This window comes from Labeo rohita, chromosome 14, assembly GCF_022985175.1.
Source record: "Labeo rohita strain BAU-BD-2019 chromosome 14, IGBB_LRoh.1.0, whole genome shotgun sequence".
In the NCBI taxonomy this organism is placed as follows: domain Eukaryota; kingdom Metazoa; phylum Chordata; class Actinopteri; order Cypriniformes; family Cyprinidae; genus Labeo; species Labeo rohita.
In genome coordinates, this window is record NC_066882.1 from 24,934,566 (window position 1) to 25,078,744 (window position 144,179).

General features: G+C 34.6%; 4 protein-coding genes across 7 annotated transcripts in view; 2 read left to right on the forward strand and 2 right to left on the reverse strand.

Annotated features, from left to right (window-relative positions):
• The first annotated feature begins 3,270 nt into the window (after positions 1–3,270).
• Positions 3,271–75,566, forward strand: LOC127175889 (Kv channel-interacting protein 1-like). 3 transcript variants are annotated; one of them, XM_051127202.1, is made up of 8 exons: positions 3,271–3,809; positions 65,175–65,299; positions 65,397–65,466; positions 68,137–68,207; positions 68,349–68,456; positions 68,557–68,661; positions 68,749–68,811; positions 73,377–75,566. In XM_051127202.1, the coding sequence occupies exons 1-8, from the start codon at positions 3,722–3,724 to the stop codon at positions 73,422–73,424; spliced, it is 678 nt and encodes a 225-aa protein (XP_050983159.1). In that variant the 5' UTR covers positions 3,271–3,721; the 3' UTR covers positions 73,425–75,566. The 3 variants fall into 3 exon arrangements, with proteins under 3 accessions (XP_050983159.1, XP_050983161.1, XP_050983160.1); XM_051127204.1 differs by lacking the exon at positions 3,271–3,809 and adding an exon at positions 24,293–24,675; XM_051127203.1 differs by lacking the exon at positions 3,271–3,809 and adding an exon at positions 47,688–47,975.
• A 351-nt stretch (positions 75,567–75,917) lies between these two features.
• Positions 75,918–78,898, reverse strand: LOC127175888 (T-cell leukemia homeobox protein 3). Its single transcript, XM_051127201.1, has 3 exons — positions 78,320–78,898; positions 76,938–77,172; positions 75,918–76,235 (listed from the first exon to the last, which is right to left on the reverse strand). The coding sequence occupies exons 1-3, from the start codon at positions 78,708–78,710 to the stop codon at positions 76,019–76,021; spliced, it is 843 nt and encodes a 280-aa protein (XP_050983158.1). The 5' UTR covers positions 78,711–78,898; the 3' UTR covers positions 75,918–76,018.
• Positions 78,899–108,700: 29,802 nt separating this feature from the next.
• On the reverse strand, positions 108,701–110,127 carry hrh2a (histamine receptor H2a). The gene has a single exon (XM_051127209.1). It carries the CDS (start codon positions 110,057–110,059, stop codon positions 108,950–108,952), a length of 1,110 nt encoding a protein of 369 aa, XP_050983166.1. The 5' UTR covers positions 110,060–110,127; the 3' UTR covers positions 108,701–108,949.
• A 28,142-nt stretch (positions 110,128–138,269) lies between these two features.
• LOC127175881 (dedicator of cytokinesis protein 2) overlaps positions 138,270–144,179 on the forward strand; it is a 139,637-nt gene continuing 133,727 nt past the window's right edge. Inside the window, exons 1-5 of one of the 2 annotated variants that reach the window (XM_051127185.1) lie at positions 138,270–138,466; positions 140,841–140,924; positions 143,574–143,614; positions 143,724–143,779; positions 143,853–143,982. In XM_051127185.1, coding sequence (XP_050983142.1) covers positions 138,424–138,466; positions 140,841–140,924; positions 143,574–143,614; positions 143,724–143,779; positions 143,853–143,982 — 354 coding nt within the window. In that variant the 5' untranslated portion in view covers positions 138,270–138,423. The remainder of the gene's footprint in view (positions 138,467–140,840; positions 140,925–143,573; positions 143,615–143,723; positions 143,780–143,852; positions 143,983–144,179) is intronic. The other variant, XM_051127186.1, reaches the window with a different exon arrangement.

Sequence of the window (144,179 nt, forward strand, 5' to 3'; positions counted from 1 at the left end):
ACATTGAAGAGTGGCACTGTGTGTAAATGTCATCTTAAAAACATGGTGCTCATGTGAGAGGTACCGCAAAAGACGCAAGCATAATGGTCATGCACATCCGTCAAGAGTGTGTTTACACAGAAAAACAATGGAAAAGTAGTGCACTGGAATGGAAAAATGCATTCTGTGTGAATGACCCCTTAAAAAATAAAGGTGCTTTAAAAGGTTCTTCACAGTGATGTCATAGAAGAACCATTTTTGGTTCCATAAAGAACCATTCAGTCAAAGGTTCTTTAAAGAATCATCTCTTACTTACCTTTTATAATCTGAAGAACCTTCTTTTGCCACAAAGAACCTTTTGTGAAATAGAAAGGTTCTTCAGATGTTACAGGTTCTTTATGGAACCACTTAGACAATAGATGTTTTTCTATGGCATCATGAAGCACCTTTATCTTTAAAGGAGAAGTCCACTTCCCGAACAACAATTTACAAATATTTTACTCACCTCCTTGTCATCCAAGATGTTCATGTCTTTCTGTCTTCAGTCGTAAAGAAATTATGGTTTTTGAGGAAAGCATTTCAGGATTTTTCTTTATATAATGGACTTCATTGGTGCCCTGATTTTGAACTTCCAAAATGTAGTTTAAATGCAGCTTCAAGGGCTCTAAACGATCCCAGCCGAGGAAGAAGGGTCTTATCTAGTGAAACGATCTGTCATTTATTTTTTGAAAAATAATTTTTTTATACTTTTTAAGCACAAAAGCTTGTGTAGCACAGGCTCTGGGATGCATGTCCACGATGCTACAAATTAGTAAAGGGTCGTTCTAGAACGATTCTTTCATTTTGAACGAATCTTTAATGTGACTCGGGAAGAACGAGTCATCTCGGGGAGCGCAACATCTTATTAGTTTCTGTACTGGAATTAGTTCATCTGTTTCGAGTCTTTGGGTTTTTCGAGTTGTTCGTTCATCTTATGGGGCTGTCACATGATGAACGAACGACTCAGACCTGAAAACTTGTCAGATAAGAGGTGAGGTGAGCTAATCATAGACTAAAGACCCAGGTAAACAATGAATTAATCTTTTCTGTTTCTTATAGCATTATAGTTTTGTCTTGTTTGTTGTGTGATCAACGTTTGTGTAAGCAGTAGATATGTTAGGGAAGTAAGCCGTAACATTTTAATTATATTTTGCTAAAATGAACGAAATTACTCAAAAAGATTTGTTCATTTTGCCGAATGAGACTCAAAGGTCAGAGTCGGTAAAATGATCCGAACTTCCCATCACTACTACGAATCACGTGTAAGTTCATCACCTGTGTACTGAGTATGGCGAAAAAACTCCATCTTATTTCCTCCTACAACTTGAGAGGAGGACATTGTTGTACCTTTTTGTTTGTAAACAGTGTTTGACTTACTTGCACTTTCTTAGTCTTTGTGCGTTCGCTTTGTAAACACTGGGTCTGTAGTTCTGCCTATGTCCCGCGTGACCTTTCGACGTGATTCAATAGTACTTAGCGTCGTGAACGTGCATCTCAGAACCTGTATTACACAAGCTTTTGTGCTTAAAAAGTATAAAAAAAAAAATATTTTCCCCAAAAAATGACAGATCATTTCGCTAAATAAGACGATCCCCTCGGCTGGGATTGTTTAGAGCCCTTTGAAGCTGCATTTAAACTACATTTTGGAAGTTCAAAATCAGGGCACCATTGAAGTCCATTATATAGAGAATATCCTAAAATGTTTTCCTCAAAAACCATAATTGTTCTGGAAGTGGACTTCTCCTTTAAGAGTGTATATTAAAAAATGTCCTGGCTCTTCCAAGCTTTACAATGGTAGTGAATGGCTGTTGATTTTCCTCTGAAGTCCTTTAAAGTATGTCTATCCATCATCAAAGTACTCCACATGGCTCCAGGAGGTTAATAAAAGCCTTCTGAAGTGTTTTGATGCATTTGTGTAAGAAAAATGTTTATATTTAAAACTTTATAAACTGTAATCTCTAGCTTCTGCTAACTGTCGTTTCAGCGGATGACATAGGTGAACGTGGAAGTGATGAACGCAGAAGCGCAGTGGAGAGAGCAAAACAAGGATTTATAAAGAAAATTGTCAGGTTCTCGCAAGACTAGCATATTCTCACTGGAGCTGGAACACCGCTCTCACGTGAACATGCGTACAAAAAACAGTTAGTGGAAGATTACAGTTTATAAAGTTTTAAATTTGTATGTTTTTCTTACACAAATGCATCAGTTTACTTCAGAATGCCTTTATTAACCCCCCAGAGCTGTGTGGAGTACTTTTTATGATGGATGGGTGCACTTTTTTGTGCTTCAAAATCTCAACACCCATTCACTGCCATTATAAAGTGTTGAAGGACATTTTTTTTTAAATATAACTCCGACTGTATTCGTCTGAAAGAAGAAAGTCATATACACATAGGATAGCTTGAGGGTGAGTAAATCATGAGGAAATTTTCATTATTAGGTGAACCTTTCCTTTAACAGTTTCTAAACTTTTGATGGTTTGCCACTAGGTGGCGATCTCTGTGAACCTATAGATGAGTGTCCATATGATTTTTAACCAATCTCAAATCTGTTTCATACATTTGTAGCGAAATTACACATTTGTATAATAAAAAGTTTTTTTTTTTTTTTTTTTGATTGGTCTGATTAATCAGGCTCTCAAAACAAGCCTTTTTAGTAACTGTCATTTTACTGATTTTGAGGGATGACTTAAAATTGCATTAAGTAATTTGGATGTAATTTGGCATGTTGCACTGAACCCAGAACAACATTTTTTTTTATTCCTAATCATTATTCATTCACTCACTCATTCATTTATACAGTTTTAGTACAGATAAGACTCTAGAATTCTGATTCCATTTGCATAAAAACAGTCCAGTGACTGGTCTGTGTTTGTTTTTATTATTTATATATTTATATTATTATTATTTTTTACAATGCAGTATACATAATGTATAATTTCAGTGGTGCTAATCTCTAACTGCAGTAATGTCCTCAATCCATGCAAAACCTTCTTAAAGAAGGGCAGAGGGACAGAGCATGCAAGAGAAAGGGGGAGATACGGTAGAGAAAAAACATACGGTACTACAGAACTGTTTTGCCTCGGAGGAAACAGTCCACACACAGCAGTGCTGGAAGTGAAACGGTGCTCTGCAGTACAGAGAGAGAGAGAGAGAGAGAGAGAGAGAAAGAGAGAGAGAGGGAGGGTGGGAATAAAGGCGGATGAAATCAGGCTGTGCGTCAGTTTGCAGCTGATCATCACTCTTCATCAGAGGGACTCTGACATTCTTTAATTATTCATTTTTTTCTTTTCTGTCCTTCTTGCGCTTTTTCTTTGGAGAAGCAAGGACACAAAGTTCCCCCCCTCCCCTTTTTTTTTGGAAAGTTGGACTTATATGGAGTCTTTTCATGGTGTTTTATTGAGTGGCTCCTTCATTGATTTCTGGGCATCCTTTATCTGAGCGGAAACCGAGCTCTCTGGAGAAGGAACCGGATTTCACACTGTAGAAGAAAATCAAACACTTTTCTCATCTGTAGCTTATTTTCAGTCAAGTTTGTGGATGTAACTTTTGCTTCCTTACAGTTGATTCTCTGAGGTCCTGGGTTTTGGTTCTCCTTCCTGATGGTCCCATTTAACTCTGCTCCTTGACTGTCCGATCTGTTTTTGAGCTGAATACTGAACTAGTTTGGACTTAACCGGCTCGCACCCAGAGGCACTGTGAGGATGTCCGGCTGTGCCAGACGCTGCAAACACGGGTTAGTGAAGTTTGCTCTGTCTGTGAGCAAACTGGTGACGGGAACACTTATTAAAGGTATGAAAATGTGTACATAATTCACTTAAAGGGCCCATAACTCAAATATGGGTGAAATCCTGGGTAACTACACTGTAAAAATTGCATAAGAGAAGAAAATATTATTTTGAGTCTTTAACTGAAATGTCATGTTTGGTTCAATGTGCTGCTTGCCATTTCTTTGTAATTATTAGTGACATTTAATAGCAATTTCTGTGTAAACATACTAAATCCAACTGTAAATTGCTCAAATGTTGCTCTTTCATCTTCATAGTGAAATAATAATAGAGCTCTTATTGTTCGTTTAAGCATTAACATTGTCCTAAAATTCCCTTGTATATACAAATTAGTCAATGGTTGTCATAGAGCTCCAAAATGATTGTTTTACAAGAAAATACTATTTCAGTCTTTCTGCTTCAAAATTCCATGTTTAATTCAATGCATTGCTTGCCATTTCATTGCAATTATTAGTGAAATTTACTAGCAATTTCTAAGTGAAAACATTTTCTAAGTAAATCCCACACCATATGTTTCAGTGTATTCTTTAAAATCAAATGTAGTATTGAGAGTTTGGCAATAACAGTGCAAAACATCTGTTTCTAAACAGTCTTAATGTTAAAATGAAAAGATTTGAGTGGCACTATTTGTTCCTCAGATCATCACACAGATCCTTCTGCTGTTCCTCTATAAGTACCTTTAATAAAGATTAGACAACCTTATGAACTATTACTTTTTTCAAGAACTCCAAAGACCTTCAATGGTTCCTTCAGTAAATGGCCATCATAAAGAAACGGCCTTGAGGCTATTGATTTATAAGTTCTTTGAGTCACAGTATGGATATCTGTGCAGTCTAAAGATTCTCCAGTGCATTTGATGAACCTACACGTATCATATTTACAGTGTAGTATATTGGTTGCTTGGTGTAAAAACAGTGCCTGTTTATGTATTTATGTTTCTATTTATGTTTTTGAGCCATGACAGTCACAGTGAGTGCCATGTGAGAGAAATAGAGGTAATGGTGTTGTTTACAAGAGCAGACTGTGTTTTATGTGTGAGCAAAGACCTATGGGGAGCGATCACACATTCGGTGTGTTCTTGAATGTGATCTTGCGTGTGTGATAGTTTTACTGCTTTGATTTACCATCTGATTTTACCGCCACTTGCCAAACAGAACTAAAGGAATACACAAAATACAGTACACGTATACAAGAGACACACACGTCATGGGCTAAAAAAAAACTTTGGAAAAAAAGAAACCTAAAGTATGAAATGGTAACAGTTTACAATAAAGGTTCAGCTTGTTAACACTAGCAATGAAAAATACTTCTAAAGCATTTATTAATTTTAAAATTTTCTAATACCTTAATAAAGGTATTAGAAAATACCTTTGTCCATCTTCAGAACACAAATTAAGATATTTTTTGATGAAGTCTGAGAGCTTTCTGACCCTGCATAGACAGCAGTGCAACACAATGTTCAAGGCCCAGAAAGGCAGTAAGGACACTGATAAAATATTCACCGTGATATCAATGTGGTTCAACTGTAATGTTACGAAGCTACAAGAATACTTTTTGTGCGCTAAACAAAAATAATGACTTTATTCAACAATTTCTTCTCTTCCGTGTAGTGATGGGATGATCGGATCGTTTTACTGACTCTTACGGATCTTTGAATCTTGTTCATCAAAATTAACAAATCCTTTTTCAAGTCATTTTGTTCATTTCGTTCAGTTCAGCAGAATATTAAAATGTTACATATTAATAGCCAAATTCCACAACACATCTACTTACACAAAATTTTGAATAAGAATAGAAGATCTTGGAAAATGCTTTAGTCTGATAGCACTGAAAGCGAACGTCCCACCCTCCCGGCAAATTACCGTCCAAAACCACGCCCCCTGAACGCATGAATGTACACAGACTAGACGACCAGATTACTACAATACATTGTAATGCTAGGTTGAAATGTTCAACAGCCCAGATAGGAAAACTGTGGTGCTAATAATGCACGGGAGATTAGAAAATGGCAGTTTTTAAAGGGGTCATCGGATGCCCATTTTCCACAAGTTGATAAGATTCTTTAGGGTCTTAATAAAAACTCTATAATATATTTTGATTAAAAATTCTCAATGGTTGTATAAAACAGCACCCTTTTTACCTTGTCAAAATCAGCTCTGCAAAAATCATCTCATTCTGAGGGGTTGTTCCTTTAAATGCAAATAAGCTCTGTTCGCACCGCCCCTCTGGTCTCTCTGTGGAATGACATTTAGCCACTAAATTTCCTAACTACCACGTTATAAGAAAAAAGACGATTACAAAGATTCATAAAAAAACGCTTATACACACTTCTGCTATAAGTGAAGATGGATCATGAATGATTCGCGTGAACATAGACGGATATATGTTAGGTATGCAACAATACAGCTAGTCCACGGTTCAATATGTATCTCGGTTTTTAACCACGGTTTTCAGTTCGGTTCTGATATCTTGCCACTTCAGTATGGGTTTTTTTGGAACAAATTAACAAAATACTCCCGTAAACCTCTGTACACTAGAAAAAACGTGGTTTAGTATGTCTGTTTAATTTTTTTTTGAAAGAGGTATTATTTTTTCGATTTTTATGCAAAATAGGATGGGTTTCATTCATACTGGACGCCAGAGGGCACCCTCTTGCAAAAAAAACACATATGCCGTGTATAACCGTGGATGTCCTAGTGAACGGTTCAATATTATATTGAGTATTGTGAGATCCCTAATATATGTAGATCAGGAGGCGCATTCCATTCACAAACAAATGTAATCCACTGCAACTTCAGTGGCTCAGATGTCGGGAGTAAATGACGACCACTATGTTCATTATTACATCCAGCAACACAACACCTCAATCGGAGATATTAGTGTCTAACTTACATCCCTGCTCTGGCATCGAAACAAGGAAAGTTACTGGACTGTGACAGCTAGTCTGAGGTAAGAGCTCATGTCAATCAACTATCGTGGGAGCGGCCTCTGTTGGTGTGACGGCACACCGACAGGCATCTGAGAACGGCTCGATTTGAAAAAGGGGATATTATTTGTACAGATTAATTAAAAACCACTGCATGGATTTTTATCATTATAGGGTAGATTTGTACATACACTGCCAACACACATTAATGTTCAAACAACATGTAAAAGTGAACTTTGCATCCGATGACCCCTTTAATAAAACACCTCATGCATCAAAACACTCGTCTACATACACGGGGAACGCGCAAGGAAAAACGTACACAAGCATGTATCCAACTCAGGTCACAAACAGAAAGGAAATAAAATAAAGAGAGATGTTGGTAGAACGAGTACCTTTCCAGAACGTACAGACATGTTATGCACAGTCTGCCACAAAACTACCGTAAAAGCTCTAGTGGCCGTAACAACTTCATATGTCATTAACCGTGAGAACATTTTATAGTACAGTTAGTAAAAGTATTACAGTACCAGGAAGGAAGATCAGGTTGTTGCAGTGGTGTATAAAATACCTGAAAGCCATACTTAAATAAAAGTACAGATATCTTACCAGAAAATGACTGTGGTAGAAGTTGAAGTCACTGTTTAGAGTATTACTTTAGTACAAAGTCTTAAAGTATTTGATATTTATTGTACATAAGTACAAAAAGTATTTTTTAAATCTTAAACGTACTTAAGTATTGAAAGTAAAAGTACAAGTAAATGCAAAATGGAAAAGAAGCAAATAAATATAGCTAAAATGTTCATGCACAGATTGAGTAGCAAGATTGCATTCCGTTTTAACTCTTGACTTCCTCCATTTTGTATTTTTTGGTAAGAATAAGAAGCACTTTATCCGGTACTTATTGTCTTTCATTCCAGTATAAGAAAACATTTCTGGAATCTACATCTGTATTTACACAGTTTAATGTATCTCAGAGGGGACATGGATGCATTTAAACTGCAGTTACAGATGCATAAATAGGCCTAATCTTTTATTTTTAACATACAACATTAAATACTTATATTTTAAATAATTTAAGACATGAAAAAAGTAGTCGAAATGTGAAATTAAAACTGCCAGTAGGTGGCAGCAAGTGACTCTTAAAGGGGTCATCGGATGCAAACTTCACTTTTACATGTTTTTTAAACATTAATGTGTGTTGGCAGTGTATGTACAAATCTACCCTATAATGATAAAAATCCATGCAGTGGTTTTTAATTAATCTGTGAAAATATTATCCCCTATTTCAAATCTAGCGCACCGACAGAGGCTGCTCCCACGATAGCTGATTGACATGAGTGTCTTACCTCAGATCAGCTGTAACAGTCCGACCTCCATTGTTTCGATGCCGGAGCAGGGATTTAAGTTAGACAAGAATATCTCCTGATTTTTGCAGAGCTAATTTTGACAAGCTAAAAAGGGTGTTGTTTTACACAACCATTGAGAATTTTAAACCAAAGTATATTATAGACTTTTCATTAAGACCCTAAAGAATCATATCAACTTGTGGAAAATGGGCATCAGACGACCCCTTTAATAAGTCTGTCATTGAGATTCAACCAATTCATTCAAATGGCTGATTCATTCAGAAACAAAGCATTTGACTGTGTTAATGAGTGAATCACTGAATCATTTTTATCAACTGATTTGTTCAAAAAGCTGATTCATTCAATAAGTAAACACCGTCCATTGCTCAGCAATGCAAGACAGTGCTGTGATCTTTGTTTCGAACTATTTTTGTTGGCAAAATTGAGCAAAGACAAGCAATATTATGCCTAAAAAGTAAGTCACTTATTGCTTTACTAAACTTGTATAAATTATTAAATGTGTAATCATGCTGGTATCTGCAGAAAAACGGTACTCTTTGTGTGATATAGATTAAGTTAACTATATTAAATTCTATAAATATAAAAAGCATACAGAAGCATTTTTGCCGACTAAAATTTAGAATGCCTGGAATTTTGAGTTTTAATAGACTAATAAATCAAAGTGTGTGCACTCTGTGTGTGATTTGGTGATATAGCCTACTTAATAATGTCAGATTGCACATCATTACAACACTTACCACATTATTGCAAACGATAAACTATATAATCGCACACCCCAGACTCGACTTGAGTGGAAAATGAAATCATCTGTCGTTGTATGCACATGAGCAAAGGTGTTTTTAGGAGTCTAACTTGTAAGCGCCAGACTACTGATTCGTCAAACCTGCTTTCCTGCAGTCAGTGTTCTTCTGACTTCTGACTATTTTGTAGTAAGTAACAAATATGCTTTGGGGAAATGTATCAAGTAAAGGTGTACATTTTAATTAGGAAATGTAGTGGTGTAAAAGTAAAAGTAGGTAGGCTGAAATATAAAAACTCAGTACAGCTAAGCTAAGTAAGCTACAGTAAGCTGTTATTATATATAAGTATCTTTGCTTATCAAAGTGATTTTTCCTCATCATACGGTTAAAGTTTAAAGCCTCTGTAATACCACATTCAATGTTAACCATGACAGAAATTCACAAATGAAATAAAAAAATAAAAAGCTACAATATGAGACCAGAAACACATCACTGTAAATGTATTTGTAAGGAAGGTTGGGGTGTATTAACTAATTTCTGAATGTAATACTGCTTTCATGTGACCCGAAGACTCATAAAGTGAACTAATCATTTCTCCTTCCAGTACAGATTGTCTAGGGTTGTCACGGTATGAATGAACGACTCAAACCCGAAAACCTGAGAGGTGAACTAATTATTTCTGTTTTACAACCCAGATAGCACACATTCATCTGCAAGATGTCTGTTAAAGATCAGTTGATCTGGAAAGCATCTGCTGTATACAAACATCTGATAGACGTCTGTAAGATGTCAGTTTTACATACATTCTAAATCATAAACATCTTAAAGTCATCTATTTGACATCTGATAGGAAACATCCTACCCTGATAGCATACGTTTACATTTTTTTTTTCTGGCCTTTTTGCCTTTATTATGATAGGACAGATCATAGCTGAAAGAAGGCAAAGTGGGAGAGAGAAAGAAGGGGGCGGGATCAGGAAAGGTCGTCGAGTGAGGATTCGAACTCGGGACACCCGTAGCACAAGGGTGCTGTATGTCGGTGCACTGCCCACAAACGTATCGGCGCCAACACTGAGACGTCTATTTTAGGTCTGCATTAGGGATGGGCGATATGGGCTTTGAAATTTATCACAATAGTTTCTGGTATTATTGCAATAACGATATCCGTGATGATAATTCAGAGAATCCTGTTTCTTTAGAGAAAATGATTATATTTCCTATTTTTACCCAAAATAGAGCAAAGCTGAGTACACACGTACAGTGTAATGACTGTTTAAATTACTGGAAGCCGAAGGGCGCCCTTGCGCAGAAACTCAACATTTGCTTTATAGCATAAGTAATAGTACTGACGACGCTCCAGGAACCTCTAATCCAGTTATCGCTGTAGCTGAATAAAACGCAGATAGAGAAATATTAACTGAGAAAACTTGACAATAAACATACAATTGCGTCAATACATGGTTTGTCTGTGTTCTTCAAGAAATCTTGGGTATTTTTATAAGGATAAAGTATATTTATTATGCAATGCTAATTGACATAGCTTTTATAATACGGTCTCTGCCTCATTCTGTGATATGAAGCCACGTCTGATCGCAAACGGTTATTTCAAACACTCGACTATGTTATGAAGTTAATTTAGAGAAAAAGCATAAATGATAACTTTGGACAACAGTTTTGTAAACAGGCTCATACACATGCAAAACTGTATTGCACACGCAACTGTAGACTTTAATGTTATTATGGCTGGAAGGCTAATTCTTAGTGTGGGGAAAAATTTGTATTGGTATATCGCGAAATATAAGATATCGCCCATCCCTAGTCTGCATTTACATGACGCGCTGACCGCACATGCACACCATCCTATTCCCTGATAGCACACATACATCACGGAGATGTCTATTTAACATCTGTTTGCTCATCTGCAATACGTCTATTGGACGTTTCCCAACAGATGTCAAATAGACGTCTATTAGATGTCTTTAAGATGTTTATGATTTAAAATGTATTTAAAATTGACATCTTACAGACGTTTGTCAGCAGATGCTTTCCAGATCAACCAATCTTTAATGGACATCTTGCAGATGTACGTGTGCTATCTGGGTATAGACGTATTGCAGATGAGCAAGCAGATGTTAAATAGGCATCTCTGTGATGTATATGTGCAATCAGGGAATAGGATGGTGTGAATGCGCGGTCAACACGAAATGAAGGAATCACTTCTTGAGACAACTCGTCGTTCCTGAGTCATATTAAAGATTAGTTTAAATGGAATCGTTCATGAACGACACATCACTACTGTGTTAGTCTTCGACAATGCAACATGAGTGTGATGCTACTGACGCAGGAGCTGGCGCTCTGACGTATGTGCTGTGCATTGCTTACCAGCAAAGGATGTCTTCATAAAAATGTCTTAAGATTTTAACAGGGAAGATGGCTTGCAATTTTTTTGCCTAGCCTTAATTATTTGAAGCATATTATACAGATGATGAACTAAGAGAGATGGACGTTCTACATCAAAACGCCAGTTCCAGCATCAGCAACACCACACGAATGCATCGTGGCACTTTTGTGAACTCGTGTTGAAGACTGACACAGAAGAGAAGACGTTGAATAAAGTAATTTGTTTTGTATTCTTTGCACAAACAACATATTCTAGTAGCTTCATAACATTATATGGCTGAACCACTAATGTCAAATGGATTTTTTTAACGACGTCCTTACTACCTTTTTGGGCCTTGAACGTGTCAGTTACATAGTGTCTATGCAGGGTCAGAAAGCTTTCGGATTTCATCAATAATATCTTAATTTGTGTTCTGAAGATGAAGGTCTTTATTCACTGAATTTTCATTTTTGGGTGAACTATCCCATTAAGATTCACTGAAGCATCAGCTTCATGTTTGTCCTATAATGCCTTCAGAGATGCAAAATAGACACAAATGAGTTAATAGTGAGAGAACGCGGAGAGCGAACAGATTGTTTAATGAGAAGTGTTTGAGTTCATAGAGCGATCTCTGACCTCTGATCGAGTTTCAGGCTTTAAGATCTCTTTTGAAACTCTAGAGCAGAGATCACTGCAGCCTTTTTTTGAAAAGACTTCAGATGCTCTTCATTGATGAGATGAAAGAGACCTCACTTGTGATTCTTCTTTCCTGTGGACATGCATGCAAACACATGCATTTAAAAACCTACAGCAAAAGCTGTTTCTTGCGCACACATAATCACTGTTCTGCTGTAAACCTGCAGGCAACGTCTTCGGCATCTAAAGAGACATACTGTACACATACTGTACATACATTCACTAAGCAGTTTCCATTCTCTACCTTTGTCATTGCATATTATGTAGAATGTATTTATTTGTGTGGCTTCAGGCCATAAGTGCTGCATTGAACACACACACACACAAACACAGAAAAGCGTACACTGGATGACTCTGGAGTAATGTGATTTCCTCAGATTCAGATGGTACACAGATCTCCCTATGGAGCCCTGAGCCGAAGCAGACACAGTCCAGTATGTGTGTGTGTTTTATGTCCATCCCCGCAGGGACACACACACATCACGCCTCTGGCTTTAACAGCATATGCGTCTGTGTGTGTGTTTGTGGTGTGATTTCACTTCCTGGCATCGAAAGTGTGTGAAGTTGCACTTGCATTGTTGCCTTTTAAGTGCACTAACCTCAGGAGATATTCTGGCAATGGCAGATATCATCCAGACCCAGCTAACAGTAAAACTGACAGCTCTCTCTTGCTGTGTGTTCTATATTTATAGAATGCAAACATACTGAATTAAATTTACCATGACAAAGGTCACAGCCTATATATAGATAGATAGATCATTTTATATCTATCATTCTATCGTTCTGTCCATCTAACGGGTACGTATGTGTGCAGTAAGTGGTAAAAGGGACAGTCAGCTGGTCATTATAGGTTTGTTTTCTAATAAAGATCGGTTGACTACATACAGTATACAATAGGTATATGGCATTCTAGGGTCCTAAAACACTATGGTAAAACCAGTGACATTTTTTTGTGAGTGTAAATATCTTGAAAACGTATTTTACTAAACTCAGTATGACTGAAAGATGATGAAACACTCAACCTCTTCCTATACCATACCTGTCGCTGAATTCAGTTCTCCTGCTGGTTTTAATGATTCCCCACCCTGCGTGTTCCTTTCCCGCAGCATGGAGAAACTCTCATCATCTTCACCTGCTGCAGGTGAACGTTCCCTCGCCACCGCTTCTGTAAAACTCACTGAGCAAACTATTCACTTCTAACAATCCTACTTTTCAATTTCAGCCTCTCTGATGCATGAAATTCATTCTCCATGGTTTTGCACATATTTTACGTTTGATAAAGTGCTCCGGGCTCTGTCATGAACAGGTCTAGTAGCACAGATCTGGTTTAAAAGTGTGTGTTCAAGAAGTCAGTAGGAAAGCCTGTAATCACGCATTACTTACACTCTATTATCTTACCTTTAAACTCACAGCTTGAACTCACTTTGGCTGCCTGTAAACGCCGCAGGAGGCTGATTACGCTTAAATACAAGACTATTTCTAGATTATACCGCCATCTACTGGATACAAACAGCAATTATATACTGTATTGCAGTAAATACTACTTTATATCTGCCATACCCTGATGAAAAAAACAGCATATGCTGGTAGGTATGTTTTGATGCTGGAATGCTGGTTAGGTAGGTTTTGATGCTGGTTTAAGCTGATCCTTAGCTCGTTTATGCTGGTCCTTTGCTGGTTCATGCTGGTCCTTGACCAGCAACATGACCAGCAAAAACCAGCAAAAACCAGCAAAGGACCAGCTTAAACCAGCATCAAAACATACCTACCAGCATATGCTGTTTTTTTTTACCAGGGTAGAATGATAGTTTTAAAAATGGAAAAAGTAGAATATACTTTTAATATACATATAAACAGTGTTGGGCAGCAGTTACTAGTAACTTAGTTACTGTAATAATATTACTTTTTGCAGTAACTAGTACTAAGATGTAAGTAATTTTCATGACTCGCACATGCATGTGATGTCCCCAGTGGAACAGGCAAGCTTGGAATATGGAAAAGCTACAGAAATATTACACTATATTGATTTTGTCAGGAAAAAAGATGATCTGAACACTGTTGTGTAAGTTGTGGCTTTACTACTCTGGCATTACATCCCACCCACATCCCTCTGATCAGCATGTGGTACATTATATTGCTATAATTGTATATCTTTTGGAAAATTAAACAGTTTCTTACAAACGTATGTGATTTGTAATCAATACTGTAATCGTACAAACAGTCGTACAGTGGGTACGGAAAGTATTCAGACCCCCTTAAATTTTTCAGTCTTTGTTATATTGCAGCCATTTGCTAAAATCATTTAAGTTCATTTTTTTTCCTCATTAATGTACACACAGCACCCCATATTGACAGAAAAACACAGAATTGTTGACATTTTTGCAGATTTATTAAAAAAGAAAAACTGAAATATCACATGGTCCTAAGTATTCAGACCCTTTGCTGTGACACTCATATATTTAACTCAGGTGCTGTCCATTTCTTCTGATCATCCTTGAGATGGTTCTACACACCTTCATTTGAGTCCAGCTGTGATTGATTATACTGATTGGACTTGATTAGGAAAGCCACACACCTGTCTATATAAGACCTTACAGCTCACAGTGCATGTCAGAGCAAATGAGAATCATGAGGTCAAAGGAACTGCCTGAAGAGCTCAGAGACAGAAATGTGGCAAGGCACAGATCTGGCCAAGGTTACAAAAAATTTCTGCAGCACTTAAGGTTCCTAAGAGCACAGTGGCCTCCATAATCCTTAAATGGAAGACGTTTGGGACGACCAGAACCCTTCCTAGAGCTGGCCGTCTGGCCAAACTGAGCTATCGGGGGAGAAGAGCCTTGGTGAGAGAGGTAAAGAAGAACCCAAAGATCACTGTGGCTGAGCTCCAGAGATGCAGTCGGGAGATGGGAGAAAGTTGTAGAAAGTCAACCATCACTGCAGCCCTCCACCAGTCGGGGCTTTATGGCAGAGTGGCCCGACGGAAGCCTCTCCTCAGTGCAAGACACATGAAAGCCTGCATGGAGTTTGCTAAAAACACCTGAAGGACTCCAAGATGGAGAGAAATAAGATTCTCTGGTCTGATGAGAACAAGATAGAACTTTTTGGCCTTAATTCTAAGCGGTATGTGTGGAGAAAACCAGGCACTGCTCATCACCTGTCCAATACTGTCCCAAAAGTGAAGCATGGTGGTGGCAGCATCATGCTGTGGGGGTGTTTTTCAGCTGCAGGGACAGGACGACTGGTTGCAATCGAGGAAAAGATGAATGCGGCCAAGTACAGGGATATCCTGGACAAAAACCTTCTCCAGAGTGCTCAGGACCTCAGACTGGGCCGAAGGTTTACCTTCCAACAAGACAATGACCCTAAGCACACAGCTAAAATAACGAAGGAGTGGCTTCACAACAACTCCGTGACTGTTCTTGAATGGCCCAGCCAGAGCCCTGACTTTAACCCAATTGAGCATCTCTGGAGAGACCTAAAAATGGCTGTCCACCAACGTTTACCATCCAACCTGACAGAACTGGAGAGGATCTGCAAGGAGAAATGGCAGAGGATCCCCAAATCCAGGTGTGAAAAACTTGTTGCATCTTTCCCAAAAAGACTCATGGCTGTATTAGATCAAAGGGGTGCTTCTACTAAATACTGAGCATAGGGTCTGAATACTTAGGACCATGTGATATTATATACTCTTTTAATAAATCTGCAAAAATGTCAACAATTCTGTGTTTTTCTGTCAATATGGGGTGCTGTGTGTACATTAATGAGGAAAAAAATGAACTTAAATGATTTTAGCAAATGGCTGCAATGTAACAAAGAGTGAAAAATTTAAGGGGGTCTGAATACTTTCCGTACCCACTGTATATAATCGTATTGTATAGATTAATACAACACTTCTACCTGAATGTCACTATCAATCACTATTGAGTGTTTGTAATTATTTCTGACTGCGATCCAATGTGGATTTTGGTCAAATGATGAGGCAGAAATATGAAGTTAGTAACATTCTAGAAGAATTTCTATGCGGTTACAACTTCTGTGGGGGTGAAGAAAAACTGTAACTAGTAGTGTAACTAATTACTGTTACCAGAAAGTAATAAGTAACAATATTACTTTGGAAAGAAGTAACTAGTAATGAGTAATATATTACACTCTTTGAGTAACTAGCCAAACACTGCATATAAATCAGTCACATGCGACAGTGATTAATGCATCGATTGATGCAGTGATTGACCAACGCTGAGAAAAGTAACATGTATCATGTGACAACGCTGCCTCCATGGCTGCTTTATGTCACTGAGATATTTTAATAGGTTTTTAACCCTGGTCAAACGAAATTATTAAAATATGAAAACAATTACATAGACACTTTCTACATGATCAGTTAAACAACTTTTGTCTGCAGTCTTGTGTGTTGTTGGCGTTGAACTCACAGCTTGTAATTCGCGAGTCTGCCGCTGGGTGGCAGTGGCGCGTTTTTGTTCAGCTTTCTGTGAATTGACTGTGATGTTCGTTTTTAAACACTAGAAGGCGAAAAGGTACGTCTTTATTTTCAATGTCAGGCCAATTAAACCTGACATCTCTTTGACAAGACATGTTAATTAGTGTCGTTTGACGTTCCTGTTTATCTGTAGGCCTATATGCAAGTGTTGATGGATACTGTTAAAACATGTTTTGTTTCGCAGTTTCTCTTTTGTTTTTTATTCTCAGTTGTTCTTTGACAGCCCAAGTATTGTATTTCATCAGCTAGATTTTTAAAAGCTTTATCCAGTGTAAAAAACTGTAATCGACCATACAACCATAGATGCAGATTCTGCCAGCTGCACTACGACTGAGATCCCAATTAAGTATTTTTTTTACAAAAATCATTGTTCAAAAGCATTTTTCTGATGAGACAGGAGGATATTTGTATTCACCGAGTCGGATATAAAAGCCTGTTGTACATCGTTTTATCTCTGGCCTGCAGGGAGTGCTTGTCTTTGAAATTGAAACGGTAATTTGTCATCATTAATGTGATTAATTAAAGTTTGCTGTCAGGGAGGGGTCACAGTTTTTCGTTCAGGGGATCTAGATATACTCTTCTCAGTCTGTGAGCCATCAAAACACTTCACAGTGATATTTCTGTATGTCTTTAATTCAGTTTTGAAAAATTAAAGGACAAAAGTGACAAACATATTTACATTACAGAGCTGAAGCTATTTTGATCAGTGTCTCCCAAAATAACTTGCTGTTCAGTAAGTGATTCAAATTGCTGAAGTATTCAATGACTGGTTGTGCTAATTATTTTGATTAACCAAATAACCAACTAGTAAGAGTCATTTGTTTGTAACTCAGACTGCTATACGTCATCGCGATGCAAACCTGTATGCCTTCATTTGATTCATTAAATAGAACTGGCTTGTAAGAGTCGTTTATTCATGAATCGGTCTGCACTGATGACTCAGCATCGTTCTTATACACTAAAAAAGTATTTTGTTCATGAATCGATTATTTTTTTGTGAAGCGGACTGCAATTTCGCTCTGCGTTGTTTTCATTCACTAAAAAGTACCGGCTAGTACGAGTCGTTTGTTAGTGAATCGGACTGCTCTGATCGTTCTGTGTTCTTTCACTAAAAAGAACCGGCTCTTAAGAGTCATTTGTTCGTGAATCAGACTGCAGTGTTCACTCTGCGTTCATTTAATTTACTAAAAGGAACCGTCTAGTACGAATCATTTGTTCGTAAATCGGACTACACTAAACGTTCTGTATTTTGTTCATTCACTAATAAGAACAGACTCTTAAGAGTCATTTGATAGTGAATCAGACTGCAGTGTTCACTTTGCATTAATTGAATTAACTAAAAAGTACCGGCTAGTACGAGTCATTTGTTCATGAATCGGACTGCACAAATCGTTCTGTATTTTTTTCATTTGCTTAAAAGAACCAGCTCTTAAGAGTCATTTGTTCATGAATCAGACTGCAGTGTTCACGCTGCATTCATTTCATTTACTAAAATGAACCGGCTACTAGTACGAGTCATTTGTGCGTGAATCGGACTGCACTAATCGTTCTGTATTTTGTTCATTCACTAATAAGAACAGACTCTTAAGAGTCATTTGTTCGTGAATCAGAGTGCAGTGTTCACTCTGCATTGATTTAAGTCACTAAAAAGAACCGGCTAGTGCGAGACATTTGTTTATGAATCGGACTGCGCAAATCGTTCTGTAAGTTTTTTAATTCGCTAAAAAAGAACCGACTCTTAAGAGTCATTTGTTTGTGAATCGGACTGCAATGTTCACTCTGCGTTTATTTCATTTACTAAAAAGAACCAGCTAGTATGAGTCATTTGTTCACGAATCAGTCTGCACTAATCGTTCTGTATTTTTTTCATTTGCTAAAAAGAACCAGCTCTTAAGAGTCATTTGTTCATGAATCAGACTGCAGTGTTCACTCTGTGTTCATTTCATTTACTAAAAAGAACCGGCTAGTAAGAATCATTTGTTCGTGAATCGGACTGCACTAATCGTTCTGTATTTTGTTCATTCACTAATAAGAACAGACTCTTAAGAGTCATTTGTTCGTGAATCAGACTGCAGTGTTCACTCTGCATTGATTTAAGTCACTAAAAAGAACCGGCTAGTACGAGTCATTTGTTCATGAATCGGACTGCGGTGTTCACGCTGCGTTCATTTCATTTACTAAAATGAACCGGCTACTAGTACAAGTCATTTGTGCGTGAATCGGACTGCACTAATCGTTCTGTATTTTGTTCATTCACTAATAAGAACAGACTCTTAAGAGTCATTTGATCGTGAATCAGACTGCAGTGTTCACTTTGCATTAACTGAACTAATTAATTCCGTAAATTAACTAGTACCGGCTAGTACGAGCCATTTGTTCATGTATCAGACTGCACAAATCGTTCTGTATTTTTTTTCATTCGCTAAAAAAGAACAGACTCTTAAGAGTCATTTGTTCGTGAATCAGAGTGCAGTGTTCACTCTGCATTGATTTAAGTCACTAAAAAAAAACGGCTCATAAGAGTCATTTGTTCATGAATTGGACTGCACAAATGGTTCTGTATTTTTTTTTTTTCATTTGCTAAAAAAAGAACCGAATCTTAAGAGTCATTTGTTCGTGAATTGGACTGTGACGTTTGCTCTACGTTGATTTCATTTACTAAAAAGAACCGGCTAGTACGAGTCATTTCTTTGTGAATTGGACTGCACTAATCGTTCTATTTTTGTTTTTTTTTAATTCGCTAAAAAGAACTGACTCTTTAGAGTCATTTGTTCATGAATCGGACTGCAGTAGTCGCTCTGCATGCTTTTTATTCATTAAAAACAACCAGTTTTTAAGAGTCATTTGTTTGTGAACCGGATTGCACTGAATGCTCTGCATGGGTTTCATTCACTAAAATAATCTGCTTGTAAGAGTCGTTTGTTTGTGAATCAGACAACACTGATCGCATTGCCTGATTTTGATCTTGTAAGAGTCATTTGTTTGTGAAGCGATTCCAAGTTTAACCTGTTTGATGCTAGCTATATTACATATATTATATAAACTCAGTTCAAATATGATGCCACTTCCACATAATTAAACTGCGTGTGAACAGAACAGGAACTGAATTTAGCTGCACTTTTCTACACAGTGAGATGAATCAGGAGATTGTATGTATATTTGTGTTTAACAGACGCTCTGTCATTTGTAGGTGCATTTTGTCTGAGAATGTGTTGTTTTGTGAAGTTGTGTGGTACATTCATAGCCCAGTGTGACACACACACAACCCAACAGCCCTCAGGACAGACTGTGTCCCTCTGAAACATTCATTTCCAAAATATCAATGATTCATTTTGAATTAAATATATATTACAGGGCATAAAGCTCATATCTGCCTCAGTCCAGATGATGTTCATAGTATGTGTCTGACAGATGATCCTAGAGTCACAGAGCCTCTTCTCTACTCAACTGCATTGTATTGTCAAGGATATGATTTTTAAAATAGCCATTGCGTGCAAGATGAAAATACTATATCTTATAGAAAAGTAATAACACACTTAGTCTCAAGACACACAAGGCTGAGTTACACTGTGAAGTTTAATATTTAGTTTTGGGATTGGTCGAACTCACTAACCTTGAGTAGAAGCAATAGTTATAATAATGTTTGATTGTTTGAACACCACTAATTATGCTCTATTTAAAGGATATGTAATGCTCCGCAAAGCAGACAAGCTGCTCTTAAGTGTATAATTTTATTTTCATTCATTTCAAGCTATTTTTTTTCACCCAGGGTCACAAACGGTCTGTCTGCATTGATGATCTGTAGTTTTTTTTTTTTAAGTTAAGCTCAGTTTTCTTCAATCAGACAAACAATCAAACACAGTCTTTTTCATGCTTTCCTCATATTGTTTTGTCTCAGCCTTAGACCATCTTTCATGTATCGCTTGATGCATATTGCACAAAATGGCCTCGGCCTTGATGTCAGAGATGTCAGTCTCAAAGTTGTGTTTACAAGATTCCAGTCCAGACAGTTAGTGTACAAACAGCATTTTTTAGGAACAAGAGCCAGTCTCTGGGTTTGACAAAATTTGATTTTTTGTTCGAGGCATGTAGTAGCAAGCAAACTTCTTCAAAGTTCTTCATAACAACTATACATTTTGGTTTTATTTAAATTATTTCTATGATATAGTCTCATTACTTTGAACAGACAGAAATTCAGGCTGCAACATCTACACATTTTTTAACACTACTTCTACTTCTGAGTTCTTGTGAAGTCAAGATTATTTATAATGCTTTGTACAATGTGCTTTAAATGTAGCTTTACAGTAAAAAAAAAAAAAAAAAAAAAAAAAAAAGGTAAATTTACTGTCAAGCGATTAATTGCAATTAATTGCACCCAAAATGAAAAGTTTGTGTTTGCATAATAATTAATCTCAAATAAACTGCAGTTGGGTTATTTTGATTAAATACATAATAAAATGATAATAAAAACACATAATAAAAACAATTTCAAAAAATGTAAAAAAACCTGTAACCTATTTTTGCAAATAAACTCATATATATTTATAATTTATTTATAATTTCTATTTGATATTAACAAATATAATATATACATTATACATATATGTGTATATATATATATATATATATATATATATGTATATTTTAGTTTTGTAAACTGAAATAAATAAGCTAAATAAAAATAATAAATACTATAATAGTATATAAATTAGTGCTATCAAATGATTAATCATGATTAATTGCATCCAAAATAAAAGTTTTTGTTTACATATAATATATATGTGTGTGTACTGTGTATATTTATTATGTATATATAAATACACTCACATGCATGTTAATATTTTAGAAAAATATGCTGTTTAGATATTCAATTATTTATATATGTATATATGTTATCCAATTATATGGATAAAGATTATATATGTATATATTTTTATCCATATAATTGATATTTTTTATCAATTATATGGATAAAAATATATACATATACAATCTTTATCCATATAATTGGATAACATATATACATATATAAATAATTGAATATCTAAACAGCATATTTTTAAAATATATTTTGTGTATTAATATATACATAATTAATATACACAATTAGTATACACACATATATTATGTACACAAAACTGTGATTAATCATTTGACAGCCCTAAAATAAAGCTTAAATATAAATATTAGGTGAGAAAAGTTAAACTTAAAAATGAGAATGTTGTATAACTGAAATAAAATCTAATAAATAAACTAAATAGAAATATAAAATGAATAAAAAATTAAAACTAAACTTTTTTTAGTTTTGTGAACTGAAATAAATAAGCTAAATAAAAATATTATATACTATAGTTGTCATAATTCTGGCCGGTGACCCTCACCACCAGATGCCGCCCTCGCACGTTCACATTACACTGACTGTTGCACCACACCCCTGACTACGTTTCCCATCACCCATCACGCTGATTGTGCGGACACCTGTAGCCAATCAGGCGTGCTATATAAGCTTTGGACTTCCCCCCATTACTCTCTGAGTATTGTGGAGTTTGTATTGTGGAGTAGTAGTTCCCTAGTTTCCGAGTTCCCTAAGTTTAGCATTCTCGCCTTGTTTCCTCGTTTTGTCTGTGTCGCCGCCTGCCCTGTGGATTTCTAGCCTTGGAATACTCCTTTTGCCTTGCCCCACGGATTACGTTTGTGTTTTTGACCATGTTTTTGTCTTGTCCTTCTAATAAAAGCTCGCACTTGGATCCGCTCTTTTCTCGTCTCCCTCTCCACGTTACAATAATAACATGCTAAAATCAGTGCCAGAAAGTTCTTTAAGTTCAGAAGTCAACTAAAATTTAAATAATGTAAAGTTGTGTAAGACAAAATCAATAAATTCTACTATCTACATATTTTTTTCCATTAGTAAAACTAGTGTTTTAAATATTTTCAGTTTTTAGACAACTAAGGCAAGATAACTGCAGGCAAAACATATATATATATATATATATATATATATATATATATTTATATATATAAAATGTCAATTCTGACATTTTGTGATTTTTGATTTTTAATAATGTTATCTTTGATACTAGTAAAAAGTAAACATCCACAATACACATTTCAGTGTTTATTTTATTACACTTTGTCCATTTGCATCTGTACTTATAAATACTTTTCTCAAAATGAGTTTTTTCTCATTCAATTAAGAAGCTGTTACATACATATTCCTATCTATATTCTAGTTTTTACAGAAGTGTTTGTTAATATATCATTAATCTGATTTATAAGAAATTTTATTCCAAAACACTTTGATTGTTCTTTCGGGCTGTTAAAGGAGAAGTCCACTTCCAGAACAACAATTTACAAATAATCTACTCACCCCCTTGTCATCCAAGATGTTCATGTCTTTCTGTCTTCAGTTGTGAAGAAATTATGTTTTCTGAGGAAAACATTTCAGGATTTTTCTCCATATAATGGACTTGATTGGTGCCCCGATTTTGAAATTACAAAATGTAGTTTAAATGCAGCTTCAAAGGGCTCTAAACGATCCCAGCCGAGGAAGAAGGGTCTTATCTAGTGAAATGATCGGTCATTGTTTTCGAAAAAAAAAAATTGTATACTTTTTAATCACAAAAGCTCATGTAGCACAGGCTTTGGGATGCACATCAATGGGTCGTTCTTGAACGATTCATTCATTTTGATCGAATCTTTGATGTGACTCGGGAAGAACGAGTCATCTCAGGGAGTGATTTGTTCAGTTGCGCATACGCAACATCGTATTAGGTTCTGTACTGGAATTAGTTCACCTGTTTCGAGTCTTTCGAGTCATTCGCTCATCTTATGGGGCTGTCACATGATGCTGATTTTGCTCAAATGAACAAAATGACTCGAAAAACGATTCGCTCATTTTGCTGAAAAAGACTCAAAGGTCCGACTCAAATGATCCGAACTTCCCATCACTATTACGAATCACGTCTTTGAATCACCACAAGTTCATCGTCTGTGTACTCCAGCTCAAAAAGGTAGAGTATGTTGAAAAACTCCATGTTATTTTCTCCTACAACTTCAGAATCGTCCGACATTGTTGTACCTTTTTGTTTGTAAACAGCGTTTGATTTACTTGCACTTTCTTAGTCTTTGCGCGTTCGCTTTGTAAACACTGGGTCTGTGGTTCCGCCTATGTTCCACATGACCTTTCGACATAATTCAATAGTTCGTGTACGTGCATCCCAGAGCCTGTGCTACACGAGCTTTTGTGCTTAAAAAGTATACAAATTTTTATTTTCCGAAAAAAAACGACAGATCGTTTTGCTAGATAAGACCCTTCTTCCTCGGCTGGGATCGTTCAGAGCCATTTGAAGCTGCATTTAAACTACATTTTGGAAGTTCAAAATCGGGGCACCAGTGAAGTCCATTATATGGAGAAAAATCCTGAAATGTTTTCCTCAAAAAACATAATTTCTTCACGACTGACGACAGAAAGACATGAACATCTTGGATGACAAGGGGGTGAGTAAATTATTTGTGAATTGTTGTTCTGGAAGTGGACTTCTCCTTTAACGGCATTTTCTGATTTATGGAATGATAAAAATAATAAAATAATTTTAACATACCATTTCACAAAACGTATAATACAATCCAGTTATCTTAATGCACTGTGATTAATCAGTCAAATACCGGTTGTCATTTTTACCCTTTTCACCTTTGCTGTCTTGCCTTAAAAGCTAGTAAGCTGGAAAAGCTTCATGTTGAGCCCTGTGAAATGAGAGATGGATTTTCTGAAGTGTTTTCACTTTTGTCTAGAAGGTCAGGCTGTCGTTTCTGCTTTGGTATGACGCCACACGCGCTGAAACGCACACCAGAATCGCTCGCTCACTTCCTCTGTTCTTTATTCCTCTGCCAGAGTGTTTCTGTCTCCTGAGATTTTTCTCATTCCCTGGTTGTCGCCCTCTTCCTCTTTGGCATTAACTCTCCCTCGCTCTCTTTATATTTGTCTCCAGGGTGGAAGGACGAGAAACAGAGAGAGAGAGAGATTTGGACGGACAGAGAGAAAGGGAGAAAGATTAATATGCGTTGATGGAGGAGAATAGAGAGAGGAAGGATCTACAATTTAAGTGCAGACACACGCTGAACTAGACGTCAATAAACACGTTTCGCTCTCATCTGAGCGCAGCACTGTCTCATGCTACAGGTGTGTAGTGGCGGACGGCAGTTATGGGTCTCGTCATGGGAACGTTCTCCATGCAGAGCAAACAGGTGAACTATCACACAGGTAGGTGCGTTTCTCTGCGTTTTAGAAATGTTGCACTCGTAGATTTTTTTTGCTTTGTGGAGAAAATTAGGTTTTTCTGAACAGGAAAAACTTGCATTGTTAAGGGGGTTCATAAGTGTTTTTTTAGCATGTTCCTATGTGTTGCTAGGGTGTTCTGGGTGGTTGCTAGGTGGTTGTTTATTGTCTGCAGTGAAAAGCGTCTCTGTGATCTTATGGTCTGTAGATATGACTCAGGTTTCTTTTTCAGTGTGGGATTTTGTTCACCTTTTTATGGTTCAGCAGATGAAAATAATGTGTCTAACACTTAGAATGAAGAAAAATGATTGTCTAAGTAATTTGCACTCAGAAACATCACATTTAGTTAAAAAGAAACAGCAAGCAACTCATTGAAACATGTTAAATTTTGAAGAACTTTGAAAAATCATTTTTTACAGTGTTATAGAGATTTGATCGGATCACTAAGGATGAGTACTAATAATAGTGATGCTCGAATGGGCAAACTGCACTAATAAGCATTTGTGGTATGCTGTTTGAATTTCATTGGTGTGATGTTGTGCTCTATAATATGAAGTTTTCTTACTACAGTAAGTGCATTAACCTTTATAAACAAATGAGCGAGGAATGCTTTTATGTGTTTGGTTAGTAGGAGTTTGTTTGTGTTTCTTATGAAACACTGGCAAAGCCTATCGTTTGTGTGTGAGTGGTGTTAACTCGTAGATCTCTCTGTCATGCGATTGCTTTCTCTCAATGTTCCCGGACGAGACGTTGTGTAAATACACAATGAGCTGGCGGTCTATAAAAGGTTATGGTATTCGCTCTAGCATTAAATCAGCTTCTCTGTGTGTGGCGTTATGAAAATCAGAAAATATATAAGGTTTATGTGACAGCTGGATTTAGGGTCAGGCCATTGGGATTCACAGTGGTATGGCCGTTGTCAAAAGGGGAAAAAGGCTATTTATTTATTATTCTCTACCATATACTGAGTATATTAAAGGAATAGTTCACCCAAAAATGAAAATTCTGTCATTAATTACTCACCCTCATGTTGTTCCAAACCTGTAAGACCTTTCGTTCATCTTCAGAACACAAATTAAGATATTTTTGATGAAATCCAAGAGTTTATGACCCTGCATAGACAGAAACGCAACTGACACGCTCAAGACCCAGAAACATAGTAAGGACATTGTTAAAATAGTCCATGTGACATCAGTGGATCAACCGTAATGTTATGAAGCTATTAGAATGCTTTTTGTGCACAAAGAAAACAAAATAATGACTTTTTTCAGCAATTGCTTCTCCTCCGAGCATCGAAGACTGACACAGAGAAGAAATAGTTAAATAAAATAGTTTTTTTTTTGTTTTCTTTGCGTGCAAAAAGTATTCTCATAGCTTTATAATTTAATCAAATTTTCGTATTTACATGTATTTCATCAAAAATATCTTAATTTCTGTTCCGAAGATGAACAAAGGTCTTACAGAATTGGAACGACATGAGGGTGAGTAATTAATGACAGAATTTTCATTTTTGGGGGAAACTATCCCATTAATGGCTTAGAATGCAGACATCATATGAAGTATGAAAATATTTCAAAAAGATTCTGTTTGCATGTTATAATAGGTCAGGCTTACAATGTGTTACAATAACACTTCATTTTACACATTAGGGGACAGATTTACTGAACAGGACAAATTAGCACGAGAGCGCAATCTCGAAACAGAGCTGATGGGCGTGGAAATTTCTGCGGGTGATTAACTGACAGCATGCAAATTAAAGTAGTAGTCCACTTCTAGAAAAAAAATTGATAGATTATGTAGTCACCCTCTTGTCATCCAAGATGTTCATGTCTTTCTGTCTTCAGTCGTAAAGAAATTGTTTTTTGAGGAAAACGTTTCAGCATTTTTATCCATATAGTGGACTGATATGGTGCCCCGAGTTTGAACTTCCAAAAATGCAGTTTAAGCTTAGTTGTGGCTTCAAACAATCCCAAATGCAGTTGTAAACGATCCCTGATATGATTCTTTAGGGTCTTAATGAAAAGTCTATAATATACTTTGGTTAAAAATTCTCAATGGTTGTGTAAAACACCACCCTTTTTACCTTGCCAAAATCAGCTCTGCAAAAATCATCCTGTTCTGGTCGAGGCTGCGTTAAATGTTAATGAGCTCTACTTGCCCTGCCCCTCTCTTCTCTATGTGGAGTGACAAGCCTGTTTACTTTAGTCACATTTAGCCACTAAACATGCTAACTAGCACATTATTAGGAAAGGTGATTGTAGAGATTCATTAAAAAAACCCTTATGCTCATTCTGCTGTAGGTGAAGCTGGATCACAAATGATTTGCGCGAACATAGACGCATTTATGTAGATCGGGAGACGCATTCCCTTCACAAATAAACGTAATCTACTGCATCTTCAGCGGCTCAGATGTCGGGAGTAAATGACGACCACTATGTTCATTATTACATCCAACAATACAACACCTCAATCGCTCAATCGGAGATATTATTGTCTAACTTACATCCCTGCTCCGGCATCGAAACAATGGCAGTCGGACTGTGACAGCTGATCTGAGGTAAGACGCTCATGTCAGTCAACTATCGTGGGAGCGGCCTCAGGCATCAGGCATCTGAGAATAGTTTGATTTGAAACATAATTTCTTTACGACTGAAGAAAGAAAAACATTAACATCTTGGATGACAAGGAGGTGAGTACATTATCTGTAAATCTTTGTTCTGGAAGTGAACTTCTTTAAAGAACAGAGTCGCAACATCTCATTTACATATCGACCAATGCAGTATACCAAGCGCAGCGCAAATTAGCGTAATCACAAATAAAGAATAAAGAAATAAAGAAGCCACAGTACGTTGAAAAGAATGGGAGGCCAAAAAAAATGAAGGTTTGCTAGACTTTCTTTTGATAGACCTGGTATTGCGAGACTCCTAGTTGAGGCTTCCAAGTCATCATCTATTTCCTGAAGCAAACTGCTTGGCTTGGCAAACAATATGTTAGGATAATGTGTTCTTCTGGCATTCCAAATAAATTAATACTGGTGGAAAAACTCCTCTCCCTTCTACCACGCGCTCTCTGTTCTCTGCGGTGCCTCCTTCTAGCAACAACAGTTGCAGCCATTTCAAATGCAAAATAGTTTCAACATGCTGTTTTTGGTGTTAAATGGTGCAATTACCAGTAATTTGACAAGCACAAACGTTAGTTAATCACGTTGTGTGATTCTCCTCCCATAAATTTTGCGTCTGAAAGTTAAACAAATGCATATTCAGTAAGGTCACAGTTACAGTGTAATGCATTTATTAAGAATTTCTCTAAAAAGACTAAAACTCATTGTATAGGTTTGATATTAAGGTTTTATTATGATAGACACAGATTTAACTGCTGTGACTCGCAACATGCCTTTATGTTAAAATGAAATGAAACCACTTTTCATAAAGAAACAAGAACATGGTAGTCTTTTCAATGAAATACCAATGGTTATATAAGCTAATTATGCATTTTTTATAGCAACTTGTTTACTACATTCTTCATTCTTTCAAGCAGACATATTTATATAAATAAATTTAGCTTAATCAGTATTAGGGCTACTAGTGATTCAGTCAAGAGCAGTGAGTGATTTTCTGTCTTTCTTTGTAGCTTGAGTAACATCAGTGCCAAAGACAATAACAACTAAATTAGGCTGCTGGTCCTTTAAAACCGAATGCACGGATGCAATGTACTGATAAATGTCCAATATTCTTCCAACTGTTTACGTTCACTCAAGACGTAACCGAGTGTGTTTACGTGGATACTTGTCAAAACTGACAATTCAACATCGTTTTTTGTGTATTTCTCTGTATGTGACGTGAAAAAATACTTGTGCGCTGTGCGAGAGGCGCTGCTTCGGTGTCTGCGCTCAGAAATCTGGACCGAATTGAGTTCTCTTTTGCGTCATCAAATTTATCCATATGTCTGCTCTTCTCTAACTCCCAAATATTGACATTTTTGGACGTTTTATGAGACATGGATTTTCATCATTTTTGTCATTCAAAATGAGTTTTTGTTTCGTTATCATCTTGTTTTCGTCTGTGAAAAAATGTTGTTGACGAAAATTATTTGCCAACCAAATTAACACTGGTTTCACACCTTTTCAACGCTAATTCTTTACTGCGCATCTAGTAAATCCTGACAGTCCTATTTTAACGCCAAAAGACAGTTTGCACTGGCAGTAAATCTGGCCCCAAGTGTCCATGTGTCCAAAGACACATAGAAATACGAAAACGGTTCACTCCTATACTTATGAATGGGAGAAATTGCAGCATGCAATATGGTGGAATAGTCCTACCTTCTTAATGAAAGAGCCAACTTGTATATTATGTATGAACTGCCGGAGGTGTTGCAAATACAGCTGCTGAGTGAACTTGACTTTCCTTGAAAGGGACTTTGATGAGTTTCTCTATCCACTGTTGACAGAAAATATAGGAAATATAATTATAAACTGGGAAATGGGATAGAAAATATACTAATAATATTAAGATATAAAAACGAAAATGTCTCATGATGGAAAACCATACAAATGCATAAGAGCTTGAACACAGTAAATAATGGAACTGAAAGACAAGGCCAAAGAAATCATTCTAGAAAGGTCAAATGTAATGTTTGTATTTTCTTCTGATGTAATAGTTTATAGTCTGCTGCACTCAACATCAGAGTTTGGGATTGAAAACTGTAATTGCCAGTTGTGACCTTTTAAATTCAGTCTGTTGTACATAGACTAGACTGAAGCAGATTGAATAACATCTGTATGAACAGGTAACTGAAGTCAGTCCTTATTTCTAACTGAGAATGCAACCATAGCAACACATTTCCAAAGAAAATGCTACTGGCGATTTCTTCTGTGAAACTCTTTGTACTGATGCTACAGTGTTGTAAGTGGTTGCCAGGGTGTTGCTAAAGTATTTTGGGTGGTCAAAAGAGCCCCTATCCTTTGACCATATCGCATATATATGTCCTGAAATTGTCGTAGTATATAATGTGATTTGCGGGTCACTGAGTGTATGTTAACTAGCAGCGAGTAAGAGCCGTGTCCTGGGCCGCATTAGCATTCAGATCACTAGCTGCTGTGCTTTTGTATCGGTATCCTGACATACAGAGGTCTGTGCTGTGGGATCACAGGTCTCCTCTACTAATAACTAATGGCTAAATTAGCTTTCATGAATAAATAAATTCTAGATTACTATCTGTCTGTGTAAGTCATACTAATGAAGCACTTTTGGCCCAAGGCTCCGTGGGAGATTGGCTTCGTTTGTTCACATTCCTTTAAATGAAGTGGAAGTATTTCACTGAGCTGCTGTGCGTATGTGTGAGGTAGAGTGTGTTCGGCTTCTTATCTTCAATTCACACGGACAAAGCCACTTAGCTGCGTTTGCTTTAACCCTCTGACATGTCTATAATTAAACCACAAAGGAATATAATATTTCCTAACGTTTCATTTTACTAGAATAACAAGAATGTGGTACTTGCCAGTATCACTGATGTCACATGGACTATTTTAACAATGTCCTTACTACCTTTCTGGGTCTTGAACGTGGCAGTTACGTTGTTGTCTATGCAGGGTGAAAAAGCTCTCAGATTCCATCAAAAATATCTTAATTTGTGTTCTGAAGATGAACAAATGTCTCATGGGTTTGGAACGATATGAGCGCGAATAATTAATGACAAAATTTTTATTTTTGGGTGAACTATCCCTTTAATTTTTCAAATCTGATTACGTAATCCAGATTGCATGTAATCAGTTACAAGCCAGCACTGTCGGTAGTGGTTTGGATGTAATATCACAACATGAATGTTTACCAGTGGCTGTAGTGGACAAGCATCAGATATTAACCCTGTCGCTTTTTAATATGATTTTTGTCTCGGCTTTTTAATATTTCCTCTGTATTTTCACTCCCACTGGAGCTAAACACCTGCTCTGAAAGTCTCATCTCAATGCATCAGCGGATCAGTGTGTGAAATGGATGCCCAGAGCCCAAAATGAACACTTGCCAAATGATAAATGAAAGGTAAAATGAGTTTTGGCTCGTAAAACAACAGTTGGCTGAGAACTTTATTGGATTGTGCAGCATTATGTTTCAGCCGAATTATAGAAATGATTGTTTGACCTTCGCTAATGTGAGCAATTAGAATTAAACCACCTACTAAAAAAATATCTGTTGTGAATCCACTATTTTTTTTCCTACTTGGCAGAACATATGTGGAATTGCTCATATGGAGCCAACAAAATTAAAACAAAAGGATTGCGATCACAATGTGTTCAATGTTTTTGTAATAGGTGCAGTTTTACTAAGATACTAAGGTATTGTGCTGCAAGGACCATATAACCTGAGCTATTTTTCTCTAATATTTATGGACACTAATAAAACATTTATGGAACCACATTTTTCCCAAAGTGGTTATACAGGTTTTATGCAGTTGTTTTGATTGGAGAAACAAGATACTTTTCTATTTACAGCATTATTTGTTCTTCAGACATTATTATCATTATTTATTTTTTATCATTATTTTTTTCAAAGAGGTGTTAGCTTGTATGCAAAATAACTACATTTTGGTTTTGACCATTAAAAATATGTGCAAAGTAACAATTTACTCAAACTATTGAGTCACATTGAAATCCTCATATCTCTGGAATGTATGGTAGCCCCTTTTTCTGTCACTGAATAAAAAAATAAGAAAAAGGTAATCTTAATAATTCTTAATTTGTTTCTCAGAATTGTGAGATATAATCTCACAATTGCAAGTTCTAAAGTCAGAATTGTGAGATATAAACTCGTAATTCTGACTTTTTTTTATAAAGTCTGAACTGTGAGATAAAAACGTGCAAATTTGACTTTTTTTCTAACAATTCTCAGTTTTTTCTCAGAACTGAGATATAAATTCACAATTGCGACATATAAAGTCCAATTCTGAGGGGGAAAAAGACTGATATGTTCTCAGAATTGCGAGTTTATCTCTCACAATTCTGACTTATTAATTCACAATTGTAGATTATAATGTCAGAATAAAGATATAAACTCGCAATTCTGAGAAAAATCAGAATTGTGCATTTATATCTCGCAATTCTGACTTTATTTCTCTGAATTGCAATTTATTTCTCAGAATTGTGAGTGTGTTTCTCAATAACTTGCAGTTCTGAGAAATAAACAATTCTTACTTTTTTCTCGCAATTGCAAGTTTACATCTTGCAATTCTGACTTTTTTTTTCCAAAATTGCAGCAAGATATAAAATTACAACAAAGAAAAAAAGTCAGAATCATGATTTTATGTCTCAGAATTCCAACTTAATTTCGTGGAATTGTTTGTCTTGTAATTCTTATAACTCGCAATTCTGACTTCATTTCTCCGGATTGCAAGTTTATATCTCACAATTCTGACTTTATAACTCGCAATTGCAAGTTTATATCTCAAATCTGAGAAAAAAAAGTCAGAACTGCAAGATGTGATCTCACTGTTGCGAGAAAAATATAAGTGTGAGATAAAAATTGACAGTTACCTTTTTTTTTTTTACTTTTTAGTCAGTGATAGAAACGGGCTTCCATAGGAATAGAACAATATAGGACCTTAAAAATGAAGGTGCCAAAAGAATTGTTTAAGTTGTCCGATTATGCTCTTTTACGAAGTCTTGATTTAGTTTTTGGGGTGTACTAGCACTATTCTTTGCATCTTTTACAATGTTGCAGCACCTCACTTCCCAGTCTGTCTCGAACGCTTTGTTTAGTTCCGTTTTCAGTGAAACCCTCCTTCTGAAGTACCAAATGTGTTCTGATTGGTTAGCTGGTCCAGTGTGTTGTGATTGGCAAATCGTTTAGAGTGTGTTCCAGGAATGACACGCCCCTAACCACAAGCCAACAATAGGATAATCCAGAACCTTTGCAAGCACAAGCAAAGGGGTGAACGTGATTTCACCAAGTACAACATTTTCCTGGATCAAAATCCTTGTTGATCCTGGAACAACATTCCAATCAACCAATCAAAATTGAGGGATAACTTTTCAGAAACTGTCAGTTTTAAGCTTACAATCAGGGTCAGGGCTTATACACCCTTGTTAATCAGCTATCATTTCCCACTGATTTTAGGAATAAATTAGGGGTAGGGTTAGGTTTAGGGGTAGGGATTGGGTTGAGTCTGTATTTTTGGACTGTAATGTTGATCCAGGATAAACAATGTCAAAATTACCCAGCTCAACCAGGTCTCACCTCTCTCATTTTTTTAGCTGTCATAATTGGCATAATATGTTAGATGAATGGCTAAAGTCAACATTAGAGTTTACTAATAAACTTACTAATCTCAGTGTAAAAAATATAGCTGCAATCAGCAATTAGGGGCCAAGCACAACAGAGGTAAAATAAAGAGCTATGGAGCTGTCTTTCTTTATTCAGTAAAGACCAGGGTTCTCCAACCCTGCTCCTGGAGAGCTGCCTTCCTGCAGACACAAGTTCCAACCCTGCTTCAACACACCTGTCTGTAATTAGGTAGCCCTAAACACCTTGATTAGCTGGTTCAGGTGTGTTGGATTAGCGTTAAAGCCGAACAGTATAGTTGCTCTCCAGGAACAGGGTTGGAGACTCTTAAAGACATTTGTTGATAAAGAATTTTACTACAAAACTCAAAAAGGCCAACAGAGGAAAATGAGATATTGTTCAATTCGACATGCCATTTCAAATCTAACTAGACCAATTTTATGATTTTTGGTGAAATTGGTCAGAGGTTATAAGCAGAAATGTCATGTTAAATACTGGTCTTTTGACCAGTAGGTGGTGCTGTACAGAAACTATTCATGTGCCCTCATGTCATGCTTGTCTCCTGTCCTTTTTTCCACAAACTTCGTCAAATTTGTTAGCGCGCTTTACGAAAATGGTTTGGTATGTCAAAAAGCTTTTGGACAAACTGTCAAGGATAGATCTTTTGGAAAATTCAAAACTGCGAAAAATCTTGACCATAGAAATTAAAACTTTCCTGAGCCAAGGAATCAGAAGAAAAACAATTTTGCTTTTAGACTTTATGGTTCAGAAGTTATTAGCAGAAACATTAGTGAAAATTTGGCCTGTTGGTGGCGCTAGAGAGTTTGAGATAGAGACTCCAAATTTGCTGTGGTTAATGATGATACTGTCCTCTATTTGTGTGCCAAATTTTATAACTTTATTGCAAGCAATTCTATAAGATTCATAAGAATCAAAACAATACGTTAAAGCGTTCGCAAAATGCAACATTTTACTACAAAATTTGAAATGGTACATGCTCAAAATGGCTGGCATAGGAAAATTTGGTATCGTTTGATTCAGTATGGTACTCCGAATCTAATGAGATCACTCTTCTGGTTTTTGGTTAAATTGTTCAGAAAATATAAACTAAAATGTTTTTTGACCAGTAGGTGGTGCTGTGCCGAAGCTGCTCATGTGCCATCAGGTCACAACTGGAATAACACGCACCAAGTTTGATCTGAATCTGCTACGGGGTTGCAAAGATATAGTCTTATGTCCATTTTTACACAAATTTCATCAAATTTCGTTAATGCGCTTTACAAAAACGGTTTGGTATATCAAAACGCTTTCGATAACTTTTGCCAGCTTTGTCTGAAGATGATCTGAGCCAATTTTCATGAAAATTGGACAAACGGTCTAGGACGAGTTTGAAAAAAGTTGTTTTTTATTAGCAAAATTCAAAATTGCAAAAAATCTTGACCTGTAGAAATGTAAAATGTAGAGCATTCATCATGCCGCTGTTGTGTCGTTCAGTCATCATTGATCATAATTATTCATTGGCGAGTACGGAACATCCAAAAAATTAGGTACTGTTAAGTTATTTAACTATTGTGAAGCTGTTTAACGATGAACTGTAATTTTTCAACAGTTTTTAAACAAGTTGTGTGGACACACCCCTTGTCTGCCATTGGTCAGTCAAGCATATAGTCCCGCCCCTCTTTACATCATTGGTTGATTGGGTGTTGCTGTGAGAGGCTGCTCAAACAAAGTAATGTTTTAATCAAGCCACAGTTTTTACTCTGATTTCTGGGAACCAGTCTACGAATGCATCGTCTGTAGATTAAGTTTGGAGAGTATATCGATATCTTTTTAAAAACCTGATGGTGTGGAAAACAACCTGTGTTTCTGTCCTAGATGTTTCTGTCCAGAGAGAGCCTCTGAAAAGCGTACACAGGAGGTGTGTTTATTATACGGCTGTTTTATGGGCTGTTGAACAAACAGGTTGTGGGCAGATTAAATGTCTTTGAATTCTGTCTCTCTCTCTGTCTTCCAGCTGTATGAGTTTAAATGGCCCTGAAACGGCAGACATTACAGATGATTCATTCATTACATAAAGACGTACGGCTCTTCACTGAGACCTCCACAGAGAGAGGGAGGAAAATCAGGTCAGGTTACCAAGAAAAAATGAAAGGCAGTGAATGAAAACAGTGGGTGATGAGACAGAGACAGAGCTACACATCCGCTTTCTTTGTCAAGCTTTTCTGCATTTTCATTTCTCTGCCTCGCAACAATACAAATGTCACCTCATACCACATTAATATCAGCGCTTATGGAGCTTTAAACCTATAAATCAGCTTCACAACATAAAAGTACCGTGGTAATATGTCATTTTGATATGTACACTGAAAAAAATAGGTGTAGAATATACTTTATTAGCAATTTCTATATGAAAACCATTCGAAGTTCAAAAATTATTTCAAAGAAATGACAAAAAACAGTGAAGTGGACTGAAATGCATTTCAAACTACTGTATATACTATACTTTGTACTGTTATTTGTCGGGCTGTTTATCAATCATATATTATAACTAAAAATAATGATGAAGAAGAAGAAAATAAGTACAATTATTTTATTTAAATGTACACGTAATATGTGTTATTATTACTATTATTATTATGAATAATAATGATGTTGAATATAAGAAAATAGGAATAATTCTGTTAACTGTAAGTGTATTATTATTATTAATGAATACATTTAAAATGTAATAATAATACAATAATAATAATAAATACAAACATATTACATTTAAATAATAAAATAATTATTCTTATAAAACTACAAAATATTCTTATTTATATTTTGTATTATTATTATTATTATTATTATTAATAGCAATGATAATGATGGTGGTGAATAAAATAAGAATAATTCTGTTAATTTTAAGTATACAATTTTTATTATTTTAATAATCATCATAATCATAATTATTATTATTATTATTATTATTATCAATAGTAATAATGATGATGATGTGAATACAAATGTAAAAGTGTAACATTTATTTTAATAATAATAATTATGATGATGATTATTATATTATTAGCAATAATTACTATCAATAATAATAATGATGATGATGTGAATAAAAGTGTAAGAAAATAAGAATAAATCTGTTAATTTTAAGTGTAAATGTATTTTATAAATAATAATAATAACAATAGTGATACATTTAAAATTTAAAAATAATAATCATAATCATAATAATATATAAAAACAACCAATTACATTTTAATAATAAAATTATTGAATAATTAATCATTAAAATGTAATTTGTTTATTTATTTATTTATTGTTATTATTATTAAACAATTTTCTTGTAATTGCTAGTCAATTTTTACAAATAATTACAAAAAAAAACAGCAAGTAATGTATTGAATTAAACATAACATTTTGATTTTTTTTTTTTTTTTTTTTTTTTTTTTTTTTTTTTTATACAGTACAGAATGAATACAATGTTAATTTACTCTGGTATTTACATGCAAGAAACACCATGGTACTACCTTTGTACATGGCCAAAATCTCCATGCTACATGTTTATGGTAATACCCTGGTACTTTTTTTGATTGCAAATGCAGATTTTTGAATCTGCTTTATTCCCACTAGAGGAAATGCCTATGGCAGGCGAGCAGTGAAGCAGGAGAAGCTGCAGCCATGAGATGTGAGATGTGAGATGTTGGCATCAGACTGATGTGGCCGACTGCCAGAACTGTGTGACTTCAGCTGTGGAAAATGAATATCACGGGCTAATTGTTATTTGTAATATGTCAGTATGAGCAGAGTGAAATGCCAAGCACATCAGACTAGTTAGATTACTCTTAGTGAGGTCTTTATTAGTAGAGTTGTGAAAAAAATTCAGATGTTCTGCTTTTTATTAAATTTTAATGTCAGCCATTTGGCACTTTTATTAGAAGTGGGAGCAGAGCGAGGGAAAGAAGTGATTTATGTCTTGAACCAGATTAAAACTCAGATCACCTAAGTTTAATGACTGAAATAGGAAAGAATATGCCATTTGTCCTTTTTTTACAGGGAAAGTTTTCTTGAACTCGATTTTGTGGGGCGTAAATAAATAAATAAATGCTGTTAATAGTAGTAATTAATAGTGTTTTAATAGTAGTGTTATAATAATAACAAAAATCAGTTAATTAAAATCAAGTTGTAATTGTTCGATATAATCATTATTTATTATTATAAGTCATTGTTGTTAAAAAAATGTTGTTCTAATGTAATAACTGATGTTAAGAAAAATACAAATAAAATCAATACATTTAAATATAGTATTATTATTATTTATAATTATAAAATAATATTTAATTATTTATATAAGTATTACATTTTTAATGTAGCCTAATTGCTGCTGCTACTGTTAAAATTAAAACAATACAAATATTATTATTAAATTGTTATTATTATTATTATTATTATTATTATTATTACATTTTAAATATAATTCAATAAAAAAATAAATAGCAGTAATTGATAGTGTTTTAATAGTAATGTTATAATAACAACAAAAATCAATAAAATAAAATCAAGTAGTAATTATTATATATAAGTATTATTTATTATTGTAAGTCATTGTTGTTAAAAAATGTTTTAATTTAATAATTGATGTTAAGAAAAATACTAATAAAATCAATACATTTAAATATAGTATTGTTATTATTTATAATTATAAAATAATATTTAATTATTTATATAAATATCAATATTTAATGTAGCATAATTGCTGCTGCTACTGTTAAAATTAAAACCATAACAAATATTATTATTAAATTGTTAATAGTATTTTTATTATTATTACATTTTAAATATAATTCAGTTAACAATAATAAAATGTAATTCATTTTTTAATTAAATTGCATTGCTTTTATTATTATAACTCATGATTAAATTACCCCTAAAGGCTTGCGATAAGATTGCTTTTGAATATGTGATTATTTACAGTCTGTGAGTATTTACAGTGGTTTAATTATTTCTGCACAAGCATTTATTGGACAAAAACCTAAAAATGCCTCGATCAACCCTGACCCTGTACATGTATTGACTGTGATGTTGCTAGAATTTTTGAAAGAGCATGACCACTATAGGTGTACCTTAATTTTTAATAATTCAGCAGTCCTTCGTCAATTATTCCTTACAGTACATATCCTTCATCCACATATATGCACTCTACCACTCAACCACAGCTCTGACAGACCACATCTTGTCAATTATTCAGTTAAAACAATACCCTTGCTAAAAAAACTACAGTAATGTTTTGCAGAAATTATACTTACAGTGGTACATTTTGCAAAGATTTTATGGCATAATTCATGAAGCGTGAAAGTTTCACAGTGTCCTTGGCACAATGTAAAAAACTTTTTCAGAAAACATTTGAATAAATTTGTAACTAAAATATTTATTTTTACCACAAATAGATGATGTAGAATATTGGGCAGACATTGCTGGGAACATCACTGAGTGTTAATAATCAGTTTGCATGGCAGAACTAAGCTAATAGATCATCTAAGCTGAGCTCTGAACAAATAACATCTGTAATGTTCATTTAATCATATTTCCACCTGACTTAACAGATTGATAGTTGAGCTGACATGTACATATTGCGTGTTTGTGTATGATTACTTGTTGAATTGACATTTGATTTATGCTGTTATATGGAGTAATTACTGAGGCCTGTTGCATAACAAACTCCTATCAGATAAACTTTATGAACTGCTGCTCATAAATGAATTGCATTGTTGTTGTTGTTTTAAAGGGGTCATCAGATGCCCATTTTCCAGTTAATATGATGCTTTAGGGTCTTAATGAAAAGTCTATAATACACTTTAGTTAAAAATGCTCAGTGGTAGTGTAAAACAACACCCTTTTTACATTGACAAAATCAGCTCTGCAAAAATCATCTCATTCTAAGGAGTTGTTCCTTTAAATGCCTCTCTTCTCTCTGTGGAGTGACGATCTTGTTTACTTTAGCCGCATTTAACGCGTTTAGCCGCGAAACTTGATAACTAGCACGTTATTAGGAAAGATGATTGCAGAGATTCATAAAAAAAACCTTACACTTACTTCTGCTGTAAGTGAAGCTGGATCATGAATGATTTGCACAAACACAGACGGATATATGTAGATCGGGAGGCGCATTCCCTTCACAAACAAACGTAATCCACTGCATCTTCAGCAACTCAGATGTCGGGAGTAAATGACAACCACTATGTTAATTATTACATCCGGCAACACAACACCTCATTCACTCAATCGGAGATATTCTTGTCTAACTTACATCCCTGCGCCGGCATCGAAACAATAGAGGTCGGACTGTTACAGCTGATTTAGGGCGGGTCTAAGGTAAGACGCTCATGTCAATCAACTATCGTGGGAGCGGCCTCTGTGGGTGTGACATATCGACAGGCATCTGAGAACGGCTCGATTTGAAAAAGGGGATATTATTTTTACAGATTAATTAAAAACCACTGCATGGATTTTTATCATTACAGGGTAGATTTGTACATACACTGCCAACACACATTAATGTTCAAACAACATGTAAAAGTGAACTTTGCATCCGATGACCCCTTTAATGCATAGAGTTTTCTTGTTTGTAAGTTCATAATCATTTTTAGAATTAGCTTTAAATGAAACAGTAGAAGTATGGCATGTCCTTTTTTGGAAAAGTTTGTGTGTGGGTAAAAGAGACATTTATTTTTTATTTATTTATTTTGATGCATTTATCGTTTTTTTCTGCTGTGAGTTCATTTCCAGTTTTCTAATGGCATGTTTTATACATTTGTTCCATCAAATTCTGTCATAATAACACATGTAAAGTGGTTTGTTCTGTGTTTTGTTGTTCTGGTCAGTGTGTACATGCACGTGTTTTGTGTTTTTATGGGAATCAGATTGAGACTTCTGAATCAGTTTTTGGCAGTATTTGTCAAAATCCTGTCAAGGGCTGTCACGATTCCTCGATTCAGTTTGAGTGCTTAGTTCTAAAAAATCATTAACCTCAATTTGCCCTTGCCGAGTAATGGGTAAAATACTGTAAGTGGCACTCTACGGTGAGAACCATGAAACGCATTATTTGACCATTTTCCAAGACTGCATGATATATTAAACACATTTAAAATCATAATAAAGCATAATGCTTTTGTGAATTCACAAATGCTACGATTCAGTTAAGTATATGCGATGCATGTTTAATACACCCGCTTTAATTATTTACGTGTGTAGGTTACATACATGCGTCTCAGAGCAATTGCGTTCAAATGCTGTTCCACACGAACTGTTATCATTTACACTAGTGGAGCATCTCAGATTCCATCTCTGCATGTTGTTGTGAGTTTGGGTTTATTCATTTCATTGCATTCGTAAGGTAAATCATTTATAAACCTACGCAAACACAGGAGAATACATCAATATCTTTCTCAATATGCTAACTGTTCATTGCGATTTTAAAATAAAAGCTCAAACCCTCACTCTGTGTTTACATATTCAAGAAGTTACAGTGGCTGTAGTAAAGAAATGGCCAAAAAATGGCCAAATCAAGATTAAGTGTACATTTGAATTAAATGTTGTTTGGTCAATATTACTCAAGGATTAGATCATGCAGGAAAGCATAAAAACAATCGTCAGGCCGTTGGTAGGTCATTTGTTATAATGTGTAATGTACATTAGATATATTGTTTGAAATACATTATGTATTTTAACAGTTTTGTTTAATAAAATCATATGATTACTTGCTTTTGATACTTTATTTGAACTGTTATTGACCCACTGCTAATATATAAGTAATTTTAAAGGCTATTGCTAGCTTAGGTCTATTTTTATTACCTTGAAAAAAAAAGTCTAATGATCAGATTACTTGATTATTGTCAGAAAAATCGACCGATTACTCGATTACCAAAGTAATCATTAGTGACAGCCCTAATCCTGTCTAATACAGTAAAATATAGCATGACAGTATTTGACTTGATTTAAATGTGATTCATTTCAGTGAGTCAGTTGAAGTTATTTTTAATGAATCAATTCAGAATTGTTTTGAATTATCCATATATACCAGTCAAAGATTTTGAACAGTAAGATTTTTAATGTCGTTTGAAGATGTTTCTTCTGCTCACCAAGCCTGCATTATTTGATTCAAAGTATAGCAAAACAGTAGTAATTTTGAAATATTTTTTACTATTTAAAATAACTGTTTTCTATTTTAATAAATTTTAAAATGTATTTTTTTCCTCTGATTTCAAAGCTGAATTTTTAGCATCATTAATCCAGTCACACGATCCTTCAGAATCATTCTAATATTCTCATTTGCTGTTTAAAAAACATGTATTATTATTATTATTAGTATTATTATTATTATGTTGAAAACAGCTGAGTAGTTTTTTTAGGATTCTTTGATGAATAGAAAGTGCAGAAGAACAGCATTTATCTGAAATAGAAATCTTTTGTAACATTATAAATGTCTTTATCATCACTTTTGATCCATTTAAAGCATCCTTGCTAAATAAAAGTATTAATTTCCATCATTTCTTCCACCCCTAAAAAAATTATACTGACTGATTGGATCTTTCTATTCATCAAAGAATCCTGAAAAAAGAAATGTAATTAACTGTTTTGAATATTGATGATGATGATAATAATAATACAAATTTTCTTGAATAGCAAATTAGCATATTATAATGATTTCTGAAGGATCATGTGACACTGAAGAGTGGAGCAATGATGCTGAAAATTTAGCTTTGATAATAGAAATAAATTACATTTTAAAATATATTCAAATAGAAAACAGTTATTTTAAATAGTAAAAATATTTCACAATATTACTGTTTTTGCTGTACTTTGGATCAAATAAATGCAGCCTTGGTGAGCAGAAGAGACTTTAACTTTAATGTTTTAAAAAACAAAACATTGAAAAGATAAAAACATTTGACTGGTAGTGTATATTTATCTATATAACCATATATATTTTAAATGTAGTATTGTTTTTAATATTTAATATAATAAGAAATAAAATAATAGTTGCTACTCTGATTGGGAAAAATAATCACCTTTTTAAAGGGATAGTTCAAAAAAGAAAATTATGTCCTTTATTTTTGAATCTGAATGATCTTTTTCATCCAATTAATGACAATCAGTGGCGTCCAGTGTTTTTTTAACACAGTCTTTTTAAAAATACAGTATATTTTGTGTTTCACAAGGGTTGAGGGTGAGTAAATGATGACAGATTTTTGAGTGAACTGTCGCTTTAAGGCATGTCAGAGCAAATACCTCACCTGACATATGCAGACACACATGAATGAGCAACATTTATATTCATGTTCTCTGACACACATCGTTTCCTTCAATCTGTTTGACTGACATCAACAACCTTCGATCAAAACACGTCCCGCCTTTTCTCATCCCTCCTGTCAGTGACCTTGTAATATCACTCTATAGCCAATTCCCTTTCCACCAGGACGGTGGGACGTTATTGGGGCCATTCCTCTCTCTCTCTCTCTCTCTCTCTTTCCTCATCTTCTATTTCCATCTCAGTTTCAGTCTTTATTAAACCGCTGCTGGGTGTAAAACATCAAACACTCAAACGTCTGGAGAAAAACATCTTTCTTTCTGTTTCTGTTGAGTGTAAGAGGAGGAGAGAAACCACAGACAGACCGGGGAGATGCAGTGTCTCACAGCCATCAGCATATGTCCTGATTAATGCAATGCATGATTTTTTAATCCAAATCATTATTTCTTTCTGCTGTGGAAGTGCTTCATTCAGATTTATTCATTTGAAGCTTTGAATCCTTTTGAAAACGAACAACCTTTTCATGTAGCTGCTTCATCTCCCAGTTGATTACATGAAATCTTGTGAATGTCCATCCCTTGAAAATTCATCTCGCTTATTAACACTCCACATTAACTAGAGCTTATGACTTATTTAATTATTAAATAAGCATATTATACGCCTCTATGGGAATACTTGGTTCTCACTGGTCGATTCTGTGATTTCATGTTTCTTGTATCACTCCAGATTTTTTTTCCTCATAAAATACTTTAGACTTAATATTTCTTGTTTGTTTATTTAGTTTAATTGATTTATTTGAAAGAATTTTAATAAAATAATATATTTTTTATATTAATTTATTTAAATTATTTTAATGTTCATTGTAACTTTTATTTTACTTTTAATTTATATATTTTTATTTAATTTTTAAATTAATGTTAATTTTAACTTTATTTTAATTAATTTAATGTATTTATTTTATTTAATTAATTTATTTATTTAATTTATTTTTTGATGAATTTAAATTTAAAGGAGAAGTCCACTTCCAGAACAAAGATTTACATATGATGTACTCACCCCGTTGTCATCCAAGATGTTCATATCTTTCTTTCTTCAGTCGTAAAGAAATTATGTTTTTGAGGAAAACATTTCAGGATTTTTCTCCATATAATGGACTGATATGGTGCCCCGATTTTGAACTTCCAAAATGCAGTTTAAATGCATTTTGAAAAGTTCAAACGATCCCAGATGCGGATGTAAACGATCCCAGCTGAGGAAGAAGAAAAAATAATACAATTTATATGCTTTTTAAAGTCAAATCCTCATCTCACTCTGCCAGGACTGTTTTTTTCCGGTTCATGACAGTTAGGGTACGTCGAAAAACTCCCATCTCTTGTTCTCCCTCAACTTCAAAATCGTCTTACATCGCTGTTTTACCTTTTTTGTTAAAGGTGTTTGATCTTCTTTGCATGTTCACTTTGCAAAGACTGGGTCGGTACTTCTGCAGTGATGTAGGATGATTTTAAAATGATTTTTGAAGTTGAGGGAGAAAATATGATCAGAGTTTTTCGACATACCCTAACTGTCTTGAACCAGAATACACAGAGTTCAGGGGGAGCAAGACAAGACGAGCGTTTGAGATTAAAAAATATTTAAATTGCATTTTCCAAATGAAAATAACTGATCATTTCACTAGATAAGACCCTTCTTCCTTCTTTGGGATCATTTACAACTGCATTTGGGATCGTTTGAAGCCGCATTTAAACTGCATTTTGGAAGTTCAAACTTGGGGCACCATATCAGTCCATTATATGGAGAAAAATGCTGAAATGTTTTCCTCAAAAAACATAATTTCTTTACGACTGAAGAAAGAAAGACATGAACATCTCGGATGACAAGGGGGTGAGTACATTATCTGCAAATTTTAGTTCTGAAAGTGGACTTCTCCTTTAATCAATATTTATTTATTTGATTGATTTCTTTTTTTGTAAGTAAATAGTATAGTTTTTGTCACTAGTAGACCAATCATCCAGAAAAGTAGGTAATTGTTGGGTCAGTGTTTACCCGACAGTGACACAATATGTTGAGCAACATTAACAGCCTTTGCTGTTACTGTTAGGAGAGCGTATGAGGGTGAAGAAAAAAGACGTGTGATGTTAGTGAGAAATGTGGTCATGCTTTTCTCTAATTGCCAGGTTCCTGCTGTTTGCGTGGTCAGAAATGGTCAAAATGTCTCACTCGCCTCTGTTTTGTGATCCATGTCCTAATGAGTGGGATCAAGCACATGTGTTTAGCGCTGAGGGATGCTTAGGGGATCACCTTATCAGGGCTTATTTTGTCATAAAGACTGTTTGACTGTATTATCCCTTTATGTAATTGATCCACTGAAATCTCAGAAGTGTAAGTCTTGAGCGATATCTCATCTCCTGTGAGTATAATCTGACTGCCATGAGCTGGAAAAAAACATATGCTGGTGTGCATACTGTGCACTATATACTGCATAATCACATTTAGTGTTATTATACGAAACAGTATGCTTTGATTGACAGTGTTTTGAACACATCCTAATAATATTCTCTATTATTACCCTGCTTGGGTCCAGAGCTGTTTTCTCAAGCAGATGTAATGTAATGCGTTCATAATCTTTATTAGTCCTGTGCTTTGACCTCGTGACGATTCAAGAGCAGCTTTGGGTAATTATGACCGTTCGTTAATAATTAATGATGGTGTCATTTCAAATCCTTGGAATGCTAATGAAGCAGCAGGAAGGTGCCGTAAATATGCCGTTCCTGACATTTACACCGATGTTCATGCCAGACGTTTCCTCAACAAATTATCAATCAAAACACATCTGGTATCTCCTTACCCTTTCACTGTCTGCATATGAAGTATATAAGTAATTGATCTGGAACCATTTACACGAGCAAAGCAGCAACAGGAGATGACGTTTTTGAGTACTTTTTGCTATTGAATGTATTTGTAATCAATATTTCTCTCAAGTGATTCACCATCTTGGTTGAATCTTTTCAGTAATGCTGAGTTTTGAATAGGTTATGAATGATTTATGCAATGCTGTATTATATTTTTGGCCTAAAGAATGACTTAAAGCAGCATGTTAATGCTGTGGACCTGTTGAAGCAGCTTTCAAAGTATGAGTGAAGTTCACAAAAATTTCCAAGTCACAATCCAAAATCAAGTAAAAAAAACTGTTTAATAATTACATAAAGAAAATGAAGCTTAGTTTTGAATCATGACTTTTTTTTTTTTTTGCATTGAAACATTTTTATGTAGTCTTTTAGTTTTCTGTGGTTATTTACATTATTGTAATTCATGAGTTTTTGTTGTAATTCATGAGTTATTATATTTGGATGTGCAATATAGCCTCTCAAACTTTAATTCTGGTAATTTTGACTTTATTCTCGAAATATTTCGACTTTATTCTGGTAATTTTGACTTTATTCTCGAAATATTTTGGCATTATTCTAGTAATTTTGACTTTATTCTCAAAACATTTTGATGTTATTCTTGTAATTTTGACTTTATTCTCAAAATATTTCAACGTTATTCTTGCAATTTCAACTTCATTCTCGTGTGGCTACAATTTTATTCTTGCTACAACTTTATTATTTTTTATTTTTTTCTCAAAATACTTTGACTTTATTCTCAGAGGTTTAACTTTATTCTCAAAATAATTTAGCGTTATTCTCATAATTCTGACTTTATTCTCAAAATATTTCAGCGTTATTCTTGTATTTTTGACTTTTTTTCTCGTGTTGTTATGACTATTATTGGAATTTTGACTTTTTTTCTCAAAATATTGTGACTTTATTCTCGCATTACTATGACTTTATTCTCAAAATATTTAAGTGTTATTCTTGTGTTTTCGAGTGTTGCTATGACTTTATTCTTGTAGTTTTTACTTTTTCTTAAAATATTTTGATTATTCTCGTATTGCTATGACTTTATTCTCAAAATATTTCAACGTTATTGTATTTTCGACTTTATGCTTGTATTACTATGACTTTATTCTCTGAATTTTGACTTTATTCTCTAAATAGTTTGACATTATTGCGAGATTAAAATTGTAATATTTTGAGAATACAGTCAAAATTAAATGTTAATTAATATTTAAATGTTAATGAGCTCTGCTCGCCCCGCCCCTCTCTTCTATGTGGAGTGACTAGCCTGTTTAATTTAGCCGCATTTAGCCGCTAAACTTGCTAACCAGCACATTATTAGGAAAGGCGATCGCAAAGATTCATAAAAAACGCTTATACTCAATTCTGCTGTAAGTGAAGCTGGATCACGAATGATTTGTGCGAACATAGACAGATATATGTAGATCGGAGGTGCATTCCATTCACAAACAAACATAATCCACTGCATCTTCAGTGGCTCAGATATCGGGAGTAAATGACGACCACTATGTTCATTATTACATCCAGCAACAGAACACCTCAATCACTCAATCGGAGATATTATTGTCTAACTTACATCCCTGCTCTGCATCGAAATAATGGAGGTTGGACTGTTACAGTTGATCTGAGGTAAGACGCTCATGTCAATCAACTATCGTGGGAGCGGCCTCTGTCGGTGTGAGAATGGCATCTGAGAACGGCTCGATTTGAAAAAGGGGATATTATTTTTACAGATTAATTAAAAACCACTGCATGGATTTTTATCATTATAGGGTAGATTTATACATACACTGCCAACACACATTAATGTTCAAACAACATGTAAAAGTGAAGTTTGCATCCGATGACCCCTTTAAAAGTGAGGAGTTGGGGTGGAGGAGGGATGCCAGAAAACTGGGGTTGGTGCTTAATTGTCATTAAAATACGACAAAAATTGCAACTAAGCAAAAAAAAAATATTGTTAAAAATCTATATATTTTATTAGTTTTTTATTGTGAGGGGTTGCTTAATTGTCATTAAAATAAAAAAAGGGTCATTAAAATAAAAATAAATTGGTAAATATCTGTTTATTTATTGTATTAGAAATTTTAGGGGAAATATGCTTAATTGCCATTAATTGCCAATAAAATGTCAAAAAAGAACTTAATTGGAATAGGAACAATTAGGAACTTAATTACAATAGGAATTGTAATAGTGCAAATGTGCTTAATTGTCATTTATCGAAAATATCTTTAAAATCTATTTATTCATTTATAGTAATAGGAATTTTAATGGGAGCATGCGTAAATGTGATTAAAATGTCAAAAATGTGTTTAGTTGTCATACAGTTATCAAACAAAAATCTTTTAAAATCTAAATGCGAAAACAAATCTTAATTGTCCCACTAAGTTTAAGTCATGCTTCATTTTCTTTTTGCAAAATACTATATTTTACCAAAGTATTACATCTTACAATTTGGGGGGTGAAATATGACCCAGACATGTTTCTGTGAGACTCACTCATATGTGCTGTGCAGATGGAGTGAGTAAAGATGAACAAGTGTGTGTGTGTGTGTGAGAGAGGGATAGAGAGAGAAAGAGAGACAGAGAGGGGTTTTGGAGGGAGGGGTAAAAAGAGGCAGAAAGCGAGCAGTTGGAGGCAAGAGCGCTAGAATAACAGAAGACAGAATGAAGGTTGGACAGAGAAAGAGAGTGAGCGAGTGAGTGAAAAACACACGTGACGGGCACACACACACACACACTTGTTTCCACGGTGACAACATGGGGGCGGTTGTTGGCACATTGACCATGCAGACGAGACAGCGCCGACCGTCAAGAGGTAAGACGTCAACTCTGTCTGTCTGTCTGTCTGTCTGTCTGGACTGAGAACTTCAGATAGATCAGACTCAAACTGAACGCATGCATGTGCGCAAGCTTCAATAACATGCATGCATGCATGTGTGTTCGCATGTTCATGCTTGAGTTGCATGCATATGTGTGTGTGTGTGTGTGTGAGTGTTTTCAGCGATTAGATGACTCACGCACGTCCTCACCAAACTGTGCAACAAGTGGCGTTTGACTGACGGCAGCGTCACAGCTGCGTGTTTCTGCTCTGTAATAAAGTCACCGCTGAAACGCTCACAGACGCATGCATTAAGTGACTCATGAAGCTTTAAGAGGATTATTTATAGTGTGAAGTGAGTTAACAGGTTGCAGAAGCGAAGAGAGTGTGTTGTGTGTGTTTGTTGTCGGGTCACGTATGCATATGTGTTTGAAACATGCTCATGTTATTTATCACTCTACTCACACACGCACTCCGTTCCCGCCTGTTACCTTGGAAGCGCTGTTGTCATGGTAACGCGCCGATGGCAGTTTGGAGTGTTTTGTGCGCACGTCTGAAGGGTCCCGACCCATCGCTCATGTCCGAAAAGCTGCAAGACAGATTAGACAGAGAGAGAGAGACATCAGCACCTGTTGATTTGGTTGTCTTCTCATCGTTCTCACACACACTGAGTGATCTGTAGCAAGGAGAAGCGACACAGTAAGATTCCAAAACAAATTAGAAAATGCTTTCATGAAAAGGTTTTAAATAATGTTAATACAAATGGAATTTTGGATTATTTTTTAGGAAAATTTCAGAAATTCATAACATTATATAGGTGCTGTTTTTAATTTTTTTTTTTTTACATTTTATGTCATTTTAAATGTTTACTTTCTATTTTAATAATACAAAAAAATTCCAAAAAGTCTAAAAAATTTTAGACTTTTTATTAAGAATAGCTTTCACCATGAAACTATTATTTTTTTTGCAAAATGCAAAAAATTCTTGATGCAAAATATAAATTCTTGAATGAAGCTGGCTTGGCTTTAAAAACAAACAAATCCAAAACTGATCATTTACATGTATGAGTGCTGAAGTCACACATTAATTTTGTAAAATTTTTAGATTTTAACCATAAATGTTCAAAATGACTTTTATTTATTTATTTGTTATAAAAATAATTTAATAAATTCAATTTTAAGGAAAATGTACCTATCATTTAAATGTAAAACTTAATTATATTAAAAATGCAAATAAATAAATAAATAAAATATAAATAATATAAATATAAATAATAAAATAATAAATAAATAACAATGACAGACAAAAAAATAAATAAATAACTAAATCAGATAATAATTGTCCTAAAGCATACTTGTCCTAAATAATCTAATTATCTAATTTGATTTTCTTAAAAATGCATTAAATCACAAAGAAACATCCCCAAAACTCATCCAAAACTATATGTACAAGAGTTTGTTAATTTAGTTAATTATTCTAAAAGGCATTTAAGAAAAATTAGCTGAATTGTCATTTTTAAAAAAAAAAATCTTTTTTTTTAATGCTAAATATAAATTCTTGAATGAAGCTGGCTTGGCTTTAAAAACAAACAAATCCAAAACTGATCATTTACATGTATGAGTGCTGAAGTCACACATTAATTTTGTAACATTTTTTAACTTTAAACCTTAAATATTTAAGAGCTGAATTTTATTGATGTATTTGTTATAAAAGGAATTTCATTTTAGAGGGAATGTGCTTAAATATCATTTAAATGTAAAACTTAATTATATTACCAATAAATAAATAAATAAAGGTACATAAAATAAAAACAAATAAAAATAAGATCTAAATGCAAACAAACAAACACATAAATAAATAAGATCTAAATGCAAATAAATAAACATATAAATCAATAAATAATTAATTATAAAACATAATTGCCCTAAAGAATCTAATTTAGGTTTAATTTTCTTTTTTAAAATTAAAATAAAATCTTAAATTAAGCTGGTATGGCATTAAATCACAGACAAACAAATCCAAAACTGATCATCTCTTAAAATAAGAGCTCTCTTAAAATATTGTTTTTATAATTTTGTTTTAATTAATTAATAGATTAACATTTATTAATATTTTCAATAAATGAACATTTATTAATACATTTAATAAATAACAATTAAATAATAAACATTTGACATTGTTCACCTTTTGATTTGCTAATGCCTCTAGTAATTATGTGTCTGATTTTTAATTTACAACCTATTTTTGGTTCATTTTAAGCCATCCATATAGCCTTTTTCAAACAATAGATGAGTTAAGGTTGGGTTTAACCCAAATGCTGGGTCAAAACAACCCAGCCAATGGGTTTGTCCATATTTTAACCAGCACTGGGTTGTTTTTAACCCAGAGTGTAGTTTTCACCATGGAAATAGCCAAAGAAGCTGGAGTGGCATTAAATTAACTAAAACTGACAGTTTGCATGTCTGAGAGCTGAAGTCATTATTTCATTAATAATGCAGCTTCAGTCAAGCAAAATGGGGCAAGACATTAGGAATATGAAGTCAACATAAATGAAGCCCTATTAAGCTCTGGCTCATTCTCTTTGCTCTATTCTTCTAGTTTAGTTGTGTGAAATCTTCAGTCTAGGCCTGTAAATGACTGAGTTTATTACCTTTGTTCTTGAGCTGCAGGTTTGCCAATGACTCCGTTTATCAATTAATAACTGCTAATGAACTATCTGTAGCATGTTGCTCAAAATGGGATAATATTTCTCAAAATTGTGTGGTCTAATCAGGTCATAAATATTGATTATGAGTTTCGAGCACATGAATGACCAAATGAAACCATATTTATAAGTGGGAAACTAAATTCTAGACAATACACGATTTGCTGAGTTGTAAAGGAGCAAAATTCTATGGTATTTTCCCAACTTAAAACCAACAGGCTGGAAGCTTTTGAATTTATTTAGAGACATGAGCCAGAAAAAGTAAAGTTCATTCCATCACTGATCAGTGATTAGATTAAAATTAAAATCCACTTGCGTATACAGTCTTGATTAAATTCAGGACAAGCAGAAATTAAACTGCAATAGTATAGTACGGACAGAATGTAAATGACAAGCGGTTTTTTTTTCTTCTTTTTTTTAACATGTATAAAGAGATTTGATTGACGTGTGCTTCGATCGGTTCAGATGGGAAGCAGAGAGTGAGATATTGATCTGACAGAAGCATCTTCAGAATAGCTGATCATTTCTGATTGAATATGTATGAATTGATCAACAATTCACAGCAAGATCACTTTACTAGAAGAATGTTAAATAATATAAATATATGAAATAAATAAAACATATATTATACTGCATACAATTTATTATCTTAGATTTAGTTTTTGAGTTTATTTCGCATGTATGGGTTTGTGCTTTGTCTGTGTTAAACCTGTGGCTGTAGGTTTTCCTCTAGTGAATATTTCAGATGTCTTGAATTGAACACCCACACTGCCTGCAGTTACATCTTAATCCAACACACACACACACACACACACACACACACGTTTGTTTTTGTGAATTGTGGGGACTTTCCACAGACTTCTATAGATTTTATACTGACTAAACGATATTGTCTATCCCCTAACCCAACCCTAACTCTAAACCTAGCCCTCACAGAAAACATGTTTGCATCGTTACACTTTCAAATAAACATCATTTACTATTTTTAATAATTTCAAAAATCAAAAATTTCAGGTTTTACTATCCTTGTGGGGACATTTGGTCCCCACTATGTAGCAAAAACAAGTACACACACACACAAACATACACACATCGTTTATTCGCTCAAAGTTGTGCTGGTTGTTTGTTGGATCGCCCTTCTGGAAGACTCTCTCTTTGTGTTAAAACACTGTAAGAATGTATTTGCATATATCAGATAGGCTGATGAATTCAGATGAATAATTTGAGATTATCAACATCAAAACCAGTTTGTTCCCTGGACCTGTCAGTGAATAATTTTCTGTATATATATTGTGTGTAGTTATAATATAGCATGTATTGGCACCCTGCTCTCCATATATTGATTTCAGAGATCTGGTTGACCACTGGGATCATATGAGTATTTTTGTGTTATTTTCTCTTCTCATTCTCTCTGTCTGCCTCCTCTGCTTTGGACATGATGAAGAACTGCTGCAGAAGAGCTCGTAGCTCTTCTCTGTGTGGTGTTGTTGAGAGTTTATATGCGCTATTTATACGCTTAATGTGCCTCGATGTGAATCTGTAGTTAAAATTTGTACCAGTAATTGAGCTACATCTGACAAAACTTTCCTTTTTGGGATGTTAAAATTAGAGGTCAGCCGATGTATCGGTTTTGCCGATTAATCGGCACCGATAGTTGATTGGCGGAAGTATCGGTTATCGTCAAAAATCCATGCCGATTTTTTTTCCGGGTCGGGTCCGTTGCTGCAGCGACTCAGATATTCCTCACTATACAGCAAATTCCCTGTAGTCTTTGTTATACAGCATGAGAGCAGCCTCTACTGGTGGAAATCACTGACAGCACGTGCAGTTTGTTTAGACACGTGACACTGGGCGCTGCACAGGTCGGGACATTTCAACGGAACGGTGTGTACAGTACACTGTAGTGCATGTTTTCATGTCATTACTAAATGATGAATTTGTTGACTAGATGCTGCATTAATGGAGAAAGGACAGCAGTATACTTTTGCCTGTTTGGTGTTCAAATAAAGCAGGGGTGCTCAACCCTGGTCCTGGAGATCGACCTTCCTGCAGAGTTCAGCTCCAACCCTGACCAAACACACCTGAACCAACTAATTAGGATCTGAAGGAGCACTTGATAATTACAGGCAGGTGTGTTTGATTAGGGTTGGAACTAAATTCTGCAGGAAGGTCGATCTCCAGGAACAGGGTTGGGCAGCCCTGAAATAAAGTCTTGTAGACCGCCGCTTAAATTGAACGCGATGCGTCCAATGTGTGATACCCGATAGCTGTGAGTTCTTCTAGACGCGGCGCTGCACTTTTAACCATTGTGTGACTAAATATTTAAATATTTAGATTATATAACCATAAATGTCCTAGAATAGAAGCAGTTAAATTGTACAAGTACGCAATATCCATATGTATGTAATTTCAATACTGTGGCCTTTATGTAGATATTCAAAGATGGCCATCTTTAGCTTGATTGTTGATGTAATGGTAACACTTTACAATAGGAGTCCATTTGTAACATTAAGATTGATAAAAGCTGTAGAATAGAAGTATTTATCCTTGAGTGTGTTAATTTAAACATTTACTGATATATTTGTAAAATTTTTAGTTGCTTTTGTTAATATTAATGAACAATGAACTAATGATAATGATCAATATATAATTAATAATAATATTTTTATTCATTTACAATGTATGGTTCAGTAGGCTTAAAAAGTATCAGTCAATCAATCGGTATCGGCCAGTGTGGTCCAACCTAGTTATCGGTATCGGTAAAATCCAATATCGGTCAACCTCTAGTTAAAATGATTGTTTGATGAAGTAAATGTTTGTATAAATGTTCTTCTAGATCAGCGCTTGCCAAGAGTGGGATGCGTGAGTTGATGAAAAGCTAATAAATAAATCATAAAAATGTCAAATTGAAAGTAATAAATCAATGCATGACATCAGAGAACCGTGAACATGCAAATGTGTTGTTTTTTGAAATATTAACTTATTATTAAACTGCTATTAATGAAATATGAATCTCAGCAATACTTTAAAGGTGACATGAAAATATCATGAAAAAATATGAAAATATATATTTTTTTATGTTTATGTGCTATAATCGGGTCACCGGTGCATCTCCCAACCCACATTTTCTGGGTTGGGAGATGCACCGGTGACCCAATTAGAGCACCCAACCCACTAAATGAAAACTGTCATTTAGTTTTCGCAAGCGACAACGGTGTACTAGTTCTAACGCCATGGCAAAAGTTTGAGCAAAGCATGCTCACTGTTCTGTCTTTGGCTGCACAGCCTACTGAACCATACATTGTAAATGAATAAAAATATTATTATTAATTATATATTGATCACAGAACACTATTTAGAGTCCCAGCCTCAGAGGAAACAAGAGAGCAGTGGACTTATTGATTTATTTACTTTATATTACACTGCTGCCACACAGATCTAATATAAACATACAACAACATTTTTTTCCCAGCTGTTTACCTTCACAGACATAACCGACTGTTTTTGTAACTGATGTGTTTTTAACAGACTTGTGTGTATTTGACAGTTTAAGTGCAATAAGACATGAAAGGGAACTTAGTTTAGTTACTCACATTACATGTGACAGCCGTTTTTTGCGCGTGTTTTTCGGACGTGTGCGCTCAGAAAACCCTATCAGAAGTTTAAACTAATATGGTTTAAAACGCATGATTTTAGTGTGATAGACATGATAATCAAAACCAAACAGATGTTTTTTGGCAGAGTATCAGAAGTACGAGCTGTAAAAGCACAGCCTTATTAGGAAAAGGGGTGGGGAGCAGCATCTCATTCGGGTTTAAGGAGACATGCATGAAAACAGTGTCTGCTTCCACTCAAAATAGGCATTCTCAAAATGATACAATAAATGATCCGTGGGGTATTTTGAGCCAAAACTTCACAGACACATTCTGGGGACACTTGAGACTTACATTACATCTTGTAAAAAGGGGCATAATAGGTCTCCTTTAAAGGAGAAGTTCACTTCCAGGACAAAAATTTACAGATAGTTTACTCACCCCTTTGTCATCAAAGATGTTTATGTCTTTCTTTCTTCAGTCTTAAAGGCATTATCTGTTAGAAATTATATGTTTCTTGATGAAAACATTTCAGGAATTATCTCCATATAGTGGACTTCAATGGCTCTGAACAATCCCAACCGAGGAAGAAGGGTCTTATCTATCAAAACGATCGATCATTTTCAAAATTCAAATTCAAATTTATTTGTATAGCGTTTTTCACGATACATATTGTTGCAAAGCAACTTCACAACAAATTAAAGTTTTTACTATATATTTAGTAGTACTTACTTCTATCAAGTCAGTGCAATGTCAAGTTGATGTACATATGGCAGAGATGTATGGAAAAGATCAATTAATGACGTAATCAAACAGACAAAGAACACTATAAATTATTTTTAAGAGTGTACATCGGTGTTTTACCTTTTTTTTGTAATGGGCGTTTGATCTTCTTTGCATGTTCAATTTGTAAACACTGGGTCTTCTGCAGCGATGTAGGACGATTCTGAAGTTGGGTAAGAAAATGAGATACCCTAACTGTCTTGAACTGGAAAAAACAGAATTAACGCAGACCTAGACAAGACAAGCATTTGAGGTTAAAAAGTATATAAATTGTCAATTTGTTTTGAAAAATGACAGATCGTTTTGCTGGATAAGACCTTTCTTCGTCGGCTGGGATCATTTAGAGCCCTTTGAAGCTGCATTTAAACTACACGTTGGAAGTTCAAACTCAGGGGCACCATTGAACTCCACTATATGGAGATAATTCCTAAAATGTTTTCTTCAAGAAACATAATTTCTTATCGACTGAAGAAAGAAAGACATGAACATCTTGGATGAAAAGGGGGTGAGTACATTATCTGTAAATTTTTCTTCTGGAAGTGAACTTCTCCTTTAAATATTTTAGGTCAAAGTAGTTCTGTTGACAAAAAAAAGTTTAGAAATCACTGTTTTTAGGGTTTGGGTTGTTTTACGCAGTCAGATTTTTAATCAAGTCTGTTACATGTTATATTGACCAGGAACTGCCTAGATATACAGGAACAGACCATCTGACCAACTTTATAATTATAAATAAAATATGTGCCTTATTTCTAAAAATTTTATCAATCAGTCAGATTCATTCTTCCCACATTAAATGTATAATTCACCCAAAAATAAAAATGTTTTCAACTTCTACTCACCCTCAAGTTCTTACAAACCTGTATGAGTTTCTTTCTTCGGTTGAACACAAAAAAAAGATATTCTGAAGAATCAATCTATCAACCAATCCATCAACGGTTTGGTTACTAATATTTTTCAAAATATCTTCTTTTGTGCTCAATAGCTGAAAGAAACTACTACAGCTTTGTAAAACAGCTTGAAGGAATAAATGATGAAACACTTTTCATTTTCGGTGAATTATCGCTTTGTGAAAGTGCATTCCAGTTGTTTTGTGTAGTATGTGTCAGACAGTCAGCAAACAAACTGTGGGTTTTGTTTAATGTTTTCTGATGAAGCCTATCTTATAAATTCATAGAGATGACTAGCTAAATGTTTTTGTGTGTGAAGGTTACTGTGCTGATGCTTGTGCAAGCAAAAAGGAGACCGTTTCTTCTGGATGCACTTCTATTATTCATACTGTACATAGTGATGAGAACAAACACACACACATACACACAGAATACACGGAGGCAGCGCTCATCAAAACATTTCAGAAAAAGGAAAATAGTCACAAAACATTGATCGATTCATTACCCTGTCAGTGCGATGATGCCTGCCTACTTCAAACCAGTGTTAATTTAGTATCACTGATATGCTATTACAGTTTATATTAATATTTAGAATGTTTGTATTAATTTATTTTTATGTTTGTTCCAAATAATTTTTAAAGTTTATTTTTTGTTATTTATTTTTTTTAAATAAATGTCTATAGTTTTTTTAATTGATTTATATAATTTTAATTTACTTTTAATTAATATAATATTTTATGTAATATAATAATGAATATATATTAATATAATATTTTAATTTTTTTAATTTTAATTACTATTTCGGCTAGTTGCTAAGGCATTATTTAGCATTATCTTTATAAAAGTTAATGTTTATATTTTAAGTAATTATTATTAGTAGGTCTACCTTGAGGAAATTGAAAGGCTATTCATCGAAAAAACAACTCGCCCACTTAAATGTCACCAGGTTTGATTTTGGTAACATTGGAATAAAATTAATTGCAGTGGGTAAATTGTGAGTTAAATGAATGTTTTATTTCCATGTCTGCAGCCATTATGACACCTTGCAGCAAGATGAATTCAAAAATATTAAAATGTTGGTTGTTGATTGTTGTTGATGGTGTAAGATAAATGATTTTCCATAAACACTTGAAGCAAACCTTACTGCCTCATTGCATACATCCACCACACATGTGCACTTACTGCGAAAAATTAGAGAAAGTGTCCTGTGTGTGTCATTTATAAGCTGAATACAGCTTGAGGAAGATGGTTGAAGTGGAACGGCGTGTAATGGGTTTTTACACGGCTGGAATGATGAGAAGTGTGTGTGATTAACGTTTGTCTTAATTAGTGATGTGTCAGGCCTTGATTTGCGCAGTGTAATTTCTCATACTGCTGTAGACAGCAGCTGTGTGTGTGTGTGTGTGTTTTCTCTGGATATATTTCGCTCTCAAAAATGGAGCTCTTCTCAATTGCTATGGTAATACAAAGATTATGCTAATTCAGATTATGCAAACTGGAGGATTACAGTGAAGTCAGTGTGTGTGTGACACTAAAAACGAGTCTCTGTGAATAAAGCAGCCGTATAATGCATGTATGAAATGTGTGGCTATGTGGGGTTTAATTCTGTATTTATTCATTAATATTTAGGAGTAAATGTATTTGAATGTCAAAGTGCAGGTGATGCTGGTTGGTTTTGTGGTTGTTTGTCTCCATCTGGTGGCAGTTTTGATCTGATAATATAAGAATTATTCATCCAGACAGGAAATATCTTAATCTTGATGTTCTTAATGTAAGCAGCGAGATACGCGAGGCATGCTGTATTGTGAATAAATCACAGCTGAAGGGTGTCTGAAAGCTGAGTCACTGTGACTCTTTCAGCCGTGACTTGTTCACAACTTATGCACAGCATGTCTAGAGTACCCTATTGCTTTTAAAAAATGGTTACCACACAATACAAATATAAAAACCAAAAACGTATGTATTGATGTTGCTTTCCTGAAGTAAATTCATTTCTTTCGCTAAAAAAAAATTCTTGACAGCGACAGCAAATAGCAAGATGCCTTATCTTGTAACCTGAGTAACATGGAGGAGCTCAAATAAAAACAAAGAACAGAAACTGTTCTCATCCGCTGTGTCATTTGTGTTTAGTTTGGGGACCAGTTCTCACTATTAACTAACTATTAACTAAGACTTTTGCCTCGATAAACTCCTAATTTGCTGCTTATTAACAGATATTAAGGTCATTTTTTTTAAGGTTAGATATGGGGTAGAGTTAACCAAACCAAAACCATTCTTAAGTAACACGGGTATATTTGTAGCAATAGCCAAAAATACATTGTATGGGTCAAAAGCTCACTCACACTTCATTAAAAATAACAAACAGTTAACTTTGCTGAAATACATAATACACGGAACAGTTTTGACACTAAATTATTGATTGTTCATATTACTAAGGGTGTTGCTCAGTGAACCTTTGAGTGAAGAGGTCATAGCTGTGCTTTGTGCACTCTAAAAAGTGTTGGGTTAAATACAACCCAGTGCTGGGTAAAATATGGACAAACCCAGCGATTGTTAGTTTGCATATGTGACCCTGGACCTCAAAACCAGTCTTATGTTGCACCGGTATATTTGTAGCAATAGCCAAAAATACACCAGATGGGTCAAACTCATCGATTTTTCTTTTATGCCAAAAATCATTAGGATATTAACTAAAGATCATGTTCCATGAAGATATTTTGTAAATTTCCCACCATAAATATATCAAAATTTAAGTTTTGATTAGTAATATGCTTTGCTGTTAACGTCATTTGGACAACTTTAAAGGCGATTTTCTCAGTATTTTGATTTTTTTGCACTGATTTCACTGATCAGATTTCAGATTTTCAAATAGCTGTATTTCCTAACAAACCATACATCAATGGAAAGCTTATTTATTCAGCTTCAGATGATGTATAAATCTCAATTTCGAGAATTTTACACTTATGACTGGTTTTGTGGTCCAGGGTCACATATGTGTTTTTGATGAGAATCAATACAATGATGATTGAGAAATGAACAAATAAACGCTCCTCGAAAGCCTGATGATCATATTTGATTTTCACTGATTTTTCTTTAAAAAAAAAAAAAAAATCATGTCTGGATAATCAAGTAAACTGAAGTTGTTTCAGTCCACTAAGTGTTCATCTTGAAATATTACTAACAATATCAAAATTATTTTTATGTTTACTTTATAAAAACCACTAAAGATTTCACAAGCAAAAAGACACGAGCAGAAGGTGGACGTTTGTGCAAAAAGATGACAGAAGGCATGCAGTAGATTGTGTCCAACAGGTTTTTGTCATGTTGGTCATTTAGAGGCCTTATTTGTGCATCAAATATGATACAGTAGGCTTCATAGGGTTATCATAGGGATATTATATATCATAGTGATATAAACCAATGACAGTAGAAACATGTGGTTTCATAAATTAAAGGGATTATACTTTATGATTCTACAAATTATGAATATGAAATATTAATGAACTGATGTAAATATGGAATAATGTGTCTGTATAAATATGTCTTTTGTTGTCTCTGTGTGTCGTACATGGACTTTGCCATCTAAATGAGGCTCATTAATCAAACCTGCAGTGCTCTGTGTGTATGTGTGTGTGTGTGTGTGTTGACTCATGCTTGGTCATAACGGTCATTTTCCTGTACATGGGGCTTTATATAATATAGTTATATATAGTATGATTGTTGTATAGCAGCACTGTTATGATCTACAAACCATGATATTTCATTGCCATTCTCCTTTGAAATGTGCGTTGTCACACACACACACACACACACACACACACACACACTTGGTGAGTTGACATTGTTCTTAATGTCCTACCTGAGGGCAGGACTCACCTGGGGCTCCACGCTCACCTGAGAGTGTGAAGGACACACACACACACACACACACACACGCACACACACTCTCTCTCTCCCCTCAGGTTTCTGCACCATTCAGAATCCATTGTGCATGAAGTATTGCGATTTTGCATTTAAGAGCATAAAATTAAAATAGAATGAAGTTGATGCATTTGCAAATTATTCTTTTTTTCAGTATGAATTAACCATATATATCCACAAGGATTAGGTGTTAGGTGCAATGCCACCCTAATTCATTTGCATTTAATTAATGTGTTTAATTACACTTAATAAATCAATGTTTTAGAAATGTAATAGAATACTTCATATCCCATAATACTCTAATTTACTCATAGATATTCAAATCATGATGTCATGTTATTTTTATGTATTGAAGTTATTTGAATACAGGAAGAGGGACATTTTGTGGTCATGGAAGGCAAAATCTGTTTTCATATAAAAAATATATTTTAGAGTAATGTTTTTATAGCAAAAATCAAGATAAACTTTAAAAACTTTTTGTATCTTTTCATATTTGATACATTTGAACATATTTCTCGCAATGAATCACTATATAACAAATAATAGATATGTTTTTTTTTTTTTTTTTTTTTATTGTTGAATATGGAATACATTTAGAGGTGTAGCATTATATATAATATATCAGGGCACAAAAGGTGTAAATAGTTAATTAATGTGTAACTATTTGTTTTTGAATTTTTGAATTATAATCAAGGTTATCATAGTATTCTAAAACCATAAAAAACTTAATGTGAAATACAGCTAATTTTATCTAAAATAAATTCAAATTCAAATTTCGTTTGGCAGTATGTAAAGTCTTTACATTTTTTTTTAACCAATGATAAACTTTAAAAAAAAGATTTTTCATTTTCATAAAATGAAAATTTCATTTTCATTTTATTTCTTCTTTTCAAATTCTATACATTTTAACCTCTTTAAAGGACTATGAAACATAATAAAAATGTTTTGTTATTTATTTATTTATTTATTTAAAAAAATGACATTGAACATGGAATACATTTAGATCTGGAGTATTGCTTAATATATCAGGGCATACATGAGGGAAATAGTCAAAATTAATGTAATTATTCATTTGTAATTATTCATTACTTTTGTGTAATTTTTTAATTGTAATCAGGGTTATTGTAATATACTAAAACTAAAGCCATAAAAAAACTTGTCGTGTGAAATAAAACAAAACCTGGGTAAATTCAAAATCTGGCTGAACTCTAATTGCCCTGCATAATGAGAATTTGATAAAGAGCATAGTGAATATTACTGAAACACACACACACACACAGAGAGAGAGAGAGAGAGGACAAACGGGGAAACAAAGAAGCAGATGTCAAAGAGGTGAGAGAGAGAGGTGTATATAAAGATGGATGTTGAGGGCTCAGCAAATACAGAAAGGGACTGGAATGAAACTGAGAGGAAAATAAGATTATTAAGACTAATAAAGAAAATCAAGAATGATGGAGAAAGCAGAGGGAGACGGACTGCAAACTTTAGCCATAGTGCTGCTGCTGTGTGGAGCTCTCAAACTCCTGCACACGCTCGGACTCATCAGCACAGAGGGTGAGACTCGCTAAACTACCATCTTTGACTGATAGATTAAGAGTTTGGATGCTTGAAGTGAACTTTCAGATGTTTTCTGAGAGCTCTGTGTGTGTGTTGAACAGAATAGATGTCTGATAATAAATTTGTGCCATGAATCAGATTTAACCTCTGCCAGAAAGTCACGTTTTTCACCATAATTCTGCAGAAAAATTAATTCTTCCAGCTGTGGAATAAGATCAAGGTATCAAGGAGAAAAACATTAATCATAAATATATTTATAACAAACAGAAAATTGTGATGCTTTAGACTTGTACTGAAAAACAGCTGGTGTGGGATTTACTTGAACTGAAATGATTTTCACTCAGAAATTACTTGTAAATTTCAGAAACAATTAGAGAGAATCTGCAAATTGTTTAATTAAACATGGATTTCCTGAAGTTGAATGACTAAAATTGTGTCAGATCATTGTGTGTGTTAGAGAGAGAGAGCAGTGCTGTAATGTGGTGCTGCTAAAGGACATTAAGCAGCAGTGAGAGCCTCTGGCACATGACCTTTGACCTCACCTGTGTGTGTCCTTCAGTGCTTTAACACACACACACACACACACCCCTTGTCCGTCCTCATGTATTATGATTAACATGCCAGAATGATCTTAGTCAGTCACCTATATATTTCTAACTGTATGTTTGTTTGTTTTTCTCCATTTGGTTGAGTGTTATTGTTGTGATTTTTGAGGTACAGTAGGGTTTATATACAGGATCAGTGTTATATTACTACCATTGAGATTATGGTTTTAATACATTTTAAATTAGTTTTCATTTTTAAATTTTCCATTTTAATTGAAGTAAATGATTTAGTAATTTTTGCATTTATTTATTTATTTATTTATTTAGATTTCAGTTATAGTTTATTTTAGTACATCAAATTAAACTAAATTAAAATAAGAAATGTGGGCTTGATAACTAGCTGAAACAAAATATATATTTTTTGAAACTGATTTTTTCAGTTATTTTAAATAACAAAATGTTTTTTATGGTTTTAATTAACTATCTCCCTAGGGATTATTTTTAAGTATGATAAAATTAGGTAGCTGCTAAATGAATACATGCAAATGAACCAATCATGCGTGTCTAACACTGTGAATGTCAAACGCATGTTTTACGGTCGTGTGGCTTTGCTGTCGTCATCTCTAGTACACAAAGGAGTTTCGCTACATTTCTGAAACAAATGATTCAGTGCGTCAGATTTAGAAATAAATCAATGTTCATTATTTTGGACAGTGATCTCATCTTTTTTTTAGATCTACACTATTGTGTGAAAGTTTGTGGTTAAGATTTTAACCACAAGAGATTTTGTAGAAATCTCTTCTGCTCACCAAGGCTGCTTTTATTTGAACAAAATACAGTAAAAACGTGACATATTTTTAGAATTTAAAATAACTCTTTTCTGTTTGAATATGTTTTAAAATGTAATTTATTCCTGTGATCAAAGCTGAATTTTCAGCATCATTACTCCATTCTTCATTGTCACATGATCCTTCAGAAATCATTCTAATATGCTGATTTGCTGCTCAAAAACATTTCTGATTATTGCCAATGTTGAAAACAGTTGTGCTGCTTCATAGTTTTTTTGGAAACTGTGCTGCTTTTTATTTTTCAGGATTCTTTGATGAATAGATAACGTACTTAATTAATTTAATTAACAAAAAAAAAACAAACAAACAAAAAAAAACATACCGACATCAAAAGTTCAATTAGGTGAAATATATGTATTCTTGGTTGTTTCTCAATTTTACTGTTATTTTTTAAATAATGTTTTACATGGTATTTACACTACATTGTATTGAATTTTATTTATGTAATGATATGCAAAACAGATTATTATTATTATTATTTTAAGTTTGTCTTAATATAAATATAATAATGAAAAATGTAATTTTCTCTGCTTCTGAAATGACACTTTTTTACCATGTAATCAGTGTAGCGATTTTAGCTCAAAGGGAAATGTGTATAAATAATTACAATTAATTATGATTAATTACAATTATTTGGTTCAACTGCCAGTAGTAACTGTAGCAGAATTAATTTTTCCATCAACTAATCTGTTCGCGCAGCAAACATTCGGTATAATTTTATATCAACTCTAAGAAATGATATTTTCTTGGCCACAGAAAATAACTTTCTTAAAGTACCGCTGCATTAGAGCATGTAGCTCGAATCGAAATCGTAAAGGGACATTAATTTGCAAGGCAGAATCAGAATCAAAACTCATATAATTTGTGCACAATGGTTTATTAACGAAGGACTAACACATAACTAATCTAAACAAACAAACATGAAATCACTCATACATGGGGGAAGGGTCAGTGAGAAGCAGTTAGAGAGACAAGAGAATGTAGCTATGAAAAGAGTCAGTTAACCACCTGAGTGAAACCATCAGTGCTGTCTACAGCTTATACTAAACCTCTGTTTGTTTAGTTAAATGTACGATACTTGCATTGCCTTGGTCGTTGAATAAGTGTCCAAATGCAGTCTCTGGTGAAAGTCTTGATGGTTTGGAGCAGAGGTGGTTTTGGAATTGCAATCATGTTCTTTCGGGATATTCTGATTTGGATATTCTGACTCAATGGTGACTGGGAGTTTCTTTCCATGTGAAAAGTAAATAACAACCAAGAGCTGAGAGGGACCCAGCTGAAATCCTGTGATCTTTGGGGAATGGAAAGGCCGCAAGGCCTGGCGCGCACTTAGGGAAGTCCTGAGGAGTTCTAGCTCATCTTCTTAGGTTCTAAAAGAACCACTGACTGACTGAGGCGAGTCATGAAGATGAATTCCAGGGTTGAGTGGAAATGTCTGGCTCTTTGTGGTCGAGAGCCACAGCTCTGTATGGGCACGCCCTGTGCCGGCTCAGGCTCCCCGTGGGTTCCTCCACACGGGCAGCAATCGGAAGATGTTGCAGACGAGTGAAGAGAGTGAAGAGAGAGAGAGGGGGAGGCGATCAATCGTTTGATGCCTTTAAGCTCTCTGGAGGCTGTGCCTCCAGGAGGTCCACGAACCAATGGTAACTTTCACCATTGGAGGGAAAGTTTACGACTCTTTGTCCGTGAGCATGGTATTTTGCATATGTAATTCGATTGGGTGCTGATGCAAAAACTACTAAGGATTTTTAAAACACTAATATGTTGCATAGGTATCAACATCTAATTTACACCATCTTTTAGATCATCAAAATATGAATTCAAAGAGACCAAGCATGGCATAGGTGGGTTATACGACTAGTCATCTATCATAACGCATACATAAAACAGTAGAAAGACAAATACAAATACAACAGACAAAATTAAAATACAATGCAGTAATACTGTACACAATGACCTGGGCTATGTGGGATAGGAAGGTCAAAGAAAGGTTTGTCTGTGAATGAATAGGAAAGGAGTCTATTTCTGTAGGCATTGTGCCTTTCCTATGGGCAAATGTAGCATGGGCAGATGTGCATTCCTCTGGGCAATAAAACCTCTTATCAGATAGTCGTTCTGGCAACTGAGCCCTTTTGGAGCTCCAGCATATAGCTGGCTTGTTGGATCTAAAGACTATTTGTGAAATGTAACAATTAATGTATGTCTGATTGTTCCAGATGCTACATCAGTTACTGATAATATATATATATATATATATATATATATATATAAATTTTCATTTGAATATTGTGTTTCACATTTAAATGCATCATATAAAGTAAATAAAATGTATTGTAATCTGTTTTGATCTGTCTGTAGATAAGGTGGATGATGATCTGGAGCTGTCTATGGTGTGTCACCGTCCCGAGGGTTTAGAGCAGCTGGAGTCACAGACAAACTTCAGCAAAAAAGAGCTGCAAGTGCTCTATAGAGGCTTTAAAAACGTATGCAAACCCACACATGTAGACACATGTTTTCCTGATAGTTCATCTGTTCATCTATTAAATCAAGTGTGTGTGTGTTTTTCTGGTTATTTTTCAGGAGTGTCCCAGTGGTGTGGTCAACGAGGATACGTTCAAACAGATCTACTCGCAGTTCTTTCCTCACGGCGGTCAGTGTGTGTTTGTAGCTGATCTGTCTGTGTCTCAGTCAAATCACTTGAGTATATAGTTACAAAGTGTTCATCATTACTTAAAATGATCCTCTCTACTACAGTGTTTGTGAGCAGGATCTCACTTTTTTGAATGCTCATGTAAGATCAATGTTAAAAGATCAAATGTGAAACCACAAAAAACAGTCAGAAGGGGCAATTTTTTGAAATTGAGATTTATATAGAGATATATAAAGCTTATTATTAATAGGCTCTCCACTGACGTATGGCTTGTTAGGATAGGACAATATTTGGCCGAGATTTATTAAATAAATAAATAAATAAAAATATTGAGAAAATTGCCTTTTAAGTTGTCCAAATGAAGTTCTTAGCAATGCATATTAATAAAAAATAATAAAAAATTATGTTTTGATATACGTACAGTAGGAAATTTACTAAATATCTTCATGGAACATGATCTTTACTTAATATCCTAATGGCATAAAACAAAAAAACGATCATTTTGACCCATACAATGTGTTTTTGGCTATTGCTACAAATATATTTTGTGGTCTAGGGTCACAAATATGTTTTGCTTCTAAACTACTGATTACACTAATTACACTTTACAATAAGGTGTCATTTGTTAAAGGAGTCGTTGTTGTTTCCAAAACAAAGATTAACATATAATGTACTCACCCCCTTGTCATACAAGATGTTCATGTCTTCCTTTCTTCAGTCATAAAGAAATTATGTTTTTTAAGGAAAAGCATTTCAGCATATAATGGACTGTTATGGTGCCCCGATTTTGAACTTCCAAAAGGCAGTTTAAATTCGGCTTCAAATGATCCCAAATGCGGTTGTAAACGATCCCAGCCGAGGAAGAAGGGTCTTATGTAGCGAAACGATAAGTTATTTTCATTAAAAAAATAAAATTTAAATACTTTTCAATCTCAAACGCTTGTCTTGCCTTGCTTTCATTGAACTCAAAAATCATTTCAAAATCACTTCCACATTGCTGCAGAAGTTCTGACCCAGTCTTTGCAACAAGAACATGCAAAGAAGATCAAACACCCTTAACAAAAAAGGTTATATAGGACGATATGAAGTTGGGGGAGAACATGAGATGGGAGTTTTCCGACATACCCTAACTGTCACGAACCGGAACAAAACAGTCCAAGCAGAGTAAGACAAGACGAGCGTTTGGCATTAAAAAGTATAATAATTGTATTCTTTTTATTAAAATAACCAATTGTTATGCTAGATAAGACCCTTCTTCCTCAGCTGGGATCGTTTACAACCGCATTTGGGACTGTTTGAAGCTGCATTTAAACTACATTTTGGAAGTTCAAACTCGGGGGCACCACATCAGTCCATTATATGGAGAAAAATCCTGAAATGTTTTCCTCAAAAAACATAATTTCTTTACGACTGAAGAAAGAAAGACATGAACATCTTGGATGACAAGGGGGTGAGTAAATTATTTGTAAATTGTTGTTTTGGAAGTGGACTTCTCTATTTAACATGAGTTAATGTATTAACTAACATGAACGAACAATGAACAATATTACACTATTTATTCATCTTTGTTAGTATTGGGTCATTAAATGGGTCATCGGATGCCCATTTTCCACAAGTTGATATGATTCTTTAGGGTCTTAATGAGAAGTCTATAACATACTTTGGTTAAAATTTCTCAGTGGTAGTGTAAAAAAAACATTTTACCTTGTCAAAATCAGCCCTGTTCAGAGCGAGCCAATCTATTGCATGTTCCTTTAAATGCTAATGAGCTCTGTTCACCCCGCCCCTCACTTCTGTAGGGTGACCAGCAGGTCTGTTTATGTTAGCTGCGTTTAGCCACTAAACTTGCTAACTAGCACATTATTAAGAAAGGCAATTTGCAGAGATGCATAAAAAACCCTTATACTCACTTCTGCTGTAGGTGTAGCTGCATCGCGAACGATTCAAGCGAACATAGACGCATTTATCTAGCTCGTGGGTGCATTTCCTTCTAAAACGAAAGTAATGTTAATCCTCTGTGCCTTCAGAGGCTCAGATGTCGGTAGTAAATGAGGACTGCTATGTTCATTATTACATCCAACTACGGAACACCTCAATCGCTCGGAGACATTGTTGTCTCAGTCAGGGCGGGTCTAAGGTAAGACGGTCATGTCAATCAATTATCATGAGAGCTGCTTCGTCACACTGACAAGAAGCTGAGAATGGCTTGAATTGAAAAAGGGGATATTTCTTATAAAGGATACAAAAATACCACTGGGTGGATTTTTATCATAATAGGGTGGCTGTGTACACACACTGCCAACACACATTTATGTGCAAACAACATGTAAAAGTGAGTTTTGCATCTGATGACTCCTTTAATAAAAATACAGCCGTTCACTGTTAATTCATGTTAGTTCTCAGTGGATTAACTAATGCTAACAAGCAGAACTTGTGATTTTAATAATGCATTAGTAAATGTTGAAATTAACTAAGATTAATAAATGCTGTAGAAGTATTGTTCATTCTTAGTTCATGTTAACTAATGTAATTAACTAATGTAATTATGAACCTTATTGTAAAGTGTTACCAGTGAAATTTTATAAGCTAACTATGAAATCGTATTTGAGAGGTTCTCAGCTTTAAAGCTGTTTATATGTGTGTGTGTGTGTGTGTGTGTGTTTTCTGCAGATGCTAGCACATACGCACATTACCTGTTCAACGCCTTTGACTCTTCCCACAATGGATCCATCAAATTTGAGGTGCAATTTCTCTTTGTTTATCCATTGTTCTTCACCTCCCTTGTTTCCTCTGTTGTTATTTTTATTTGTGTGTCAGCAGGGCTTTATGATTGTGTCTCCAGTGATAAATCACTCCTCATTGTCTCTTTCTCTCTCTGTCAGGACTTTGTAACAGCTCTGTCCATCTTGTTGAGAGGAACAACAACAGAGAAGTTACAGTGGACCTTCAACCTGTACGACATTAACAGAGACGGTTATATTAATAAAGAGGTGTGTCTATCAGTCATCACTCTATAGCTTCAATAATATGTCATAGTAAAATGATATTTAAATACTTGATTTGATAATGCAATGCATCATACTGTTGCAGGAGATGACTGATATAGTGAAAGCCATATATGACATGATGGGCCGCTTCACGTATCCCGCTCTAAAGACAGACACTCCCAAACAGCATGTAGATGCTTTCTTTCAGGTCAGCTTTCTTTTTTGTACATCTTGAAAATTTGTCTGTACAGCAATGTTGTCTGTTTTCATCACATTATAAATCACTTTTTTGCAGAAAATGGACAAGAACAGAGATGGAGTTGTCACTCTTGATGAGTTTATTCTCTCCTGTCAAGAGGTACAGTACCTGTTCATGTTCAGAATGCCATACTATGCATACTATTTATTAGTACAGTGCATATAGTGCAAATGTATTATGCATGGAGTAACCAAATGACCTATTACATTTAAAAAATGTGCATTATACAAGCATACTATTCATACTGTTTTTGCAGTATGTGTGCGGTATAAAATTTAGTATGCATGGAATAACAGAATAAGCGACAACATTTGTAAAAACATGCCTTATCCATGCATACTTTTTTTGCCATGTATACAGCGCAAAGTATGCTTGTATACTGCACATTTCTGCAAATCTAGTAGGTTATCTGGTTCTTCCATACATAAAAATTTGCATATTCTGTACTGTATACATACTGCAAAAAATACTATGCAAAGCATACAATTTTAGTATGCATGAAATCTGATCTAATTATTTAAAGGTGAACAATTAGATGCCATTTGCTGAATTAAACCTGAGTTTGTGACCGTGTAGCATGTTTGATACATTTCTCATTGCATGCTTCACATACTATTTCTTTAAAAAGTAAACTAAACATACTGTGCAGTATGCAGTATGCACTAGTATTCCATTCCATTCGGAGCCTGTCACTTTCTTCCTCTCTTAAATGTAAGCAGTGCCCTCTGGTGTCAGAGAGTGAGCATTGCACTTTTGATAAAACATCAGTTAGGCCTAAATCAGTCCTGCCAACTGACAACCATCCAAATATATACATTTATTTATTTGTTTATTAAATATGTACTTATACTATTCAGCCCTATTTATTTACTTTTTTTCCAGTCTTGGTTTTGTTAAATAGGACACCCCAAACTACCTTTTCGTTAATGAATGAAGCTCCTCTTTTATGCCCAGTCCAATATCTTTGAAGCATATTTTGTTTAGTTTTGGTAATATTTTTGAATAAGATTTTATTTTTAGGTTTTCTGGTTTTACTTTCATTTTTATAAACTGCCATTTTTATTTAAAAGAGAAGTTCACTTCCGGAATAGAAATTGACAGATAATGCACTCACCCCTTTGTCATCCAAGATGTTCATGTCTTTCTTTCTTCAGTCATAAAAGAAATTATGTTTCTTGAGGAAAACATTTCAAGATTTCTCTCCATATAATGTACTTCTATGGTGCCTGTGAGTTTGAACTTCCAAAATACAGTTTAAAAGCTGCTTCAAAGGGCTCTAAACAATCCCAGCCAAGGAAGAAGGGTCTTATCTAGCAAAACGATTGGTTATTTTCTAAAAAATGTACAATTTAGATACTTTTTAACTTCAAACCCTTTTTAACTTCGTCTTGGCTAGCTCTGCAATGCGCATGTAAACTGTATAATCCGGGTCAATACAGTTAGGGTAGGTTGAATTTATTAGGAAGTTAATAGTTAATAGAAAACACTGATTTCTTGAGTTAGGACTACCCATACTATAGACAGGTGTGTTTTTGTATCGTAAATTGTGATTAAAAATTGAAAAATCATGAAACAATTTTTAATCGAATTTTGACCCCAAGAATTGATATTAATCAAATCTCCTAGTAATTATGCTGGATGTAACAACTGTTTACATTTAGTTTAATTCTTAAGAAAAAAATTTAAGAAAAAAAAGAGCCCGATTTGGTTTAAAATTTTTGTTATCACTAAAATAAACATTTTAATATTCTTTCATTTGTTGTTTAGAAATAGTTTTTTTTTTTTAATTTCCTTTTTATTTCCAAAATTAGAAACTAACAGTTTTAATTTTATTTGTTTACGTTTATTTACACTTTTAGAATTTTTAATCTTTCCAAAATAACAAGTTTTCGTTTCATTATTTGGTTATTTCGGTTCAGTATTACTTTTTAATTTACATTCTTTACAGCACAACACCAGGGCCCGTATCCACAAAACATTTAAGAATTCTCCTAAATAGCAGTAAAAGTTTTTAGGTAAGAGATTTCTCTTAAAACCTATTCACAAAGCTGCTGAGACAAACTTTTACTAAGACATAGAGAGAAATCTTAAAGGAGAACTCCACATCCAGAACAACAATTCACAAATAATTTTCTTAATCCAATATGTTCATGTCTTTCTGTCTTCAGTCGTGAAGAAATTATGGTTTTTGAGAAAAACATTTCAGAATTTTTCTCCATATAATGGACTTCACTGGTGCCCTGATTTTGAACTTCCAAAATGCAGTTTAAATGCAGCTTCAAAGGGCTCTAAACGATCCCAGCTGAGGAAGAAGGGTCTTATCTAGCGAAACGATCTGTCATTTTTTTTTTCGAAAAATACATTTTTCATACTTTTTAAGCACAAAACCTCGTTTAGCACAGGCTCTGGGATACGCGTTCACGACGCTATTGAATCACGTTGAAAGGTCCAGTCCCAGTGTTTACAAAGTGAACACGCAAAGACTAAGAAAGTGCAAGTAAGTTTGTAAACACTGTTTACAAACAAAAAGGTACAACGATGTCCTCCTCTTTTTCGCCATACTAGGTGCACAGGCAATGAACTTACACGTGATTCGTAGTAGTGATGGGAAGTTCGGATCATTTTACTGACTCTGACCTTTGAGTCTCATTCAGCAAAATGAAAAAATCTTTTTCGAGTCATTTCGTTCATTTTAGCAAAGTATAATTAAAATGTTACGTGTTACTTCCCTAACACATCTACTGCTTACACAAACGTTGATCATGGCTGAGTCGATTGTTCATCACGTGACAGCCCCATACGATGAATGAATGACTTGAAAAACCTGAAGACTTGAAACAGGTGAACTAATTCCAGTACAGAACCAAATAGGATGTTGCGCATGCGCGACTGAACGAATCACTCCCGAAACTTCTCATTCTTCCAGAGTCACATTAAAGATTCGTAAAAAATGAAAGAATCGTTCAAGAACGACCCAATATTATTCCGTAGCATCATGGACACACATCGCAGAGCCTGTGCTACACTAGCTTTTGTGCTTAAAAAGTTTTTATTTTTAGAAAAAAATAACCAATCGTTTCGCTACATAGGACCCTCTTCTTCTTCCTCAACTGGGTTTAGAGCCCTTTGAAGCCGCATTTAAACTGCATTTTGGAAGTTCAAAATCGGGGCACCAATGAAGTCCATTATATGGAGAAAAATCCTGAAATGCTTTCCTCAAAAACCATAATTTCTTTAGGACTGAAGACAGAAAGACATGAACATCTTGGATGACAAGAGGGTGAGTAAATTATTTGTAAATTGTTGTTCTGGAAGTGGACTTCTCCTTTAAGCTAAGAGTAAGGGCGGGGTTGACCCCGTTGCGATGAATAATGTCAACATACTTACTAACTATGCACACAGTGATTGGCTGATAGTGGAGGGGTCTCTGTCAGAGATTTATTCATAGAAATTTTGTAAAGCGCTTATGTTGCCACATTCAAATAAAGGTTTAAAAATAAAAATGTAGCCACAATAAAAAAAAAAAGATTTTAAAATGCAGACTAAGTGTCATTAATTAAACAAGTATACTGTATGTTCAGCTAATTGTCAGCCTCTTACATGTGTGCTTCTCGTAAAAAGTTAGCGGATATGCATATAGACAGCCTTTTAATTAACAGAGTTGATTAATCATGGCTGATGGTAAGACATGCAATTCTAAAAGAAAACCAAACTGGATGCAAGAGCAGCTTCTTGCCCAACTTGTTAATGAAAACAATATAATCAAAGAAAATGATGGAGTTGGATAACCTCCAAAACCAAAAAAGATGCATGGGAAAACATGCAAACAAATGCAGCCTGTTTCTGAAATGTTTACATTCCAACGCAGATTGCGGACAACAGCCATTTGCCCTGCCGAAAGAAACAGCAGGAACCATCACAGAATTTGTAATGGTTTTACTGGTTATAATGGGAAACTGTAATGGTGCCCGTTGGTCTTTACTGGTAATTGGTCGCCTTCTATTATTTGCTTGTTAAAACCACGAAATCCTAATGGAACATGTACCAAAACACACTACAGGAAACCGTTTTTACAGTGGAAACCATTAGAACTTCTGTGATGCTTTGTATTGTTTTTTTATTATTATTTTGTGATTTGGTCTTAGTGATTTAGGAGTCCTCTTCACTACTTCTAACGTTTCTCAGATTTAGGAGCTAATTTTAGTGCTGAAATGCTTTATGAAATACTCTTTATGAAAAATGTAAGAATCCTAACCTGTTGAGCGGTATGGTCCCACATGTGGGATTCTAATTTCTGTGCCCCTGAGAGTACGCTCCCACATTATGGGATTTAGAATGTTTGGTGACGTCACGCAACTGCCAAATTCCAACAGCCCTTTGGCGCGTTGGCTCGCGCTGAGCCGGAAAGAGAGACGAATTCTGCACTTGTGAAATAATCTATGCGGTGTTTTAACCACATAACTGCACATAACGGCTGCTTCTTGTCTAATTGGGTGGTTATTTGTACTGCAACACACTGATAGTCTAAAGACAGACTTGTTTTTTTTTCATCTTCATAATAGTTTTTAAAGTATTATTACCTTGTTTGTGTTCCTTTTTCTCTGTCTGAACCTCTGTCTCTCATTAAATGTCCTTTCTACTCTTCTCATTTGTTTCATCTTCAGGATGAAAACATCATGCGGTCACTGCAGCTCTTTGAGAATGTCATATAGAGCCACAAGAAGAAAGAAACCAATGAACTGTTGAACCCCATCAAAAAAAAAAGGAGGAACAACTTTTACCCCAATCACCATGGTTGCAGTTTGACATCACCTTGTTACCATGGCAACATGCCGACTGTTTGATTTACGTGCCGGGAACCCGACGTGTCCTTTAAACCCTGGTGTTTGACCTCGTTCTGTTGCAAATGTGAGATTCATATGTCTATAACCAAAAAAGATACTAGTTAAAAAAGCATGTCAGTAATTGTGTTAAAGACCCAGTGGTTTTCCAAGAGGTCCTGTAGAAGCCAGCTGAACTCTTCCCATGGGACTGAATCTACTGTGAGGGATTTGAAAATACATTACCGATACCTGATGCATTTTAACCTGTTCATGGTGGATTTTAGGTACATTTTTTGCTGAACAACATCCGATACACTCAACCTGTGACTAGTTCTTATCGTAAGACCATTTTATGTGTCCGTCATTTAGGTATAAATGCTAATCCAGTAGTATAACCAGTGGTTTTTTCATGAACCGACCAATCAGCAGTCATTAAACCGGCTTGTCTGTGTTACACTGTGTTTGTTTTGGACAGTATTTGTCTTGTGCTCGTGCATCTCGTCATCCTGTCCATCACTGCTTGCTGTTCGTGTCCATTATTAGTGATATAGTCAGTATTCGTCACTTGTCCCCTGTTGGCTTGTGATTGCTCTTAACCCCCGCCTACTCAGATATCTGCTTTCTGATTGGTCTGTTTGTCTGTCAGTCAGTGTCATCGGGAGAAGATCTGACGTCCAGGTCACATTTCATCCCAGTATCCTCAATATGTGGTTCTTATTAATGAATTACAGTGATTTTATGCAAATACGCATACATATAAAGGCAGCAAATTCTTATTTCTTATGATTGTAGGGTGAAATGTGACTTTGATTGACAGGTGCCGTAGCAAACTTTAGCAGCCACTATATTTTTGTTTGTGTTAAACTAATATAAAATCATTTTGTTTTATTTTTTATTGCGTGAAAGCTGTGAATTGCCAAAACGTAGTACTGTTTTATGCAGCCATAATGCCACCTTACTGTGACATAATTTAAGAGAGCAAAAAAATGAATGAAATTAATTAAAAGACAGCAAATAAAAGATTTATATAACTGTTTGCTTTGTCTCAACAAATGCAACTCAACATAAATGACATACACAATTCAACTGCTCCGTAATCAAATGTATTTCTGAGTGAAATGGGATATTAGTTGTGGCCTAATGGTTAGAGAGTTGGATTTGTAACCCAAAGGTCACAGATTCAATTCCCATGAGAGTTGAAAAATAGTGGAAATATTTTTAATTTAGTAAAATATATATATATTTATATATATATATATATATATATATATATATATATATAAAAGGTTACCGGTTCAATTTTCAGCATTGGATGACAGTATGTATATATATATATATATATATATATATATATATATATATATCATTTTTTAATTGTCATCCAATGTTGAGAATTAGGAAATTAAATTAGGAATTATATAATTATATATAAATTAAGGAGATATTTTTTAAATATATTTAAATATATTTCAAAAATTAAAATATATATAAATATTAATAATTATATATCATTTTATTATTTTTTAAAATATATAAAATATCATAATAACATGAACTAATACTTCTGTGCCAGGAAGCATAAGCCATCATGTTAAAAAGTGTGTTGAAACCTGTGTTTCTCACAATCACAATCACAAACAGTCCTGGCAGACCCAATTATGCTCTGAAAACCATAGTACTGCTGTTTTTATTCATTTTCGGCTCATTTTTGATCATGTTATGATGTGTTTTTGAACAATCACTGTGCCGGTACAGCATTATGAGTTTAAAATAAATGATATTTGATTTATTACACACATTGTATATTTAATACTCTGCAAAGTGGGCCTGAATGATCAAATTTGGAGCGGCAGTGTCTCAGAGAGTTATATAAAAACTGTGTATTGTATAAAGTACAGGGACGATTATTTTTCGAGGACGGAGAGACAGACGGTCAATCAGACAAGACAGATTGAGAAGACGTGAAGCTTAAATATCCTCTTGTTGAAATGTTGTATAAACTATTTAACAATAAAATTTTCAATGCATAATGCTGATTGTTCAGTGTTATACTGTATTTACACACCATTGCTTTTCCGGGTTGAAAGTACGTTGACAATAACAAACATTAGTCGGTAATGCATCGCCACCATAAGAGCACAAAATAATTACGATAAGTACAATAGATTGTAGACTTTCTCACAGACAACAGTTCATATATACAGATCTGTGCATCAACAGCTGAACGTTTGTGAATGTCTGTGAATGTTTTACCCTACTTCTCCAAGGCAGCATCTACATGGGAACATGTTTGGAAAGTTTTTGTGTCCGTAACAAACTCACAGACGACATTACAGTTCACTATTCCCACAAAAAGTGCTTAGATGCTTTGAGATTTACAAAAAAAAAAAAAAAAAAAAAAAAACAGTCAAAAAGCCTGATTAATATTCAGATTTGAAGTTTGAAGCCTCACTGTCCTGATTCCAGTATCATGTTGGAGATTTTTAAGCCAGTGCGGTGGTCGTTGGGGCCATTTTACCTGGTCTCTCCTGGGCCCAAGGCTGGAGGTTCTGGAGGGCGTAGAGGGAGGAGTTATGCACACATAGAGGATCTGACGACACTGATTCGCTCATGGACTTCTGGAGGGCGTCGGCCTGAAGCTGAAGCAGCATCCGATTGGCTTGCTGACGTCCCGCCTCTCTTTCCTCAGCTGTTTGCCTTCTGGACATTTTTAAGTAAGATTACAGTTAGTAAGGGAATCCAAAACATTTGACCCTTTGATAAAATTCAGATTTAATAATCTGTGGATTTTAAATTAAATTATGATAATAATAGACCCCTTTTACAGACTGTGGTGTGTTTCCCCAATTATTAACATCTCAGATCTGGATCATTTTCATTTTTAATGTACATTTACAACACTATACTTTTCTTACCTTGGATTTAAATGACAAAAAACTGTGTTTCAAACACAAATCCTGAGAGAATGACGTCAAATCTGACAGTTTTCTCTCTTCTGCTCAATGCAATCGATCCCTCCTTTTTTTTTTTTTTATCTGAAACGCTTTCGTTGATTTTTTATTTTGCCATTGAAGCAAATGAGAACTCAAAAAGGTTTTTGTTGTAGTTTCCGATTATGACAGCTTCCGCTTCTGAGAACTATATTTATAACTGAGAATATATTTAATGTAATTTATTTCATTAGGCTATAATTAAATACTTTCGTAAAATAATTTACTTCAAATGTAAACAATTTTAAATGCCACTACATGTTTGCACTTCGTTAAGTAGCTACTCTACATTTTCCAACTTTGCGTTAAAAAACAACAAGTTTATCAAATAAAAAGCGTCTGCACTGTTTTGAAATCTTTCAGTCAAGTCTATAGTGTTCGGGTGAACAGATTTGGGTCAAACCGGTCTCACCTCCACTTGGTCCGTCGGTTCTGGAACCAGGTCTTGACTTGCGCGTCCGTCATCTTCAGGCTCTTGGCGAGGGCCGCCCGCTCCGCACTGGCCAGATACTTCTGCCGGTGGAAGCGCTTCTCCAGCTCGCAGATCTGCACACGAGAGAACGACGTGCGGGGCTTTTTCCGTTTTGGGGGAGTTCGGTTCTGATACGGGTGACCGATCCGCCGGGTCACGGTGAACGGAATGAGAGCTGCGAAACAGAGGGACACGAGTCATTAATGATGCTCTTTTCCTATGAATCTTCTGAAAACAAACACATTTCTCGGATAATTCCGCTAAATTAGCCCAATAGTTTATTATTAGAGTTTAAAACAAAATGATCTTGTGGACTTTGTAGGCAAATTGTATTATTTGTTCAAGATACACGTAAAATAGCTGATATATAACGAAAAATATTTTGCAAGCTGTGCATCTTTTCCCTACCAAAAACAGCTGTTTGTCCACATGCAGGACAAACATAAATCGAATTTGAGGTAATTTAATTAAACATTCATTAATTTTAATAATACTGCAGATTTATGTAGCTAACGTGATTCACTGAAACTATCATCCAGCCTATGATTGAAACGAAATATGATTAAATCAACATTTTCCCTAAAGGAACAAAACATGATGCACTCATTTCTAAAGTTAAACTGAATGAGCGTTTTCTCTCAATTTTTTTCCATATAATTTAGGTCCAGAAACAAGCACGTTTTTTCTTAAAATAGCTTTTAAAACGTTGTGATGAACTCTGAAAAACTGAAGCTTACATGTTTTAAGTGTGTAGCTTACAATGTAACGTTGAAAGTTCTGTTGACGATTTTTTGACTTGCCTGAAGAAATTTGATACAGCCTAAATGTACTTTTGGGCCTAATCATTGAATTCATATTTTGAATTAACATTGAACATATTACAGCAACCAACTTTTTTATGCTCCTAATTTGAATGTGTTTTTGTTAGTCTTTGACTATTTTATAATCAAAATGTTTTGCATGTGTGCGTTTGTGAGTTTAAGGAAGTGCATTCATCTGTTTTATAGCATGTAGCCTAAATATACTAATTTAAATTTATATAATTATCGGCATCGACACCATTACCATTCAATGCAACTAATATATACTAGTTAATTATAATTAACATTATTTACAAAAACTATATGGTTATTTTTGTAATCAAGGTTGTATGAAGTTTTTCATGGCGATTTCATTGTGATAAGCTTGTTGTAAGGTCAACCATAGTTTTTGGAGATGAAAGCTTTTTTGAAAAATAAAACGAAACTGCACAGGTCCAACAGCCAGATATCTCTGCATCGTGTGGACAAACTCCAGCATCTTCAGAGATGTTTGTCTTTTACCTGGCAGTCTGTCTTTAGGGAACCTGCGGTTATTGTCCATCCAGGGGAAACACAGCGCCGGTGCGGCGCTCACCATGGCCGGCGGCACCGCGGCAGCTAGAGGTCTGTGCGCCGGAACCCGAATCACTCCACTGGGCACCAGAGTGCCGCTCACTCCGTACACCCGCCCGGAGTCCTCTAGTGCGCCCGTGACTCCAGACAGAGAGACGGGTAAGGAAACATGAGGCGCGACGCTCGCCCTGGATGGGCTTCCCAAGCGGCTGTTATCCACAGTGTTTCCGACCCTGCTCTCCTGGTCCAAAGAGCCCAGAATCTGGTCGATCCCGAATCGTATGGGTTCCTGATTTGATTTAGATGGCGGTTTCGGCTCGTTCGGCTCGGCGCGCTCCATGACTCCTAGTTGCGCAGCAGGTTATGACGGGTTGAAACTAACGAAATCACGTTAACTGCGGCAAAAATAGCTTAAACTTAGTTTTAGTCTTGTCCATGGTCTTGGATGACGGTCCTTGTTTCTCTATTTCCTTGTTTGAACTCTGACAGGTCTCGCCACCTATGCGCCGCGCGTCAAACTGTCGAGTTTCCGCTCCGCGGCTCATGCCAAACTCATCAGCTCAAGTTTTCATTGGTCGACTGAACCGAACCGTCATTATCTCTGTCTATTGGTTGACATTTAGGAACAGGGGAGAAAAAAACTGCGAACTACAGCCTCATCATGTTATTCAGTAATGTCATCAGACCAATTTCTGAAATGCGCATTTATTGGGGCTGAAAGATGCTGCTGCTAATTTATTTACAGACGTCTCTCATTATGTGGAATTGCATTAGCACCCTTTTGCTCACAAACTTCGAATTTACTTTCTAATGTTGCATGCAAAATGATTTGTATTTCCAAAAGGAAATATCAGTCAGGGTTTTAAGAATTCCGTTTTGTCACTATAATATGATTCTTTCATATACGTATGCATACATTTAGGATATTCTAAACATATCTCATGTTTGCACATATTCAAAACGACAATTTTAATATTCTGTATTTAAAAACTTAATACTGCAATCTTGATTTCGTGTCCTGTCAGTTAAAAGTAGGTGTTTTCTACAAAAAGGATTCACTGAGATAAATGTGAAGGATTCATTGCGTTATCGATCGTTCGGTAGAAATCGGAGACTGTCGGTGTTCGTCATCACTAAATACAGTCCCGCTGCTCAGATGTACAGCATTGATTTGTGCCATGGCGTTGATGAATGCTCGAACCCCACTTGCCAAACGCTCTCCATCCGCGTAATTTCATTCAGTAAAACTATCCCGCAACAGACCAATTAGATTTTATTACATAAATGTCACCCAAACAATATCCATCAAAGAGGAGAAGTTCTGTGCCGGACCGTGGCGCCGCGCTCTACTGTTTCTGTGTGAGCGCGCAAAGCCTTTTAAATTGACGGCCAAATTCGTGTCCTCACACCGGGAAATGGAGTGTTTGCCGAGGGCAGGCTGCTGGCAGGACGCGCAATGAAAGAGCCGTGGAGATTGAGTCAGTAATGCAGTTTAGAAGCGTCTGAGCAGGTGAAATGGACATAAGCGGCCCCGGGCCCCCGCGCGCACACACACACAAACACCGCGCTGGATCCTTTACCATGGAGAACAAATGACAAAGACTTACTTTGGGTTTTTATTGGTGATTTTTTTCCAGGGTGAATGTTGTTTGCTTTTCATGCAATTATTTGGCATGCATGAATAGATTTGTATTTCAGCGTAGATTTATAAAGAAAAGCAATTCAAATCATTTGTCAAAACTGATCAGAATACCTTTAAACATCTCTTATAAATGGACATCTGTATTGTGTTTCTAAAGGTGCTGTGAACATGTTGCATTTGACACCTGCTGAATTAATCCTTAATTGCGTTGAAAATCCTTTAGCCTACCCTGTGGTGTTCCCGTTCTTTCAAAAATGTTCGTAAGTGCATATTTATGCTACATTATCACCACATCTTGTATGATATTTTTTTTTTGTCAACTTGACTTAATTCAATTAGCACAGTTTTTAATTTCTCTTTAGAACTGAATGATTGTAGGCCTCATTGACCAGAACTTACACACCTCTGTTTTTGAGTGAAAAAAGCATGATTTGTAGATAATTTTAGCAACGTTCACTGAAAAACGGAGGTGGATAACTCAGATCCTGATTCCTACGAGCAACCATTGCCAGAAAGAAATCCAAAACCTGTGCTAATTAAACATATATATATTATATATATCATTATATATATCATAATGAGGTCATTTTCTGACCGGGAACACCACAAGTGTAACAAGTTTATCAAATTATCACATTTTATTTAGCTGTTATACCCCGTGTGAACACAATCTGCTATTTTAATCCAAAGCGATAACATTAACTAGCATTTTCGGCAAAAAACTAAATTCTCTCCGGGTAAAGATGACCGAAACACAACACGAGGCTAATTCAGCACATGTAGGCCAACTTCAGTAGCTCGCAAACAAATGCAAATGTTTAATAGTTCTACAATTTAGCATGCAGTTTAGATGTCTTGTAATAAAATCATATGTATTAGCCCCGAAAATCAACAAGTATGTAATTTGTGGCCTGAGGTGCGACAGCGTAATTTGCTCTCACGGACTATTAGCGTGGCAGTTTTCAGCTTCAGTCTCTCCAGTGAAATGGACACGGTGTCTAAAAATGTGACACCGCCACTGAGCTTTTGACGGCTGTTAGGTTATCGTTGACACATGAATGATTTTTTAAAAACCGCCCCATGAATGTATTCAGACATTTCTGGCAGTAACGCTTGACTCAACTAAACGTGCTTCTGGCGCGTTTCCGTGCCATATGTGCACGCGGCGACAAATTTGGCCTCTTTGCTGTTAGACGCGCGATAATAGCATATAATTATGTGACATTTGCTTCTCCTTCAGATTCCTTTTTGTCAAACAACATTTTTATTGACACTGTAACGCAGTTTGTCGGTGTATATCTTTGGTCATACACCCAAACTGAATTGATTTTGGTGGCTGTTATTCTGAACATACAGTATCTGCGTAATGGACCCCCGCCATCTCTCTCTCTCTGTGTGATTGATTGAGGAAGCTCTGAGCTCTTCACTATCGTGTAATCTGCTCCTGAACGATATCACTCGTCATCTCGTTTCTCAGGGTGTCCCGTGGGGTTTGATCCATCAGATGACCGAGTGCGGATAGAGGCCTACTGTGATTTTTATAATTGCTCCAGCAATGTAATTAACGCCTTCTTTTATGTCCTTTTCTAAAAGGTTTTATTTATTGTTAATAGCCTACAGTTCATCTGTATTAATCTAATTATTGAAATTATGCCTAAGTATAAAAATATTAACATATCAATTCAAATTCAATGATAAATAGGATGTCTAGATTTTTAAAAAGGAGAAATATTAGAACAATCTAGTTTAAATCACGTGCCAAGTTTATGAAATTTAATCTTTGTATTCATGTTGCATTCATCATTTTAATTTAAGAAGAAACTTTAAAACCATTTTCATCCAAAATTTTTGTTTGCGACTGACTTTGATTTTGATTTAAATCAAGTCTCAGATATTAGGCTACTAAGATATAAATAACCAATGTCAGACATTAATTAGTTTTTTTTTTTTTTAAATTAACAGTTAGATTTACGGCTTTTCGTGAACCTTTTCCCCTTTTTTACAATATCCAGACACATATTTTAGACACTTTCTAAGACCCACAAAATATCAGTATGACTTTAATTTTAATGTTTAAAACGCGTTAGATAAGATAGGCTACATTAAGTTAATTTTTGTATGAATTGCATATTCATGTGTGCACTGTTGAATATACGGACATTTGATCCGCTATTAATCACGCACTCAGATTTCAGATTTTAATTGCCAATATTTTTCACAATTAGTGTGCGCAAATTTTAGGAATATTAATGCCAGAATTCTTGTATTTTGTTTTCTTCTCTTCATATAAAGCCCCTCCATTCGCTGCAGTGATTGAAGGTCAGATCCATCATTGGGCTCGACACATTAAATGTTTTATTCTCCCGAGAAACCGAGACGTATAAAACAGAAATATAAGGGAATAAAAGCCAACGATTTGTCTTTAAAATTACCCCCGTATTTGCATAATAGGGGATCCGGGTGTCGCACCCGCGGGCGGCGTTTTTATTGCGCGTCTCCGGCGCGTTATCAATTTCCCAACTTCAGCACAGAGCGAGACCTGTCACGCGCGCGGAACTGAGAACACAGACAGAACCAGAGATATAAAGCAGCAAAGTAGAATTAAGTGATATAAGGGTCTTATGTGCTTTTCAATAATAAATAGGAGACTTTGAGAGAAGCGGTGGAGCAATATGAATTGACGCCGGAAAGTAATAGAGCATTTAAAAACACCTACTATGTTTTTATTATGATCTGTGCCGTAGCACCACAGACTGAGGCAACGTGAAGATCACGGGAGTTTAAAGGCCACACTGGAAAAACTCAACAGGAGAGAACATCCTCACAGCCCTGAAGCCAAACTGACACAGCAAATGACATTTGGACTGTTAATAATTCTCATCCTCCGTCACCACATTAAATATTAAATAAAGCCTATTAATGTAAAGTAATAGCCCGTGAATTCGCTGGTGTTGTTGAACATCTGTTTCCTCTCGCACTCAGACTAAAGCATTGATTCTAAGTCAGATTCAATGCATTGATATGATGCAATGGCGCGACATTAGCGAGGTTAATGAGGATAAACTCTGGTTTGAGTTTAGCAGGTTGCCTCACAGTTTTAAAACGCCTCTGCAATAGATCTTAATCAAATGCGTAGTAGATGTAATTTCTATTTTAGCTCACACATCTTAGAACAGTTAAAACATGTTCATTCTGCAATATATACTTTTTTCCAGATACTTTTTGGGTAAGTTCTCCAAACTCACTGTAAAAAAATGCCCAATTAATCCACCTTAAAAACTAAGTTCAGTTGCTTTCTTAAAATTTCCCAAAGCATCCGCCTTTTTTCCGTAAGAATGGGCGTGGCCATTTGTAACTTTAATGGGTCTGGCTTCCAGTCTGGTCCACGTCCAGCCATTTATAGCTGTACAAAACAACGTTTTGCTGCTTGATATTGCAAATTGGTGTGTTATCATGTTATTTTAATGTATTATCTTAATTATGAACACACTGGTTTGTAGTGCAATCAGTTTTACCATTTACTGCACTTCGCAAACAGTTTTACCACTGTTATTCTTCGCGTTATTTCCCTATAGCGGACAATGGACCGGAAGTCGCACCCATATGCTTACTCCCGCGTTAAAGAGAAATATGGGGATAATCTAATTGACTGTACAAGTCTTTTTAAGACCATTTTTGTTTTAAAATCTTGTCTAGGTGAATCTTGATTAACTTAAATGAAGTCGAAACTGGTGGATTTTTTTTGTAACAGAACGTAAGTTAAAGCAATGGAAAAACATGTTGCCAGAACGCAGATTGTGTCAAATGAAAGCAGGTCTTGTGCACTGTACGTTTTCTGAAATCATACAATAGCTTTGCGTGAAGAAAAGACACAGTTTTGTCTTTATCCATTGATAGTTCTTTCATTTTATTTGGCCTATGCATATTCAAATTTACCATCAATGATACCAAATGGTTCTCATGTGTCTTTTAATGCAATTTGGATGCAAACAGCTGTAACTTAAAGCATAGTCCTGGCTAGACAAAAAGTAGTTCATAAACAATAACCCCAAATCAATCCGATTCAGACAGTAAAATTATTCAAGGAAAGAAATAAAATCCTTTTTCAGGCTCATCACATGATCCAAGCATTTCCAGTTTTTACAACCTCAAATCTATCAGAAACATCAGTCATGTCTGTCTCAACAGCTGTGTGCAGACATATTAATACATTTTAAAAAGCCCTCTGGTGTTTCAATCAACTGTCTGATCCATGCATCATAATTTTGCCCTAATACAAATCTGAATGCTGGAAATAAATCCATATTTGGAAACGTTCATTTCAGAGAAACAATGAAATCTGTGGGAGATGAATATATCGAATGGTTATAGAGATTTACACAGCCTGAGGACGAGTCCTGTATGAGGATATTCGTCCCTCCCGAAACTACTACATTACTTTTATTGGAAATTTGGGATTGTTATTCTCATATATTTATTTACCTATGCATGCAGCTGTCTCTGAATTTACTTACTTGTTTCTGTAATGCACAGGAATGAAGCTTAACAATTCAGTTTTAACACTTATAAGCATGTGGGAAAAAACATTTAACATGTCCAATGCACACATCCCACCTAAAGCCTTTACATGCACTTAAAATCTAATTTAATAATGCAACTGAATTTAGGTATACTCATATTTTTTTGCTTTTACTGTTTGGAAAAAAAGAGTTATGTTACATGAAGTCACATTAGTTTTAAACAATGTTAGAATGAAATTCTAAATTAGATTCATTTTTGTGTTTAAACCTATTCATTTAAAGTTTGAACTTTATTTCTATCGCAGAAACTTTAATTTATCCCCAAACGCAATATTAAGAGCCTAACATAACTGAAGACTTGTTATAATGTTTGTTGTGGCAACTTTTCAATGCAGTTCAGAAGACCTGAAAGAAAAAACTAAGAGAATCTACTGTATTTCTCAGTCATTGCTGAAGAATACATGTCAGTGATGGATTTAAAGGCCATTTCTTTGTGTGGAATCCAGTTGCAGTTTGAGTGTTCTCCTCCTCTAACCCCTCCAAAACTTATATCATTCCAACTATGAATTGCATGTTTCATGGATATGTCTGAAATGAGGTAAGATCTACTGATTCTTGTATTCAAAATCTTCTTCACAAGAAAATAACCAAAGAGTATTTACAAACGGAGCTGATCAGGAGCTGATCAGGAACCAATTACTCTGATGTAACACAACACCTGTCAATAATTCATTTCACATTGCTCTACAGACACCTTGAGGGCTTTAGCAGTGAGCTGAGAAATGAGAGGCAGACAGAATACAGTCGGATGGATGTAGAGTGATGGAGGACGTGCATCTGGTCTGTGATGGTTGAGCGCTCGACTGGTTTGTCCGCCGCTGAACAGAAAGAAAACCGCACTGCTTGAATGAACAGAACGAAGGAGATGAAAAGAGAGAAAGCATGCATGTGTTTGAAGAAGAATACACGGCTAATGAAGATAATCAGGGAAGAAATGTTTAGAGAAGAATATTTAAATACGAGAATCTGTTTTTTGTTTTCAGAAATGTTGAAGTGGACGATGAGCAGTTGTTGTCGATGTTGTTCACAAGACTGTCATAAGATAGTGAAATTGAAAACACTAATAAAAATGTGAAATGCAACTAATTTGCAACATTTTTATGTTTCTTTCTTTGTTCAAAATGACCAAAATTGTTAATGAATGAATACATAATGAAAGTACATACTATCTTCCAACCTGTGTTTTTGCCTTACACTAAATCACTATGGTAAAGGGATATAGTGAAACCGTATTCGGAAAGGCACGGAAACTAATAAGGCGTTTTACAAAGCCACTAAAGGGACATGGTGCCACTTGCTAGCGGTAGTTACATTACAGTACATAAAATTCACTTAGCCTACTTTTTTATTTACAGATCCTGTAAATAAAGTGACAAAAATCTAATTTTGTAAAATGTGTGGAAAGTACTGCCAGTCCGTATTCACGTACATGTGATCCCGAATCTTGAAAGTTAAAGTTAAAAGCGTGCATTCAAAAGCAATTTCAATCCCTGCATATTAATAGCAGCTCTCTGTGGTCACAATGTATATGGGTAGTTGACATATAAAAAGTACTTTTTTTGTAAAAGACCATTTTTGAAGAAGAAATGCATATTTATGTAGTGTGAAGTCTTTAAGAAAATATAAAGGATCACTAACTTCGTCAGTTCTTTTTTCTTTTCTTTTCTTTTTTTTTTTTTTTTTTTTACTTTTTTACTGAACTGTACCATAAATTTGTCCTGTGGTGTGAAAAAACGCTTAATAATATACAAATAGCATGAGAGAGTTTCATCCTCATTGTTAGACACTTATTTTCATATAGTGTTATTTTTTAAATATAAAATTATAATTAACATCATTTTCTCCCCATGACTTGTTGGACAACTTCAAGACAAACTCTGACAACACGACAAACTATCTGCAATGTTCAACTGTTTCTTTTTAAAGATACTTTGAGATAAAAACAAATCTGTGGTTCTTTTATGTGTGTCACACCATAGGACATTATGTCACACTAAAGGACAGAAATGGTAGTTATTAAAATATTTCTATTTAATTTTGAACATGTCAAAGGACAAAGAAAGTTTAATTTTGATACAAAGAATATCAACATGTTTTTTTAAACAAAACTAAATATTTTTCATCAACAAAATGCAGTGTCTTTGTCCATCAGTATGTTACTGAAACTCTTCTTGCCCCCCACTGCATGTGCGGAACAACTACATATGATTGATATTCAAACTATGTTCATTAAGATGTGAATTAATTTTTTAAAACTGTATGGCTTTTAAGGCATTGATTCTATTCTATTCATTGATTCTATTCATTTCTGCATTGCTCTCTTAGGATCTCCTCCCTTTTGGTGGATCCCTGTTCATTTTTTGTCTATATTTCTGTGCCCTTTCTCTTCCACTAATTTTTCCCCCTCAGTTCTTTCTGTTTCAAAAGCAAAGTGTCACATTTTATACTTATTTTCATGACACTTTATAACAGAACGTTTTCTGCAAAAACATCAGAAAATAGTTTAATTAATATAATTATTGCATTTAAGAACACCGAAAATGATCAAAAAAGAATAAAAAGCAGTTAAACAAAATTTATTATTTAAAATGCTTCTTAAAGAGACCCCTGTGACATCTTTGTCCTATGGTGTGACGGTACAAGCGTCACACCAATGGACATTTCAGCCTTTTCTGTCAATTAATGACCTTGCTATTTTGAGTTAACCTGTCATTAGCGGTTTGCAAGACATATTTGCTTAATTTTCCATGAGTATGTGGTTTAACATACAGTTTTTAATTTAAAAATTTAGGGGTGTCACACCAAAGGACAACAAAATGTAACACTTTTGTAGTGGTTCCAAAAAAGTGACATATTTGAACATTTCTGAGACAAAAATTTACCAAGTGCACAATTCATGGGCTTCACAGAGGGCTTCAGTAACATGACCATGAGTGTGGTCCTTCAACTAACAAAAATTTTCTCTGGAATTGGCTGATTTAAAATCAGGATATGGTGTCACACCAGAGGACATGGTTTTCAGAGACAAAATATATCACAGTTCCTACACTTTCAGAAATTCATAGATGTAAAAAAATGATTGCCATTTAGTAAATCAGACACTTGTACAATTATGCCGGAGGTATTTATTAACATTTTTATGCTTTTCTTTTTAATTTATAAAAGTTGTAATTTATTGAACCATGCTTAAGACAGTCACACCATTTTTTAATTTCAAAAATTAAAATTCCATATACAGTATATTTACCCAACCATATAGTTGTGAGAGAAAGCATTGAAATACTTTTTTCCTCCCATCTGACATTTCATTTAGGGGTATCGTAGTACACGCCATTTCCTTTCTGAACACTGTATTCGGATTTGGGCCAGGTAAACCCATAATAATTAGTAATATTTCAGAGATGTGAAGACAGATTTTCCGGCGAACTGCATACTCCCATCATTCACCTGTGTGTGTTTACATCACACCCGTAAATAAATAAAAGAAGGTCAGTCTACTATAGCTTATTGACCTTTATTCTCCAGAGAAAAAGTGCATCACCATCTTTAGAATATTCTGAACATTCTGAATTCTGAATTTGTGCAGTAACTATATTTCTATGGTATTGCTGTCTAAGAGAACTTTAGTTGCTAAAGTGGATTTATGTATTGTAACATTAATGAAAGCTATCGTGAGCATTGTAATGTTTAAAGTAAACATCTTAAACAGTTAGTTCACCCAAATATGAAAATTAGCCCATTATTTACTCACCCTCCAGGCATCCTAGATATATATGACTTCCCTCTTTCAGACGAATGCAATTGGAGTTATAATAAAAATTATTCTGGCTCTCCCAAGCTCTGTCATGGCAATGGAAGTGGGTGTTTCTCTTCATCAGTCCAAAACAAGTCCAATAAAGTGCATCAATCCACAATAAAAAGTGCATCACACAGCTCAGGGGGCTGAATAAAAGCCTCTTGTAGTGAATCGATGCGTTTTTGTAAGAAAAATATTCATATTTAAAACAAAATAATCCCTTTAACCTACCTTGCGCCAACTGTTCGTACATGGACACAACTCTGGGCAGATGACATATGACGTTGGCGTTGTGCATGTGCCTGTGAGTCTCGTGAAAATCAATGTTTGTTTACAAGAGCAAAGGAAGCAAAGTTTCCTTATTTTAGCAAAGGAAAACCAGTCCCCTCTTGGTTTATATCGAAATCCTCCGACATTTCTCTTTACAAATCCTAATTTTGTACTTCTAATTCATGACTGTTGTTTTGTTTTGGTTTCTCCACGGCGTGTTCACGTTTGTCACTTCTCACTGGCGCATGCGCAACACCGACATCATACATCATCCACCCGGAGCTGCTTCCGTGTACGACCAGTTAGCATACAGCTAGATTAAAGTGAATATGTTTTAATTATGGATTTTTTTTTTCAAAAACACATCAGTTCACTACAGAAAGCCTTTGTTCACCCCCTGGAGCAGTGTAAGGCACTTTTCATTATGAATGGATACACTTTATTGGACTTGTTTTGGATTGTTGAAGAGAAACACACCTGCCCATTGCCATGATAGACCTTGGAGAGCCAGGATTATTTTTAATATAACTCAGATTGCATTCATCCGCGCAGAATAGCCGAGTCGAAGCACAACTCATGTAATGACAGAAACATTATTCTTTCGCAAGTAACTTGCAGTTTTACGCGTCAACTGCTAGAGTGCGAGAAGTTGCATAGTTAAACTTTATACAGTTTTACTGACAGAAAGACTTCTCCTCCATTATGAACAAAAATTGTAAACACCATCTTTTACACAAAAACTGACCAAAAAAGGCTAAATAACTATACTTATTTCTGGCATCACAACAGGACACCGCTAAATTAAACTGTGTAGTAGCATACTAGTTTATCATACATGTTTATCTCTGCATACACTGAAAAAAAAACATTAAACAAAATATTTCACAAACCAAGAATTACTAAGAAACAGCAAGTAACGCATTGAATTACATGTGATGTTTTTTAAGCAGAAAGGCTGAACTATTTTTTAGTGTATTATTTAAATAGTATGTGTAATAGTAATGATTACCATTTTATAGTACATATATGCTATATTTATCAATGCTAACATACTGTACACTACATACTGTTTATTATAAATATAATGTTAAATAGTATGCAGTATGCAATGATAAACAATTTAGTATGCTGCATCTTTTAATTTAGCAATATTAGAATCCTGTACACTGCATACTTATTAAAAGTAGCATGTGAAATATGCAGTATGCAATGATAAGCCTTTTAAAATAAAGTATGCTTTTTATAATTTAGCAGTACTAGCATACTGTACACTGCATACTATTTATTAAAAGTAGCATGGGAAGTATTCAGTGATAAACATTTTAAACATTAAATTAGCAATACTAGCATACTCTACACTGCATGACATTGAAATAGTATGTGAAATAGTATGCAGTGATAAACATATCAAAGTTTACACTGTATCTTTTAATTTAGCAATACTAGCATACTGAACACTGCCTATTTAAATTTCATGCAGTGTACAGTATGCTAGTATTGTATTATGAACACAGTCTGTTTTTTCATTAGTTGTGGGGTGTTTAAACATGTTTGGTGTGTGTGTGTGGTTTGTGGAGTGTGTGCAGTCTCCGTATGTGTGGAGCGTAGGTCACTTAATGAAAGCCGATTATCCTGTGTGTGTCACCGTTGGCTGTTAACCTCCTCACCCCTCCTGTGGGCTGACCGTGGGGGGCCGCGAGCGAGCGAGCGAGGGAGGGAGCTGCCGGCAGCTGCCACCAGCCTCGCTGCACCCGGCCCTGGCAGAGCTCCTACTCAAGCCCCCTGCTTCCCACGGCCTGCTGGGCCTCAGACCCGAGGCTGTCTGCCCCAACACCAGCCAACCAGTCAAGCAGCACTGCCCACCTGCCCGGCCCCGGGGCACATTCACACACACACACGCGGGCCTCCTGCTCATATTGTGTGTGTGTTTCATGAGAATGAGGCATGAAATGAGCAGCAATAAATCTGGACGTGGTTCTGTATAGGACGAAAACTCAAAGGTCAAGAGATTCCACCAAAAATGACAATTCTGTCCTTTGAGTCTGAACTTTTTTTTTCTTGGACATCAAGTGATGTCTAATACTGTAATCCACATTTAATTTAGTCTTTGTTGTTGGTTTTTTTTTTTTAGTTTTTCTATTTTATTTTGTTCGCAGTTTTCCTGTCCTAACTATGTTTATTTTATTTTATTATACAGTCATAATTTTTCATTTTATACATTATTTTAATTTGGCTATCCTATGTTTAAATTTTTTAAAAATGAATTTTGTTTTATTTTGGTATCCTAACAGTTTTTGGATTATATACATTTTTATTTTTATTTTTAAAATATTTTTTTTTATTTGTTTATTTGATTGTTTATAGACATTTATTTTATGCTATCCTAACTGTTTATGATTGTTAATATATAATTTCTTTTTTCATTTTTATTATATTATATTATTTTGCTGTCCTTTGTTTTATTTTGGTATCCTAACTTTTTTTTAGGAATATATATTTATTTAATTATTTATTATTATTATTTTTTATTTGTTCACAATCATTTATGTTATGCTATTATTGCAACTGTTTTAGGATATATATATATATATATATATATATATATAAATTATATATACAATTGGTATGTATATGCTGTTTACTCTTCATTTTTATTTAAATTGTAATTTTATTTGTTTGATTATCCTAAATATATTTCAGGATTAAATCTTCTCACATATTTAATTATAACTTTTTACTATGTTTATTTTAGTTTTTCATTTATTTTGCTGTTCTATTTGTTTATAATGTTTTTTTTTTTATTATCCTGTTTTTGATTATTTATTTTATTTCATTCCATTTTATTTTATTTTATTTTTAGTTTAGTCCTTTTGATGTAAACACAGATTCCTAAACCAGAATCCATTTGAAAAGGTGGTCTGGGATGAGGATCATGTGAACTTGGGTATGTTTTCCAATTGGTATGAAACCAAATCCGGCCTAACTTGCAAAAGTGAACCACTAATGATAACACAATTCACACTAACAATCATATAATGCATCTCACAGCTTGCAATTCTTTGCTTCTCTTGCACATATGAAGTTTTAGTGAAACTCACATTGATGATGCAAATGTGCTCTGTTTGGCATCACGGGTACAATGTGAAAGCAGACCTGTAGGGCTGAAAGGAACGGAGTAAGTCGCGGTCTGGTGTGGATGAAGCAATCAAACCCGGAGTGAAAACAGCCTGAAACACCGAGACGTCTGCAGCCCAACTTTGATTATTAGATGTGTCCAAATGTAATTATAAAGCATCACACACACATTCACTGCTCAACTTTTTAAGATGATCCCTTGCGTTGTTTCCGTGTGGTATTGTTATGTGTTAGTGTGTGTGTGTGTGTGTGTGAATGAGGGTCGTTTATCTTACTCAAGCTGTTCTTGTATAAAAGCCCTCCAGCTCGGCCCACACAACTCAATTTGACCATCTCACAAAACATTATTAACTGCGAAACACCCTCCCTCTCGCTCTCTTCAGCGGACTGATGTCTTCTGCTTTGCGTTTGGATGGTGTGTGCGTGTTTGTTTGTGCTCCCCAGATGGGGGTGACCCTGACCGGCCCCTCCTGCTGAACACCCACCTGTCACACACGCCCACACACACACACACACACACACAAACACACACCCTTCATGTGACGCTTTAAATGTAAGACAGGCCATGAGACTCTCATTAGATGTCTAGATGAGATACTAGACGTTCAGAAATGATAAAACACTTAAAACTGAACACAGAGAAATGAGCTTGACTAGGTGACATGAAAATATATCCAAAGAGCACTGCAAAGAAATCATTTTCATCAATATTTCTGTGTTGTTTTTCAGCAACTGTTTTTTTTTTTTTTATTATTTATTTTAATTATTATCTTAACGGTTTATTTTTGTTTTATAGTTCTATATAATTCTATTTTGCTATCCTGTCTGTTACAATTATTTTTTATTACGAATGCATTTATTTCATTTTTGCTGTCCTATTTACTATTATTTCATTTTATTTTGTTATCCTAGCTGTTTATGATTGTTTGTATTTTTTCTACTTTGCTATTAATGTCTATAATTTTTATCCATTTTTATTCCAGTTTTATCAAGTTAAACTTAATGAAAATGTAAAATAATTCACTGCCAACTAGCTGAAATAAATGTCATTTTAAAAATATTTTATTTCAGTGGAATATTACTTTTTAATATAGTTATTAAAATATTTTATAGAGCGTTTTTAATACACGTCATCAGTCCGCCATATTGTGGCACTAAATGCAAGCAATGCCATTGAACCGAGCAAAACTCGCATATTTTGCTGATTATTGCTGGTGAAAATGGTCAATTATTGTCATGTTTTGGGCTGTACTAATTGGTCGGACTGGGAAAAATATTTGGAGTACTATATAGACTGGCAAAAGTTACAACAAATCAAGGAAAAGGCATTTGTGGTTGGCCAAACTGAACAAGGATTTCCAGGACAAGAATCTTGACAACATTTGTGACCCTGGACCACAAAACCAGTCTTAAGTCGCTGGGGTTTATTTGTAGCAATAGCCAAAAATACATTGTATGGGTCAAAATTATTGATTTTTCTTTTATGGCAAAAATCATTAGGAAATTAAGTAAAGATCATGTTCCATGAAGATATTTTGTAAAATTCCTACTGTAAATGTATGAAAACTTAATTTTTGATTAGTCATATACATTGTTATATTTTGATTTTTTTGCACCCTCGGATTCCTGATGTTTAAATAGTTATATCTCGGCCAAATATTGTCCTGTCCTAACAAACCATACATCAATGGAAAGCTTATTTATTCAGCTTTCAAATGTATAAATCTCAATTTTGAAAAAATGATCCTTATGACTGGTTTTGTGATCCAGGGTCACATTTGTGTTTGTTCTTATCATTTCCGGTCAGGTAGGTGAAATATTACGCTAATTTCTTAATTAAAACTGCTCGTACGTATCTTTACCACCTATTAACTTTAGCTTGTCAAAATATCGCACCCCTTCCTGCTTACTAAGTTTTTTTCTATATGATTTAGCAGCTTTCTGTGGTTTAGACAGCATAAATTAAACATATTCAGTAGTAACTGTACGTGCAATCCATCCTGTTGTGTAAGCAGTAGATGTGGTAGGAAAGTAACACGTAACATTTTAATTATATTTTGCTAAAATTAACGAAATTACTCAGAAAAAAGATTTGTTCATTTTGCTGAACGAGACTCAAAGGTCCAAGTCAGTAAAACTTTGTAAGTTTGACTTACTAACACTTTATTAGTCTTTCTGTGTTCGCTTTGTAAACACTGGGTCTGTAGTTCCGCCTATGTTCCGCATGACCTTTCGACGTGATTCAATAGTACGTAGCCTCATGAATGCACATCCCACAAGCTTTTGTGCTTAAAAAGTATACGTTTTTTATTTTTCGAATAAAAAGACAGATCGTTTCGCTAGATAAGACCCTTCTTCCTTGGCTGGGATCATTTAGAGCCCTTTGAAGCTGCATTTAAACTACATTTTGGAAGTTCAAAATCGGGGCACCAATCAAGTCCATTATATGGAGAAAAATCCTGAAATGTTTTCCTCAAAAACCATAATTTCTTTACGACTGAAGACAGAAAGACATGAACATCTTGGATGACAAGGGGATGAGTAAATTAATTGTAAATTGTTGTTCTGGAAGTGGACTTCTCCTTTAAAAAGTATTTAAATTGTATTATTTTTATGAAAATAACAGATCGTTTTGCTAGACAAGACCCTTCTTCCTCAGCTGGGATCACTTACAACCACATCTGGGATCGTTTGAAGCTGCATTTAAACTGTATTTTGAAAATTCAAACTTGGGGCACCATAGCAGTTCTCTATATGCTATGTAAAATGCTGAAATGTTTTTCTCAAAAAGCATCATTTCTTTATGAACATTTTGGATGACGAGGGTGAGTACATTATCTGTGAATCTTTGTTCTGGAAGTGGACTTCTCCTTTAACAGCATCTCCCTGAAGCCCGCAATTTATATACAGTATAATTACCTAATGATATAATTGCGAGAGACAGAGTATTTTTAGGGTTTCCATAGTACACGTCATTTCCTTTCCGAACACAGTATTCCGAGGGATGCAGGAAGGGGTGGGAAAAGGAATCACGATGCCGGATCAACATTGTGATGTCTGTCAGCCATTGCATTGTCTACCGGCCCAACTAGAGGTCGCGTTAACCGAAAATTGTCCATCATTGATGGAATGTTTTTTATCAGTGATGGAAAAATCTGAAGGCTGTCTGTCAGTTTGACAGATTACACTGATGGTGATTTATTGTAAGTTCTAACTGTAAGTCCCACCCCTGTCCAGTTGGTGGTGAGTGCGCTTCAGTCTGGCAGCTGAGCATTGGATCCAGAACAAAAAGGAAACTGTCAGGAATGTTTTCCTATGCGTTTGATTACGCACAGGCGAGTACACAGAAGCTACAACGATTTATCACGCCACATTAAAGAGCGGCAAAAGGGTATTTATTGCTTGAATTTCCTAATGAAATGGACAGAATTTGAAATCTGAGACTTTGTTTTGTATCAAAAGTAACACAAAGCTTAACCTATTGCAATTTATTGCAAAGGCGGCGCACTGTGCACTGCATTCATCAGCTGAAAACACCATAGACCAAAAGATCGATTGGGATTTAAGAATCAATATTGGTTTATCAAAATGAGAAACTATTAAAACCGAGAAATTTTTTGTTTTGTTTTGTTTTTTTGTTTACCTAGCCCTAGCATATTTTGTTGTTTTTAAACACTGCGCTGTCGTCCTGTAGGTTCATGATTAAAAATGAAAATGTGAACAAAAATAAAGCAATTAAATGTGTTATTACAATTAAAATATAAAAATTAAAATTAAAATTAAGATTAAAATTAAAATCTGTTATGTCTCTGAGAACACAAGTCAAAGTATCAAATTTTATAAATGCTTAAATATTCTAACTAGAACAAAAAACATTGCTAAGCTTTCGAACGAGTGTCTGCAATAAGTTTGTTTACATTTTCTGAATCATCTGTCACACCCACAGTGTTACAGTGCTGAGGGGTGTTTTCTTCTCTCCTCTGTGATGATCTTCTGGTCATTGTATGTGTCTTGAGTCCTTCAGTGTGTGTCTGTGGCTTTTATTCACCTGTTTTCTGCTCCAGCAGGTGAAAGTTGTGAATCTGATCACTTTGTAAAGCACCAGTGCTCTCTCTTCACCAACACACATGATTAGAGGAATCACTGCTGTTTGGATGGTGATGCACACACTCAGCTTTAATACTTAAGGTACAGTTTGAGATTTTTAGATTTAGTCAATAGTACTGATGTAAATAGACCCATAAACATTAGTATAAATCTGAAGTCTTGATGTTGCAGATGGTCGATGTTTGTGTGTTTGTGTGTGTGATTGTTTATTCCATATGCCGTACAGGACGACAGTGTTTTCCGCCCCCTTCCTCTGGTGATAATTGATTCGTGGTGAGTTGTGCTGATTGGTGAGAGGCACCCCAGGGGCGGGACAGACAGCAGCTGCCCGCTCGCTCTCTCGCTCGCTCGCTTCTGACCAGCTCTTGTTCTCACTGACATTTTGTCTTTATTTTCAGCTCATTCTCTAGTTTTGTTTTCCCTATTTCATGTGCCTATTTCACTATTACTAATGATTTACACCACTGATGAACAGTTTAGAGTAATTTAAAACTTTGGTGTTTTAGAAAGAAGTCTCTTCTGCTCACCAAGGCTACATTTATTTGATCAAAAATACAGTAAAACATGCATATTGTGAATTATTACCATTTAAAATAAGTGTTTTCTATGAGAATATATTTTAAAATATAATTTATTCTTGTGATCAACGCTACATTTTCAACATCATTACTCCAGTCTTCAGTGTCACATGATCCTTCAGAAATCATTTTAATATGCTGATTTGCTGCTCAAGAAACATTTATGATTATTATCATATATAACAGTTGTGTTGCTTCATATTTTTAAGAAAACCACGATACATTACCATTCAAATTTTCATTTAATTGATCCAGTAAAAGTGGTATACAATGTTACAAATTCAGTCACACTTTCATTTGGGGACCAATTATTACTGTTAACCAACTATTAACTATGACTTTTGCCTCAAAAAATTGATTTGCTGCTTATTAATAGTTAGTAAGGTGCTTGTTAAGTTAAGTAATATGCATGCTAATACACAACTAGTTAACAGTGAGAATTGGTCCCTAAACTAAAGTGTTACCAAGATTTCTGTTTAAAATAAACACTGTTCTTTTGAACTTTCTGTTCATCAAAGAATCCTGAGAAATATAATATTAATCAGCACAACTATTTGCAGCATTGATAATAATCAGAAATGTTTCTTCAGCAGGAAATCAGCAAATTAGAATGATTTCTGAAGAATCATATGACACTAAAGACTGTAGTAATGATGCTGAAAATTCAACTTTGCATCGCAGAAATAAATGACATTTTACAGTATATTCAAACAGAAAAGACTTTTTAAAAATTATATTAATATTTAACAATAATACCGTTTTTAGTGTATTTTTAACCAAATAAATGCAGTCTTGGAGTGAAAAAAAAGGCAGTGTATATATACATATTTATATGTTATATGCACATGGTTAATGATTTAAACAAACTAACTAACATAACTCTTAAGCATAACTCATGCTGCTTTGTTTGTGCTACAGACGTGCTTAATATAGCTTGTTGAGGAGATCATTATCAGACATGCAGCAGCAGCCTGGCAACACCCACGGTGAGTTTTGTACACACAAGAATCACTTGTTTCCTTTAGACTCTATTTGTCACAAATAAACATATACACAGATGCGAACGATGACAGACACACGCTCATGAGGAGAGCGGATGTTGGCACAGACAGGCTCTCGCAGCAGATTGTTCCTCTCAGAGGCTGTCGAGGGGTGTGAGGGCGAGGGCTGAGCCGCACGGGTCTTTATCAATTTTATTTCTGTGGTTTTCCTTAGGACACATCAGATATGTGTGTGTGTGTGTGCTGTTTTGTAGAAGAACCATCAATGACCAGGTCACATTAGTTCCTGTTGAATGTTTGTGGAATGAAAGTAAGTGACACCACAGAAAACAAATACATGCTCTAAAATATAAATATTTGATTTTGCTACCCTTTTTTTTTTTTTTAATTAAATTAAATTATTTTTTGTTTTAATTTAAATTAAATTTTATTTTTTATTTTTATTTTGCTTGCCCAGCTATTTTTTTACAATTTATTTTATTTTATTGTATTTTACTATCTCAGCTATGTTTAAATTTATTTTATTTTTATTGTATTTTATTATTTTTACTATTTCATTTATTTATTTATTTATTTATTTATTTATTATTATTATTTATTTTTTATTATTTTATTTTATTTTTTTTATTTCATATTGGTATTCTAGATATGTTTACAATTGTTTTTTTTATTTTATTTTGCTCTCCCAGCTTTTTTTTTTTTTACTATTTATTTTATTGTATTTTACTATCTCAGCTATGTTTACAATTAATAATTTCATATAATTTAATTTGCTGTCCCAGCTGTTTATTTTTTTTTAGCTATATTTACAATGGTTTATTTTATTTTATATTTTATTTCATACTTATATTACTATCCTAGATGTTTACAATGATTTTTAAATTTTTATTTTGCACTTCCAACTATTTTTTTCAATGTGTTTTACTATCCCCGCAATAATTTAATTAAATTTTACTTTGCTGTCCCAGCTGTTTATTTATTTATATTTTTTTATTTTGATGTCTTAGCTATATTTACAATTGATTATATTATTTGAGTTATGTTACATTTGTTTTTTATTTAATTTAATTTTATTTTATTTTATGTTTACAATAATTTTTTTATTTTATTGTGCACTTCCAACTATTTTACAGTTTATTTTATTTTACTGTATTTTACTATCCCAGTTATGTTTACAATTTAATTTAATTTATTTTATTTTGCTGTCCCTGTTTATTTTAGTTTGCTAACCTGTCTTTTTTTTCTGTCTTTTTGCTAATTGTTTTATTTTATTTTGCTGTCTTAGCTATACATTTACAATTGTTTCTTTTGATTTTAATTTACTATCCTCTGTTTGCTATGTTTACAATTGTATTTATTTATTTTTTTTTTTTTCAAAAATGTGTTAAAATATTCAATTTTATTTTTAAAATTTGTAAATGCATTACATTTTGTCTCTGGGAAAAATGTAATTTCCAGTTTTTGTACGAGTAGAATTGTTTATAGGTTAGCATTACAATGTTTAATTTGTGTATTAATAATCATCTCAACATTAATGTATTTTGAAGTATCGTTTACATTATTGTAATGTTAGAAACGTTTCTGTGGAAGCTAATATTATTTGCACATTAGGAAGACTGTTCTTTAACGTAACTCTCAGAACACTGTGAAAACTTTCTCATCCCTCTTATAGATTTCAGAAACTCATAAACAGGATCCTCATCCCTGAGCAAAGACAGTGTGATTTATATTCCAGTCATACTGTCACGGTGCAAAATGAGTTTTTACATTCAGCCACATGATCAGGGTAAAACATCTCAAACTTTTGTCATATGAGGAGTTTAATCTGCAGCACAGACACACCTCACATCAAACACTGATTTAACATGACAAGCTAATAAAACGGGTCTGTGTAACCATTCAAACGCTGGAAATTTGACAACTTGCTCTTTCTTTTATTTCTTCTTCCTCCTTAACACCACAGTTGCATTCATACCCTAAATAGAATGAAAGATTATGATTGGTGTTGCATCCCAATTAATTGCCCAGATGGCATACTGTCTTTTTTGTGGTTTAGGTTAAGATTACCCACAATTCTTTGCTCTGGGGAAGAGTTTGTGATGGTTTTCTTTGTTCTTGTGCAGTTCAAACATTGAGGTACAGTGTTTATAATACATTTTGTCATTATTCTTACTTTTATTTGTACTATTTATATTGTTATTTTTCTATTAAACCATTGAATTAGGAGAATTCTTGTGGCAATACTGCGACTGTCCAAAAATGTCCCACATTGACCTAAATTCACCTTGGATATACCTTTTTCCCGAGTAACCGATGAGCGGCGCTGATGGATTCTAACTTCCATTTAGGTGCTTTCGTGTTCCGGTCTCCATAGAAATCTATGCTAAAACAGGGTAAGAAAGATTGACTGAATTAAAACTTTTTCAATACTACTAAATATGAAATGTGTGCAGGTTTAACTTTAGATTTTTTGACTTGGAAAATAAGTTCATTTGAAACACCAAAGACCGGAAATGTAAAGCACCGTTCCGGTTGTGAGAGACTTCCATGTTCAGAAAAAGTTGTATATCGAAGTAACATAGGGTTTGATGTGTCATATTTAATGGCTGTCACTGTAAAAAACAATTTGTTGAGTCAACTTAAAATAATTTGTAACCTGGCTGCCTTAAAATTTTAAGTTCACTCAACTCAAAAAAAGTTTATTCAACTTGAAATGTTAAATTATACTAAGTGACAACTTAGATATTTGAGTTGAATCAACTTAAAATTTTAAGGCAGCTGGGTTACTTACCCATCTGTTAAGTTTAGCAAACACAAATATCTAAGTTGTTACTTAGTCCAACTTAACATTTCAAGTTGACTAAACTTATTTTAGTTGACTGAACTTAACATTTTAAGGCAGCAGGGTAACAAATTATTTTAAGATGACTCAACAAATTGTTTTTTATTTTTTACAGTGAACGTTTTACTAACGTTCCAATTCGGTCCCCAACAAACGTTATTTCTCCGAATATTCAAAACCCGTAAGTTTGCTAAAAGTTTTAAAAATGGTTTCTTCTTTGATGAACGTTAGAAAACAAGGGAATGCTTCATTTGATATTTTTCAAACATTACGGGAATATTAGGCTACTTTTAAATGTTCTATAAATGGTCTGAAACAACTAGTTAGTAACCAAAACGTCGGGGGAACCTGCCAGAACGTTCCCTGTTAGCCGAGTTGATCCGGTTTTGTTTCAAACAGCTGAAACCAGTCCAGAATCGGCGGGAAAGCTAAAATACAATCTCTCTGTCCTCAGACTGTCAAACGCAGCTGCGTGCTGGACTAATCTGGCCTAATCACAGATTAATTGCCATCAGCTTTAACACATTGCTCGTTAACCGCGCTAATTAGCAGCGATGAAATTAGCATTACTCGAGTCTTAATGACTGCAGGTGGAGGGATGAACGCAGACTAATGCGGAAACAGCTTCAGGGAGCTCGTACGTTTGAATAAAAAGGCAAATAATACTGAGGTGAATGTTTGTCTGCTCCGCGAGAAAGAGAGTTTCTGTCTGTTTGCACAGCGACAACAGTAATTGGCCTTTTAAGTGACCACACACACACTCCTCTCACCTCAAACACTCACATACAGACGCGGGTCTGGTGATAGATCATTTTTAATCGCTGTGAAATGCATTAAAATAATAAAGCGTATTGGGAGCGGCCAGGGTGATGAATAGCCCCCTGCCTTCTTTATCGCATTAGCTACACTAACAGAGATATTGCGACCAGCGCGCGCCCAGACATATGTGCCACTTTCCCAATAACAAAAGTCGCATATTAAATTCCAGCACACTAACCAGGGATAAAAGACCAGAGAGAGAGAGTGGGTTTTATTTTGCTTCTGTTAGGAATGTGATACTTATTCCAGGGGATATACAGCCTTGTATTTGTTAGATATTCTTTTTGTGGTTTAACTGGCTCAATTATTGATGTTCATTAAGTTCCAGGTACAGGAATAGTTGCTGTTTTGTACATAAATATAAAAGTCTTGGGAAACTACCTGCTATATCGCACACACAAACACTTATGTTGGGTTTCCATGTTTTATGGGGACATTCAATATAGGTGTAATCGTAATTCTGCATTTTTAGATTTTCAAAACACTACATTCTGTATAATTTTATAAGCTTGTTTGCTCATGGGGATCAAAAACTGTCCACTCCCCACAAGGACAAGGATTTTGCATATTGTCATCTTTGTGGGGAGATTTTGTCCCCATAATGTAGGGTATAACTGAGCACACACACACACACACGCATATGTTCATAGCATATGTTCTCTATGACATCCGTTTCATTTTTCCGATTTTAAATTTTCTTTACTCTGTTTTAATGGTTCAATTAAATTCTAGTAATCACAAACATCACTAATTAATTGCATTAATAAAGTAACTGAATTAGTTTTTTTAAGGTTTAAGAAAAAATAAAATTTGAAGGACCTATATTTAATTTTTTCCCAGTTTGTGTGTTTTCTGTTTTAATTTTTCTGGGTTAAATTTTAATGGTTTAAATATGTTTTTTAATAATCAAAAAACAAACTTTAAAACTTTACCAGCTTAACATATCTTTTTTTTTTTTTTGTTTATTTTACACCACAAACAAACAAACAAACAAACAACAACAAAAAACAATTCTGTTGTGAGTTTTATTTTTTCTGGATTTAATACAAATTAATACAAATTAAAAATAAATGTAAATGTAAATGTAAATGTTTTTTTTTTTTTTTTTTTTTTTTGCCAAAAAAGTGCAGGTCAACAGTTTTACAGTTTAAATAAAAACAAAACAAAACAAAAAATGTAAAAAATAAAGTTTTAATAATTTTATTATTACTTTGTAGGTGTTGGAATCTTTCGGTACCTCAGGATTTGATTCACGATTGTTTGAGTTTTAATCACGATTCACGATTTTTCATCAAAGTTTTTGTGCACGCTGGAAATCAAACACACCACTATTTTGATACAAAACACACCAGTCTACTGAAAAAAAAAACAACAACAACTGAATTAACGATAAAAAAAAAAAAAAAAAAATGCTACAGTAAAAACCTGTTAAATGGCTGTTGCATGTGATTCTATGGTAGTATGCTGTTTTCGGAAGTGAAAAAGAATTTAAAATTCTTTACAGTGAATAACCGTAAATAGACATTCCCAGAATTCTCTGTGTTACATTTTTTTAATATGTTGTTTTTTTTGTTGAAATAACTGTTTCTTCTTAGTTTCTTATCAGTTGTGTACATTAGGGTTGTATGTTACATCTATTGTTGTTAAATTAATGTTTTTATCGCATTATTTCAGTTTCATGTTTGTTACCATGGTGGTGTTTAGTGTTTGTGTGAATGACTCTGTGCACCTTCTATATATGTTAGTATTTAAAAGCTGTGTGTGATGGGCTTTGCTTTATCATATGACTTGTATCAGTTAATGACTTAAATCAGTTAATGAAATTACAGTATTTAAATGTAAATTTAACTTTAAACCGCAAAAATTAAAACGTTGCTATTGTATTTTTTTACTGTGAAATTCTGGCAACCACAGCTGCTGTTTTTTTTACCATAAATTCTACAGATTTTACAGTGTATGAGTAGTTCTGACTCAATAAATCAGTGTTTCCTATTAACTATCAAAATATTTTATATTTCCCATGATATTAGGGATGTGCCCAAATTGAATACCATGTCCGGAAAGGAAATGACATAAGGAACCCCTAAAAGGAATAAATACGAGATGGGAGGAAAAAATATATTTCAGTGCTTTCTCTTGCAATTATATAGTTGGGTAATTATACTGTATATAAATTGTGGGCGTCAGGGAACCGCTACTACTATGCAAGGCACTGAATTCGCTTTTGAATGCACACTCGCATTTTACTTTCACTTTCGAGATTTGTGATTATACTCATGTGATTGTACGCATTTTACAAGATAAGATGTTTGTCAGCGGTGCTCAGGATCTGCAAATCATTCCGTTGTTCTATCAGTCATCTTTCCATACTCTGTTTATGTGGTAAGTTAAATTTAATTTACAGTAATGTAACAGGCCACCACTAGCAAGTGGCTAACCTTGTCCTTTTAGTGGCTTCATAGAACACGTTGTTTCGTTTTCTGTGCCTTTCCAAATACGGATTTGTGAGATTCATATGTGAATTGATTTCCCACCCCTATTACTTTGGTAAGTTCTACTGCACAATAGCAATGTATTTCTGTCACAGTTTTTCAAGTTAAGCTAAACGTGTATTTTGACACATTGTTGTGAAATTTTTGTGTATATATGATATGAGGATGGTTTGTTTAATTGATGGCTTTCATCATATATGGTTGTCAAATATGTAAACAATATAATACAATATTTTTGTTGTCAGATGCTCTCAGGCCTAGTACATGTGACACAGGTATTTTTATGAAAAATTTTTTTCCTCCTTCATTTAAAAAAAATCTCATCCACATGAAAACGCAAAAACACGCTATGAAGTGCTGTCAAGAGCACGACAAACCAGCAGGTAATGATATATTCCTAACCGTAAATTCCTAGCCTGAAAATCAAAATCTCCAGTTTCACTGGCTACGCGACAACATTGCAACTGGATTTTCTGAAAATCGTTGTGCTTTTCATAAAAATGTTCAGTTTCAGTGACCTGATATTGAGTTTGCGTGTGGACGAAAGGCCAAACTGCATAGAAAATCTATTTGCAGATTTGAAGAAATATAATTTAGTATGTTGTTTATTGCCAGGAGTTGTTTGTTAAAGGAAACCCCACAAGTGGTTTTAGCTTGTGAAAATATTTCTCCAAATTGGTTCATTAGGGATAATTGCTGAATGACATCCTTGAGTAATTAGTCTTCATTGATATTTGTTGTCACACTGTCTTAATGTCTGTTTTGTGTTATTAAAAGTGAAGGATCTTTCAGTTTCATTATGTGAATGGAGACTTTTAATGCTGGGAATATGACTTCTGGGATCAGGACAGGAAAAAACATGTTGAACAAATCCCTGGATTTGTCATGCAGTGCCATCAAGTATATCCAAAATTTATTCTGATTTTTTTCAGATCCACAAGCTGATTGGTATATTCCTGCATGGTTACTGTCTGCCAAATGATCTTATTACTTTTGGATGGACAGAAATTCTCATCACAAACTTTTCCCCCTCATGTTTTCTTCATTTCAAAAAAGTGTTCTGTTGTTGTAGTTCTTGGCCAGAAAAAGATGAAAAGATGGCTGTGGAGAAAGCTAATGTACAAAAACCGCAAAAATTGTACCTTGTAATAGGGACTTTCAAAACCTTATACTCAACTTTTCCTTTCTTTTTGCCCAGACATTGTTTTCATACACACCACCTTCTTCCTCTTTATGTCTTCCCGTAATTCCCCTCCTAATCCTCCTCCTGTATTTCCTCAGGTCAAGAATCTGAGTTACTGAATTACTCTGCCTGAGCTTTTGCCTTAATTATTTCATGATATTTTGATAGCAAACCAGGATGATGGATAACCTGCTGAAAGTGTCAGTGCTGATTGAGTGTGTGCATGCGCAGGTTCTGCAGTTTGATAAAGGCCGTGATAAATGTGTTTAATGAATAGTTGGTCAGATGACTAAATGAGTCAAAACGCAGTCAGACATGAAGGAAAAATAAAACCGTGTTGAGGTAGACATCAATGTGACGGAACAACATAAAGATATACAGACAAACAGCCAATCAACAGTAACAGAGCACATGCCATTTATTCTCTCGTTTCATTCTGCATTTCATGAGCTCATTTCTGGTTTGTGCTTAATCTGTACATTTCAGATTCATGCACATGCTCGTCTCACGACAGACTGTTTATTGTCTTTACGGCAGTACTGTAATCAGACTGTTCAAATATTCCCATGCAACAGTTTTTTGAATAGAAAACAAGACAAAATTCTTACGTTTCCACAAAAAAATGGATTCATTGATCCTCAGGTGAATCTCCCTTTAAACCTGAAGATTAAAACATGTCCAGGTCACATTTTACCTCAGAAGGAAAAAAAAATAAGTGACAGTTAAGGTTTTTTTTTTTTTTTTTTTTTTTTGTCTTTTTTCACATTTAACACTAATTGTTATGCTTTAATGCATCCAGATGTCGTATTTGATTGATTTATGTAATCCTGTAATTAGTTTTACTGTATTAGATGAGACAAAGTCACAATACAATGGTCAAAAATAAGCTTAGTTTGAATTCATTTATATTTTTTTAAGATGAAATGTGACCTGGACATGTTTTGTGACATTTATATGCATGTGCTTGTTCTTTTGTGTGCTTATACACTAAGTTGTAATGCGTTTGTGGTCTCTTTTTGTTCTTTTTAGGCATCTTTTGTTATATCAAAAACAGCTCCGTTTTTGATGAAAATAAAAACACCATTTGGATTTGGAACAGCATGGAAGTGAGTAAAAATTGCATTAATATTTCATCACAAACTGTTCCTTAAATCTCTGTACTTTCAAACTGTCTTGTATTTCTACATTTAATTTTGTGAGATTCACGCAGTAACTTTACTGATTTCTTAATGCTTCTGCAAATCATGATATATCTCATATCCACTAGAGGGCATCAAAAGAAAAGCATTTTGGTTACAGAAAACAGTTCTTTTTCTAAGTGTATTTTTAGGTTAAACAGTGTTAATATGTGAGGTTCTTGTGGGCTGACAGATCTGAATCCAAACAGGACAGGTATTGAGTTCATCACACATCAAAACCAGGGAATAGTGTAGTTTGTGTAGTGTTAAAAATACCTGACTGAAGAGAAGCTGCACAAATTTCTTTGACCTGCTTTTGAAACAGAACATCTCTAAATAAATTACATTAGATTCTGATTGTGTCACCTGTATGTCGATTGTCAATCACTTTTGAGGAGGTAGATGTAGTTTTGAGTCAAAACATTATGGCCTTCTGGGAGAACAAAAGGGAGTTTACAAAACCAAACTCTGGATCAAATTACATTTTTAAAGGAATGAAAAATCAGTCATTATTTACACTCATTAACAGACTGAAATATTCTTGTTTAGCATTTTTTTCCTTTCCCTGAAATAGGATTTGAGAGTTGCATCTACAGATCAAGTTTTTTTTTTTTTTTTTTTTTAGCAAATAACAACTTAAAAGAAAAAAAAAGTATTGGTAATTTAACCACCCCTGTGTCATTCAAGATGTTCGTGTTTTTCTTTCTTCAGCCAAAAAGAAATTAAGGTTTTTAAACAAAAACAATCTAAGAATTCAAGATTTTAGAATTTTAGTGGACTTTAAGGAGAAGTTCACTTCCAGAACAAACATTTACAGATAATTTACTCACCCCCTTGTAGAAACGTTAGTTATTTTCAGCTTATATACTTTTTAACCTCAAATGCTTGTCTTGTCTAGCTCTGTGATGTGCATGTGTACTCTGTGTAATCCGGGTCAATACAGTTAGGGTATGTCGAAAAAACTCCCATCTAATTTTCTCCTCCAACTTCAAAATCGTCCTTCATCGCTGCAGAAGTACCGACCCAGTGTTTACAAAGTGAACGTGCAAAGAAGGTTAAATGTCATTTACAAAAAAAGGTAAAACATCGATGTAGGATGAATTTGAAGTTGGAGGAGAAAATGAGATGGGATTTAACCCTAACTGTTTTGAACTGGAATACACAGAGTTCACGCAGAGCTAGACAAGATGAGCATTTAAGGTTAAAAAGTGTATAAATTGTCTTTTTTTTTTTTTTTTTTTTGTTTAGAAAATAGCTGATTGTTTCACTACATAAGACCCTTCTTCCTCGGCTGGGGTTGTTTAGAGCCCTTTGAAGCTGCATTTAAACTGCATTTTGGAAGTTCAAACTCACGGGCTCCATAGAAGTCCACTATATGGAGAGAAATCCTGAAATGTTTTCCTCAAAAAACATAATTTCTTTACGACTGAAGAAAGAAAGACATGAACATCTTGAATGACAAGGGGGTGAGTAAATTATCTGTAATTTTTGTTCTAGAAGTAAACTTCTCCTTTAAATGTGGATCAGCTGGGTGATGGTATAAATTGCAGTTTCAGTGCAGCTTTAAAGGGCTCTCTGCACGATCCCAGCCGAGGAAACAATTGATCATTTTCTAAACAAAATTAAAATGTATATACTTTTTAACCACAAATGCTCATCTTGCAGTAGCTCTGCAATGCATCTCTGCAATCATGGTTGGAAAGGTCTCACGTGATTTGTTCTTCATCTGTGTACTTTGTTTCAAAAATGTAGGGTAGAGCAAAAAACTCCATCTCATTTTCTCCTCCAACTTCAAAATCATCTGACATTGTTGTTTTCTTTTTTTTTTGTAAAGGGCGTTTGACTTGCTTTGCATGTTTGCTTTGTAAACACTGGGTCGGTACTTCTGCCTACATTACACATTCTTTCCACGTAATGCGTGAAGTTGAGCTAATGCAAGACGAGCATTTGTGGTTAAAGTTTTAAAAAAGAAAAAGAAAAAAGTTTTTTTTTTTTAGAAAATGACCAATCGTTTCATTAGATAAGACCCTTATTCATCAGCTGTGATCATGAGCTTTTTAAAGCTGCATTTAACTGCAATTTGGATCCGCTGATTCTCGTTGAAGTCCACTTTACGGAGAAAAATCCTGGAATGTTTTCATCAAAAACCTTAATTTTGTTTAGACTGAAGAAAGCAAGACATGAACATCTTGGATGACACGAGGTGAATAAATTTCAGGAAATTCTTTAAATTTTGTCTTTTTCTCATATCGAGCCGTCATATGGCTTTAGAAAACTTGGAGGATAGAGTTTATTTAGACAGATGTTTTTGTATCATAAAGACTCATAGGGAAAAAAAAACCATTTGGGAATGGCATTAGGGTGAGTACATGTAACAGATTCTTAAAACAATAATACTAAGAAATTAAGTGAATCTTATAAATTGTCTAGGTCTCATTTTACACTAGAAACAAACTGCTAAAAGAACTTTAAAAAAAAAAAAAAAAAAACATTTTCATGACAGTTAAGAACATTTAACCCCAATTCTCATGACTCTAATGCATCCAGATGTTTTTTTTAATTCTCATTATTCTTAATGATGATTGTCATTAGTGTAATTCCGTTATTATTTTTATTGCAGTACTATTAAATGGGACAATAGTATTGCAGTGCAGCAGCTTAATTTTCTTCATGCAATATATTTATATATTAGTCCAGGTCACATTCTTATTACCAAAACCTTATTATCAATATCTTATTACTTCTGGCCACGAGAGGGTGTTAAAAAGAAAAGCATTTTGCTACAAGTTACAATTAATTGCATTTGTACTTTCTGCTTGTATTTTTAAGTTACACTAAATACATCACTGTGGGCTGCTGACAGATAAATAAACGAGTAGACACAAAGACAACAAGACAAAATAACAGCACATAAAATTTCTTCAGTCTCTTTTGTAACGGGAAAACGATCTTTCTACTACCTTTTATTCCCATTAGCTACGATGGTAACTGTAGTACCGGTTATTGTGTTGCTATCTACTGTCGTCCCGTTTTCAATCTCTTGCAGCAGCACGCAAGTTCTTGGCAGAAGCCCCACCCTGTTTGGCAGAGGGGCGTGTCCATCCTTTGGCTCCTCCTCCATTGTCGCTGTTGGTATTCTCGACCCTGTTTTACATCCTCGTCCTCCGCAGAGCAGCTTGGCGTAAGCTGACCTGAAGTCTCTATTGAGCGTAGCATAAAGTACTGGGTTTAGAGCAGAGTTCGCATATCCTAGCCAAAGCACCACCGACTGCGCCGTCCGTGGTGGGTTGTCTTCATTGCGTATCCCCATTATTGTAAAAAACGTGAAATACGGGAACCAGCACACCACGAAAGCCCCAAGCACCACCGCGAGCGTCACCGTGGCTTTGTGTTCGCGCAAGGCGAGCATCGTCACTCCAGGCGAAGACGTCGAACCCCGTCGTGTAGAGATGATCCGTTTCGCCTGTGTCCTCGCGATGCGAAAAACTCGATGGTAGCTCCAGCACATGGCCACCAGGGGGAAATAAAACGTTGCGAAGGCGTCGACCACTGCGTACGTCGGATTCAACTCAAACCGACAGTCTCGCGCAGGGTCGCCCTTGCGAATATTTTGCACGCTTAAGTCTCTCGTATTCCAGCCTAGGTGGATGGGTACAAATGAAACGCCCACCGAAACCAGCCAGATTGTCGCTAAAATCGCAGCAACTCGCCACGGAAGCACTAGCATTGGATAGCGCAATGGGGCGGTGACTGCAAAGTAGCGGTCCAAGCTGATAGCGAAGAGATTGAGTATGGAGGCAGTGCACAGCATAACGTCTAGCGAGATGTAGATGTTGCAAAAGTGCGCCCCTAGTGGCCATTCTCCTGTAACTTGGTAAAGAGTTGAAAAAGGCAGTACAAGGGCGCCCAGTAGAAAGTCCGTAACTGCTAGCGAGACGATGAAGCAGTTGGTGACGTTACGTAGGCGTCTGGTCGCGTACACAGCCAGACAAACCAAAATATTTCCACTGACAGTGAGGAGGATAAGAGCAGAGAGCGTCACAGCTAATGCTATCTGAGATGTCATTTTGTGTATATTTGCGGGTGATTTAGTTACAGTTTTATCAGAAAAATGCTGGAAATGCAGGTGTGTTTTTGTTTTTCATTTTTTTCTGCCCGTGTGAATGTTCCTGTAGCTCAGTAACGCCAAAATGTAAAACAATTTTTGTTGGTTGAGATGTTTAAAATGCAATGGAATTTTTTGTTAGTCAAGATTTATTGTGTCTATCTTATTTTCTGTTGTGTGAATGTTCCTGTAGCTTAAGGTTGTGCGTTTAATTTTAGGCAATGCACATGGCTGCGTCAGCGTAATGCATCAATGCAAAATGCAGTGGACTTTCTGTAGTTCAGGATGTTCAAAAAGCAATGCAGTTTTTGTGTTTATCTTATTTTCTGGCTGTCAGTGTTCCTTTAGCTCAACAACGCCAAGGTTGTGTATTTAATTCCAGGCAACACACATACTTGTATTTGCCAAATGCATCATTTAACAGTTTTTGTTAGACAAGATGTGTCACTTTCTTCATGGTTTTATTGGCAGAGAAACACTTGAGATGTAGGTTTTTTGTGTGTTTGTCTTATCTTCTGGTTTTGTGAATGTTCCTGAAGCTCAAAAATGTCAAGGTTTTGTGTTTGAATGCATATACTTGCATCCAAATGCATAAATGCAAAATGCAATGCAATTGTAGGTCATAATGAGTTTTTTCTTTACAGTTTTATCTGTAAAGAAAAACTAGTAATGCGTGTGCTTTTCTTATTTTTTTGGTTGTGTGCATGTTCCTGAAGCTCAAGGTTGTGCGTTTGACTCCAGAGAATGCACATACGTGCATCTGCCAAATGCCTCATGATTTTCAATATGATTTTCTTCAGTTTTATCAGTAGATGAACACTTGGAATGCTTGTTTGTTTGTCTGTTATTGTCTTTTTTCTACCCACGTGAATATTCCTGTAGCTCAACAACACCAAAGTTTTTAATTCCAGGCAACATGCATACTTGCATTTGCCAAATGCATCAATGCAAAATGCAATGCAGTTTTTGCAGGTCAAGATGTTTAGTAAGGTCTATTCCCAATGGTCTCCTTCCACACTGCAGGGTACGTCCACCTCCTCCACTGATCCATCTGTTCATCCATCCACCTTCCGTCCGTCTATGTTGTTGTTCCAGACCTCTGTTAGACTGAAGTGTGTCAGCCTCTGCTGGTCATAGTGAGGTACTACATTTTTCTTCTCTTTCTCCTGTTTAAAACAGAACAGAGATGTTTAGATAAACCACCAGTCAAAGGTTTTGGAACAGCAAGATTTTTAATGTTTTTAAAGAAGTATCTTCTGCTCACCAAGCCTGCATTTATTTGATCCGAAGTACAGCAAAAATTCTGAAATATTTTTACAATTTAAAATAACTGTTTTCTATTTGAGAATAATTTAAAATGTGTTTTTTTCTATGATTTCAAAGCTGAATTTTCAGCATCATTACTCCAGTCACATGATCTTTCAGAAATCATTCTAATATACTGATTTGCTGTTTAAGAAACATTAATATTTAAAACAGTTAGGTACATTTTTTCAGGATTCTTTGATGAATAGAAAGATCCAAAGATCAGCATTTATTTGAATTAAAAGCTTTTGTAACATTATACACTATACCATTCAAAAGCTTGGAGGTATACATTTTTTTTGGAAAGAAATGATAGAAATTAATACTTTTATCTAGCAAGGATGCTTTAAATTGATCAAAAAAGATGATAAAGACGTTTATAGTGTTACAATAGATTTCTATTTCAGATAAATGCTGCTCTTCTGAATGTTCGTCAAATGTTCTATTCATCTGAATGTTCTATTCATCAAAAAAAAAAAAAAAAAAAATACTCAGCTGTTTTCAACATAATAATAATAATAAAAAAATGTTTTCAAATCAGAATATTGGGATGATTTCTGAAGGATCATATGACTGGAATGATGCTAAAAAAATCACAGGAATAAATTACATTTTAAAATATGTTCAAATAGAAAACAGCTTTTTTGCTCTACTTTGGATCAAATAAATGCAGGCTTGGTGAGCAGTAAAGAGATTTTTAAAAAACATTAAAAATCTTACTGTTCGGTAGTGTAAGAGGTTGTCAATATAAAATGTAAGATGTTTTTTCAGTAGCATTACATAATATATCCTGCTAATAGCATTATCAGACATCATTGCATTATGCTAAAATAGTGTGACTTCAACTATATTTGTTGATGTTTTATGCTTTATATTTGGGGACAGTATTTTTCCTCAATGTCTTGTAGCTTGTTTATTTTCTAAGTGAAGTCAAATGCTTTAACTAAACCACAAAATCTACTGGAGTGAGTTGAACTGTCATGCAAGCTGACTACCAAGAGCACATGTCAGTGATGCTGTTTGATCTGCTTTTTTGTTGCATTTTGCTTTTAGAATAATATTTTATATAAATAAAGGCAGGAGAAAGGATCTAACTGTTTTGACCTCTGGGTTTCTACAAAAATATGAAGCAGCACAACTGTTTTTCACATTCATAATCATAAATGTTTCTTAAGTAGCGAATCAGCATATTAGAATGATTTCTGAATGATCATGTGACAGTGAAGACTAGAATAATGATGCTGAAAATTCAGCTTTGATCACAGGAATAAATTACATTTTTAAAAATACAGTCAAATAGAAAATGGCTATTTTAAACTGTAATAATATTTCACAATATTTACAGTGTTTTAATCAAATAAACTTGATCCTTTACATTTCGCCTACAGCACAAAGAGCTTGACATTCAAAATCATATCATTAAGCAAAGAGACATTCTTCCGCAACACATAACTCAAAGGGAACATCAAACATGACACCAGTTTAAATAATGCAGAAAAGAGTAAAAACTCTCAACAATGATGCAAGAATTTAGCTTGAATTATTTATGAGATAGGCACACTGGGAAAAAGTCCTGTATTCAGCACTGTCATAAGTACTTAAAGGAGAAGTCCACTTCCAAAACAAAGATTGACATACAATGTACTCACCCCCTTGTCATCCAAGATGTTCATGTCTTTCTTTCTTCAGTCGTAAAGAAATGATGTTTTTTTAGGAAAACATTTCTGCATTTTTCTCCATATAATGGACTGCTATGGTGCCCCTATTTTGAACTTCCAAAATGCAGTTTAAATGCGGCTTCAAACGATCCCAAATGTGGTTGTAAACGATCCCAGCTGATGAAGAAGGGTCTTATCTAGCGAAACAATCAGTTATTTTCATTAAAAAATAGAATTTAAATACTTTTTAATCTCAAACGTTTATCTTGTCTTTCTCTTCCTGAACTCTGTGCATTCTGACTGAAGACAGTTAGGGTATGTTGAAAAACTCAAACAATTGTATTTTCTCCCTCAACTTCAAACATCATTTCAAAATCATCCTACATCGCTGCAGATGTTCTGACCCAGTGAACATGCAAAGAAGATCAAACACCCGTAACAAAAAAGGGTAAAACAGTGATATACGCCGATTTTGAAGTTGAGGGAGAACATGAGCCTAACTGTCATGAACCGGAAAAAAACAGCCCAGGCAGAGTAACACAAGACGAGCATTTGGCATTAAAAAGTATATAAATTGTATTATTTTTTAATTAAAATAACTAATGGTTACGCTAGATAAGACCCTTCTTCCTCAGTTGGGATTGTTTACAACCACATTTTGGATCGATTGAAGGCGCGTTTAAACTGCATTTTGGAAGTTCAAAATCGGGGCACCATATCAGTCCATTATATGGCAGGGCTCGACAATAAGGAGTGCCCGATGATCCAGGGCCAGCGTGAAAGACGCTCGGGACAGTTGATGAATATGTAACTGGCCCGATCGGTCCACTGCTGCGTCTTCACGAAAGTTTATATCTGTGAGAGGAACTGACTGTTTACATGGCGTTTTCTTTTCATTTGCCCATGTATGATGTATTTGAAGTGGCATTTACACTGGTAACCATAGAAACGTAATATTGCTTTTATTCCATAAGCGCCACCTGCTGGCAAAGACTGAGTTTGCGCTCTTTCATTCTGTCTGCTGTTTTTTGAACAAACAAATAATGTTTGGACTTTAGTTAGGCTAGTAAGTTTAGGTGTGGTATCGAAATTGGAATCGAGAATCGTACGATTTTATTTGGTATGTAAAATTTTGGTGTCATATAAGCTTATTTATTAAAATAAAAGATAACATGAGTCAAAAACAATGATAACAGCAGCTATTTAATTTTTTTGTGGTAGCGCCGGTGAAAATTTTGACCGGTTAAGTAAAAATTTGAACCAAAATCCTTAGCGTTGAACCCTGTATGGAGAAAAATCCAGAAATGTTTTCCTCAAAAAACATAATTTCTTTACGACTGAGGAAAGAAAGACTTGAACATCTTGGATGACAAGGGGGTGAGTACATTATATGTGAATCTTTGATTTGGAAATGGACTTCTCCTTTAACATTAAAAGTCTGTCTAGCAGTGAGACTGAATCATTCATTGATTCCTTCAATCATGCAATTAAAATAAAGCTATTAGACATATTTTAAAAAGACTCACAACGCTTTTTATTTTTTATCAGATTTCGACTTTCTTCTGTTGTATTTTACTACACACAACTATGCATGTCTTTTAAGATGCATGAGTGAAACTGTAAGATGAGGGAGACTGTGTTTGTGTTTGGCTGAGTTGATGTTAAAGACAATTGTAGAATAACGAAACGCTCTCAGTCACCCACACAGCACATTGTTTTTGTGTATGTGTGTAGGATGTAAGTTGAAAGGGAACACAATGCTCTATCAGTCATATTAGTGTAGCACAACACCTATGAGACATTATGATAAAAGCTCGAGCGGAGATAATGCCATATCTGCACACATTAGCTTTGTTCAGTGTTCAAAGAAAACAGACATTCGCTTTTTTGTCCTTTTAGAGTGAGATGAGATTTTACAAGCACTCGCTACCGGCACATTCTAGGGCAGACTGTGATATTCTTATGAAAAATAAATCTCCATACACACACACACACACACACATGCACACAGACTTGACGTTTTTCCTAGCTAAATGTCCTTATGTCCACTCCCTTGAGCTTTTTCCATGGTCTGTGTGAGTGTGATAGAGAGAAATTAATATCCAGTGCTTTTGAAGAGCTCTGTCAACTGGGTCATTGCTACTATGCAGTATGTTTTCATGTCTACTTCATATAAAATCTTAGCATATAATGCATAAAATATTAAATTCACAGTTTCTGCAGATGGAAATCATATTAGTTCATTTTCTTTTATCACAGTGTAATAATGAAGACAGTGTAGAGTGAATTTGAAATCATTTCAATGCTTTAATTAGACTGGGTATTCATTTCTGTCATGTCTTCAGTTGCTGCGCTGACGTCTAACATGAAGACTACCAATTTATTCAGGAAAATAACATGTATTTTTTCTTCTCTAATCAATTTTTAAAACACAGTGTGTTCTTGGGAATGTTATTTTAATTGGTTTAATCATAATTTTTCAAATTATGTGTCTTTTTCCTGCTTCCTCAATGTCACTTTCCCTTCCGTTTCATGTTTCATCATTCTGTCTTTCATAAGCTTTACACTTTACTACTGCATTAGCTAACAAACTAACACAGAATATATATTCTATATTCTGTATCTCATATATATATATATATATATATACATACAGTGTCCTCCACAAATATTGGCACCCTTGGTAAATATGAGCAAAGGTAGCTGTGGAAATAATTCTGCATTGTTTATCCTTTTGACCTTTCATTCAAAAAATTCACAAAATTCTAACCTTTCATGAAGTAAAACAATAGAAAGTGAGGAGAAAATCTCATTATGAAATAAATGTTTTTCTCTAGTTCACGTTGCCCCCAATTATTGGCACCCCTCAAAACTCTTTTGAGTAAAATATCTCTGAAGTATTACAGATCTGCCTAGAAGAGGACGTGTGTCTATATCGTCTTAATGGATGGCGAGGGGGAGACTTTGAATGGCCAAAGACTCTCCAAGGGTTACAGCTGGAGAATTGCAGAGATTAGTTGAGCCTTGGGGCCAGAAAGCCTAAAAAAAATTTAAAATAGCCCCCACATCACCAAATGTTGTTTAGGAGGGTTTCAAGAGAAATCCTGCTCGCTCATCCAAAAACACTCCAGCATATTTAGTTGTCAGATACGACTAGATCTTCAAACGGGACTGACTTCAATGGTCAGATGAAACTAAAAAAAAGAGGTTTTTGGAGCAAACAAGGATAAAAAGTAGCCCATGCCCACATTTAAATAAACTGCTGGATCTTTAATGTACTGGGCCTATTTTTCTGCCAGAGATCCTGGACGTCTTGTTTAGATACATGGCATCATGGATTCTATCAAAGAGATAAAAAAAAATCTAAACCTGACTGCCACTGTTAGAAATCTTATTTTGGGCCGTGTTTAGATATTCCATCAGGACAGTGATCCAAAACAAACACAAAAATGTGTCACTGAGAATAAAATGAAGCTTCTGCCATGGCTGTCCCAGTTCCCTGACCTGAACCCTTTAGAAAATGAAAATGAGTGGGGTGAACTAAAGAGGAGAAGAACCAACATGGAGCTGGGAATCTGAAGGATCTGGAGAGATTCTGTATGAAGGAATGGTCTCTGATCTCTTGTCAGATGTTCTCCAAACTCACTGGGGATTATAGGAGAAAATTCAGAGCTGTTATCTTGGGACAAGGATGTTGCAATAATTGGGTGCCAATAATTGTGGCCAACGTGAACTAGAGAAAAACATTTATTTCATAATGAGATTTCCCCCAAACTTTCTATTGTTTTACTTCAATGAAAGGTTAGAATTTTGTGACTTTTTAAATGAAAGATAAAAAGGACAATGCAGATATATTTCCACAGCTGCCTTTGCTCATATTTACCAAGGGTGCCAATATTCGTGGAGGGCACTGTATATACACACAATTTTTTTATTTTTTATTTATTTATTTTTTTACAACTTTCATTTTCCCTTGTCAATGTTAGCAATGTTACAGATACATTTTTAAAGATACAAGATTTTCTTTGACAGTATTTTTGTCATGTTTTTCAGTAGAAATGTCCTAATGTCATTTAATTTAATAAAGATACACTGAGAAGCAAACTGACAAAAGATATTAAGTCTTGAGTCAAATTCAAAGTCAAAATGAAGTTACTTCATGCATAAAACAAGAACAAATATATGGCAGTGGTGTCAGTTAAACTTAATTCAGACTTGTTTTTCTTACTTCACTGACAGATATTTTGCCCTTTTTCAAGCAAAAACTCACTTGTTTTCTAAGAAATACAATGAAATTAAGACTTTTTAAAGTAATTTTTGCACATGCTTAAAGTTCATCTTGATTAAAATATTTAGATATTTACTGTAAAATATCAAAAATGCAGATGAACAACATAATTTATTATTATTATTATTATTATTTTTTGCAGTGCATTAACTAATGTGAACAGATATAACTTTTGATTCTAAAATGTATTAGGAAATTATAAAATTGACATATCTGTTTTTTTCTTTCTTTTTTCTTTTTTTTTGGCAGTGCAAAGATATGACTTTTGATTCTATAAACGTTTAGTAAATGATGAAATTTACATTAGTATAAACACGTAGAATTTTAACATACATTTATGAATATTTATACATTTATACATTATATATGAACTGTTCAGACGCAAAATCAGCTTAAAGCCATCTCAGTCAAAAATGAGATAATGATAATGAGTGAATGCTTCCGATACATAGTATATGTCCATCAATACTTCAAACCCAGCCTCAGCCCAATCAGAAGTACCAGTACTTACACAGAAACCTATACAAAGTAGACAGAAAGAAATGCTAATTTTAAAGAAATACGTCAGATGGATTTAAAGGCTTTTGCATCTAAACTCTTCATATACAGTTATACATTATACATTTTTCTTTTTTTTTGACTGTCATCCCCATTTACATTCATTAAAAGGAAGAGAGGAGTCTGAATATTTAAAACACTATCGTTAGGGTTTCAGAGGTGGGTAAACTGGTCATTTTAAGGGATTTTGGTCTAAATGTAAGATTTATAAATTAATTTAAATTGCATATAAAATGTCTGTTTGAATTGCACAGTTTTAACAAAGTAATAAACTTAAGAAACCAACTATACTCAAATATGAAACTAGTCAGATCTCTGCAATTGACCTAATAAACTGAATGCATTTTATATACACAAAAACTAGGTTTATATATTTATCATCAACAAATCCTTTTTGTTTTATCTCATGCATTTTAACTAACTGAATATTGCTTGTTCCACAGCTTATTTTGATCAGTTTTAACGAATATATTTAATTTTCACAATGAACAGATTGATACTGCTTCTGAAGCAGTTTGAATACATGCATTTTGAACATATCGTTTAAATCAAATCAAATCAAATCGATGCAAATATTAAATAATACATTATGCCATGAATTTATGTATGACTAACAAATATGCATCACCTTGAGATTATTAGTTTATGTTAAAGCTGTATAATACAAATCAATGCAAATCGATGCAATTCCACATGCAATTCAAATACATCAATCTTTATTTATTTATTTGGTTACACTTCATAATAAAGCTAAGGATGAACAATACTTCTACAGTATTTATTAATCCTAGTTAATGTTAATTTCAGCCTTTACTAATGCATTATTAAAATCAAAAGTTGTGTTTGTTAACATTAGTCAGTGCACTGTATTTTTCTTAACTAAAATGAACAAAGATAAATAAATTCTGCAATAGATGTATTGTTCATTGTTCGTTCATGTTAATACAATTTGCTAATTTTAACAGATGACACACTTATTGTATAGTGTCACAATTTATTTTTTGTATAACAATTATAGAGCAATATCTGTCTCTGTATTTTAATGATTATCTGTCTTAAGTATTAGCTTTGTCTCAAATGTTGCTCGTAAAATGCCTTTGAAGAAACAAATATAAATTCAAAGAGTCAAGAGTAAGAATACAGGTGTATAAAATGACTGTGGAGAGTGGCTCAGATCAGAAATAATGAGTTCATACTGAGTTGTCTGAATTTTGATTGGAGTTTTTGGTGTCTTGGCACAGTTTGAAACATCATTGAAATTCTTCTGAAACTCTAGAGGCGGCGTGTGTCTTTTCTGGAGATTTCAGTGAAAATCTCCATTGAATGTAATTGCTTTCTTAAAGAAACAACGGAGATGTTCAACGTCTCGCTTGTGATTTGTCTTTTATGTGGGTCTCTGTTCTTCTGTCCTGCTCGTTCTCATTATTTCTCAGAGAGATAAGCAGGATCACACCGTTCTTTCTTGTAAAAGTAGCTTTAACTTAATGACTTAGAAACATATGGACTGTATTTTTTTTTTACTTAATGACAAACTTTAACTCTTTGTTTGCTCTCTTCAGGACCACCTGTCTCTCTGTGAGTTGACAGCAGCTCATTGAGATGCACATTTCTCCTCAGTTGTTGCTAGAAACCAGTTCTCCATAACCGCATGTTAAACTTTAAACAGATTCTGAAATATTGAACGTTTCCTTCGGCAATTACTGGTGTGTCAGCGTGGCACATCTGCCTTCTGAATAACCCTCTTCATTAAACAGCATTTTCAATATTTTTTTTCTTTTTCCACACAAGCAATTAAAACTTTTACATTTTCTAAAGAAAGTGCAAATGCCATTTGCAAAACTCGCTGCAAGGATGTTAAATAGTTTTGAATGATATTTAGAATGTTGCTACTATGTGGTTGCTAGGGTGTTCTGATTGGCTGATAGGAGTTTGCTTTTCTGATTCTTTTTAAATTTAAATTTTCCCCCATTTTTTCTCACAGAAGCAATGATGCAACAGTTAACCCCCCCCAGATGGTTAGCCATTCCCGTTGTCAGCCATGCTGCAATTGGAGTGGTTAGCCATGCCAAGGCCCAGTTGTACGGAGGTACTAGCCGGCGCTAAATACCCCCAAATGAAAGCGAAAGCAATTGAAGATCTGGCAAACTAGCCCCGACCTTATCTTTTTTCCCCCTTCTCCCAAAACAGCTTATACTACTGTTTCAGCTATTAAAATAGTCCAGTTTCGTTTGCAATGGCAAAGTGATTATATTTAAATTTTTGTTAAGTTAGAAAAAACATTTTAAAGCATTGCCTAAAATAAGATCTATAGATATAAAACAGTTCGAGTATAAAACAATGTTAGTTTAAACAGTGAACCCAGGTACTATTAGGCGCATATCCAATAATTTGTGTGGAGAGTGGAAGCTAAAGCCGCTTTGCAGGACATGGAGGTGCCAGCGTGATCACTTGCAATTTTTTCAGTGGAAACGATTTAAAATGTTCCGTTATTTTTGCTGATATAAGTAAGAATAATACATCATTCTGAACTGTAAAGAGTCTACTTTTTTAATTTGTGTGCACTCATAATATCAACAAAACGTTGCAAATGGTGCTTCTATAAAAGAAAGAAAACAAACATGACACGCTTTCGGTCATCTCAACAGGAGCGCTTCACAAACATGAACCGAAACTCAGCGAATACATACCTCACAGACATGATACATATAGCTTGAAATTATAACTTAATGAAATAAAGCAAATCGAAAACAAAAACTTTTTCATTATGTAATCTGTAAAAATGCATTTCTCTCGCATCCAAAGAGGAGATGGTGAGTCAGGATCGGCAACTTCATCCTTGCGACACTGACTCAGAAAACACTAGTTTGTTAATTAATAATTCAAAAATGCCCTTACTGTTTCCCCCCGACACATTCATGGTAATAACTTTTGCCGGCACTTTGGGGCAAGCTTTAGCATATTGCATGCGCTTGAATGTGGAACTGTTCCTGCTCCCTCACTGCTGCTCCTGACGGAGACACTAAACGCCTTCAGACCCGGTCTTGAAAGTGAAAGCGAAAGTAAAGTCTTGTGTTGTTTCCACCAATGCAGATTTTTTTCATCACCATAATTGGTAGATGTCTACAATAAAAAACTAAGTAGAAGCCTAAAACAGGCCTGAAGCCATGCCCGTGTCTGAACTATGATGTGAAAATTGCCCGAAGCCTGACCCTAGGGTGATAAAAAAGTGAAATGCAGGGCTCTACCGGGACATATCAGCCAGTAGCCAAATTTTTTGATGCTTATCCAAAAAAGATTTTGATGCTTATCCGAAAAAGTTTTTTTCTTTTGCCCCCTTCTTTCTTTTATATATATATATATATATATATATATACCCTAGACCAGGGGTGGCGAACATCAGCCCTGGAGAACCGGACCCCTGCATACTTTTGCTTCAACCCTGATCAAACACACCTGAACAAGCTAATCAAGGTCTGAAGGGTTACTAGAGAGCAACAGGCAGGTGAGTTTTAATTAGGGTTGGAGCTGAACTCTGCAGGGCTGCGGCTCTCCAGGACCGGAGTTCGCCACCACTGCCCTAGACCATAAAACCTGTCATAAGGGTCAATTTTTTAAGTTGACATTCATATATCATCTGAAAGCTTAAGAAATAAGCTTTCCATTGATGTATTTGGCCGATACAACTATTTGAAAATCTGGAATCTGAGATTGCAAAAAAAATCTAAATATTATTATGTGACATCTTAATATTATTAATATTATCTTAATGTTATTGTTTTACCGTTTACTGCAAGTTGTTATTCTTCTCATTATTTCCCTGTAGTGGCTAATGAACTCGCTAATGAATTTAACAGCTGAAACAAATCATTTTATATCATAAGGTTGAACTACAAATGATCCTTATCCGTCAGTTTGACTGAATGAGCTGTACATTTCCCTTCATGTTCTATTTTCAGAGATCAGAAGAGTAACATAACGCTTGGTTTTTTTAATGTGACACGGCATAACAAATATCTATGACAAGAGCTTTTTTCACTCTGCTGCATTCTTTTCCTTCTCATTATTTTTCTCATTATTTTGCATTTTTCTCTTTGTATTCTGCTGTAACTAAAAGACTATATATATAGCATAGTGCTCTCTGCTGCTCTCCCGATATAATTTACAATATATCCCATGAATAATGCACTGGAAATGCATGAAAAACCTCTTGCTTTTGTCTCCAAATCCTCAAGTCTCTTTTCAAGGTTTTTTTTCCCACACGAATGCTTTAAAATGCAATTGTCTCCCCTTTCCACTTATAATCCCTCTCAGAACGTTTCTAAAGCGGGTAAATACTTTTGTTAGCCTATGTGTTAAAATGATGCCAATCACATTGAAATATTATCAGTCATTGTTAATATTAATGAACATTTTTATGTTACATAGACATATGATTTTGGAGGAGTTTGATATTGTTGCAGTTCGTATTGCAGAAATAATCAAGCTTTTGGGGTTGTTCATGGTATCACTCCCATAATTTTAAAGAAGCTTCATGGGGTGTAAGAAAAAGGTGGATGCTTTTAATAGACCATATGCGCCAGAGAAACCAGCACACAGCCATCCATAAGGTGTGCACTTTAAGCTAGAGACCTGTACTCCCACGGGAACCGACGCAAGAGAGTGCGGCACAGAACTTGATAGGCGAGTGTGGGCGCGGGCGAGTAGACACTTGTGTCCGCAGAGCTGGGTAGTAACTGATTACATGTAATCTGGATTATGTAATCAGATTCAAAAATTAAGTACTTAATTAAGTACTTACGTTTCAGAATACTCATAATCAGACTACAGTTACTTTTTAATGGATTACATGATTACATATTATTTACACAATAGCACAATTCTTTCTAAAACAGCTACTGCTTATATAATTTAAGAAAGTCTTGAAGTCTTTGGCTACACAGCATTTAACCACTGGATTTACAAAAATTACTTCAGGTTTAAGAAGTATTTCAACATTCAAAACATTATTTGAATTGTCACTCAGTCAGTTATTTTACCATGTATGACTTTGGAAGGGGTTTGTCTTTCAAACACATTAAAATGCACAAATTCACCAACTTTTTTGTCATCTGATCCTGTTTCACTGATGTTTTTATTTGAAGTACCCCTGAGATTTTTAAAAAAGAATACTTTAATAATGAAGTATCACATTTGCATGTTCATGGTTCTCTGATGTTGGTAATGGTTTTTTGTTTTAATTTAACAATTTTATGATTTAATTAATTATTAACTCTTTTATTAAATTTATAAACCCACTGCAAATTCTTCGCAAACCAAGTTTGGAAAACCATGATGTAATATGCGCTTTATGTCGTTAATAAAAAACTCATGGAATATATTTTCTTACCCTTTGTATTTTTATATCAATATGGTACAAGATTATCCTATAATTTAATTAATGTGAAAAATGAAATATGTCGAAAGTAATCTAAAAGTAGTCTGATTATATTACCTAAAATGTGTAATGTAATGAATTACATTACTAACTACAGTTTTTGTTATGCAATTTGGAATCAGTAATCTACCAGTCTCTGCGTTTCTGGCGTATTGCGGGAGAATAAAATGATTTGCAGGACTCTTGCAAAATAGAAATATCTAAACATAAAATATCTAAAAACAAACAAATTTTTATTCATCTATTCCACAAAAGCAACAAGAATAACTAATATAAAACAAAAATGATAGGCGCAAGCATAGTCAGATTTTCAGTGTTGAGCAATGTAACCAAACACAGACATATTTGTTGATTTCTGGAACGCAATGGCCAGTCAGAGGTGTTTAAGTTAGAATCCACTCACCGCTCAAAACGGAGTTCTTATGCAGTGCTGAAATTTGCGTTCTCAGCTATCCTGAAACGAGATTAGGTCAGCAACAAACAATTATTTTGATAATTGATTAATCAAATGATTAATTGACTGATAATCGATTATTTCACTGATTAATCAGTAGACTTTGTTTATTCAACTTTTGCAATTCTAGTTAAAATATTGAGTTAAATATACAGCCAAAAATATTGGCACCCTTGCAATTCTCTCCAAAAAATTGTTCCAATTGCAATTTTTTTGGTGTTCACGTGCTTATTGTTTTTGTTTGCACTACAACCACACAACAAAACAGAGAAGAAAAGTCAAATTGGTCAAATTTCAAACAGAACTCAAAAATGGACTGGACAGGATTATTGGCACCTTGTCAAAATTGTAAGAAATAATTGCTTTTCAAGCATGTGATGCTCCTGTAATTTGTATTTAGACACACCTGTGGCAAGTAACAGGTGTGGGCAATATAGTAATCACACTTGCAGCCAGTTAAAATGGAGAAAAGTTGACTCAACCTTTGTTTTGTGTGTCACACTGAGCATGGAGAAAAGAAAGAGGTGTAAAGAGTTGTCTGTGGATTTGAGAGAAAAAAATGTGGAAAAACCTGAACAATCTCAAGGCTACAAGTCCATCTCCAGAGATCTTAATGTTTTTGTGTCCACTGTGCACAATATCATCAAGAGGTTTATAGCCCATGGCACTGTTGCTAACCTCTCTGGACGTGGATGGAAGAGCAAAATTAAGGAAAAATTACAACGAAGGATTGTTCAAATGGTGGATAAAGAACCCTGATTAACTTCCAAACAAATTCAAGCTGATCTGCAGACACAGAATACAACAGTGTCAGCTTGCACTATCCGTCGCCATTTGAATGAAAAGGGACGCTATGGTAGGAGACCCAGGAGGACACAAAGGCATAAAAAACCAAGACTGGAGTTTGCCAAAACTTATGTGACAAAACCACAATCCTTTTGGGAGAACCGACTGTGGACAGATGAGACATCATAGTAAAGGACATAATGGCACTGTTTACATAAAAAAAAAAAAAAATGAGGCCTTCAAAGAAAAGAACACAGTCCCTACAGTCAAACATGGTGGAGGATCAAAGATGTTTTGGGGTTGCTTTGCTGCTTCTGGCACTGGATGCCTTGACTGTGTGAATGTTATCATGAAATTTGATGATTACCAAAGAATTTTGGGGCGCAACGTAGTGGCCAGTCTCAGAAAGCTGCATCTCCACCAGAGATCATGGGTCAATGACCCGAAACACACTTCAAAAAGCACCCAGAAATGGTTACAAACAAAGCGCTGGAGAGTTCTGAAATGGCCAGCAATGAGATCAGATCTGAATCCCATAGAACACCTGTGGAGAGATCTCAAAACAGCAGTTGGGAGAAGGCATCTTCAAATCTGAATGACCTGGGGCAGATTGCAAAAGAAGAGTGGTCCAAAATTCCAGTAGAGAGGTGAAAGAAACTCATTTGTGGTTACAGGAAGCGACTGATTTCAGCTGTTTTTTCCAAAGGGGGTGCTACCAAATATTAAGTTAAGGGTGCCAATAATTTTGTCCAGTGTATTTTTTGGGTTCTGTGTGGAATTGTATCAGACTTGACTTTTCTTAGTTTTTTTGTGTTGTTCCCGATGCAAAAAAATAAAAAAATAAAAAAATAAATAAAATAAACGTGAGTACCAAAACATTTGCAACTGCAATAATTTTCTGAGAGAAGGGTTGCATTTTCTAACAGAATTGCAAGGGTGCTGATATTTTTAGCCATGACTGTATATATTCTAACAAATAAATAAAGGTGATCTTTTCAGCTTTTGAAAATCATATTATGGAATTACATTTATTTAACAATTAATTTATATAAATAAATATATATGGTACGCAAAATTAGATGACTGACAGAAAAACAGATTTTTATTTGCTATTTAATTAGCTATATGAAAACTAAATGACATCATTCTGCCTAACATCTCCTTTTGTAAGTCATATGGATGAGAAACAAAATAAAGGTAAGTCATAAGACACTTTATTTTTGGATGAACTATTTTATTCACAACATAATCTCTCTTAAAATACCTTATAGGGTTATGATAATTAAAACAGTCCTGAGCTAGATTAGGCTTCGATCTCTGCAAACCAAAATATCAAATAAATAAATAAATAAATATTGTTTTTCCCCCACTAAAGCTGCTTTACAGTACTATATAAATAAACGTGAAGTGACTGGATGTTACTGCAGTACCGAAACAGCAGAGCTCCTACAAACATCTGCATCGCTGTAATCAGATGCGTTTTCAACTGCTGCTTTCACACCGCTGTCAGTTTTTGTTGTGTTTATTTTGTTATTGAGAGAAAAGCTCGCAGCATATATTAACATATTCATCCAAACGCCGCTCAGCAGGTTCAGGTTCGGCTGCATTTGCTCTGAGGAGTTGTTTGTGGCCTCTTTTGAATTGCATCCAGGACGCCTGAATTACAGTATTGTGCTACAGCGCAACGCTGTTCAAATTGGATTATTGTAGGCTCTTACATTAGGTCATGTGAGATCAAATGACTACTCGACAAGAAAAATATTTGTCACCCATTTTTTATTGATAATGTTGACTAATCATTTCAGCCCTAACTGAGATGTCAGCTTTTAAGTGACTATAAAGTAGGGTGACCACCCGTCCCGGTTTGCGTTGTACCGCACAACATTTTCATCCCTTGTCCCGCACGTCACATATTGAGAAAATGTCCCGCATTTTCATCAGTCTGTTGGTTTTTAGTTGTCATATTAAGAAAACGTACATAAGTTCTTTTGCCTTTTTAAGAAAGCATTTTATTTATTCTTTCTGAGGCATAGTTTCATCAGGTGATCTTGCACCACTGATGGAAATGGTCGAGTGCACATGAAAAAACATATTTTCAATTAATTTTAACCTGTTAAAAAAAGTCAGTGCAGCTTTCAGACATGACTTTCTTCTTATTTTAATAGTTTGTTTGAGGCGGTTTCTATGGCATTATTTTAATGACAATGTCCAGAGCAAATTATTGTAAATGTGCATCTGAATGCGTGAGCACAAATCTCTTCTCTCACAGGTGGATTCTCTTCACTCTCACACAAAACAGATGCGCTTTGTCTTGCTTACATGCACGCACTCAGAAACATAAATAAGCGTATATGACAATGAAAGTAAATCAGTACTTACATAGCATTACGGTAATAAATGTGTTTGTCTCACATGTATCTACTCTCCTGCAACAGATCTATTGCCAGGTGGTCACCCTACTGTGAAGGCAGTGCCCTTTGCTCGCATTCTGCTATGCCAAACCATGCACGCAGCAGCCCATGCTTGCTTTTCTGTTAAAAAATAAGTTGTTTGTGAATGTTGATGCTCAAATAAAAAATATTTTATCGGGAGCATTTATGCTAGGATGTTGTGGAACTTATGGGGTGTTACAGGACTCATGTAAATTTCATAGATGTACTGAAAAAAATCTGTATAGGCTACTTTATGCTGGCTTTTGTGGTCAGGAGTGGGACAAGATAACATAGGGACTGAAAAACCCATCCTGCACAGCTTCAAGCTTTAATAATTGTGTTTGTGGGTTCATGGTGGGGTTTCGCCGATCGTCCCACCGTGAAAAGTTTGCCTGGTGCCGATGGCCAATTAGGGTCTAGGTCTACTAATCTAGGCCTATTCTTCCTTTCCTCTACAGCCAATCACTGGTGCCCTCCATCTTGGGGCCCTGGGGCTTCAGCCCCACCTAGTTCTTACGTTAATCTATTCCTTTTTTTTTTTTTTTTTTTAATTTAAAACAATCAGTGATATAGTTAAAAGACACAAATTTTAGCAAATTGCTAGGGTATCTTAGGTGGTTGCAGGGTGCTTTCTTTTCTGATTTGTTTAAAGGGGTCCTATTATGCTCTTTTACAAAGTCTTGATTTTGTTTTGGGGGTGTACTAGAACATGCTTGGTGGTTCCGAAAAACATTATTTTTTCACATAATTTACATTATTACAATACCTTTCTCCCTAGCCTGGCACAAATGACTTTATTAGTTCTGGGTTTGATGAAGGCCCACCTTCCGAAAAACGAAACGTGTTGTGATTGGTTAGCTCTTCCACTGTGTTGCGATTGGCGAACAGTGTAGTTGGTGTTTCAGTACTGCCACGGCCCTATATGAAGAAAAATGCTGAAATGTTTTCCTTAAAAAACATAATTTCTTTACGACTGAAGAAAGAAAGACATGAACATTTTGGATGACAAGGGGGTGAGTACATTATCTGCAAATTTTTGCTCAGGAAGTGGACTTCTATTAAGGTATGGATTAAGGTATAGTTGATGCTACAGTAGTGTTGGGTCCTATCATCAGCCTGCGAGATTGCGATACATGATATTATCGTGCTAATTTAGTTAATTATTTACATACTTAGTTTCATTGCCCGAAAGCTAAAAGCAGCCTAATGTTTTCAATATGACTTAATTTGTATTTAACATGACAAAAATTGAATAAAAACATTGTCAGTTACTAATTATAATGCTTACATTTCCTTAGTTATTCAAAAAGCAGCTACAGAAAACGAGCAAAGAACGTCATCACTGATTAGCCTAGCTTAGTCTAGTGCAAGTTTTTGCATTTTAAAAAACACTCACATTATAAGTTAAGCTATCTACACTGTATGATGCATAAATCTCTTACTGCACACATCTGTGGTGTGTTACACTCCGACATGCCACTGGATCTGATCATGGCCACTCTAGTCAATGCTTGTGTTTACACCAGCTGTGCCTCGGCATGTGTTTCGACCCCCTTACACCTCACAGCTCTGAGGTGGCCACTGGATCTGATCGTGGCAACTCTAGTCAATGCTTGTGTTTACACCAGCTGTGCCTCGGCATGTGTTTCGACCCCCTTACACCTTACAGCTCTGACGTGGCCACCAAAGCTGATCGTGGCCACTCTAGTCAATGCTTGTGTTTACACCAGCTGTGCCTCGGCAGAGTCCCAGGAACGCTCTGCTGGCCACCAAAGCTGATCTGCATTGTTAAGAGTCCCAATCCCCCACCTTGTCTCTACCCATCCCACAACCTTTCAAATTTCCTCAAGCGGGATTTATTTTAATGATATTTTAATGGGCCGTGTTGTGACATCACAACACCAGGAAAACAACGCTGTAGTCCTAAAGGAGCCGTTCCTTGTAGTTCTTGAAAAGGGATTTTTTAAAAAAACTAAATATCTCCCTTTAGAGTGGACTCTGAGATTTGTAACTTTTAGGGCTGTGTATTGCCAAGAATCTGGCGATACGATATGTATCACGATACAGGGGTTGTGATTCGATATGTTGCGATACATTGCGATATTGTAAACAAGGAGATATATTGGGATATTTCTTATTTTATGAATAGGACATAATTTTAGGAAAGCTGTAATTAAGAACACACCACCATATGCAAACCATTCAGTGTTATTGAATCACGTTTTGTGCAGTACGAGTAAAGGGAAAATAAAGTGCTTGCAGGATTCTTTAGTTAATAAATGTATAAAATGTAAGCTTTTATAAACAGACCATATATATTTGAAGACCCTGCTTTACAATTTAAGTTTACAATTGTAACCATGTCAGATTTTTGTTCTGAGAATTTCACAAGTTTTGGATTTTGCAAGTTTTTCAGTTTGTAATTATGCTCCACGTGGAATCGCTGAGACCGCCACGTGAGCACCGCCTCAACTGCACAAAACAGCCCCACCACAAGAGAAAGCGGCAGGCAGCCGTGCCCGGTGTGAAAGACCCTTCACGGGACGCTGCAAGCAGTGAAACCACGGCACGGGCGCCGCCTCGGCTGTATGGGGCGCTTCTGCTGCACAGCCGCTTGCTGTGGAGCGAACTATACCTGGAGCGAACTATACCTCAAAAGCTGAAATGACTCCAAACTTTACACAGAGGCGGGAGCAGGAACTATTCTTTCATCCTCCATTAACGCTAACATTAGCGGCGTGCCCCTATGCTAGTATTATTTCCTGTCACTGTTTAAGTTCAGAGATAAGAAGACTGCAATCTAGCGGTCAGGGTATACGCTCAAAACAAAGCAACTGTCATGAATCTTGTATGATTATTTTTCTTTAAATATCGATATTCCGTTTTTGAGAATCGATACAATATCGCCAAACAAAATATAGCGATACACACGTGTATCGATATTTTCATACACCCCTAGTAACTTTGCACATCTTTTTTATGCCCAAACATACACACCACACACTGACTAACATTTAAAAAACAAAAAAGCATAATAGCACCCACTAATTAATTTTATGCAGTGCAAGCTGTCACTTCGAATAGCTGTTTTAAAGGGGTCATCGGATGCAAACTTCACTTTTACATGTTGTTTGAACATTAATGTGTGTTGGCAGTGTATGTACAAATCTACCCTATAATGATACGTTGACAGAGGCCGCTCTCACGATAGTTGATTGACATGAGCGTCTTACCTCAGATCAGCTGTAACAGTCCGACCTCTACTGTTTTGAGGCCGGAGCAGGGATGTAAGTTAGACAAGAATATCTCCGATTAAGTGATTGAGGTGTTGTGTTGCTGGATGTAATAATGAACATAGTGGTCGTCATTTACTCCCGACATCTGAGCCACTGAAGATGCAGTGGATTACGTTTGTTTGTGAAGGGAATGCGCCTCCCGATCTACATAAATGTTCGCGCAAATCATTCTTGATCCAGCTTCACTTACAGCAGGAGTATAAGGTTTTTTTTTATGAGTCTTTGCAATCACCTTTTCTAATAATGTGCTAGTTAGCAGATTTCGTGGCTAAACGCGCTAAATGCGGCTAAAGTAAACAATCTCTCAGAGCAGCTCATCACTCCACAGAGAGAAGAGAGGGGCGGGACGAGCAGAGCTCATCTGCATTTAAAGGAACAATCCCTCAGAATGGGATGATTTTTGCAGAGTTGATTTTGACAAGGTAAGAAGGGTGTTGTTTTACACAACCATTGAGAATTTTGAACCAAAGTATATTATAGACTTTTCATTAATACCCTAAAGAATCATATCAACTTGTGGAAAATGGGCTTTTTTTTTTTTTAATTATCTTGCTTGTGAAAGACGACAGGTGGTGTTTTAGCTGTTATTTTGATGGTTTCATATTGCTGTGCGCCTAAGTGGCCGCTCTGCTCCGTTCATTGATTGGCTTGTAAACACATTTGTCAGCGTTCGTTCCTCGTTCCTCAGGCTGTCAGGACGTCTGTGAGGAATACAGCCGGCCGTCTTTTGATTGCTTCTGACAAGCATGGTCGTCATGGGTGTTGAGTTGCTAGGAGACCACGTCCTTTTAAATGTTGAGATTATTTGTTTGTTATTTCTGAAGTAACTAAAGAGGTAAGACGTGAAGAGGGCACGTGTTTCATCTTAGGATTCCTTTGACACACATAAATAAATAGTCTGCATTGATCATCTTCCGGAGAAATCCGGCTCTCACGAGCACGAACGCAGCTGTAAACGCAGACGAAATGCAAAAAGCTCAGGCTCAAAAGGAGATCAGGTCTGTCTCGACAGATCAACAGCCACAAACTTCTAACGAGTCTAATCAATTTCAGCAAGCGCATGCAGGACGTCTACTGATTCCTTCAACAGCAAAGTTTCACAAAATTCCCACAACATCTTAATGCATTTACATATATCTTTCTCTTGACTTCCTATAGAAATGGATTTATGAGTCATTTTCATGCACTGTAAACAGCTGTCAGGATTCAGCTGTTCAACAGCAGCATTTTAACATCTTATTCTAGTTTGCATTGTCACATATAAACAATGTTGAGCATGTAGTTTTTAGTTTTAATGAGATATGTTTAATGAGATACATGTGAAATGCAGCGGTACAGCAGCAGTGTAACTTACCTTGGTCGACCTTCATTCTTCTGTTACTCTTGCCCTTCTCTCTCTCTACACACACTCACACACACGACTCAACACACTTTTTCAGTCAGCCAATCAGATTGTCAAATGCTTCCCTCTCTCTTGCTCTCTCTCTCTTTCGCCTGCTTTTGTAATGTATAGCAGGTTGAACGTAAGAAGGATGAACCTTGACTCTGTGTGTGCACTGATGAATTTTCACAAGCTATGATTTTATTTATCATTAATTCTTGGTGGATTTTCAGAATTAAGAACATTAAGAACATCATTTATATATATATATATATATATATATACAATATACAAACAAAAATGTGATATATATATGTATATATATATATATATATATATATATATATTTATATATATGTGTATATATATACACTACCGTTCAAAAGTTTGGGGTCAGTAAGACTTGTAATAGTCTTTAAAGAAGTCTCTTATGCTCATCAAGGCTGCATTTATTTGATTAAAAATATAGAAAAAAAAAAAAAAAAAAAAAACAGTAATATTGCAAAATGTTTTTACAATATAAAATAATGTTTTTTATTTTAACATACTTTAAAATAGAATTTATTCTTGTGATGAAAAGCTGAATTTTTATCAGCTGTTACTCCAGTCTTAAGTGTCACATGATCCTTCAGAAATCATTCTAATATGCGGATTTATTATTAGAATGATCAATGTTGGATAATATCAACAGTTGTGCTGCCAAATATTTTTTGGAACCTGTAATTTTTTTTTTTTTTTCAGGATTCTTTCATGAATAACAAGTTTAAAAAGTACTGTGTTTATTCAAAATATACATATTTTATAGCAATGCAAATTATTTATTATTAACTTTTAATAAACTTTCAATTATTAACTTTAATACATCCTTGGTGAATAAAAGTATTAATTTCTTTAAAAAAAACAAAAAACAAACTTTTGAACGGTAGTGTATATATATATATATATATATATATATATATATATATATATATAATATTCATTAACCTGATTGCAATTCAGGGTTCTTATAGTTAACTTATAAAACAAATAAAAAATATAAAATAAAACTAGCAGTTACTAAAAACTTAAACTAGTTTTTTTTTTTTTTTAGTTTCATGTAGTTTAACTTGTACTAAAATAAATAAAGCTAAATAAACTAAAATTAAAATATTAATAAAATCTAAAGAAAAAAGCCAACACAAATAAATATGACAAAAACAGTTACAGTACTAAAATTTGAAACGAACTAAAATTAAAGTGAAAACAGAAGATAAAATTAAAATCTATTTAAAAATGTTTATCAAAATGACAATAAGTCATACTAAAATACCACAGTTACAAATCAAATTATAACCCAGATATGAAATGTTGATTTTTATTTCTGTTTATCATCCTGTAATTAGTTTTTTCCCATTCTTTAATGTTTAATATATATATATATATATATATATATATATATATATGCATGTATGTATTCAGATTAACTAATATATATATATATAAAATATAAAATAAATACACAAAAATTATTTTGCATTATATTATTTGCATAGATTTATATTATTTACACACACACTCACACATATATGTATAAAATATTGTATGCATGTAAATATAAAATATATACTTTATCTGTATATATGTATATTAATATTCAATATATTACAATATTATTTTTTTCATTTATATCTCTTTGTAATATTTTAATAAAATCTGAAATAAATTATATTATATTAAATTTTAAACATAAAATGTAATTATATTACAGTTTCATAAAACAAAAAAATGTACAAATATTTACATTTTTTAAAATAAATAAATAATGAATAATGAAAAAATAAAGAAATAAAGTTTTTATTTGGTCTGATTCAAATTAAAATCCCTCACATTATCCACACTGAAGGAACCAGTTTATTTGCACCTCTTTTAAAAAAAATGAACTAAAATTAAAATGAAAACAGAAAAGATAAAAATAAAATGTAATGAAAAATAGTTACCCAAATTGCAGTAAATAATACTAAAATAACACTGTTGCAAATCATATTGTAACCCAGATATAAAACGTTACTTTTTCTTTATTTTTTTCATCCTGTAAATAGTTTTTTCCCCTGTTTTTTAATCATTTCTCTTATAAAATCTTCTGTCACTTTGTTAAAATAACGGCTTTACAAGTGAGTTAAATCCATCCCTGCTCTCCCTATGCTGTAAGTCAATGTCTGTCAAATGCAGAACATTATTAAAACACATCTTAATAACTGCTCTTCTGAACAATTGCTGAATGACTCCTAAGACAGCTGATATTTCATACAGTCAAGGTGATTTTGTTTTACATATTGTTGATTAACTTCTCAAATTTATTAAAATGGATCTAAAAATGCCATCAGACAAGACCTGATTCATAGTCAAAAGCAAACGTGGCGATGCAGATATTCAAATAAATTGCACTCTATTGTAAAAATACCCTCTGAAAGGTCTTTAATAAGCTGCTTGATATTTTCTGAAGGTCAGAGTCTGCTGAATGATATTCAGACGACTGAACTCTCTAGTCTCTAGTGACTATGTTAACACATGATATTGTGCGATACTCCTCATACTGTATGTTCACACACACATACATTGCCAATTCATATATGATCGTTAATTGTTACTCATTGTACAATTCTACTAAAGTCAGCTGCACATCTTATACTCACATCAATATTATTACAACAGACAGACTGTAAAATAGACTTTGAAATGTTTATTTGGCACCGTATAATTAACTATTGATTGTTACCCACACAATTTACAGCATAGTTGCCATGACTGTGTCTAATGCTGTTTTTTAATATCTTTTTCAGTGATGAAATGATGGATTGGACCTGTAGTGTTCCTGTAAGCAGCCCAGGGCTTTAACCATCACACTCTCGGCAGCACTTGACATGTTGGTCAGTATTAAATAACAAAAATAACTCTCAGAATGAAATATCTATCTATGTATGTATCTATGTATGTATGCATGTATGTATGTATGTATCTATCTATCTATCTGTCAGTCTGTCTATCTGTCTGTGTAGCTTGCACTCTCTATTTAATATTTAATATATTTGATTTAAATTTTATATATAAATATTTTTTTTTTTACTGTGCATGCTATTATATTTTCAATATTAATTCATTAGATGTTAAAAATATATTTAAAATACATTTTATAAATATATTTATATTTTTAATATTTTTAGTATTTACATTTAATAAAATTATTTTCAACAAGCACAAGTATTTATTTAAAATCATTTTAATGTGATTTATTTTAATGCAAAAACAGACATAAAATGTTCTATATCTTTGTAATAAAACAAGAAAAATTATATTATATTTAATTATATTAATATAAAATGCAATTATTTTAAATTTAGAACAAAACACAAATTATACAATTATTTACTTATTTACATTATTTAAATGATGTGAAACTTAATACATGTAATATTCAGTATATATATGTATCTCTTTGTAATGTCTTTGCAAAATATAAAACAAATTATATTACATTAAATAAAATTATATTAAATATGAAATGTAATTATATTAAAAAATACAATTATTTACATTTATTTAAATTCTATATATATATATATTATATTATATACACACACACACACACACACACACACACACACACACACACACATATATATATATATATATATATATATATATATACAAAAATGTGAAAGAAATTGTTATAAATAAATTATTATAAGTATTAAATATAAAACTAATTATATTAAATGTAAAGCAAAAACTGAAACTTTGCAGTTACATTAACTTTATTTAAATCATATACACACACACATAAATTATAATAAATATTAATTATAAAATGGAATTATATTAAATATGAAACAAAAACAGAAATTAAACAACTACCTAAATTTACTTTATTTAAATCATATATATATATATATATATATATATATATATATATATATATATATATACTGTTCCCTAAAAATAATTCTACATACAGAAAGTATGTGTACACCTTAAGTGAACTTGTCAAAACTGTGTCCAAAGTGTCAATATTTTGTGTTAGCACCATTGTTATCTAGCACTGCCTTAATCATTCTGTGCACGGAATTCACCAGAGCGGCACAGGTTGTTGCTGGGATCCTCTTCAAATCCTCCATAATGACATCATGAGCTGCTGGATGTTAGACACATGGTGCTTCTCCATCGTCCACTTGAGGATGCCTCATAGGTGCTCATTAGGGTTCAGGTCAGATCACCCTTACCTGCACCTTCTTCAGCAAGGCAATTGTCATCTTGGTGGCGTGTTTGGGGTCATTATCATGTTGGAAAACTGCCGTTCGGCCCAGTTTCTGAAGGGAAGGCATCATGTTCTGCTTCAGAAATGTACAGTACATAATGGAATCCATGTTTCCCTCAATGAACCGCAGATCCCCAGTACCAGCAGCACTCATGCAGCCCCAGACCATGATGCTACCACCACCATGCTTGACTGTAGGAGAGACACAGATTTCTTGGTACTCCTCACCAGGGCATCACCACACATGCTGGACACCATCTGAGCCAAACAAGTTTATCTTAGTCTCATTAGACCATAGGACTTGGTTCCAGTAATTCATGCTCTTGGACAGGTTTTTTTCAGCAAACTGTTTGCGGGCTTTCTTGTAAGCCAGCTTCAGAAGAGGCTCCCTTCTCGGATGACGCCAATGCAAACCCACTTGTTGCAGTGTGCATCATATGGTCTGAGCACTGACAAGCAGCACTCATGCATCTGTTTTTTGAAGCCAGGTTTTGCACCTGACGCACAGAACGAGCACTCAACTTCGTTGATCGACCCTTGCGAGGCCTATTTCGAATGGAACCCGTCTTGGAAAACCTCTGTATGACCCTGGCCACAATACTATAACTCAGTTTCAGGTTGTTACTGAACCTCTTATAGCCTAGACCATCTTTGTGGAGAGCAACAATTCTAATTCTCAAATCTTCAGAGAGTTCTTTGCCATGAGGGGCCTTGTTGAACATCCAGTGGTCAGTATGAGAGAACTGTACTCAAAGCACCAAATTTTAACTGCTCTAAAACAAGATACACAACTTTGTATGGTCCTGTCAAGCACACAAAAACATAAACACAATGAATAGAACATGTGGCTTTGCATGATTAAATGACATAGTGCTGTTATCAGAATGTACTCACTTTTGTTGCCAGCTGTTTTGACAATAATGGCTGTCTGTTGAGTTATTTTCAGGGGTCAGTAAATATACACTGCTATATAAGCTGCACATTGACTACTCTAAAATACATGCAAGTTTCATTTCTATAGTATTGTTCCTTAAGAAGATATACTAAAAACGTTGCTGAAATGTGAGGGGTGTACTCACTTTTGTGAGATACTGTAAACTATATGTATACTGTCTGTATGAAATGTCCAATATTATGAAAAAAATTATTATATCAAATGAAATTATAATAAGTATTAAATATAAAATAGCATTATATTAAATATGAAACAAAAACAGAATTGCTTATATTTACTTTAAGTAATATAGATATGTTCACGTATAATAATATATAAACTTAATATATAAACTTAATCTGTATATAATGCATACTGTCTGTATACTATATTTTTTTTCATTTTCAGTACTGTTGTGGTGAAATAAGGGTTTATGTGTTTTGATACAAATTAAAACCCCTCACATTATCCTCTTGAATGAACCAGCTGAGTTGTTTGGACCTCTTTAAATCAAAACGAATGATGCATTATGGGTCGTTTTAAGAGGTGCTTTGTGCTTCAACAAAAGGCTGCGTTTATGCATTTATGAAACTGTCCTGTTTTTCTGCACAGATCACAGTAAGAAAACACAAGTGGCGCGTTTAACGGCCTCCAGCTGTTCTTAGCATTGAACCTGCGGCATTCGCATGTATAAATGTTGCTATCTGTAGACAATTGCCCATATAGAAATTCACAATTTCTGAACGTAACAGTACTCCAAGCAGTTGCTAGGGTGTTCTGCATGGTTGCTAGGTGGTTGCTTTCTGATCCTCCCTCAATTCTCTAGAATGTTCTTGTCTTTAAATAGAACTCCTGTGGGTTTTTTTTCTTTTTTTTTTTTACCTGTTTTAAGTCAAATTCATTAGTGTGATCATACTCAAATACATCAAGATGTGTAACATCTCTAAGTGAGTGTTTGCGATGCCCTCTATTGTTTGCAGGAGGTATTGCGCCTGAATATTGACATTATTTTAGTGGTTTATGACTACAGAGCAACCTGTTGGTGTGTTTATATAAACCTACTCATATTAAGTCTCTCGGATGCATAAATCAAACACCTTTAGGGAATCTCTGTATTGTGTCGTCCCAAATTACATGTTTCCTCCAGCATTACCAATTCATAAATGATGATTTACGTGCACCATCACAAACCCTAATAGATCAAAGCCGAGTTTGAGTCCCAAAACATACAAAATCTCAAAACGTTAATCAATAAAAGCCATTGAAACGCACTTTAGTCATCATGCTGAAGTTCTCCTCTCAGCCAGTTAAATGTGGAGGCCAAAAGAGGAAGAGGAAGAAGCACACAGCCAGACACACAGGAGGAGGAGCGCTCATTTCTCTAGCTATTTTTCACACACCTCACCCCAAAAAACAGCCAGTGTAGGGCATAAGAAAGGAACTGAAATACTCCGAAAGAGAAAATACAGACAGAGAGAGCCGTAGGAGAGTGTTTTAGACTCCAACCAATGGCTCCTTGGACCAAAACTAACTCTGAAAGATATGGAGTTGGTGAGTTTTGCCATTTTTTTTTGTGTCTGCATGTAATCCACCCGTGCATTTTGAATGTTTTGTGTGAAGTTGTCTGTGTGTTTGCGTGTTTATGTTTCTGGCGGCCATCGCAGCGGGCGTATGCAGTTGCTTGATTCAGTTCCTATATCTCAGGATGTGAGCAGAGTCAGATCAGTCAAGCGGCCCAACAGTCACTGGACTAAACAGATTGCGGTGTTTTATCATTTTGCACTTGTTTTGCTTTGAAAATCTGCAGATTTTAGTTTTATGTCACTATGATGGTGCAGTTAATGCAGTACTGACCTGAACTGTGACCTAAACACTATGACAGCTATTTCCTTAGAGATTGAAATGCACTGAAAATGCGTTTCTTTTAATTAACATCAGTTTATTAAACCTGAAAATATCGTTTAATGCAACTGAATCAGCCTGAAGTAACTCCATAAGGGAACTTCTGCACATTTTCACTTTTTACAGCATGTTTCATTTCTTTAGCCTGTTTGCTGAATGCATATGCGTTAAGCTTTGTCAGCATGTAATAACACAAGAGCAGCACTGAATTTTAGAGGAGACCTGTGTGAAATACAGATCTTTTTATTATCTTCTTTGTTTCTTCTAGACAGCAGTGAGAACTCAGATGTTTCTCCTGTAAAAAGAGATGAGGAATCTCCTCTAGAGACTAAATAATGTCTCAAAATGAGCTCGTATTTGCTCAGAATAAAAACTCTGTGAGAAAAAGTCAGAGATTTCAATATAACCTCAATTATTTCTTATCAATGATCTGAGCTGCTATTCATATTCATTTTATTGCCCTGTACTCTTACTGTAGGACAACTATGACTCATTTATGTCAGTTATTATAGTTTAAATAACTTAAAATATATATTTACAATATAAAAGAAACATTAAATGAAATAAAGTATTAAAGTCTTAAGCTTATTTGTAGTCCTGGTCAACGATTAATCGTGATTAATCGCATCCAAATTAAAAGTTTTTGTGTACATAATATATTTGTGTGTGCTGTGTATGTATATATAGTTACACACACATGCATGTATATATTTAAGAAAAAAATTATGTTTATATATTAAATATATTTATATATAATATAAATTATATGAATATAAATTCATCTACATATTTTTAAAATATATACTGTATGTGTGTGTCTTTATATATACAAAATAAATATACATAGAATAGTAACACTTATCGTTTTCTTTTAGTTTAAGTTTACTACTAAAATAACTAAAACTTTTTTTAATTTTTAATTAGTAAGCCATATAGAAATAATATATATAAACCATAAAGAAAATTAAAGTAAACTAAAACCATAATAAACATTTCTGTTACTTTAGTTATTTTAGTTGACGATTATTATTAAAAACCATATAAACGTTTAATAAAATAAAAATAAAGACAGAAAATAAAAAAATTAAAAGTAATTAAAAAAATAGTATCACTATTTGTGTTATTTTAGGAATAAGGGAAACATCTGAGATAAAGTTGATCCTTAAATGCATGTGAGAAATCCCAGTTTTTCAGCTGTGACTAAATAACAACCTTTGGGAAAAAACATTTCATGCAAATTCCGAATTCCCTCTTTTAATCAGCAGAAGCTAATAGTCCTGCTTGTATGCAAAGTGTGCAGAAAGAGCAGTATGAGCTTGAAATTGTAAAACTGATTAGACTAACTTTAATTAGAGTTATTTGTAAATGTAGCATTCACAGCATTGGGGTTATTTTTATGTATTCAGTCTCAAAATGAATGCTAAAGTGGTTTGATTTCTGATTGTAGGCGGTGTAGTCAGTGTGTTTGTAGCTCACAGCGTGTTTGTTTAAAGAAATAAAGATAATGCACATGCTAAAATTGATTATACACTTGAAACAAAAGCTGTTTGATCATTTAAATGCATATGCATTGCTTTTGAATGTTATATAAATTGTAAACATGCTGATGGCGGTGTGTATCTGTGTGTGCGGTGTTGCACAGGAAGCTGCTCTGGGAGGAAGTAGGCCAACGAACTCGTAGTTGCAGAAATGAACTCTGTGTGTGTGCGTGTGTGTGTGTGTGCGTATGTAATGTGATGTTCTCCATCTCTGCATATGCAGTTTAACTTTCAGTGTCATTGATGTTGGCTAAAGTATTAAAGTCCAGCGTTTGTGCTCTAGACATGAATCACAGGACTCTTTTTAAGAGGACAGAGATTGTTTGATGTCTTCTTGGAAGCACTAAACAATCTCGTTCTGCTGTTTTGCTAAACATCACTTGAAAAAATAAATCCAAACTGTGACTTGGCTGAATCTCTTTGTGCATTTTCAAATGCATCTGATGAATTTCATGCTGTTGATATTTTCTCTCTTTTCTCTGAAGTTAAGTGGAATTTCATCGCCACAGCAGAGAAGCAGTTGTCCCTGGTTATTGGGGACACTGTGCACATACAGGAGTCATGTGAAGGTGAGAGATTCTGGGATATTGTGTTTACTTTTGGAATTTTGCATGAGGTAAAGACTTTTATACACAGTGATGTACAGTGCATTCAAAGTATACTGTACATTTGATTGGTTCATGCATTTCCTGGGAATCAAACCCATGACCTTGGTGGTGCTTGCGCCATGTTCCACACTGAAAAAATGTATTTTCTTACTCAATATTCTGGTATTTTTTCCCCATCTAAGAATTTTAAACCCCTCAGTCTTCAAAAACTGGAAATAGCTCCTGTTTTTGGGGTCAAATTGAACCATGTTGGTTTCCATGCAATTTGCCAAAAATCAACACCATGAGAAACACTACAGATTTAAGTAAAAACAGAAAAAAACTCTACTGTACCTTGTCGGAAACTAAAAAAAAAAAAATAGAGTATGTGAGAACTTTGGTTATTTATGCACTTTTTTTCTGTCATGACTACTTGTAGTGGTTTTTTGCACAGTGAGGTACAAATAACTACAAGTATAAATAGTATTTTTTTTGTGCTTAGTGTAAGTAGCATTTATTCCTATTTATACTTGTGTCAATGTCATGTCTTTCTCATGTCAATAGGTTTTTCACTTGTCTTTTCAGTTCTGAAACAATTTAGTAATTGAGATCCAAAAAAACTAACAACCAAAAATAACCTTTGACAGATTTTTATAACTGTGAAACATAACTAGATAGAGCTAGAAGAAACAGTGATTTTTTTTTAGATGATTCAGAATTTTAGGTTTTAATCTTCATTTTCATACATTGCTATATATTTGGTATTTTAGTGTTTGACAAGCAAAAAGCAATAAAGGGTTTTATTTTATTTTTTATTTTATCTTGACTCTTCATTGATGTCAAATTGCATGGAAACTAATGGGTTTTAATGTGGGTGTGTCAATATGACCCGAGCACAAAAGTTGTGATAAAATTTTTACAGCCTTTCCAAACCACATCTATGAGCCAAAACATTGCATGCACATTAATGACCCTAAATAAGACATGTACACCAAATTTCAGGAAGGAATAAATATTTTAACCAGTATTTTGAGCAGGCTGAAAAATCATACAGTTGAGGTCAAAAGTTTACATACACCTTGCAGAATCTGCACAATGTTAATTATTTTACCAAAATAAGAGGGGTCATACAAAATGCATGCTATTTTTTTTTTATTTAGCACTGACCTGAATAAGGTATTTAACCCAAAAGATGTTTACATATAGTCCACAAGAGAAAATAATAGTTGAACTTATAAAAATGACCCTGTCCAAAAGTTTTTTTTGTTTAGTGATAATTGTCCATGAGTCTCTTGTTTGTCCTGAACAGTTAAACAAAACAAAAAAAAATCCTTCAGGTCCCACAAATTCTTTGGTTTTTCAGCTTTTTTGTGTATTTGAACCCTTTCCAGTAATGACTGTGTGATTTTGAGATCCATCTTTTCACACTGAGGACAACTGAGGAAATCATATGCAACCATTACAGAAGGTTCAAATGCTCACCGAAGCTTCAGAAGGAAACACAATGCATTAAGGGCCAGGGGTGAAAACTTTTGAACAGAATGAAGATGTGAACATTTGTCATATTTTGCCTAAATGTTATATTTTTTGTATTTAGTACTGCACTTCAGAAGCTACAGAAGATACTTAGATGTTTCCCAGAACACAAAATAAGTTAAATTTACCCTGATCTTCAAATTCCAAAAGTTTTCACCCCCCCGGCTCCTAATGCATTGTGTTTCCTTCTGAAGCATCAGTGAGTGTTTGAACCTTCTGTAATAGTTGCATGTAAGTCTCTCAGTTGTCCTCAGTGTGAAAAGATGAATCTTAAAACCATAGAGTCATTGCTGGAAAGTGTTCAAATACACAAAAGTGCTGAAAAACCAAAGAATTTGCGGGATTTTTCTGAAGAACAGCAGGCGGTTTAGCTGTTCAGGACAAACAAGGGACTCATGAGCAACTATCACTAAACAAAACAAAACAAAACAATACAGCTGTTCATCATTTAGGTAAAAACATAGTATTAAAAACCATGCATATGTAAACTTTTGAACAAGACCATTTTGAACAGTCTTGTGGATTATATGTAAAAGTCTCTTATGTGAAATATCTTATTCAGGTCAGTACTAAATAAAACATGACATGCATTTAGAATGATTACTCTTATTTTGGTAAAATAATTAACATTTTGCAGAATCTGCAAGGTGTATGTAAACTTTTGAGCTTAACTGTAAGTCAAACTGGAGTTAAATTTAAAATATATTTATTTGAGAAGCAAAATGGACAAAATTAGCCCAGCAAACACAGTATGTTCCTCTAACGTTAGTATTTAGTTCCTGGTTCTAGGAACATTCTTTTTAGGTTTTATTTTTTCAAACATAAAATAAAATTCCTAGAACATTACAGGGAGGTTATTTTTAAATAATCTAAACAATAACTTCTCCTAATGGTTATTTTTTGCCACCACAAAATAATATTCCCAGAATGAGTTTATGCTTGAAACAAGAAAATATATCTGCCAGTGGGGTCAGAAAATAAACTTAATTCAAAGGGAAAGACAGATTGTTTCTAATCTTTTTTTGCATACTGTTTGAACAACAGAAATTTTCTCATAAATTCCCTGAAATCTAAACAAATCTGTTATTGTTTCAGGATGGTATAAAGGTTACGTGATCAAGAACAAAGAGAAGAAAGTGAGTAAACAGGTGTTTAGTTTATGGCGTTTGTATATTTTATTTCTAAATATTTATTGTGAAGTTCCTCTACTACCTGTTTGCTGATTTTCTTTGTTCCGTATTTAAGGGAGCGTTTCCTGCAAGCTTTATAGAGTTAAAGGAAGTCATCGTCGAAAAGAGAGGGTAAGTATGTCCTTCTGTCCATTCGTCAGTCTATTCATCCATCCTCTGACCCTCTCTCTGTCGCCTACTGTAGAGATGAGGAGATCATAATGTCTGCTGAAATGCCACTGGTGAAGGAAGTGACCACCACACTGAGAGAATGGGGCAGCATCTGGAAACAGCTCTATGTGGTGAGACGTTTAGATGTGGGTCTTAGAACAAAGGTACTTTTTTTGGCATCAGTGGTTCTGTGAAGAACCTTTAACATCCATGTAATCTTTCTGTTCCATAAAAGGTTGTTTAGATTTTTAATATGTTCTTCACACTGAGAAATAAGTGGTTCTTTTATGTTCACTAAAAGGTTCTTTGGGGAACCAAAAATTGATAAAATCTCCTTTTGAATCCTTTATTTTTAAAAGTG

Coding starts and splice junctions, on each gene's coding strand:
- LOC127175889 (XM_051127202.1), top strand. CDS start 3,722: ATGTCCGGCTGTGCCAGACGCTGCAAACACGGGTTAGTGAAGTTTGCT. Junction 3,810..65,174: donor GACGGGAACACTTATTAAAG/GTATGAAAATGT, acceptor ATCTGTCTGTAG/ATAAGGTGGATGATGATCTG. Junction 65,300..65,396: donor TCTATAGAGGCTTTAAAAAC/GTATGCAAACCC, acceptor GTTATTTTTCAG/GAGTGTCCCAGTGGTGTGGT.
- LOC127175888 (XM_051127201.1), bottom strand. CDS start 78,710: ATGGAGCGCGCCGAGCCGAACGAGCCGAAACCGCCATCTAAATCAAAT. Junction 77,173..78,319: donor CCCTAAAGACAGACTGCCAG/GTAAAAGACAAA, acceptor TCTGTTTCGCAG/CTCTCATTCCGTTCACCGTG. Junction 76,236..76,937: donor AACCGACGGACCAAGTGGAG/GTGAGACCGGTT, acceptor AAAAATGTCCAG/AAGGCAAACAGCTGAGGAAA.
- hrh2a (XM_051127209.1), bottom strand. CDS start 110,059: ATGACATCTCAGATAGCATTAGCTGTGACGCTCTCTGCTCTTATCCTC.